Source organism: Papio anubis, chromosome 18, assembly GCF_008728515.1.
Source record: "Papio anubis isolate 15944 chromosome 18, Panubis1.0, whole genome shotgun sequence".
Lineage (NCBI taxonomy): Eukaryota > Metazoa > Chordata > Mammalia > Primates > Cercopithecidae > Papio > Papio anubis.
In genome coordinates, this window is record NC_044993.1 from 15,226,399 (window position 1) to 15,350,127 (window position 123,729).

Below are 123,729 nucleotides of genomic sequence, written 5' to 3' on the forward strand. Positions count from 1 at the left end.
TTAATCAGATCTGAGTGAGTATCTCAAGCTTGTACTGTAAACACCAGTTCACAGGAAGTGTGTAGGGATGCAACCAGAAAGGTCTAGAATATAGAAAACTCTACAGGACAAATGTTCTTCACAATTCAAGAAATAAATTGCAAGGAAACAATAGTTTATTTCCTCATTGAATGAAGAAAACCTGTTTGTTCTTTGACAGATAAAGGGTGAGGTGACTCAGGGCTACTGGCTAAAGGCAGCTGGAACACAGGAACCTGGGTTCAACAAACTGGAGGCAGACCAGCGAAATCCATTCTCAGTGTGTGGTTCTAGAGGTCACATCTTCAAACGAGTTAATTGTAAATTTCTCGACCCAGTGCATCATACATTCCAATGATCTTTCAAATGTCATTCTTACCAATTTTACTTTTCAGATTTCAGTAGATGGAATTCAGCAACTCTCCTCATGCCCCCAACTGGGGTTTCTTCCTGCTGCGTGTTAAGAGTGAGCTGAATTCTGCACTCTCCTTATGTTGAGGACATCCACCCATTAGCCGCCATCCTGCAGTGTTGACAAACTAAACTCAGAACTTCTAACAAAATGTGAAAAGTGCCCCCTTGCTAAGTTTCTCTTCCCTATTGGTATTTTTTTCAGGTAAAGAAATAGCCACTGAAAAATAAAGCAAGTGTCTCTCATTACGAGTTTTCAGTTGAAAGGCCAGGGCTATAATCAGCACTGCTTACTGACTAGGTCAAGAGTAGACAACATGTGAGTTGGCTGCTCCTGGGCATCTGCAGGTGATGGTCTCGTTCACCCTTCAACTGCCTGCCTCTACTCTTCTATTTCTTCATACCTCTATAGGTGAAAGATCATGGGAAAAAATTTACAAAATACTATGATGCAACAAATTGACTGTGACATCTGTGTACCACAAACGCAAAAAAGTATCTTACAGTCATTGTTCACTAAGTGATATAAAAAACTGACATCCACTGTCTTATTAGAACAGGCCTTGGGCTTTCAGGCAAATATATTGTTTAAATTTTCCTATATCACTCCCTTTACTATTAACACATTCCAATCTAAAGACACAGATTAAAGATTACTGTTGCCTCAGCTCATTTAGCCCATGCTTATTGTTGATCTGTCCATATGTTATACGAAAACATGAGTTTCTATTGAATCTGAAATAAAAATCTCTGGAAATACCTAAATGTAAATAAATATATACATATACACATACATATATATATACACAACTTAATTTATAAAGTTTGGAGTCAAAATATGTATATGATCCAATTCTGTACAGTAGTTAATTTTTTTAAAAATTTATATTATTAATTTTATGTTACTATTTTATCTTATTATTTTTGAGACAGGGTCTCGCTCTGTTACCCAGGCTGGAGTGCAGTGGTACAATCTCAGCTCACTGCAGCTTCCACCTCCTGGGCTCAAGTGATCCTCCCACTTCAGCCTCCCAAGTCGCTGGGACTATAGACTCACGCTACCATGCCTGGCTAAAAGCATTCTAGATGCTTGTTTAAAAAGAAAACACCAGATAGAATTTACATGATGACATTCTAGTTTGACACATTGATTATTATGTATGGGGTGACTGTAAAAAGGACTGTTATTTTTCTTCCTGATTGTAATAGCTTTCTTTTTTCTCACAGACTCTGATTTTTTTCTTTTTTTGTTTTAATATTTCATTTGGAAGATTGTGTGATCTTGGGAGTGGAAAAGTACTTTGTAGTTGGAAACATCCCAAAGGAGTAAAACCAGCCATGCCTTGGCAAGCCCACGGAGAAGAGAGGCCATAAGCACCCATTGTCTCTAACCTTTTCAAATGACATTTATGCAGCTCAGTCTTAAAGGGATTTTTGCAAACTCTCTGAAGTTCCCATGCTGGCTCGCGCTGGCCACAAGATGCCAAGTTGGTAAACAAGAGCTGAGCGAAAAAAATCAAGACCAGAATTAAAATTCTATTTTCTATTAATTTGTAAAAGCCTTGTTGTAGGCAGCTTACCATAGAAAATCTTACTCTGGTAGGCTTAACAATCTCCCTGTAAGGCAGATTCCCTATGCGCTAGCGCCATGTTAGCCCACTGCATTTCAGCTGCGATTTCTACTACTTGCGTGAGTCCAGTGAGACAGAACACTCACACAACTTACAAAACAATGTAAGCCAGTCATGGAGAGCCAGTCCCCTGAGGCTCAGGAGAGCTTCCTGGGGTAGATGGAACCCACTTGCACCACAGCTGAGGGACCCTGGAAAGTAGGCTGTCCTGGGTTTTAAACCTTGGGAATCATCAGACTTGTTGGGCTAAGGAGTGAAGGGCATCCTATTCTAGGAGGAACAGAAACAGAGCCTGGGCTGTTGTACTGGTTCCTCTCTGTCTGAGGGTATTGCGTTCTCAGCACATTCTACAATCGTTCTTGAGAACTAGAAGTGAGAAAGAGGGAGGAACTGAATTGGTCCAAGGCCACCTGGACAACAGTCATGCACCCGTCTTCCCCCAAAGATACTCACAGCCTTATCCCAGCAACCTGTGAATTCATGTCACCTTACATGGTAGGAAAGGCTTTGCAGATGCGGTTAAATTAAGGATCTTAAGATGGAGAGGTTATCCTGGATTAAGTGAGTGGGGCCAGTGTAATCATAAGAGTCCTTATAAGAAGGAGGCAGGAGGCCAGGTGCGGTGGCTCATACCTGTAATCGCACCACTTTGGGAGGCCAAGGTAGGCAGATCACCTGTGGTCAGGAGTTCCAGACCAGCCTGGTCAACATTTGAGACCCTGTCTCTACTAAAAAATTACTAGTTTTTCAGACAGGATCTCACTTTGTCGCCAAATTAACCAGGCTTGGTGGCACCTGTAATCCCAGCTACCTGGGAGGCTGAGGCAGGAGAACCACTTGAACCGGGGAGGCGGAGGTTGCAGTGAACCAAGATCATGCCACTGCACTCCAGCCTGGGTGACAGAGCGAGACTCTGTCTCAAAAGGAGGCAGGATGATCAGAGCAGAGAGGAGATATGAAGGTGGAATCGAAGTTGGAGTGATGTGCTTAGAAGGTGGAGGAAGGGGCCATAGGTCAAGAAACATGGGTGGCCTCTAGATGTTGGAACAGGCAAAAAACCAAATTCTCCCCGAGCCTCTGGAAGAAAACCAGCTCTGCTGAGTTTAGCCTCAGAGACCCACTTTGGACTTCTGAGATAAACAAATTTGTGTTGTGTTAAGCCGAAAAAGCAAAAGGCATTGTTGTAGCTCTTTCCTCTGGCCCAGAAAATATAGCGTAAAGTCAATGAGGCAAAGAACAAGACAGCAAGAAAGTGTGGACTCCACAGAGGGTGAATGGCCTGTTTTGCCGGGCGCAGTGGCCCGTGCCTGTAATCCCAGCACTTTGGGAGGCCAAGGCGGGAGGATCAGTCAAGCCCAGGAGTTCAAGACCAGCCCAGGCAACAAAATGAGATAAAAATGAAAAAATCAAATGGGTGTGATGGCACGTGCCTGTAGTCCCAGCTACTCGGAAGGTTGAGGGGGGAGAATCACTTGAGCCTAGGAGTTTGAGGCTGCAGTGAACTGTCACTGTGCCACTGCATTGGCGACAATGCCTGGGCGACAGAGCGAGGCCCTGTCTCTAAAAATAAAAACAAAATTACATTAAGTTAAATTTAATTTCATTTAAAATCCAGTTTCTTAGTCACAGAAGGCACATTTCAAGTTCTTAATCATCAGTGTCAGCTGGGCACAGTGGTACACGCCTGTAATCACAGCACTCAGGGAGACTGAGGCAGGAGGATCACTTGAGCTCAGGAGTTGGAGCAAGATCAGCCTAGGCATCATGGCAAAACCCCATTTCTACAAAAAAATACAAAAAAAATTAGGCAGATATGGTGGCACGCAGCCGTAGTCCCAGCTACTTGGGAGGCTGAGGTGGGAGGATCACTTGAACCCTGGAGGTCGAGGTTGCAGTGAGCCATGATTGCTCCACTGCACTCTAGCCTGGGTGACAAAGTGAGATCCTGTCGCAAAAACTAATAATAATCGTGGCTACCATATCTGGACAGCACACATATAAAATATTTCCAAATATTCTACTGGAAAGTTCTCCTGGACGGTGCTGCTTTGGAAGGCAAAACCAAGAAGTGAAGTGATTCTGACTTAGTAGAGATCATAAGACAAGTCAGTGGAAACGGAGGGAAACATTTTCCCTAAACAACCCCAGAATATTAGATAATGGCTGGGTGGTGGAGGGCCGGGGGCGGGGGGGTGGCAATATCCTTCAACTTCGGCTGGTTTCTTTGGACGTCTGTATTTGGGTATGTGCCTGCCAGTCCAGGTCCTCTCCTGACATCCTGATTCTTGAAGCCTCCTTCTGCACAGCTTCCTTCTACTGCAGAATGCAGAGGCAACCAGCTTTTTTTTTTTTTTTTTTTTTTTGAGACAGTCTTGCCGCTGTCACCCAGGCTGGAATACAGTGGTGTGATCACAGCTCACTGGAGCCTCGAACTCCTGGACTCAAGTGATCCTCCCCACTCAGGCTCCCCAATAGCTGGAACTACAAGCACGTGTTACCACACCCAAATAACTTTTTTTTTTCTTCTTTTTTATGAGACGAAGTTTCACTCTGTCGCCCAGGCTGGAGTGCAGTGGCATGATCCCGGCTCACTGCAAGTTCTGCCTCCCAGGTTCACGCCAAACCTCATCTCCTGCCTCAGCCTCCCAAGTAGCTGGGACTACAGGCACCCGCCACCATGCCCAGCTAATTTTTGTTTGTTTGTTTGTATTTTTAGTAGAGATGGGGTTTCACCGTGTTAGCCAGGATGGTCTTGATCTCCTGACCTTGTGATCCTCCCTCCTTGGCCTCCCAAAGTGCTGGGATTACAGGCGTGAGGCACCGCATCCAGCCCCAAATCACTTTTTAAACATTTTTTGTAGAGATGAGGACTCAGGATATCGCCCAGGCTCCGACTTTGTTTTTGAAGTTGCCCAACCTTCTGAGAATCTGATGCAAGTATCATGACCAGCTGCCGCTGCACCCACTCCACTTCTCTCTGAATTAAACAAGGAACTGGGAAGAAATCTGGAAGAGATGACTGTAGTTATGCCTTCGCTTTTAGACAGAGTCACTTACCCACTTCCAAAAGCAAATCAAGTTCAAATGAATCTGTTTTCTAGGAAAATGTGAGTAGACAGAGCCCCAGAGCCTCAGTTTTGTGTGAGTGAACAAAAGACCTTTCAGCAAGGCCGGGCGCAGTGGCTCACGCGTATAATCCCAGCACTTTGGGAGGCTGAGACAGGCTGATCGCTTGTAGTCAGGAGTTTGAGACCAGCCTCGCCAACACGGTAAAACCTCATCTCTACTAAAAATACAAAAATTAGGGAGGCCAAGGTGGGCAGATCACGAGGTCAGGAGATTGAGACCATCCTGGCTAACACAGTGAAACCCCATCTCTACTAAAAATGCAAAACATTAGCTGGGCGTGGTAGCACGCACCTGTAGTCCCAGCTACTCGGGAGGCTGAGGCAGGAGAATCGCTTGAACCTGGCAGGTGGAGGTTGCAGTGAGCTGAGATCGTGCCACTGCACTCCAGCCTGGGCAACAGAGCGAGACTCTGTATCAAAAAAACAAAAACCAAAAATTATCTGGGCATGGTGGTGGGCGCCTGTAATCCCAGCTACTCAGGAGGCTGAGGTGAGAGAATCACTTGAACCCAGGATGCGGACTGGGACGCAGAGGTTGCAGTGAGCCAAGATCAAGCCACTGCACTCCAGCCTGGACAACAGAGCAAGACTCCGTCTCAAAAAACAAAAACAAAAACAAATCAAAAGACGTTTCAGCAAAATCTCTAGAGTGCCCATGGCCCTCTGAGGTACCCATCATTGCTAACATTGATTGGGGTGATCTGGTGTTTCAGGCGTGATGTTGTCTACTTGCCATACTTCATTTCATAACAGCCTCTGAAGGCATTACTATTAACTTCTCTGTACAAGTGAGGAGGCAACTAGAGGTTAAACGCCTTTTCAAGCTCACACAGCTTACATCTCGTAGAACCAAGATGATCTCCTGCTTGTCTGACTCCGGGGAACTTTGTCTTGATTATGTCCCTAGCACAGCGTTTATTATTGGGTTTTGATTTATTTACTGTCTTTCTCTCCTTCAAGATGGGGCACTTTTCAAGGACAAGGTCAGTGCCATGCAAGGACAAGGTCAGTGCCATGAAAGGTCATGCAAGTGCCATGCAAGGACAAGGTCAGTGCCTCTATCTTCCTGGGCCCAAATGATCCTCCTACCTTAGCCTCCGGAGTAGCTGGAGCTACAGGCGCATACCACCACGCTCAGCTCATTTTCGTATTTTTTGTAGAGATAGGGTCTCGTTCTGTTGCCAAGGTTGGTCTGGTCTTGAACTCCTGGGCTCAGGCGATCTGCTTGCCTCCCAAAGTGCTGGGATTACAGGCGTGAGTCACCGCGCCCGGCCTCCCTTCCTAAAGTTGAGCTCCCCAACCACTGTATGTTTTCCCTCTCACCTTGGAAGTATGAAAGGGTAAGAAATACCCTTTCCCTGTGTCAAGTGACCAGGGCATGGACATTGGACTTGGCTTGGCCAATCACTTTCTCCTTCCTGAGGCACAGAATCTTGAGCAAGTGGCTCAAGACCAACAAAGACCAACAGTTGGGCATCATTCACAGGGATGGTGGTGTCCAGCAGTGGTACCTTGTAGTGGCATTGGTAGTAGCGTCCTGACCAAATGGCTTCTACTGAAAAATAGTGGTTATCTTCCTGTTCCCTAGCCCTCTGCCGTAGTCCTGTTTCCTGATCATTTTCCAAGCCCTTGCCTCCCATCTGCTTCTTCCAGAATATTCCCTTTCTGTGTAGAGTTGTTTTCTGCGGCTTGAAACCAAGAATTATGACTAGCATAGTCATCTTTGCATACCCAAAGGATGGGGTGGCGCATTAGTAAAGGCTTGTTGAAGGAATAAATAAATGAAAACTTTTAAGTGTCAATATACCTTTTATAGAAGGAATTTTGGGAAACAGGATGAGAATGAATATGTTAAAATTGTAGAAAGTGGAGTGGAGAGGAAGTTTCCCATTAAATTTTTCTCCTTTTCACTTGCTAGCTGTGCTTGTAAGAAGCTCTGATAGACAAGGCATGGTGGCTCACAGCTGTAATCTCAGCACTTTGGGAGGCCAAGGCAGATGGATCTCTTGAGCCCAGGAGTTTGAGACCAGCCTGGGCAACATGGCGAAACTCTTTCTCTACAAACAAAACAAAACAAACAAAAAAACGACGTTAATTAGCTGGGCATGGTAGTGTGTTCCTGTGGTCCCAACTACTCAGGGGCCTGAGGTGGGAGGATCGCTTGAGCCCAGGCAGTTAAGGCTACAGTGAGCCAGGATCGCACCACTGCACTCCAGCCTGGGCAACACAGTGAGACCCTGTCTCAAAAAAAAAAAAAAAAAAAAAAAAGCTCTGGCAAATTCAGGGCATGGGAAATGAAATTTCATTTTTAGAAGTGCGATTAAAGGAAGGGATATCCCTCTGTGAAATGTGAGGTGCAAGCCTTCAACTCTCTCTGGAGCTTCCTGTGAATTCCACGGCGAGTCCTTCCACAACTGCTTTTCAAGCATGGTAACCCTGTCCCTGTCCAGATCATTAGTCATTCAGCACTCAGGGTGACATGCCTGCAGGAACCTGCCCCGTGTGCCTGCTTCTGGCAACATGGATGAAGAGCAAGGATTAGTGGGGTTCCGTCTTTCATGAGTCACACCAAGAGATGAAGAAAGGGTAAATCCTGGGTCAGGACATCAGCAAGATGTATTTATGAAGTTAAGCTTCATTAATTCAGCACTGTGATAATCCAGAAGAAATCCAAGTAGACATTTGACTTGACACAAAATGCAAATCAATAAGTGAACAGTGTGAGCAAGAATGCAGGAAAATCATTGAAACTTACACAGAAACAAAAGGTTTACCTCTCTAAAAATGTACCACAGTAGCTCATTATAAATTATTCTTACGCATTCAAAGAAGTTGTTCTTCCTTGAATAATTATTTGGCGGTCTAAACCAAGCTGGACTTTCTTAGTTTGGTTCTACACACTGTTTGTTTATACTTGCATCAGACCCGAGCTCAGTGACTGATGCCTGTAATTCCAACACTTTGAGAGGCCAAGATGGGGGGATTGCTTCAGCCCAGGAGTTCAAGACCAACCTGGGCAACATGGTGAAACCCCATCTCTAATAAAATTAGCCAGGTGTGGTGGCTCACACCTGTAATCCCAGCACTTTGGGAGGCTGAGGCGGGCAGATTGCTTGAGCCCAAGAGGTGGAGACCAGCCTGAGCAACATGACAAAACTCCGTTTCTACAAAAAATTAGCAAGCCGTGGTGGTGTGTGCCTATAGTCCCAGCTAGTCAGAAGGCTGAAGTGGGAGGATCACCTGAGGCCAGGAAGTTGAGGCTGCAGTGAGCTGTGATTGTGCCATTGTACTCCAGCCTGGGCAACAGAGCAAGACCCTGTCTCAAAAAAGAAAATGAAATGATTTAAAAAATAACATTAAGAAATATGCTTGCATCAGTTGGGAGTCCCTAGAAGACAGGAGATACACTCAAGACTCTGCCTGCTGTTCATTCTCTTGATTAGAGAGAGACACAGAGATAGAGACAACAGAATCCACCGCATGTTTGCCCTTTGAACAAATTCCAAACTCCCTGCCTTAGCTAACAAGGCTGGGTCTGACTTATTAGGATGTTGCCCAAATCTCCTACTTATCATCTCACACTGCATGTTCACTTCCCCAAGACCCTTGGTCTGTTTACTCAAACACATCTCCATTACTGCCTTTGTTTGTGTTAAATAGATATTTTCTAATGTGCCATTTCAATTCCTTTGTCACTTCTTCTATATGTTTTGAGTTGGTTGCCATGGTAATTATAATGAACATCTTATAGGAATCTAGTTCTGATTAATACATCTTTATGTCAGTATTACACAAAATCTTTATTCTCCCCTTCCTCCTTTGTGTTATTATCGTCTTACAGATTATATCTTTATAGATTATATGTACATTAACACTGATTTATAATTTTGCTTTATGCAATTGCCTTTTAAATCAGATAGGAGATAAAAGAGTTATAACAAAAATACATTGATACTGTCTTTTATGTTTACCTATGCAGTTATCTTTACAAATGCTCTTTATTTCTTCATATGAATTCAAGTTACTACTGTCTAGAGTATTTTCATTTCAGGCTAAAAGACTCTCTTTTAATATTTGTTATATGGTGGGATTGCTAGTAATGAATCCTTTCAGGTTTTGTTTATCTGAGAACATCTTAATTTCTCCTTCTTTTTCTTTTTTTTTTAGATGGAGTCTCGCTCTGTCGCCCAGGCTACAGTGCAGTGGTGCGATCTCCGCTCACTGCAAGCTCTGCCTCCTGGGTTCACGCCATTCTCCTGCCTCAGCCTCCTGAGTAGCTGGGACTACCAGTGCCTGCCATCTCACCTGGCTAATTTTTTGTATTTTTAGTAGAGATGGGGTTTCACTGTGTTAGCCAGGATGGTCTTGATCTCCTGACCTCGTGATCTGCCCACCTCAGCCTGCCAAAGTGCTGGGATTACAAGTGTGAGCCACTGAGTCCAGCTTCTCTTTCATTTTTAAAAGATAGTTTTGTCAGATGTAGAATTCTTAGTTGACAATGGTTTTTCTTTTGTCTTCTGGCCTCTGTGGTTTCTAATGAGAAATCAGCAATTAATCTTACAAGGCTCTTGTGAATATAAACAGTCAATTTTCTCTTGCTACTTTTGAGATTCTCTCTTTGACTTTCAACAATGTGATTATGATGTGTCTTGGTGTGGTTCTCTTTCTATTTATTCCACTTGGAGTTTGTTGGGCTTGGATATGTAAATTTAAAAAACTAGGGAGTTTTCAGCTATTCTTCAGAAAAGATATTTTTAAGACAAGGTCTTACTGTCACCCAGGCTGGAGTGCAGTGGTGCCATCTTGGCTCACTGCAATCTTCGCTTCCTGAGCTCAAGCAATCCTCCCACCTCAATCTTCCAAGTAGCTGGGACCCCAAGTGTTCACTACCACATCCAGCTAATTTTTGTATTTTGTTTTTAGAGATGAGGTTTTGCCATGTTGCCCAGGCTGCAATATTCTTTTTGTTCCTTTGTATCCTTTTTTTCTGGGTCTTATTACGTGTTTGTTGGGATCGTTCTACAGGTCTCTGAGGCTCTGCTCATTTTTCTTTCCATTCATTTTTCTTGCTTGTCCTCAGGCTGGATAGTCTCAATTGATCTATCTTCAGGTTGTCTGATTCTTTCTTCTGACTACTCAAATCTGCTGTTGAGCTCCTCTAGTAAATTTTTCATTTCAGTTATTGTGCTTTTCCACTTCAGAATTTGTATTTGGTTCTTTTCATAATTCTATCTTTTGATATTATCTATTTGATGAGACATTATTCTCAAACTTTCTTTAGTTCATTGTAAATACCTTCATTTATTTGAACATATTGAAGGTAACTAATTGGAAATCTTTAGTAAATCAGCATCTGGACTTCCTCAGGGACAGTTTCTATTGATTATTTTTTCTTATGTTTGGATTATACTTTTTTGTTTATGTGTCTCATCTTTAAGTGAAAACTGGATATTTTAACTAATATAATATGGCAACTCTGGGAATAAGATCTTTCTTTACCCTCCCACCAGATTTTGTTGTTGCTGCTATTTGTTGTTGTCGTTCATTTGTTTAATGACATTTCTAAAGTAATTTTATAAAGTCTGTATTCCTTGGTTGTGTTAGCCACTGAAGTCTCTGTGTGATTTGTTTAGTGGTTAACTAGTGATTGGACAGAGATTTCCTTAAATAAGTGGAATCAGTAAGTCTTTGTTAAGGGGCTTTGTGTGTATGTTGGAGTGTGCTCTCAATAAGCAATGGAGTGTACAATTGACAACTCTACCTTAGCCTTCACTTCCCATTTGTGCAGAGCCTCAAAGTCAGTCAGAAGTGAGAGCCTAGGGATTCCTCATGTCATTCTTGAGCATGGACACAACTCTACATATGCACGGCCTTCTAGATTCCTGGGAATATATCAGAGCTTATCAAAGCTCTGTGAAAATCTCATTCCCAAGCTTTTCCTCTTAAGCCTTTTTGTTAAGTCTGTTGTTTGCCCTGGCTGTTATCCATGATGTCAGGCAGCCATGAAATCAAACAATTGCTTCTAAATGTTATTGACAAATGCACTTGGGGAAAAGGACCCCCCTACACTCCCCCATGGGGCGAGCTCCAAGTCATGGGAAATAAAGAAAGCTTTGCAAGTGGTTTTCCAGGGAAACACTAGATGGATCAAATAACGAGAATTCCCTGGAAAACAGACTTCGAAGGTGCTCCAACCCCAGCCCCTTCTGGTGGCTTCCAGACCACTGGATTTCCTCATGAGTGCAGTCTGTTGGTTGTCAAAGTTACCATGGAGCTGGAGAGAAGGGGTTAGGACTGGAATAAATAAAAATACCGCAATGCTAGCTGTTCTTACCAAGAGCCATTTTTCTTGAATAAATGCTTCCTGGATTCCTGAAACCATGTGGTTAATGTCTAGAATTCCAAAAAAAGTTGATCCTGATTATTTTTGCCAGTTTTCTCTCTGCCCTGTGGAGGACAGAATTTTCGGAAGTTCTGTAGATTCTTGGGCCCCACCCCAAATATACTGAAACAACATTCCAGAGGGTTAGAGTGAAACTCTGCAGTTTTATAAGCATCCGAGTGATTTGTACCAAACCCTAAAATTTGAGAAACTGCTACTTAGAGTCATTGTTTGGTCACCACATTAAAAAAGTCAACCTTACTGAGCCAGCAAAACAACAGAATTTACATGATACCAGAAATTGTAAGGCTTTTAGAATCTGCAGACAAAGATCACATCACTTTTTTCCTTGCTTTCTCTACCCCTTCCCAAAGCAAACAGAAAACATACTAATCTTAGGAACCCCATGTCCAGATAGTGTAGAAATTGCCACAAGAACTTGGGGTCCTTGCTTTCCTTAGACTACTTCTGAATGACGCTGCTTGTAGCTAGTTCTATAGCCCCCTGCAAGCTACTGGAGAAGGTTGAAGGTAATGCAGTTTGGCACATCTAAGCCAAAAATTCAGAACAATTTAAATCACATTGCAAAACATGGATAGAAGTCAAAGCAGCCATTTCCTCTTCTGATCTCTGCTTGAAAAACAACAGCCTGCATAACTGGAAATCATAAATCAATAGGAAAGTAAATTACAACCTTTTAACTTCTGAACTAAAAGTGGATAGATGGATGCAATCAAGCTCACCCCTGATTTCTTAAAAACATTTAAGCAGTCAATGTTGTGGTGGTGGTGAGAATTCAGTTGGCCAAAAGGCATGCATGTTTAGAGCTAAATCTTTATTAACTCAGCCTGATAGAGTGTACAGATAGGCTTCTATTTCAAAATGCCCTGTAATAGGAACCTGCTTTAGAAGGTGCATGTGGGGCTTTGGGGAGACCATGTGGAGGCTGTTTGTGGGGACAGCTTCTGCCTGAGGCTTCCTGGCTTGGCTACCTCACTCAGTGGCTATGCAGCTTTGGGCTAGTTTCCTAGTATCTATAATACTCAGTGTCTTCATGGGGAAAGTGAGTGTCATAATGGTGTTTATTTACAGGACTACAAAGATTAAACATACCAATCCGGCCGCTGCGGGTCTGCCTCTTGTAATCCTAGCACTTTGGGAGGCTGAGGCGGGTGGATCACGAGGTCAGGAGATCGAGACTATCCTGGCTAACATGGTGGAACTCGGCTCTACTAAAAATACAAAATTAGCTGGCGGCACCTCAAAGTAGTCCAGCCACCTGGGAGGCTGAGCGGAGAAATCATGAACCCGGGGCGGAGCTCTGCGAGCCGAGATCACGCCACCGTACTCCAGTTTGGGAGTACATAGGTGAGATTTATCTTTAAAAAAAACCAATAATCCAAGTGAGCCCTTTAGCGGATCACCTAGGGTAGCAGAAGCATGAGGCAGGCGGAGCAGGCTGATCCTAATCGTTTGTGTCACAGGGATGTGGGTATAAAAGGCTCAGCATAATAACTACTGTATGATTCAGATGCCCTGAATCTGTGCTGCTCAATATGGTAGCCACCTGTGGCTACTGAGCATTAGAGATGTGGCTTATCTGGATTGAGATGTGCTGTAAGCATAAAAGAAAACATACAGTGGGTTCTAAAGACTTACTACATTTAAGGCCGGGCGTGGTGGCTCATGCCTGTAATCCCAGCACTTTGGGAGGCCGAGGTGGGTGGAGTTTGAGACCAGCCTGACCAACATGGCAAAACCCCATTTCTGCTAAAAAATACAAAAATTAGGCCGGGCGCGGTGGCTCAAGCCTGTAATCCCAGCACTTTGGGAGGCCGAGGCGGGTGGATCACGAGGTCAGGAGATCGAGACTATCCTGGCTAACATGGTGAAACCCCGTCTCTACTGAAAATACAAAAAATTAGCCTGGCGTGATGGATTTGGCCTGTGATCCCAGCTACTCAGGAGGCTGAGGTAGGAGAATCGCTTCAACTCGGGAGGCGGAGGTTGCAGTGAGCTGAGATCGTGCCACTGCACTCCCGCCTGGGCAATAGTGAGACTCCATCTTAAGGAAAAAAAAAAAGTCTTCATTAAAAAAAAAAAAAAAAAAAAATCTCACTATGATCTCAGGCAGCCATGAAATCAAACAATTGCTTCTAAATGTTATTGACAAATGCACTTGGGGAAAGGCTCCCCCTACCCTAGCCCATAGCGCGAACTCCAGGTCAGGTGAAATAAAGTTTCTATATTGATTACATATTGCCTTCATCATATTTGGAGTATGTTGGGTTAAATGAAATATAGTATTAAAATTAATTTCACCTGTGTTCTTACCTTTTTAAATGTAGTTACAAGAAAATTTAAATTTCTATGGGAGGCTTGTGTTTTGTGGCTCCCACCTAATTTCTGGTGCAATATACTTTATTAGATTTACATCCAACCAATTTATTGAATGTCTGCTATGAATCAGGCCATGTGGAGGTGGTCTAACAGGGGAATGTGTCACGTGCCACAGGGGTATACAGAAGGAAAGGCTGGTCCCAGGCATCAGGGAGGTCTTCATGGAGGAGGTGATGTCTAAGCTGGGTCCTTCTCTCTCCGGAGATCAGCAGGAAATTCAAAGGTGCTGATTTGCTGTGGGTTTGCTCCCTTCGGAATGTTCAATCACATTTCAGAGGCATGGAAGACACCATGAACTTCCCTACCCTACAAAAACCCAATAGCCAGACAAGCCCAGCAAAGGGCCAGGTCAATGTCAGGGATATTTTGATATTTGAACCTTCATCTTACCATTTGGCCTCATGTACTTGTTTGTCCAGTTAGTGAGGAGTGGATAAACATTGCTGGAAATTTTTTTTTTCCTTGTGAGAACATCCAAGTATAGTAATGATTTTTAAAAATACAGTGCCAAGTGAAGCCAAGTAAAGGTTTGGGAAGTCAGTGCTCAGCTTCTGCTGTGATAATCTTGAGGTCTAGGGCACTTTGAGACCCTATGTCAGGTGCAGTGGCTCACACCTGTAATCCCAACACTTTGGGAAGCCAGTGCAAGTGGATCGCTTGAGCCCAGGAATTTAAGAGCAGCCTGTAATACCTCATTTCTACCAAAAAAAAAAAAAATTAGCCAAGTGTTGTGGTGTGTGCCTGTGGTCCCTGCTACTCAGGAGGCTGAGAGGGGAGGAGCACTTGAGCTGGGGAAGTAGAGGCTACAGTGAGCCATGATCACGCCACTGCACACCAGCCTGTGCAACAGAGCGGTATTCTGTCTTGAAAAAGAAGAAAAGGCCCTGCTAACTGGCCAATTTTCCGTCTTTCAAAAACAGTTGAAAGTTTGGAGTTGTTTCAAAAACAACATCATGAGTGGGATATTCAATGACTGTGTTCAGGGAGTTCTACCATGTTGAAGATGCTGCAAGAGAAGCAATGCTTTGTTCATTTCTACCAGGCGTGGCTGCATGAGCAATAGAGGGTGCAAGAAGATGCTGTGAATGTTTTTCTGCTTTTTAAAAATTCATTATCACTTCTTGGAGCTTTTGGCTACGATGAAGTGTAGTATCTGTTCTTATCACTTTACAAATTTATTTAAAAATTTTTTAAATTTAATTTTTAATTTTAAAGTTATCTGTTTATTTATTTTGACACCAGGCTATGAGACTGGCTAATTTTTATATTTTTGGTAGAAATGGAGTTTTGCCATGTTGCCCAGACTGGTCTCAAACTCCTGGGCTCAAGCAATTGACCCGCCTCAGTCTCCCGAAGTGCTGGGATACAGGTGGGAAGCCACCATGCCTGGGCTGTCATTTGTTTTTCTAATAATAGCTTTATTCTTCACATGTCCTATGACTTACCCATTTAAAGTATACCATTCGATGGCTTGCAATCTGTTCACAAAGTTGTACAGCTATTACCACCATCAATTTTAGAACATTTTCATCACCCCAAAAGAAACCCTGTACTATGTAGCCATCACGCCTGTAGCGGGTTGAATTGTGGCCCCCTAAATCTTTGTCCACATGGAATCTTAGAATGTGACCTTATTTCTAATAAGGGTCTTTGCAGATGTAATTAAAGTAAGGAGCTTGAGATGAGATCATCCTGGATTAGGGTGGACCCTAAATGCAATGATGGGTGTCTTTATAAAAGACAGAAAAGAAAACGCAAAGACATAGACAGAAGGCAACATGAAAACGGAAGCTGAGATGAGACTTATGAAACCCAAGGCATGTGGCACGAAGGGTTGCTAGCATTTTACAGATATATAGCAGTCCCCGCTTATCTGCAGGAGGTACGTTCCAAGAACCCCAGTGGATGCCTGGAACCATGAATAGTACTGGACCCTACATACACTATGTTTTTCTTATCTGTATATATCTATGATAAGGTTTACTTTATAAATTAGGCACACAAAGAGACTGATGACAATAAAAGTAAAATACAACAATTATAACAATACACTGTAATAAACTTAGAGTGAGTATGGTCTCTCGCCTCGCTCTCAAAATATGCTATTGTACCGTACTCACCTATTTTTGGACCATGGTTGACCATGGGTAACTGAAACTGCAGAAAGCGAAACCACAGATAAGGGGGCGCTACTTTGCCATGTTTTGTTTGACCTTTCATTGGTTGATGGACATGTGGGTTGCTTGCACTTTTTGGTTATTATAAATAATGCTGCTATGAACATTTATGGGTAAGTTTTGGTGTGGACATACATTTTCATTTCTTTTGGGGACACCTAGGAGTAGAATTGCTGGATCCTATGGTAATTCTATGCTTAACATTTTAAGGAACTTCTAGACTGTTTTCCAAAAGGGCTGTACCATTTGACATTCCCACCAGCAGCATAAGAGGTGCCTGTTTCCCCACATCCTTACCAACACTTGTTATTATCTGTCTTTTTATTAGAACTATATCCAGGCTGGGTGTTGTGGCTCATGCCTGTAATCTCAACACTCTGGGAGGCTGAGGTGAGAGGATCACCTGAGCCTGGGAGGTTAAGGCTGCAGTGAGCCATGTTTGTGCCACTGCACTCCAGCCTGGGTGACAGAGTGAGACCTTGTTTCCAAAAAAAAAAAACAACAACAACAACAAACCCAAAGACCTATGTCCATACCTCAAGTTCCTCATGATTTTAACTTCCTCACGGCCTTTGGGTCCACACCACCAGTCCCTTGGGTTAACACAGCTTCTTGTGTCCACAGCGCAAACACTCCCAGGTATACAGAATCTTCCACACCAACCCCGCCAGGTACCTTAGCTACACAGGAGCTCTAGCTCCCACTACAAGTTGTGTCCAATACACACAGCCTTCTCGTCTAACACAGATGAGGCCTCAGTTGCATACAGCCTCCCTACCCAATCCACACACACCACAATTCCCCTGGTCATGAAAAGTCCCCTCAGATGAACACAGCCTTTTTTCTTTCTTTTTTTTTTTTTTTTTTTTTTGAGACAGAGTCTTGCTCTGTCACCCAGGCTGGGGTGCAGTGGCCGGATCTCAGCTCACTGCAAGCTCCGCCTCCCGGGTCCAGACCATTCTCCTGCCTCAGCCTCCCGAGTAGCTGGGACTACAGGCGCCCGCCACCTCGCCCGGCTAGTTTTTTGTATTTTTTAGTAGAGACGGGGTTTCACCGTGTTAGCCAGGATGGTCTCGATCTCCTGACCTCGTGATCCGCCCGTCTCGGCCTCCCAAAGTGCTGGGATTACAGGCTTGAGCCACCGCGCCCGGCCTTTTCTTTCTTTTCTTTTTTTTTTTTTTTGGTCTACACCACAAGTTTCCTTAGTGTCACAAAACTGCTGTATCCACACCACAAGCCTCTAAGGCATATACAGCCTTTTATCCACACAAGAAATCTCCTCAGGTACATATAGCCTTTGTGCCACATCACACATGTCCTCATATATAACCTCCTCCTGTGTCTACATTAGAAGTCTTGCTGGGGGCCGGGCGCGGTGGCTCAAGCCTGTAATCCCAGCACTTTGGGAGGCTGAGACGGGCGGATCACGAGGTCAGGAGATCGAGACCATCCTGGCTAACACGGTGAAACCCCGTCTCTATTAAGAAATACAAAAAACTAGCCGGGCGAGGTGGCGGGCGCCTGTAGTCCCAGCTACTCTGGAGGCTGAGGCAGGAGAATGGCGGGAACCCGGGAGGCGGAGCTTGCAGTGAGCTGAGATCCCGCCACTGCACTCCAGCCTGGGCGACAGAGCAAGACTCCGTCTCAAAAAAAAAAAAAAAAAAAAAAAAGAAGTCTTGCTGGGAATAAACAGCTTTCTACTCCATTCCACAAGTTGTCTTAAGTCTACATACCTTGGTGTGCATGTCACGACCCCTCGCAGGTATATACCTCCTTCTTGGTCCACATCCAGTGTCCACACCACGAGCCCTCGCAGGTATATACCGCCTTCTTGGTCCACATCCAGTGTCCACACCACGAGCCCTCGCAGGTATATACCGCCTTCTTGGTCCACATCCAGTGTGCACACCAGAAGTCCCTTCAAGTTCACACAGCCTTGTTTTTTAAACTCCCACGTCCCTGGTACTCTTGAATTACGCAGCCTTCTATGTCCTCTGTCCACATCACAAGTCCCCTCAGGAACACACGATTTTACAGTGTCTGCACCACAAGTCACATCGCATATGGAGAGCTTTGTGTTTTTTTTTTTTGATGGCGTCTGACTCTGTCGCCAGGCCATGTTTGTGTTGGTATGACTTTTCCCCATCACCGCGGACCTGTCAACCCTCTTCGTTAACAGACACTAAGTCCCACACATCCTCATAGAGCAGAGAAAGAGAAGCTGGATTATGATAAACTGGTCTCCTAGACTGAATTTGGATCTGGGACTTTGTCAGTTAACAAAAAGTTACCAATTTTCTCTAGTCAAACAACATTCTTCCAGCTTGGCAGTGAAAGGAGGAGAGGTGGTCATGCTGTGTAGTCTTTGGGCAGAGTGAGGTTCGAGGGAGTCATGACAACGGTTAACAGTGAAGCCAGCAGGGCAGGACACATGAGGCTTCCTCACCCGTAGGCTGGGGTTTGGGCTTGTTCTAACCTCATCATTTGTGTTCAGGGTTGGACTTGAGAGACTACTGGTCTGGAAGCTTCCCCAGGGTTACAGGCTAGCCACAGAACAAACCCTCTCTCTAATCCTCAACCAAACCCAATCCAAACCTTAAAGCCAGCCTTAGAATAGACTGTTTTCTTAGAATACTCTAGAATGGTGATTCTGCCCAATACCCCTTTCCCATCCCCTCTCCTGCTCCTTCTGAGCTTGACTGGCTCCTTGAGCCACATTGCCTGGATGGGTCTCCCTAAAGTGTCTGATATTGGTAGGATGGAGCAAGGGTAAGCAGGTTTCTTCACTGCAGTATTTTTCAGGACCTTTAATAGGCATTTTGACTCTCCAGGAGAAGAATAAAATTGTAGTTGCTCAAATGTACTTGGCCATTAAATTTATTTCTCATCAACATCTCAGAGGACTGGTGTTGGGTGGGACACTGTTATAGGTTGGGTTTTCCAGAAGCAAGACCTGAAATGGTGATTCTTGTGTACATGATTTTTGAGGGAGGGGTCTCTGGAGAAACTTATATAAGGCAGGGAATAAGCCAAGCAATGATGCAAGTTCAGGCTAAGTTTGGCCTTAGCCCAACCCCACAGGGAGCACTGGAGTATAATAAACTCTACTACAGGGGTTGCCCCTGTACCCCTGCCCAGATAAGGAGGCTGGGCTGTTATATATCCACCTCCATTAGTCATTGGCCACAGGCTGCCCCCTGAAGATGGTTCATAATTTTCCAGGCATCTCCAGGCAAGGCAGCTCTGTCCACCAAGAGCAAGAGAAGGAGGTAGGTGTGAGCAGTGGCAACACCCAGGAGCTAGAGGGCAAGGTGTAGCAGCCCAGGAAAGAAGATATGGGCAGGGCACCAGGTCTGCTGCAGTCACACTTTGTGAAAGACGACATGGCACCTCAGTCCTGTCTATGGCTTCTCCCCAAGGCTACATAAGAATCAGACTGCTCTTTGGACAAATATTCATCTGGCTGTTCTCATGTCCCAGTTTCATTATCTCTAAGGTAGAGAGAAATGATCTTGGAGATACCTTATCAAGATGAAGAGGATTCAGAGCAATTAGGTAAGATAATGAAATAAAGGGCATCTAGATTGGAAAGGATGAAGTCAAATTATCCCTGTTTGCAGACAATGTAATCTTATATATAGAAAAACTTAAAGACTCTACCAAAAGACTCTTAGAACTGATAAATAAATTCACTAAAGCTGCAGGATACAAAATCAACACACAAAAACAAGTAGCGTTTCTATACACAAACAACAAACTATCTGAAAAATAAATCAAGAAGACAATCCCATTTACAGTAGCTACAAAAATTAAAATATTTAGGAATAAATTTAACCAAGGGAGTGAAAGACATCTACAAGGGAAACTACAAAACACTGATGAAAGAAATTGAAGAGGATGAAAACAGGCAGAAAGACCTCTCATGTTCATAGAAGAATCAATATTGTTAGAATGACCATACCACTCAAAGCAATCTACAGATTCATACCATTCTTATTAAAATCCAAAGACATTCTTCAATGAAATAGGAAAAAAACCCTAAAATTTGTATGAAATCACAAAAGACCCCAAATAGCCAAAGCAATCCTGAGCAAAAGGAACAAAACTGGAGGTATCACACTACCAGACTTTAAAACATACTACAAAGCTATAGTAACCAAAACAGCACAATAGTGGCTTAAAAATAGATATAAACTAGTGGAACAGGGAATGCAGAAATTAATCCATGTATCTATAGCCAGCTGATTTTTGACAAAGGTGCCAAGATCACTCACTGGGGAAAGGACAATCTCTTCAATAAATAGTGCCGGGAAAACTGGATATCCATATGCAGAAGAACAAAACTAGACACTCATCTCTCATGCTATACAAAAATCAACTCAAAGTGGATCAAAGAACTAAAGGTAAGACCCAAGACTATAAAACTACTGAAGAAAACATAGGGGAAATGCTTTAGGACATTAGTCTGGGGAAATATTTTATGAATAAGACCTTAAAAACACAGGCAACAAAAGCAAAAATAAACAAATGGGATTACATCAAACTAAAAAACTTCTGCATAGCAAAGGAAACAGTAGAGTGAAAAGACAACCTACAGAATGGGAGAAGATATTTGCAAACTATTCATCTGACAGGAGATTCATATTCAGAATATACAAGGAATATACAAGGAATTTAAACATCTCAACAGCAAAAAAAAAAAAAAAAAATCTTATTTTAAAATGGCGATTTGAACAGATATTTCTCAAAAGAAGACATACAAATGGGCCAACAAATAGATGAAAAAACTGCTCCACATAACTAATCACCCAGGAAATGCAAATCGAAACCACAGTGGAGTATCATCTCACCCCAGCTAGAATGACTGTTATGAAAAAGACCAAAAAAAAAAAAAAAAAAAAAAAATGCTGGCAAGGATGTGGGGAAAAGGGAACTCTTATACACAGCTGGTGAAAATGTAAACCAGTAATGCCAGGCACGGTGGCTCATGCCTGTAATCCCAATACTCTGGGAGGCCACTGCGGGCAGATCACCTGAGGTAAGGAGTTTGAGACCAGCCCGGCCAACATGGTGAAATCCCATCTCTACTAAAAATATAGAAAATTAGCCAGGCCTGGTGGCAGGAGCCTGTAACCCTAGCTACTTGGGAGGCTGAGGCAGGAGAATCGCTTGAACCTGGAAGGCGGAGGTTGCAGTGAGCTGAGATCGCGCCACTGCACTGCAGCCTAGGTGACAGAATGAGACTCCATCTCAAAAAAAAAAAAAAAAAAAAAGAATGTAAACCAGTAAAGCCACTATGGAGACCAGTATGGAAGTTCCTCAAAAAACCGTAAGTAGAGCTACCATAAGATCCGGCAATCCCACTACTGGACATTTATCCAGAAGAAAGGAAATCGGTCTATTGTGAAGATCTACATCCCCATGTTTATCGCAAGACTATTCACAATAGCCAAGATATGAAATCAACCTGGGTGTCCATCAACAGATTAATAGATAAAGAAAATGTGGTATATACACAATGAAATGTTATTCAGCCATAAAAAGAATGAAATCTTGTCATTCATGGCAACATGGATGGAACTGGAGGACATTACGTTAAGTGAAACAAGCCAGGGACAGAAAGTTAAACACTGCATTTTCTCACTCATGTGGAAGCTAAAAAAATGTTGATCTCATGGAAGTCGAAAGTAAAACAGAGGATACTAGAGGCTGGGAAGGGTGGGGAAAGGGTGGCAAAAGGAGACCTTTGTTAAAGGATACAAAATTATAGCTAGATAGGAGGGAAAATTCATCAGTTTTCTGAATATACCACTGTAAGATGACTATAGTTAACAAGAATATGTAGTTTCAAATAGCCAGGAGGATATTGAATATTCCCAACACAAATAAATGATAAATGCTTGAGATGATGGATATGTGAAATATGGAATTATCATAATCTGATCACTACGTATTATATGTTTGAAACATCACTATGTACCTCATAAATATGATTATTATGTATTAATTTTTAAAAGATGAAGGGGAAACTTCATCTTGAGGTTGCTAGACTATGAAGTCAGGAGCAATGTGTGTATATAGAGTAGAGGAAGTTTCTTAGGGAAATGGGCTTTTCAACAGGACCATGAACTTTTTTGGTTTAGAAGGAACAGGTGGAGGAATAGAAAAACTCTCACTGCTCCACAGTAGGGGCAGAGCGGGGTCTGTTAGAGATAGGGGCTCTCGCTTGAATTTCTTGGGTGTGCTACTTCTGGAAGCAGGAAAGGCAGTAATGCTTGGAGTTCTTGGGGGTGGGGGACAGGGAGCTAGTGGCTGTGTGGCCCTGGCTATCAGAGAGGACAAGAGGATGTGCATTCAGCTAGGGGCATGGGGCACATTCAGATCAAGATGAAGGGACTCTGGAATCCACATTTCTGCCCTGCCAGCTGGCTCCACCTTGGGTTCTTGGCAGAGTCCAAGCACCACTAAGTGGTGCTAAAGGGAGACTGAAATGCTGGAAGAAGGGAGAAGGGAGCAGCTTAATCTTGTTCTGCTCTCCATTCCTGCCAGCATCACCACAGCACCTGTTCTTTACCCTGAGAGTGACACTTTTTTTTTTTTTTTGAGACAGGGTCTGGCTCTGTTGCCCAGGCTGGAGTGTAGTGGCGCTATGTCGGTTATAGCCACCTCCCGGACTGAAGCGATCCTCCCACCTCAGCCTCCCAAGTAGCTGGGATCACAGGCCCAATCTACCGCGCCTGGCTAATTTTTGTTTTTGCCTTTTCGTAGAGACAGGGTTCTGCCAAGTTGGCCAGGCTGGTCTTGAACTCCTGGACTCAAGCGATCCACCTGCCTCAGCCTCCAACAGTGCTGGGATTAGAGGCATGAGCCATCATACCTGGCCCTCAGAGTGACACTTTGTATGCTCCCCAAGCCAGCTTCATCACCCCCGTCAGAGACAGCAGCAGCAGCCAGGCAGTGCCCACTCCATAGGGATCTGGGTCCTGGCTCTCAGGACCATCCATCCACCTTCCAAGGCACCAGCACCCGCCTGGCAGTGCCCTCTCCTCGGAAGCCTGAGCTGCGGTTTCCCCAGACTCCCCCATCTATTCCTAGGTTCTAATAAGTCCACCTCTCCCTCTTGTTCTCCTGGTCCTTGGGGTGGGAGTTACTTCCTGAAGTTCCAATGTCTGTTTTTTGTCCTTTCCTCCAGTATTTGTTAATTCTATTACATTCTCTCTGTTAAGATAAATATTGTGGTTGCTGTTTTCCTGAATGAACCATGATTGATATGCTTACTAAACATTTCAAAGCTTCCTGGGGCTCAGTGCGGCCATGGATGGCTTCTGGAGGACTTCAGATCAAATGGGAGAGGCGAGGGCAAAGATCATAAGCAAAAAATGGAGAGGGTCAGTCCAGACTTGACTGGCTGGGAGAGAGAAGTCCCATGTGGACTGTGGGAGGCATCTGAAAGGATTACTATCTCTTAAGATTACTATCTCTTAGGATTATTATCTCTTAAGAGTTTTTTTCAACATCAAATCCTCTACAAGACCCGCAAACTCATCTTGTCCCTCCAGCCCCTTCCTAGGCAGCATCCGTTCAACCCCACCCCTTCACCTGTGGCAGGACCCTGTCTCGTTCTCATTTCTGCACACCTGTGTCACTGTTCATCTCCTCCCACCCTCACAGGACTTATGGTCACCATATCAGACTGGGTTAGCTCAGTGCGGGGGCTGCTGGCGCTTTCTTCGTTTGCCGCAACGCTACTCCCTGGCACACCACCCAGTTACTTCTCTTGATTTGTCCCTGGGTTGCCACAAAGAACTTTCCTTCCAGCAGTTTCCTCATGCATTGCCCCAGGGTTTCTGCAGGCACCCTATCCGGGAATCCTGCTTGACCCAGATTTCAAGATCACCTGGAAGGCTCTGGCAGCCTCTTATTGTAACACCCACTTTCATCAGGGTGTCCACCAGACAAGTAAATATTTCCAATTCAGGTGGCAGAAGGGGAAATTGTCATTTAGGGTTCTGTTAATCCAGGATCATGTCCTCTTCTTTCTCACAGACGGCAGGAGCTTCACTCGTAAGCTCCAGAAGTGATTATGAAACACCTTTCAGTTATAGGCAGGGCTGAGTTTGTGGATGTGTGACCTGTGTCAATCACACAGGTCCCTGTTCTTGGTTTAATGCTCTGCTGTCCCCATCTTGAAATTCTTAATCATTTTTGAAGAAAGGGTCCTGCAATTTCATTTTGCATTGGAATTATGTAGCTGCAAATTACGTAGCTGATCCTGGATATAGGGTATGTGAAATCCCAGCAAAAGGCAATAGAGAACATTTGCATATTGAACAATGAACACAACTTGCCCCACATACTCTTTGCTCTAAACCCTGGGCTTCTGCTTGGGACAGGAAAATGCTGGGGGAGTACAGCTCCCTGGAGCTGGGTCACTATTAGACATGAGAGTCTCTGGTCCAGGCTCTAGGTAGGACAGCCAGGGCTGTCCCCATCATCTCCAGATTGAAGCATCATTTCTCCCCTACATCCAACTGCCTCCTCAACAAGTGTGTGGGGGCCAGGCAGTAACAGGCAGAAGGGACAGAGCACAGGAACCAGGGCTCACCATGGACAATCAGCATCTGCCAATGGCTACGACTTCAAAGTCTAATCGATATCTTGAATTCACATCTCAAAAGCTAAATTCGGGCACTCTCTCCATTTCTCACCACTTCCACTGTGGCCACCCTGGTCAAAGCTGCTGTTGTCTCTTGCCTGGATCATTTGCCATGGCATCCTGACTAGTCTCCCTCTTTCCATCTTTGCCCCCTTCAGTCCATTCTCACCACAGCAGCCAGGCCATCCTGTTAAAGCAACCATAATTGACCCCTTCTTTGAGAGCAAAAAGAAATGCTATTGATAATTACAATGGATAACAGGAGTAAGCCAGTACTGGCCCTGGCAAACCAGAACATGTGATCACCTTGATTAAAACTAAATCAGATTTCGTTCCTCCTCTGCTCAAAACCCTCTTTTAGTCTATTTTCTGTTGCTGTAACAGAATAACACAGAGTGGGTAATCTATAAACAAAAGAAGTGTATTTAGCTAACAATTCTGGAAGCTAGGAATTCCAAGGATGTGGTGCCAGCATCTGGTGAGAGCCTTTTACTTTCATCCTAACATGGCAGAGGGCATCGCATGGCAAAAGGGCAAAACAAAGCATGTGCAAGAGAGAGCTCACTTTGGTAACAAAGGCATTCTCATGATTACCCAGTCCCCTGACAGTGACAACATGAATCCATTCATGAGGGCAGAATCTTCATTAATTCATGAACCCATTCATGAGGGCACAGTTTCTAACACATGGACTTTTGGGAGACACATTCAAACACTAGTAACTCTATGCCAGGTCCACATTTCACACAGCATAAAAGCCAAAGTTCTTATAAGAGGATGATTTTCTAGATTGGGTCTCCAGCCACCTCTCTGACCTCATTTACCCTTCACTCCGCCTCAGCTACATGGCTTCCTTCTGGAAGCATGCCAGGCCTATCCACCAGGGCTGCTGCACGAGCTGTTTCCTCTTCTTAAAGTTATTGCATATTTAAATAATAATGGGGCCGGGCGCAGTGGCTCTAGCCTGTAATCCCAGCACCTTGGGAGGCCAAGGCAGGTGGATCACCTGGGGTCAGGAGTTCGAGACTAGCCTGGCCAACGTGGTGAAACCCCGTCTCTACTAAAAATGCAAAAATTAGCCAGGAGTGGTGGTGGGCACCTGTAATCCCAGCTACTCGGGAGGCTGAGGCATGAGAATCACTTGAACGTAGGAGGCAGAGGTTGCAGTGAGCTGAGATAATACCATTGCACTCCAGCCTGGGCAACAGAGTGAAATTTGGTTTCAAATAAAATAATGATGATAAATAAAAATAATAGGGTGGCAAAATTCATGAGGGTGGTGTTGACTGTGCTCAGAAATCAAAAACTGCTGAGACCAGCTCGGTCTGGGAGACCCTAACCCTGCAGCGCTGGAGGAATTAAAGACATACACACAGAAATACAGAGGTGTGAAGTGGGAAATCAGAGGTCTCACAGCCTTCAGAGCTGAGAACCCCAAAGAGAGATTTACCCACGTATTTATTAACAGCAAACCAGTCATTAGCATTGTTTCTATAGATATTAAATTAACTAAAAGTATCCCTTATGGGAAACGAAGGGATAGGCCGAATTAAAGGAATAGATTGGGCTAGTTAACTGTAGCAGGAACATGCCCTTAAGGCACAGATCGCTCATGCTATTGTTTGTGGCTTAAGAATGCCTTTAAGTGGTTTTCCGCCCCGGGCGGGCCAGGTGTTCCTTGCCCTCATTCACGTAAATCCACGAACTTCCAGCGTGGGCATTAGGGCCATTATGAACATGTTACAGTGCTGCAGAGATTTAGTTCATGGCCAGTCTTGGGGCCAGTTTATGGCCAGATTTTGTGGGGGTGCTGCTCCCAACATGTCTCCCTTCTCTGATTTGCAAATCGATAAAAGCAAGGGCAGCTTTGTCATGGTGAGCTACTTCTCACAGGAGTCAGGATCCACATCTGCAGACTATACAAAGACAAACAACATAGATTAAAAGCACAATCATCATTGAAATCACAGAGCTTCCAAGTGTTCTAACCATTTTAATGGGTTACTAGTTGCTCATTTGTCTGCAGCTTCTTTAAGCACTCCAGTTCCTGGCATTAAGGTCAGGTGTGCCTGGGATGCTTTAAATATTTGTTCTTTTAATTTTGCTGTATCCAAAAGCAAGTTTGTAGAGTGTCCTTCTAGATGCTTTTTTATTCTTTTCCAAATTTTGATCTTATTAAGAGCATTTAATAGTTTCCACAAATCCTTATGTTTAGCTCCTAGAGTGGGCCATATCATTTGAGGTTGAGGTGCCACTATACCACCATGTTTCCAGAAAATAGAAACTTTTGCTGTACTTCTTATCATTTCTACCATCTGACCATTTTGTTCAGATCATCTGAACATAGTGTGACCGTGGCACACAGACTCAGAGGTGCAATTCAAGCTAAACATCCCCTTAGGGGACCCATTAATAATGATTCCATAGGAATCGTTGTGCAGCACCTCTGCCTGTTCTGCAAAGCAATCTTCCTAAACAAGTATGTTCATTTTTTCTAACTGGGTCCAATCCTGTTTACAAATAGGTTTTTGAGGGCAGCATGCCTCAATTATAGGAGCAGATTTATTATGGTAAATACTGAGATCAGAAAGCATGTGTAACTGTGTCATAGAGTGATTGCATCCAGGCACTATTACCAGCCCTTATTGAAGGAATACTCACAGCAGTGGTGATAACTGCTATCATAGCTACCATTACATTATTCATTGTGACTGGCTGTCCCGCTTTCCTCAGGTTTTCTTCTGCCATCTGTGACATCTTCTTGATCTGTCCCCAGGTGGGTAACTGTGTTCGACGGGTGTTGCTCGTGACAGTTGGGGTCCTCCTCAGTGTCAGTCTCGACATGGCTGCAACGGGGGGGTCCTTGGGATCTTCCCGGAGTCTCTCCCTTGGCATCTGGCTTGTGATAAGGTTTGAGATGTCTTGATGGTATCCAGATTGGCTGTTGATTTTGGCCTGGAGAAATACAAGCATAACCTCTACCCCAAGTTATTATTTCACCTATCTCCCAATTTTTTGTTGTTGGATCTCTCCACCAAATCAGTTGTTCTGTTTCTGTCTTTGCAGCTGGTTTCTGTAGATGCTGTTCAGCTGCTGATAACATCTGGTCTTTGGGCAGGCTCAAAAAATTTTAAGTTAATAATGCTGGGTTCAGTTGCATCTGTGGGGTTCTATATTCTCTGTCTCCCTTCTGCTTTTGCAACTGCTGTTTTAGGGAGAGATTCATTCTTTCCACTGTGGCTTCTCCTTGAGAACTGTATGGGATACCACTAATGTGTTTAATATTCCACATAGAGAAAAATGTAGCTAGAGTTTGGCTAGTATAGCGTGGGGCATTATCTGTTTTAACAGAAGCTGGAATGCCCATCACCGCAAAACACTGCGAAAGATGACATTTAACATAGGCAGAAGACTTTCCTGATTGGCAGGTAGCCCAGACAAAGTGAGAAAAGGTGTCCACACATACATGTACATAAGCTAGTCTCCCAAACGAGGGAATATGTATGACATCCATTTGCCAGAGAGAGGTTCCAGTCCTCGAGGATTAACTCCTCCTGTAAAAGATGAGGAACGTAACATTTGGCAAGTTGGGCATCGCTGGATAATAGCTTTAGCTTCTTTCCAGGCAATGCTGTATCTGCGTTTGAGAACAGAAGCATTAACATGGGTCAAATTGTGAAAGTGTCTAGCATTAGATATTGCATTAGCAACTAGGTGATTGGCCATTTGATTCCCTTCAGTCAAAGATCCTGGAAGAGGTGTATGAGCGCTAATGTGAGTGATGTAAAAAGGATGCATTTTACTCCTAACTGCTGTTTGCAGTTGGGTAAATAAAGTCATCAGTTGTTCATCTGTATAAAATTGTAACTGAGCATTTTCAATTAACTGTGTGGAATGAACCACATATGAAGAATCAGAAATCACATTAATAGGCATATCAAAAGCAGTCAATACCTCAATTACAGCTTCAAGCTCCGTTTTTTGAGCTGAAGTATAGGACATCCGGAAAGCTTTACCTTTTTGATCCAGAATAAGAAGCTTTACCCTTACTAGAACCAGCTGTAAAACAATGAAAACGCTTAGCAGGCTGCAGGTTGTTCACTGCAGGAATTGTAAATGCAAACTGTTCACAGTCTTGCTCAGCTAAAGGGGTAGTAAAGAAACAGTCTTTTAAATCTATGACTATTAAAGGCCAATTTTTTGGAATTATAGCAGGAGAAGGCAATCCTGGCTGTACTGCTCCCATAGGTTGTATAACTGAACTGATGGCTCTTAAGGCAGTTAACATTCTCCATTTTCCTGATTTTTTCTTAATTATGAAAACTGGAGAATTCCAAGGAGAAAATGTTGGAGCTATGTGCCCATTTTCTAATTGTTCAGTAACTAATTTCTCTAAAGTCTCCAGTTTTTCTTTACTTAGCGGCCATTGTTCTATCCAAATTGGCTTATCTGTTAACCCTTTTAAAGGTATAGGTTCTGGAGGCTTAACAATGGCCGCCATCAAAAATTATTTCTTAATCTTTGGCGGGAACTTTGTTTTTCCACTTGAAGAGGTTCTTTTAAACCTTGCAAACTTTTTTCTAGTCCCATACCAGGGACATATCCCATTTCATGCATCGTATGTTGACTTTGAGGGCTAATTGTTCTGGAATTAGAACTTGTGCTCCCCATTGTTGTAGTAAATCTCTTCCCCATAAATTTATAGGTACAGAAGTTATAATTGGTTGAATAGTCCCAGATTGTCCATCGGGCCCTTTACAATGCAAAATATAACTACTTTGAAATACTTCAGAGGCTTTACCAACTCCAACTATGTTAAATTGAGCAGGTTGAATTGGCCACGTGGACGGCCAGTGCTGTAGAGAAATGATTGAAATGTCCACTCCTGTATCTACCAAACCTTTACATTTCTTTCATTGAATAGTTATTTAACAGATAGGATGGCCGGGCGCGGTGGCTCAAGCCTGTAATCCCAGCACTTTGGGAGGCCGAGACGGGCGGATCACGAGGTCAGCAGATCGAGACCATCCTGGCTAACCCGGTGAAACCCCGTCTCTACTAAAAAATACAAAAACCTAGCCGGGCAAGGTGGCGGGCGCCTGTAGTCCCAGCTACTCGGGAGGCTGAGGCAGGAGAATGGCGTAAACCTGGGAGGCGGAGCTTGCAGTGAGCTGAGATCCGGCCACTGCACTCCAGCCTGGGCGACAGAGCGAGACTCCGTCTCAAAAAAAAAAAAAAAAAACCAAACAAACAAAAAAACAAAACAGATAGGATGTTTATCAGTAATTTGATTTACCCAATAAGCTGCTTTGCCTTGTTTATTTGTGCTTCCAAATCCTCCTGTTCGTTTAATTTCACTTTTTCCCATTCTCACATACGGCACAATCAGGAGCTGTGCTATGCGCTCTCCTGGCTCTGCTTTCCAGGGAACAGAAGTAGATGTAACAATCTGAATTTCCCCATTATAATCTGAATCAATGACTCCTGTATGTATTTGTATGCCTTTTAAACTTACACTAGACCTTCCTAAAAGTAATCCTATTGTCCCTGCTGGGAAGGGTCCACAGACTCCTGTTGGGACCTTTTGCAGGGGTTCCCCAGGCAGAAGGCTCACAGCCTTTGTGCAGCATAAATCTACTGTGGCACTGCCGGCTGTGGCGGGGGACAGACATTGTACAGGGGTGAGGGAATGGCCTGAGCTGGAAATGCCCTGGTTTAGAATTGGGCCCGGGATGGGCCCCTCATGGCATTTCCCGAAATCGGGTTCCCTTCTTTATCAAACTTAGAGTGACACTGACTAGCCCAATGTTTTCCTTTTTTACATTTTGGACATATTTCAGGCTCAACAAGTTTCTCTTTTCCCCTATCTGGTGGTCTGACTCGCTGATTTTTTCTACATTCTTTTTTAGTATGACCATGCTTCCCACAATTAAAACAAGCTCCAGGAAATGGAGTATTTCCGTTATCCACTCTCAGTCCTGCCATTGCCTGTGCCAACAAAATAACTTTATGCAGATTACCTCCAATACCATCACAGGCCTTGACATAATTAACTAAATGTGCTTTCCCTCTGATAGGTCACAGAGCAGCCTGGCAATCTGGATTAGCATTGTCGAAAGCTAATAACTGCAACACTGTATCCTGAGCAGCCAAATCTGCAATCATCTTTTTAAGGGACTTCTGTAACTGAGCTGTAAAATTAACGTATGGTTCTCTTGGTCCCTGTTTTATAGCACTAAAGGAAGGGTATTGTTCTCCACCTGAAGTGATTTTTTCCCAAGCTCTAATGCACACTCCTCTAAGCCGTTGTATGGCATCATCCTGCATGACTACTTGTGCATCTAAACCAGCCCAGCCGCCAACCCCCAAAAGTTGGTCTGCAGTTATATTAATTTGATGTTGGGCCTGGGCATTGGGAGCAGCCCGAATGGAAGCTTCATCTGCCCACCAAGTTTTAAATTGTAAGAACTGAGCAGGAGTTAGATAAGCTTGAGTAAGAGCATCCCAGTCAGTAGGAATCATCCAAGGGGAAACAGTAACATTCTTTAACTGTCCCATTACAAAAGGAGAACCTCGTGCATACTCATTTATAGCTTGTTTTAATTCTTTAATTCTGTAATTTAAAAGGAAAAGGCTCAAAAGTAGCTATAATATTTCCCTGTTGATCTGGGGGGTGTATTCTAGCAGGGAACTGCCAAGCCTCTATATCACCCTCTCGTCTAGCTTGCTGAATTCCTGCCTGAATAGAACTAAGAGCAGTTGCTCGAGGCACTGCTCAAACAGTCACTGGGGCAACTACTTTTTCTCCCATTGTCCTCTGGAAAAGAAAGATCTGGGGGGGTCATTTTCTTCAAAATAATAAGGAGGGGGTGCAGAAGGGTAGGGATGAACCTCTTCTTCCTTTGCCACTTTAGCTTTAGCTAGTAAATAAACATGGTCTGTAACCTCTTCTGTTACTTTGCTATACTCTTGTTCCTCCTCATTATCAGTGTGAAAAAGTTCCAAGGTGAAATGAACCAGACCCCATACCTGTCCCATTGTTACCCTGACACTTCTGAGCTCCCCTTCTTACTCACCACGGGGATTGCTTTAAGAGTACTCGGGTGTCCTCCAGCTAGTTTTCTGTTCCAACCGTTGCTCTGGTGATCCTTTGACCCGGATTCGAGCCCCCACGATGGACGTCACTTGCTGAGACCAGCTCAGTTGGGGAGACCCTAACCCAGTGGCGCTAGAGGAATTAAAGACACACACACAGAAATATAGAGGTGTGAAGTGGGAAGTCAGGGATCTCACAGTCTTCAGAGCTGAAAGCCCAAAACAGAGATTTACCCACATATTAACAGCAAACCAGTCATTAACATTGTTTCTATAGGTATTAAATTAACTAAAAGTATTCCTTATGGGAAACGAAGGGATGGGCCGAATTAAAGGAATAGGTCAGGCCAGTTAACTGCAGCAGGAACATGCCCTTAAGACACAGATCGCTTATGCTATTGTTTGTGGCTTAAGAATGCCTTTAAGCTGTTTTCCGCCCCGGGCGGGCCATGTGTTCCTTGCCCTCATTCCTGTAAACCCACAACCTTCCAGTGCGGGCATTAGGGCCATTATGAACATGTTACAGTGCTGCAGAGATTTTGTTTATGGCCAGTGTTGGGGCCAGTTTATGGCCAGATTTTGGGGGGCTTGCTCCCAACAAAAAGCAATGTCCAGCTGGGCATGGTGGCTCACACCCGCAATCCCAGTACTTTCAGAGGTTAATGTGGGAGAATCGCTTGAGGCTGGGAGTTTGAGACCAGGTTGGGCAACTTAGTGGGACTCCATCTCTATATTTATATAAAACGAAAAAAAGCAAGGCCTCTACATGTGACCTGAGTGAATGGTTCCCACCATGCCTCCTCTTCTCAGGGGAAGAGGGAAATGCTCTTCCCCTGAGATCTACATGGCTCCTCCAAGTCTCAGCTCCTGTCGCTTTCTTGGGGAGGCTTACCTGTCCCCTCCCAATTGTCCCCCAGGCTGAAATGGGGAAATGGGTATGGAACGTGGATATTTAGCTCTGACCTGAGTAAGTAGGAGATGCTAGGTGCCGACTCCCTTCTCTGTCTCAGTGTCTGGAGGCTGAACAATTGAGCCTGGATGATATCTCAGCCCCCTCCCAGTCCCCACTTACCCTAGGATCATGCATGCCCTGTACTGCTCATAGCTCCTGACGGTCAAGGCAGAGAGTGGATACTGAGGAGGCCCTGAGCACTAAAGCTGGGGCAAAACAGGAAATGGACAGGGAAGTCTGTTGTGCTCAGTTTAAATTTCTTTCATCTTGCCTCGATTTTCACTAAGAGTTTTTTTTTTGTTGTCGTTGTTGTTTTTTCTATTTCTTTTTTTTTTTTTTCACCCTGACTGGAAACTGCCAGACACTAAAGGTTTCTTAACTGTAGGCATAGAGTTTATGGGGTCCCTGAACTTGCAAAGGAAAATAATTACATCGTTATTCTCACCCACCTCTAAGTGATACTTGGGATTTTCTTCAATTATAAAGCAGGCAGCAAATAAACCATAGTGGTATTAGCAGTGCCAATAGAAATGGAAGGTATGTTCATGTCATATTACAGTCATTACAGTGATCTGGAAAAGTCACTTGTGCTCAGTTTTTCCAAATTCCTAGATCTTGTTATTTATTCCTATTTAGTTCATGAATTTCAAAAGATTATTCTGAGAGGAGCGCCACAGCCTAACCAGGCTTTGTACAAAGTAAAGTTAAGAATCTCCATTAGGGGTTATTTTCATTTCCTTGTGGCTCAAGCAGCTCTGAGGTTTGGTTTTGAAGGGGGCTGAGACTGACTTTGCCAAGTCCAGCCCCGGGTGTGCAGGGACCCCAGGGTGGGGGGCCACGAGAGGGCAGGCGTGTCCCAGCCTGTTCCAGCTGCTTGGGCTGCAAGGGGCCACGCTGCTCCCGCTCATACTGGGAGCTTGCGTCCACCACCTAGTGGTGAAGCACGGCGCTGCACTCCGCATCCTGGGCCAGGCCCATGCCTGGCCCAGATGTCACCCAGCCCAGGTGTCACCCAGCCCAGGTGTCACAGACAGCGGGCTGCTGTTCCTGTGCCCTCACTCCAACACCTGCTCCCAAGCCCCCCCAAACTGAGGAACATTGATAGAGCCCCAAATTTAAATGTCCTCCTCTGCAAGCCCCTTTGGCTTTGGGCATACATGGCCAAGATTACTTGGGGGGAACTATTCGTCCATGTCATGTATAGGGGTGTTCCTTTTTTTTTTCTTTTAATATAAATATAGAGATGGAGTCCCGCTGTGTTACCCAAGCTGCTCTCAAACTCCCGGCCTCAAGCGATCCTCCCACCTCAGCCTCTCAAAGTGCCGGGATTGCAGACATGAGCCACTGCACCCAGCTGGGCCTTGCCTTTGATTTCTGAGCACAGTTAACACCACCCTCATGAATTTTGCAACCCCGTTAGTATTTAAATATGCAATAACTTTCCTTAAAGGACTTTCTTTTAACCAAAATTAATGCTTATAAAATGAAAAGTTTACATCCCTATCACAAATGAAAAACCCAGTATACTTTGCCACAAATATAAGGTAACTATGAAGACAAATACAACAAAGACAAAACAATTCTGTTACTGCTAATCAATTCCAGCTAGGCTTAAAGACTTAGTAGCATCAAACAAAGGCTTTCTGTTTGACATGATTGGAATGACTTGGGGAAAAAAAGGAAAAGGGGATGGCTTTTTAAAACTTTGGCATTCAAAGTTATTACAGGAAGATCATCCCACCATTTAGAGAATGCTGAGGGAGACGAGGCTGAGTCCTTGGTGGCTTCTCAGTACTCAACAACTGCACATCGGGAGGCTAGCAATGCAGGCCAGGCCCTGGGGTAGGTGTTCTGAATGCTGGAGGGATGGGTTATTCATAGGCTCTACTATCAGTGGGCGTTTTGGAGGACTTCTCCTTTCCTCTAAGTGGATCTGGAGATTCCCCTTCCTCAGCTTCAGTTGGGAGGCCACTTGGTGCACCCCCTGCATACGTGGCAGATTATTTTTGTAGTTGGGCTCCGGGAAGCTACAGAGCTGGGTGTGGCAGCAGATAGAAGGAGCAAGGCCATGATCCTGGCTGGGTACTGGGCATCCTGCCCATAAGTTCATTGTGTGGCCAAGATCTTTCCTCAGCAGGCGCCTGCTTGAGGTCTGGGCCAGGATTTGGCCCTCAGGGTTATATGTTGCTCTGGTTAAGACTTACCCATAGGATTCCCAAAGGACAGAAAGAATTTGAATACAGATATGGTAGCTTAGCGGGCAAGCCAAGATAATAAGTGAGAATGCGAGCATGTGTGTGTGTGTTGAGAACTACAGAACACTTCCCACATAATAACTTTGTACAAACCTCTGCACTAAATAATGCAGAGCATCTAAATGAAATACTAGCATGGCTTCTAACAGCATAATGCTGTGTCCCTAGGATGTTACTAGAGATAAAGAAGGACATTTTGTAATATTAGATGGGTCAGTCCACAATCTACACACATGTCAAAATATATTGTACACTGTGAATCCCAAATATCTGAGACAGGTCTCAGTTACTTTGGGAAGTTTATTTTGCCAAGGTTGAGGACATGCACCCATTACACAGCCTCAGGAGATCCTGACATGTGCCCAAGGCGATCAGGGCACAGCTTGGTTTTATACATTTTAGAGAGACATGAGACATCAATCAGTATATGTAAGATAAACATTAGTTCCTCCCAAAAAGGCGGGACAACTCAAAGCTACCTGTGAGAGACAAATGGTTGCATTCTTTTGAGTTTCTGATTAGCCTCTCCAAAGGAGGCAATCAGATACACATTTATCTCAGTGAGCAGAGGCGTGACTTTGAATAGAGTGGGAGGCAGGTTGGCCCTAAGTAGTTCCCAGCTTGACTTTTCCCTTTAGCTTAGTGATTTTGGGGTCATAAGATTTATTTCCCTTTTACATTTCCCCCCTTTTGTTTTAAAAATCTTTTGGAGAAAGCATTTTTGGAAGAAAATGAGTCTCTGGCCTCAGGTTTCATCTGCTCTCTCACAGCTAAGATAGTTTATTCCTAGACAGATAAGTTCCAAGTTATTAGGAAAGCTCATTTTTAGCAGGTTGTGAAGTCTAATGTCGTATGAAGAGAAAATAGGAGGAAGAAGGAAGAGAAACAACAACAAACAAAAGAACAATCCTGCAAAATTGATATACGCCACCTTACTCTGAAGCATACATCAGTAGGCAGGTATAAAAGTGGCTTATGTATGTCAAAGGATGCTGTTATTTTCTTCCGAAGTTTAAGTTGTCTAGTTTCAGTTTGCAGGCCTTTAAGAAAGCACAGCTTAGTTTTCAGTGATTTCAAATTAGGAAAAATGGGGGGAAAAGGAAAAGAAAGAAAAAAATGAAAACATTATTTTGGAGACTTGTAGCCAGGAAAGATTAGAATTCAGTCCAGATAGTAGAAAATAATAAAAACAGAAAAACATGTTGCCCAGGCTGGTCTCAAACTCCTGGCTTCCAGTGATCCTCCCACCTCAGACTCCCAAAGTGCTAGGATTACAACTATGTCACTGTACCCAGCCGAAATTTACACTTAATGTGGTTATTGATATGGTTAGGTTTAGACTTACCATTTTGCTCCTTGTTTTCTATTTGTCCTATTTGCTTGTTGTTCTTGTTTTGTTATTTTACTGACTTTTTTTGGATTGAGTGTTTTGTTTTTTGTTTTTTATTTTTGAGACAGTCTCACTCTTACCCAGGCTGGAGTACAGTGGTACAATCTTGACTCACTGCAACCTCTGCCTCCCAGGTTCAAGTGATCCTCCCACCTCAGCCTCCCAAATAGCTGGGATTAGAGGCATGCACTACCATGCCTGGCTAATTTTTGTATTTTTAGTAGAGACGAGGTTCCACCATGTTGGCCAGGCTGGTCTTAAACATCTGACCTCAAATAATCCATCCGCCTTGGCCTCCCAAAGTGCTGAAATTACAAGCATGAGTCATCACACCCAGATAATTGTTTTTTATGGTTCCACCTATCCCATTTTTAAGCTTATTAGCTATAACTCTTCATTTTGTTATTTTAGTGGTTGCTTTACAATTTGCGGAATACATATTTAACTGTCTACTTTCAAGTGATATTATGAACCTTCACATATACTATGAGAACCGTACAACAGTATCTTTCTATTTCTCCTCTTCCTGCCTTTGTAACATTCATTCTATCATATATTTTACTTATATATATGTTATAATCCCCAACATACATTGCTATTTTTCTTGTATGACAATATTTTAAAAATACATTTAAATAATAATAACTTTTTAAAATTTTCCAACATAGTTATCATGTCTGGTGTTCATTTCTTTAAATAGATCAGTATACCATATGGTATCATTTGTCTTCTGTCTGAAAGACTTTATTTCTTATAGTATATGTCTTCTATAAGTGTATTCCTTCAGTTTTTGTATGTCTGAAAAGGTCTTTGTTTTACTCGCTTTTGTTCTCTAAATATATCTTCACTGAGTATGAATTCTAGGTTGATAAGCTTTATCCTTTCAGTACTTTAAATATGTTGCTCCATTGTCTTCTGGCTTCCATTGTTTTCAGTGAGCAATCTGTTGTCATCCTTATCTTTGTTTTTTAGAGAAGGGTCCCCAACCCCTGGGCTGCAGACCGGTACTGGTCTGTGGCCTGTTAGGAGCCAGGCCACACAGCAGGAGATGAGTGGGTGAGCGAGCATTACTTCCTGAGCTCCTCCTCCCGTCAGATCAGTGGCGGCATTAGATTCTCATGGGAGCTTGAACCCTATTGTGAAATGTGCATGTGAGGGATCTAAGTGGCACACTCCTTGTGAGAATCTAGCTGACGCCTGTTGATCTGAGGTGGAACAGTTTCATTCCAAAACCATCCTTCTAACTCCTGTCCATGGAAAAATTGTCTTCCACAAAACCAGTCCCTGGTGCCAAAAAGGTTGGGGACTGCTGCTTTAGTATGTAATGGGTTCCCCTGCCCATTCCCCTCCCCAGCTACTTTTAGGATATTTCTCATTATTCCCAGTTTTAAGCAATGTGCCTATAATGTTCTTTAATATAATTTTCTTCATGCCCCTTGTGCTTGGGGTTTGTTGAAATTCTTGGGTCTGGGAATATATAGTTTTCATCATATTTGGAAAACTATCAGACTTTATATCCTCAAATATTTTTGTTTCCCTCCCTCCCTCTGGGATTTCAATTACACATATATTAGCCTGCTAGAATTTATCTCACAGCTCACTGACACTCTGTTGATTTTGTTTCTGTCTTCTTTCTCTTTGTATTTCATTTTAGATAATTTCTATTGCTATAGCTTCATAGTGAAGCATATATCTTCAGTGAACACTGCTTTTTTCTTCTGCAATTTCTAAACAGTCCTTCGTCCTCTCCAGTGTATTTGTCATCTCAGATGTTGTAGATTTCCTCTCAGAAGTTTGATTTGGATTTTTTTTTCTGTATTCAGTACATCTACTTAAGACATTGTCTTTCTTCTAGTTTCTTGAGCATATGAGAACACTTACAATAACTGTTTTAACACTCTTTTCTACTGATTCTATCAGCTTTGTCATTTGTCATTTGTGGGACAGTTTGTAATTTTTCTGATAATTATTTACCAATATCCTGTTAAAATACTTCCAAAGAGGAAGTATTTTTCTGCTTCTTTTTCCTTTGGGGGTCTTGCCTTTAAAGTTTTTTAGTAGAGACAAGATAAGCTAATTATTCTCCACAACTAAGGTAAAAGCACTCTGAGTATTCAACCCAATGTCCTGAGAATTAAAAGATTTTCCAGTCTGATCAGTGGAAGGCTGGGTGGTGTGAGCTTCAAGGATTGTTCCCTCTAACACTTTCAGTTGGTTTTTACTGACTCTCAGTAGTTTCTTCACACACATGTGTTCATCAATATCAGCTAAATACTTGAGAGAAATACTCTGTAGATCTCTGGAGTTCTCTGTGCATCTCTCTCCTCTCTGGTATTTTCCCCTGATAACTCCAGTCACCTGGGTGTCCCCCAACTCCCAGCTCCATCTCTTCAACTGAGGATGACCACTCAGCTCTGCCTATATTCTCCATCCCAAACCTCACTTCCCCACCCATGCACTATGACCTGGAAGCTCTTTCCAGGCAGTAAACTGGGTCACTCAAGAAGTTCACCTCATTTAATACCCCACTTCTCAGGGATCACTGCTTTTGGCTGCCTGATGTCCAAAGTCTTGAAGCCGTTGTTTCATGCATTTTGTCCAGTATTTTGGCTGTTTCATGCAGAAAGATAACTTTGTTCTCTTCCATCTTGAATGGAAAAGAAAGTCTCCATCTTACCCTGCTTAAATTCTCTGATTGGTGACTTTCACTCTCTGAGTTCCTGTTTATTTACTAATTTATTTATCAGTTGCCTCCCCAAGAATTTAAGCTCCTTAGAAGAGAATTTATCTGTTTTCCTCACCACATCCCCTAGAACATGCCAAATTGCTCCAGAAACATTTATACACCTGGGGTTGAGAGATGAGCCAAACTGACGAGCATGTATGTTAAAAGAAAAGTCCTCTTCAAGTGATTTAATATGTCCCCTTTCCCCTAGAGAAAGTCACTGGTATAGCATCTAAAGTCTGATAGGGAGTTGGGAGTACAGCTTATACACAGATAAAACAAATATCAATGGGAAAATCAGGGTGGATGTTTGAGCTGGACCCTGAAACGCAGAGAAAAATAGAGAAAATATCAACCCATGAAAATAGAATATTTGCCATCCCACAAAGATGGCATTACCACAAAGGGGCAAAACCTCAGAGGCAAGAAAAGGTAGAGTGTATTTAGGGGTAATGAATTCAATCGGTCTGCTCTTCTGAAATGTGGACAAGAGTTGGAGATAGAGTCGAGATACGGATTGTGACAGATGGCAGAGGAAATTGATCCTAGAAGGAGGGATACAGAAAGCTTTAGGAAAATGCTAAAAGATGTTTAACTTGGCAACAGTCAGGATGAAGGATGTATTTAAGTAGGAAGAGACTCACAGCAGAAAGGCTTTTAAAAGATTAAAACCTGATTCATAATAAAAGAAGTGCAAATTAAGACAACACGATTTCTTCCCTATCAGATGGACAAGCATTCTAAAGCTTAACCACATACTCTGTAGACTCTCATATGTTACCAGCAGGAATACAAAAGGGTACTACCTCTATGGAAGGGTATGTGGCCCTGTCTAACAAAACTATACATGCATTTACCCCTTAATCCAGCAATTTCATTTTTAGGAATTTTCCCTGAAGATACTCATCAAAGTCATATGAAAATCATGTGCATATGACATTTTTTTCTGGAATAATTTATAATTACAAAATACCAGTACTAATCTAAATGTACATGCACAGGGAGGAGATTGGTTTAATAAACTATGGTGTATTTCACACAATGAAATACCATGAAGCTATGAGAGAAAATGAATTAACATGGAATAACTTACAATCTAACTCATTCAGAGGAAAAAGCATATATATATATATATATATATATATATACACACACATACATATAATAATAAGCATATACATATGCTTATTATTAGCATACAATTGCATAACAAATACATAACAAGATGAAACACAGGGAATATAAACCAGAAACTAAGGAATTCAGTTTAACTACGATGGGAAATGGAACAAGGTGGAAGGTATAGGGAAGTGAAGTGAATGGGCTTTGCTGAGGGGATTTTTAAGTATAGTCTTGAACCAGATTAATTCTTTACATACTTAAAAATAATATTGCACTTTGGGAAGCCAAGGCGGGCAGATCACTTCAGGTCAGGAGTTCGTGACCAGCCTGGCCAACATGGTGAAATCCTGTCTCTACTAAAAACACAAAAATTAGTCAGGCATGATGCTGCACACCTGTAATCCCGGCTACTCAGGAGGCTGAGGCAAGAGAATCGCTTAAACCCAGGAGGCAGAGGTTGCAGTGAGCTGAGATCACGCCATTGCACTCCAGCCTGGGCAACACAGAGAGACTCTATCTCCAAAAAAAAAAAGAGAAAAAAAAAATGATACTAATAATATTGAATTCACAAGAATAGGAAGGAAATCCCTAAAACTGAATACAACAGAAGCGATGGAAACTAAGCATAATCTTGTACTGCATATGGAAGTTGACGTATTTTGGTCAACCACAGGCTGCATGTATGACAGTGGTCCCATAAGATTATACCACATTTTTACTGTATCTTTTCTATGTTTAGATATACAAATAATTACCACTGTATTCCACTTGCATATAGCATTCAGTACAGTAACATGCTGTACAGGTTCACAGCCTCCCACCACATAGCCTAGGTGTGTAGTGGGCTACACCATCGAGGTTTGTGTAAGTACATACTATGATGTTCACACAGTGATGAAATTACCTAACAATGCATTTCTCAGAATGTATTTGGATTGTTAAGCAACACAGGACTGTATGTATATGAAACTGATGACAACCACGCTGAAGAAAGAGTGAATCAGCATTTGCTTTGAGCACTGTACTTTATCAGGTACTGTCAGTGAGATGTAGGACTAACTTCATCAGGCAGGTCCCATGATAACTTTTTTTTGGCAGGGGAATTGGGTGTCTTGCCATTTGCCCAAGCTGGACTCAAACTCCTGGCCTCAAGAATTCCTGTCACCTGTGCCTCCCCAGTAGCTGGGACTACTGGCATGCACCACCGAGTTCAATTCACAATACCTTTTTTTTTGAGACAGAGTCTCGCTCTGTCACTCAGGCTGGAGTGCAGAGGCACGATCTCGGCTCACTGCAATCTCTGTCTCCTGGGTTCACACCATTCTCCTGCCTCAGCCTCCCAAGTAGCTGGGACTACAGGTGTCTGCCACCATGCCTGGCTAATTTTTTTGTATTTTTTTTTTAGTAGAGATGGGGTTTCACCGTGTTAGCAAGGATGGTCTCCATCTCCTGACCTCGTGATCCGCCCGCCTCGGCCTCCCCAAGTATTGGTATTACAGGCATGAGCCACCGCACCAGGCCCCAATTCACAATACTTTTAAGAGCCACAAACAGGTATTAATTTTACTTTCTTTCTGTTGCTTTTTTTTGACAGAGTTTTACTCTCATGGCCCAGGCTGGACTGCAGTGGAGTGATCTCGGCTCTCAGCATCCTCTGCCTCCTGGATTCAAGTGATTCTCCCGCCTCAGCCTGCCAAGTAGCTGGGATTACAGGCATCTACCACCATGCCCAGCTAATTTTTGTATTTGTAGTAGAGACAGGGTTTCACCCTGTCGGTGAGGCTGGTCTTGAACTCCTGACCTCAGGTGATCCACCCGCCTTGGCCTTCCAAAGTGCTGGGATTACAGGCATGAACCACTGTACCCAGCCAATTTTACTTTCTTTAACATCAGAAGAGACACTAGGATGGTTATGATTTTTAAAACAGAAATAACAGTTATTGGTGAAGATGTGCAGAAATTGGAACCCTCGTGCACTGCTGGTGGGAATGTAAAATGGTGCAGCCACTGTAGAAAACAGGCACTTTCTCAGAAGGTTAAACATAGGACTACTGACCCAGCAATTTCACTCTCAGACACACATCCAAAAGAATCAAAAGCAAGGACTTCAACAAACTCTTGTACACCAATGTTCATAGCAGCATTAGTCACAATAGCCAAAAAGTGGAAACAATGCAAGTGTCCATTAACAGATGAATGGATCAACAAAATGTGGCATAGTCATACGGGATATTATTTAGCCATGAAAAGGAATAAAGTTTTGATGTGTGCTACAGCATGAATGGACCTCGAAATCATTATGCTTAGTGAAATAAGCCAGACACAGAAGGACAAATACCGTATGACTCCACTTATATTATGTACCTAGAATATGCAAATTCATGGAAGCAGAAAGGAGAATAGGGGTTGCAAGGGGCTTGAAAGAGGGAGAAGGGGGAGTTGTTACTTAATGGGTGCAGAGTTTTTGTTGAAAACGAAAAGGTATTAGGTATAGTGGTTGTATTAGTCAGTTCTCACATTGCTGTAAAGAACTACCTGAGACTGGGTAATTTATAAAGAAAAGAGGTTTAACTGGCTCATGGTTCCACAGGCTGTACAGGAAGCAGGGCTGGGGAGGCCTCAGGAAACTTACAATCATAGCGGAAGGCAAAAGGAGAAGCAGGCAGTCGTCACATGGCAGACAAGAGAGAGATAGTGAAGGGGGAGGTGCCATACGCTTTCAAACAACCAGATCTCGTGAGAACTCACCACACATGCTCATTACGGGGGAAAAAAAGCAGGAAATACAGGTATGGAAAAGGAAGGTGAATTCCAATAACATCTTGGTGCAAATTCTTCCAGCTTTCTCAAATAGATACTCGGATGAACCAGGCAGCCCTGACATGTTTCTCTAGTATGTTTGCTTCCTACTTCTCCAACTGAAGACAGGTTAAAAAGGGAGAAGAATGTCCAGGACAACTAGAACGTTCTCTGTTCTCAGAGAATAGTGTGGGACATTTTTGTTGTTGGTGGTGGTGGTGTTTAGATGGAGTCTCGCTCTGTTGCCCAGACTGTAGTGCAGTGGCACCATCTTGGCTCACTGCAAACTCTACCTCCTGGCTTCAAGTGATTCTCTGGTCTCAGCCTCCTGAGTAGCTGGGATTACAGGTGTGCACCACCAGGCCTGGCTAATTTTTGTATTTTAGTAGAGATGGGGTTTCACCATGTTGGGCAGGCTGGTCACGAACTCCTGACCTCAAGTGATCCGCCCACCTCAACATCCCAAAGTGCTGGGATTATAGGCGTGAACCACTATGCCCAGCCAAAAGAAAAATTTTTTTTGAGACAGAGTCTCACTGTCGCCCAGGCTGGAGCGCAATGGCATGATCATAGCTCACTGTAACCTCAACCTCCCAGGCTCAAGTAGTCCTCCCAATATGGGAATTCATGGTGAGTCAGAGTCAGACTGACTGTATTACATACTCTAATTTGTCCCGGTAATCAATGAGGTAACTAAACACTCTTTGCTGAATGAAATCACATGAGGTCTATGGTCCTCACAGATCTATGGTAACGTTAAGGATCTATACCTGATGGTTGGGGTGAACACGAGCGTCATCTCAGAGGTAGAACTGACACACATGGGTGGTGGATTGGTTTGGGGAAGGTGGGAGAGGAGAAATAAAAGAGGATTCTGAGGTTCCTTGCTGAGTATCTAAAGTTCTACAATGCAGAAACAGAAAAGCTCGTTTTTAGGAAGAAGATAATGGGTTTGGATGCGCCAAGTTGAGCTTGGGATATGGTTGTCATACGGTGATCAGAAATACCTTTCTGGAGCTTGAAAGAGGGTCAGAGAGATAGCTACGGACGTATACTTCAAAAACTAGAGATGCTTGTTGAGGTAGAGGAAGTGTATACTGTCACCAAGGGGAAGAGTACAGGCAGAAGAGTGGAGTGTCGCGGGCGACCTTGGGAAATATCTCCTCTTTAGAGGAAGGAAAAAGAAAATATGCTAGTGATGAAAAGAAGAAGGTGCCATCAAAGCCTGGCAACAATTTAGGGCAGTGAGATTCAGGATCCACAAGGAAGTTGTATGTTGTGTTCAACAACCTAAGAGCAATGACAGCCCAGATAATTAAGATGCCGTTGAATATACTCCCATTAACACATTGGGACCAGAGTTGGTCAAAGCAAGAAGTGAAAATATAGCAGCCCCCAACTCTCTGCAAGGACCCGAGACTCCGTAGCTCTGGCCTCGCTTGCTGTCTTCCATGTGGTCTGGGGGTGGGAGTGGGAACAGGGGGAAGAAGGCGCTAGGGTTGTACAGTAGTGTTTGGCTGTGCAGATGGGACTGTCATTTGGCAGACAGGGAGCAACACTCCAACCCCACACACCATAGTATGTCCCAGTGAGTAGATGTCACAAAAGATGGGATGTGGGCCCTGACTCCCCAAGCAGAGACTCTGGGATTGCTGGAGTAATATATACCCATCTCCAGTCCTCCCTTTTCCTTTCCTTTTTTTTTTTTTTTTTTAATTTGATATGGAGTCTCATTCTGTTGCCCAGGCTGGAGTGCAGTGGCATGACCTTGGCTCATTGCAACCTTGGCCTCCCAGGTTGAAGCGATTCTACTGCCTCAGCCTCCCAGGTAGCTAGGATTACAGGTGTGCACCACCACACCTGGCTAATTTTTGAATTTTTAGTAAAGATGGGGGTTTTGCCGTGTTGGCCAGGCTGGTCTCGAACTCCTGACCTCAAGTAATCCACCTGCCTTGGCCTCCCAAAGTGATAGAATTACAGGCTTGAGCCACCACACCTGGCCCAGCCTTCCCTTTTTTAACAGTCACCAGAGCAGTCACTTCCCAGGAGCCTTTTCTATTAATTTCACTAAACCTCTCTTTTTAAATATGTGTATATTCCCTCTGCCTCTCTGCACCATGGCAGTTTAGATAATTTTTTGGAGTGAGTTGCTTTACAAATGCCCTCCAGCTTCACATTTTCTTTTCCTCAATCTGGGGCATATAAATGATGTCTTCCCTTTCCTTTATGTTCCCAGCTTAAGACAGAGAGAGCAGACATTTGAAAAAGAGGGAGGGAGTAAATAAGTGAAACTACTCTGCACTGTGGTTATAGCTAGCCTAGAGCACTAGGGAGTTTCTCAATAACTCCAATCACTGCCTATCTTACCTGTCTAAATGCACCTCACCCAGCAGATTTGTTCAAAAGTTATTCCATCCAATGCAGGTCCACAGGCAACAAGACCAAATAATGATGCAGAACTCCAAGGCAAGTTATTGTTAACCGGCCCTTTGCCATGATTGCTATATCTGAATGGCCAAGCACTGATATCTAGATATACTTGTGGTCTGGTTTGGCTGTGTCCCCATCCAAATCTCACCCTGAATGGTATCTCATAATTCCCATGGGTTGTGGGAGGGACCTGGTGGGAGATAATTGAACCATGGGGCGGTTTTCCCCATACTATTCTCGTGGTAGTGAATCAGTCTCGCAAGATCTGATGGCTTTACAAGGGGAAACCCCTTTTGCTTGGCTCTCGTTTCTCTCTTGCTGCCGTCATGTAAAAAGTACCTTTCACCTTCCACCATGATTCTGAGGCCTCGCCAGTCACATGGAACTGTGAGTCCATTAAATCTCTTTTTCTTTGTAAATTACCCTGTCTTGGGTATGTCTTTTTTTTCTTTCTTTCTTTCTTTTTTCTTTTTTTTTTTTTTTTGAGACAGAGTCTCACTCTGTTGCCCAGGCTGGAGTACAGTGGCATGATCTTGGCTCACTGCAACCTCTGCCTATGAGGTTCAAGGGATTCTCCTGCCTCAACCTCCCAAGTAGCTGGGATTACAGGCACCTGCCACCACATCTGGCTAATTTTTGTATTTTTAGTAGAGATTGGGTTTCACTATATTGGCCAGGCTGGTCTCGAACTCCTGACCTCAAGTGATCCACCTGCCTAGGCCTCCCAATGTGCGGGGATTACAGGCATGAGCCACCGCACCCAGCCGTATGTCTTTATCACCAGTGTGAAAATGGACTAATATAACTTATGAGCAGCTGGCCTCTGCCAGACGGACCAACACTGGGCACTGGGTGACAAGCTGGCATTGAGGGAGAGCTCAGGCCTTGGACCCTTCCTCTCCCTCCCTGATGCCAGGATAGCTGAACCTATCCATAACCATAATCATGACCTTAACCATGACAACACCACCAACTTCCAGTCTACACTTGCACGAGGCCAGGCAGCTCACAGAAATCTTTCTTCTGTGCTATCTCATTTGAGTTTCCTGACAGCCTTTGCCTCAGCCAGGACAAAAGTTTTTGATCCTTATTTTATACAGAAAGATACTGAATATTCATGGCAGCACTGTTCATAATAGCCAAAGGTAAAAACAACCCAAAAGTCAATCACCCGATGAATGGTTAAACAAAATGGGTCATATCCATAGAATGGAACACTATTCGGCCATGAAAAGGAATGAAGTACTGACACCTGCTGCCACATGGATGAACTTCTAAAACACTGTGCTAAGTAAAAGAAGTCAGCACAAAAGTCACATGTTGTATGATTCCTTTTATATGAAATATCCAGAATAGGCCAATCCATGAAGACAGAGAACAGATGAGTAGTTGCCAGGAGCTGAGAGAAGAACAGGATGGAGAAGGACTGCCAGTGGATTTGGGTTTCCTTTTGGGGTGGTGAAAATATTTGGAGATGATAATTGCACAGCACTGTAAATGTACTAATGCCCTTGAATTGTATGTATCAAAATAGTTAAAATCAGGAATTTTATGTTATATGAACTTTAATGCAAGTTTTTTGTTGTTGTTTTTGAGGCAAGGTCTGGCTCTGTTGTTCAGGCTGGAGTGCAGTGGTATGATCTTGGCTCACTGCAACCTCCACCTTACAGACTCCAGCAATCCTCCTACCTCAGCCTCCTGAGTAGCTGGAACTACAAGCGTATACCACCAGGCTCAGCTAACTTTTGTAGAGACAAGCCTTCGCTATGTTGCCCAGGCGGGTCTCGAATTACTGGACTCAAGCAATCTACCCGCCTCGGCCTCCCAAAGTGCTGGGATTACAGGCGTGAGCCACCACACCGAGCTCAGGTACACACATTCTATGATGTTCATATAATGATGAAATAGCCTAATGATGCATTGCTTAGACTGTATGTATACCTGTCATTAAGTGACACATGACTGTATACATTTGATTTATGTGAAAGTGATACCTCAGAGCCATGTAGAAAAGAGTGGTCTTTTCAACAAGTGTTGCTGAATAGACTGGATATATACATGGAAAAAAATACTAGTCTTGATCCATATCTTAGACCATACTAAAAAAATCAATCCCAAGTTGATTTTAGATCTAAATATGAAAAGTGAAACAATAAAGCTTCCAGAAGAAAATAATATATAGAAGAATATATTTATAATTTGGGGGTAGTCAAATATTTCTTAAACAAGACACGAAAAGCCATAATCAGAAAATAAGAGACTGATAAACTACTTTAAATTTTAAAGGCCAGGCGCAGTGGCTTACGCCTGTAATCCTAGCACTTTGGGAGGCTGAGGTGGGCGGATCACCTGAGATCAGGAATTCAAGACCCACCTGACCAACATGGTGAAACCCCGTCTCTATTAAAAATACAAAAAATTAACCGGGCGTGGTGACACATGCGTATAATCCCAGCTACTTGGGAGGCTGAAGCAGGAGAATCGCTTGAACCCGGGAGGCGGAGGTTGTGGTGAGCCGAGATCGCGCCATTGCACTCCAGCCTGGGCAACAAGAGCAAAAACTGTCTCAAAAAAAACAAGTGTTCTTCAGCTGGGCACGGTGGCTCATGCCTGTAATCCCAGCACTTTGGGAGGTCAAGGTGGGCGGATCACCTGAGGTCAGGAGTTCAAGACCAGCTTGGCCAAACATGGCAAAACCCTGTCTCTGCAAAAATACAAAAATTAGCTGGGTGTGGTGACTGGTGCCTGTAATCCCAGCTACTTGGGAGGCTGAAGCAGGAAAATCACTTGAACCCAGGAGGCGGAGGTTGCAGTGAGTCCAGATCATGCCATTGCACTCCAACCTGGATGACAGAGCAAGACTCCATCTCAAAAAAAAAAAAAAAAAAAAAAAAAAGTGGGGAGGCCGGGCGCGGTGGCTCACGCCTGTAATCCCAGCACTTTGGAAGTCCGAGGCGGGTGGGTTATGAGGTCAGGAGTTCGAGACCAGCCTGGCCAACAAGGTGAAACCCCGTCTCTACTAAAAACACAAAAAATTAGCTGGTCATGGTGGCATGCACCTGTAATCCCAGATACTCAGAAGGCTGAGGCAGGAGAATCGCTTGAACCTGGGAGGCGGAGGTTGCAGTGAGCTGAGATTGCACCATTGTACTCCAGCCTGGGTGACAGAGCAAGACTCCATCTCAAAAAAAAATTTTTTTTTTAATTGAAAAATGGACAATGGGGATAACCAATTAAATACAAGTATTCAGTCCCAGTCACTGAGGATACGCACATTTAAATTACAATGAGATACCAATATTTACCCACGAGGATGGCTAAAAAATTGTTTTAAGGCTAACAAAACTGAGTGTGGCAAGGACGTGGGAAAATTGGAACTCTCATATACTGCTGATGGGAATATAATTTGGTATATTACCTACTCAAGTTGAACACAGACAAGTCCTCTCCTGGGTATCTACCTAACAGAAATGCATTCAAATTTAAAAAAAAATGTACAAGCATATTTATAGCATCACTTAATAGCCCCAAGCTGTAAAGAACCCAAAAGTCCATTAATAATAGAATAGATAAATTAAGTGTGGCATGTTCATATACTAGAATACTATACAGATATAAGAATGTGCAAATTACTACTATACCAAACAACATAAACGGATCTCACAAACCTAAGAATAAGTGAAAGAAGGTAGTTAAACAGAATATACACTGTATGGTCTTATTTATATAAAATTCTAAAGCAGACAAAATTCATGTATGAGGTTGGAAATCAACATGGTGGTTTTCTCTGGGAAAGAGGCAGTAACTGTGGAAAGGCTTGAGGGAGACTTCTGTGGGGCTGTTAGTGTTCTATTTCCTGAGAAGTGTATGCTCACTTTGTGAAAATCCATTGAGCTGTACACTTATGATTTGTGTACTTTTCTCTATGGATGTCATACATCAACAAAAAGCTTATTTAAAAAGAAATTATTGGCCAGGCACGATGGCTCATGCCTGTAATCCCAACACTTTGGGAGGCCGAGGCAGGTGGATCACGAAGTCAGGAGTTCAAGACCAGCCTGGCCAACGTGGTGAAACCCCGTCTCTACTAAAAATACAAAAATGAGCTGGGTGTGGTGGCGCGTGCCTGTAATCCCAGCTATTCGCAGGCTAAGGCAGAGAATTGCTTAAGCCCAGGAGGCGGATGTTGCAATGAGTCGTGATTGCACCACTGCACTCCAGCCTGGGTGACAGAGCGAGACTCCACCTCAAAAAAAAAAAAAGAAATTATTTATAATAGAAAAACAATATAGGGTACTTAGGAATTCATTTAACACATGTGTGAAAGTTCTATATGCAGAAACCTTAACCTTTATGGAATTAAATTACATATGGCCTGGATGAATAAGTGGAGATATAGCTCAGGTACGTAAATAGGAAGTCTCTGTATTACAAACTTTTATTTTGAGACAGAATCTTACTCTGTCACCCAGGCTGGAGTGCAGTGGCATAATCATAGCTCACTGCAGCCTCGACTTCTCAGGCTCAAGCGATCTTCCTGCCTCAGCCTCCTGAGTAGCTGGGACCACAGGTGCATCACCCTCACACCCAACTAATTTTTTCTTTTTTGTAGAGATGGGGTCTTGCATGTTGCCCAGGCTGGTCTTGAACTCCTGGACTCAAGCGATCCTCCTGCCTTGGCCTCCCAAAGTGCTGATATTACAGGTGTGAGTCACCGAGCCTGGCCTCAAATATATTAATCCTCTCCAAATTAATCTATGGATTCAATGCAATTGTTTTCACAATCCCAATAGGCTTATTCATGGACATGGACAAAATGATTCTAAAGTTTATATGAAAAAAAAGAAAAATCTGAGCCTAAACAAAGACAGTCTTAAAGAACAGGGTGTGTGTATCAGCCTTATCAGATACCAAGACTTATTACTAAAGCTACAATAATGAAGACAATGTTGTATTAGCAAAGGGAGAGACAAATCTGACCTTTAGAAGGATATAGAAGAAAAAGGATATAGAAGATGCCCCACCTGTACACTAAAAAGGCCAAATTTTATCATATGTAAGTTATCTCAATTAAAGAACAAAATGACCTCATATGTTTGGGTCTCTTTCTGTTCCTTTTTGTTCCATTGATCTATTTGTTGCTTCTTATGCAAGTACTACACTGTCTTGAATATGTAGCTTTATACCAAGGCTTGAAGTCAGGAAGTGTAAGTCCCACAAGTTTGTTCTTCTTTCTCAAGATTGCTTTCAATATTCTGGGTCCTTTATATTTCCATATAAATTTTAAAAGCAAGTTAAAGTTCTAAACAACAACAACAACTAGTGGGCTAGCACGATGGCTCATGCCTGTAAATCCCAGCACTTTGGGAGGCCAAGGCGAGCAGATTACCTGAGGTCAGGAGTTCAAGATCAGCCTGGCCAACATAGTGAAACCCCGCCTCTACTAAACGTACGAAAATTAGCCGGGTGTGGTGGTGCGTGCCTGTCATCCCAGCTAGTTGGGAGGCTGAGGCAGGAGAATCACTTGAACCACGGGAGACAGAGGTTGCAATGAGCTCAGATTGCACCACTGCACTCCAGCCTGGGTGACAGAGTAAGACTCTGTCTCAAAAAACAAACAAACAAACAAAAAACCCCACAAAACTAGTGGCTAGTGGGATTATGATTGGAATTGCGTTGAATCATTAGATCAGTTGGAAGATAATTGAGATCTTAATATTGAGTTATGCAATATATGAACTTGGAATTTGGTATATCCATGAATTCCATTTGTTAAGATATTCGTTCATTTCTCTCAGCAGCATTTTTGTAGTTTTCACTTAGAGGTTTTAGATAATTTTTGTCAAATTTATCCTTGCATACTTTATGGATTTTGACACTATGATAAATGAAATTCTAAAATATTATTTTCCAATTGTTTGTTGCTAGTAATTAAAATATGACTGATTTTTGTATTTTGACCTTGGATCCTATGGACTTGCTAAATTTACTCATTAGTTCTAGTTGTTTTGCAAATTGGTTGAGATTTTCTATGTAAACAATCATGGCCTCTGCAAGTAGAAAGTTTTCCTCCTTCATTTCCTCTTTTTATGGCTTTCATTTTTTTTGTTTGCCTTACATCACTGTCTAGCATTGCTAATGTTGAATATAAGTGATAAGACTGGCCATCCTTGCCTTGTTCCTAATATTAGGGCTAGAGATTTTCATGCGTCTTTAATGGAGATGTAAAATAGTATATCCACCTAGAAGTTAATTTACGTTCTCTTGCAAATTTGAACTCTTGCGTACTCTAGGATGTACTCCTAGGTACATGGGCTATAGAAAGTCTCGCCCATAGGTACAAGAAATTTCACAATAGAAAAAAAAAGAAACAATTAAAATTCCTTTGAAGAGGAAAAGGGAAATGAATAAATTAATATAGTGGAATATGACACAGCAGTGAAAACTGGTGTGGTGGCACATGCCTGTCATCCCAGCTACTCAGGAGGCTGAGGCAGAAGAATTGGTTGAATCCAGGAGACAGAGGTTGAAACGAGCTCAGATTGCACCTCTGCACTCCAGCCTGGGTGACACAGTAAGACTCTGTCTCAAAAAAAAAAAAAAAAAAAAAAGTGACCCTCAACACTGGATGGAGTTTTGGATGAATCTTAATATAAAATTGAATAAAGCATGCAAGGCCACATGAAGCTAAACAGAGTATCACATGATTTTCATAAAACTCAAAAACAAGCTGATCTAAATAATACATTCCATAGGCACACACATAGGAGTGCTAAAAATATTAAAAATATAAAGCAGACTGGGCACAGTGGCTCACGCCTGTAATCCCAGCACTTTGGGAGGCCGAGGTGAACAGATCACCTGAGGTCAGGAGTTCGAGACCAGCCTGGCCTACATGGTGAAACCCCATCTCTACAAAAATAAAAAAATTAGCTGGGCGTGATGGCAGACGCCAGTAATCCCAGTTACTTGGGAGGCTGAGGTATGAGAATCACTTGAACCTGGAAGGCAGAGGTTGCAGTGAGCCAAGATCATAGCACAGCACTGCACTGCAGCCTGGGGACAGAACTCGACTCTGTGTCAAAGGAAAGATGAGCATTAATATCAGGGCAGAGGTTACCTCTTTGTATGTAACCAATAGGCAAAGAGGTGAAAGGTTTAGGGTACAGTAGTAGGTACAAGTTTTTGGTAATGTCCTAGCTCTTGAGTTAGGAGGGAGATTCAATGAGTTAATGAAACTTTTTGCTTTAAAAATTACATATATGTTTTTGTTTGCATAAAAATATCTTAAAGATTAATTAAAAATAGCCAACTAGTTTTTAGCATGCCATACACACCATTCCTGTTGTTTTCCCCTGCAATACTCTGGAGATTATTCTAAATTAGTACACATAGATCTACCTCATTTTTTCTAATGGCTACATAGTATTTCACTGTCTGAATATACCATAATTTATTTAATCAGTCCTCCCTAATGATGAACATTTGATCATTTCTGTCTATAAATGAGGTTGTGATTAATGTTATTGTTCTTGCATCTTGGTATAGTATATCTATAAGATCAAATCTCTAGAAGTGGAATAACTAGGGCAAGAAGTGTGAGTGTTACAATTCTGAACAGATGGCCAAATCGTTTGTTCAACTTTAAACACTGGGAGTTTACGGCCATGGTGAGAAATCCAAACGGGAGTACCCTCAGATATTGTCAGCAAGAAGTACCTGAGTACACCTGTGACTGTGTGCTTGGCTGCTTTGGCACGTGCAGGGGATTTGGAGCAGAGTAGGTGTGGGAGTTGGGTAAGGGTGACTACTTATACTTTCAACGCTTGAGAAAAGCAACAACTCTGGTGATGTAAGGCCTCTAGGCCTGATGGGCAGGTGCTCCATAGACCCACAGATAGCAGAACTCTTGCCTACTCCCTGAGGGTCAGTCCAAAGAGAAGGGAGAGGGGAGAGGGGCGGCTCTTCTGACCTGGGGGCCCCTGAGGCATCAAGGCCAGGCTTCCCATACTCAAACTGACCCAGCACAGATGCCTGGCCCCATAAGGGGTGATCCTTAAAATATCTTTCCTGAAAGAGACAAAAGCCAGCTAGATGAGTTAGCCTCTGTACCAGGAGCATTTGATTACAAATCATGAGTTCAAGTGGGATCCCCTGTGGCTGGGCAAGTAAAACTGTGCAGCTTTTCCCTTTTTGTTTTCTGTTTAAGAGATGGAGCTCACTCTGTTGCCCAGGCTGGAGTGCAGTGGTGCAGTCATAGGATACTGCAGCCTCAAACTCCTGGACTCAAGAGTTCCTCTGGCCTCAGCTTCCCCAGTAGTTGGGACGATAGTCCCGCGTCACTACAAGTGGCTAATTTTAAAAAGTATTTATTTATCTAATTATTTTTGAGATGGAGCCTCGCTCTGTCACTCAGGCTGGAGTGCAGTGGTGCAAACTCCGCTCACTGCAACATCTGCCACCTGGGTTCAAGCGATTCTGTAGCCTCAGTCTCCCAAGTAGCTGGGACTACAGGGTCATGCCACTGTGCCTGACTAATTTTCTTGTATTTTTAGTAGAGATGGTGTTCCACCATGTTGGCCAGGCTGGTCTCAAACTCCTGACCTCAGGGGATCTGCCTGCCTTGGCCTCCCAAACTGCTAGGATTACAGGTATGAGCCACTGCGCCTGGCCTCAATTTTTTCTTTTCTTTTTTTTTTTTTGAGACGGATTTTCGCTCTTGTTGCCCAGGCTGGAGTGCAATGGCATAATCTCGGCTCACTGCAACCTCCACCTTCCGGGTTCAAATGATTCTCTTGCCTCAGCCTTCCTGAGTAGCTGAGATTACAGGCATGTGCCACCATGCCCAGCTAATTTTGTATTTTTAGTAGAGAAGGGGTTTCTCCATGTTGGTCAGGCTAGTCTCAAACTCCCAACCTCAGGTGATCCACCCACCTCAGCCTCCCAAAGTGCTGGGACTATAGGCATGAGCCACCATGCTTGGCCTGGCCTCAATTTATATATATATATATTTTGTAGAGACAAGGTATTGCTTTGTTGCCCAGGCTGGTCTTGAACTCCTGGGCTCAAGCGATCCTCCTGCCTTGGCCTCCCAAAGTGTTGGGATTACAGACATGAGCCACCATGTCCAGCCAAGGTTTCCTGTTCTAAACAAAACTGTGATGAACAAACTCAGTCCTCCTTTCCACACAGCATCACCCCCAGCCTTTACTCCTGTGGGCCCCTACTTCCCCTTCTGTAATGGAGACAGTGTTCTCTGTTCTCCCCTTGGGTCCTTCCCCAGGGCCCAGGATTAGAGTGAGGGAGTGAGGCACTAGCCCTGAGTGCAAAATTTACAGGCATGCCAAAAAACAAACAAACAAAAAAACAATAACCAAGATAAATAATATTTTAATGCAGTATTTTAAAACTTCAAAATTAATGCAAAAAAATCCACGATGGACAAAATATCAAAATTTTAAATAAAAACAGGAGCTAACCCTGCACTTTCACATCCACGTCTCATGAATCCCTGGCCCTGGTTCCAAAAAAACTTTATTTACAAAAACAGGTGGCCAATGCCACGCCCCCCAACCCCACCCCTCACCCTGTCATCTTCCAATATGATTTTTTAAAACATTCTTAAATATTTTGTGTTGGGGTAAAATATACATAATATAAATTTACCATTTCAACCATTTTCAGTGTACAGTTCAGAGACATTAACAACATTCACATTGTGAAACAAAATTTTTTTTTTCTTTTTTTTTTGAGACAGAGTTTCACTTTGTTGCCAGGCTGGAGTGTAGTAGGGCCATCTCAGTTCACTGCAACCTCCAACTCCTGGGTTCAAGCGATTCCCCTGCCTCAGTCTCCCAAGTAACTATGACTACAGATGCATGCCTCCATGCTCAGCTGATTTTTGTAGTTTTAGTAGATACAGGATTTCACCAAGTTGACCAGGATGGGCTCGATCTCTTGTCCTCATGATTCACCCACCTCGGCCTCCCAAAGTGCTGGGATTACAGGTGTGAGCCACCACGTCCGGCTAACAATATAATTTTTAAATATTACATTCAGGTTTTAGATATAGTAATGACTGAGTTCTGGGGTGCCCCATTAAATTTTGCCCTTGAATATTATTAAAAAGTCAAGAAACAGTAGATGTTTGCGTGGATGCAATGGAAGGGGGATGCGTATACATTGCTGGAGGGAATGTAAATTAGTACAACCTGTTTGGAAAACAGTATAGAGATTCCTTAACAAACTAAAAGTACACTTTGGGCCTGGGCGCCGTGGCTCACGCCTGTAATCCCAGCATTCTGGGAGGCTGAGACGGGCGGATCACTTGAGGTCAGGATTTCGAGAGCAGCCTGGCCAACATGGTGAAACCCCGTCTCTACAAAAACTACAAAAAATGTAGCCGGGCGTGGTGGCACGCGCCTATAGTCCCAGCTACTATGGAGGCTGAGGCAGGACAATCGTTTGAACCCGGCAGGCGGAGGTAGCAGTGAGCTGAGATCGCGCCACTGCACTCCAGCCTGGACAACAGAGTGAGACTCTGTTTCAAAAACAAACAAACAAACAAACAGTGCACTATGGGAGGCCATGGCAGGCAAATCGCTTGAGTCCAGGAGTTTGAGACCATCCTGGGCAATATGGTGAAACCTTGTCTCTATAAAAAAATACAAAAATTAGCCAGGTGTAGTGGTGCATGCCCGTAGTCCCAGCTACTTGGGAGGCTGGGGTAAGACGATTGCTTGAGCCCGGGAGGTCGAGGCTGCAGTGAACCAAGATTGTGCCACTACTCTCCAGCCTGGGTGATAGAGTGAGACCTTGTCACAAAAGGAGGGAGGGAGGGAGGGAGGGAGGGAGGGAAGAAAGGAAGGAAAGTAGATTTACCATACGGTCCAGCAATCCCACCACTGAGTATCTACCCAAAGGAAAAGAGAGTCGTTATATGAAAAAGACACTTGCACACGAATGTTTGTTTTTTGCAGCCAATTCACAATTGAAAAGATATGGAACCAACTTAAATAACCATGAACCAATGAGTGGATAAAGAAAATGTAGTTGATATACACCATAGACTACTACTTAGCCATTAAAAGGAACGAAATGATGTCTTTTGCAGCAACTTGCATGGAGCTGGAGGCCATTATTCTAAGTGAAGTGACTCAGGAATGGAAAACCAAACACTGTATGTTCTCACTCATAAGTAGGAACTAAGCTATGAGGACGCAAAGGCATACAGAGTGATATAATGGACCCTAGGGAGAATGGGAGGGGGTGTGAGACAAAAACAACAACAACAACTACACATTGGGTATAATGTACACTACTCGGGGGACAGGTGGACTAAAATCTCAGGATTCACAACTATACAATTCCTCCACGTAACCAAGAACCACTGGTAACCCAAAAGCTACTGACATTTTAAAAATGTTAAAAACAAAACAAACATTTGCACCCGAGGCGAGCACCTCATTCCTCTCGCTCTCTCGGGCACCTCCTGGAGCCAGAGGGTCTCACGCGGCCAGCTCCTCCCTGGAAGCAGTTGAAGTTATTCCAGCGGCGATCAGGCCACCGAAGACGTCCGCCCAGACAACCACCCGCGACGGGGAGACTCGCTCCGCCTGTGTCCGCCCGCCTTCCTCCCGCGCGGGACACACCTGGCGGGCGCGCCTTTCCCTGCCGGGGGCCACCTGGCGCGCAGCTCCCGGCGCCGGGCCCGCCCCTCGCGGCTCTGCCGGGGCTCCCTGCCGGCCAATGGGAGCACGGCATGCAAATGAGCAGGTGCGGTGGCGGCCCGCCCGGAACGGCCCCGGGGCTCCCGGGATGTTAGAGGCGCTCAGGGCGGCTGCAGAGCAGACGCCGGGCTGCGCGCTGGGAGCTGCGGTCTCCAGCCATGGCCCCCGCTCCGCCCCCCGCCGCCTCCTTCTCGCCTTCCGAGGTCCAGCGGCGCCTGGCGGCCGGCGCATGCTGGGTCCGCCGCGGGGCCCGCCTCTACGACCTCTCCAGCTTCGTGCGGCACCACCCGGGGGGCGAGCAGCTGCTGCGGGCCAGGGCGGGCCAGGACATCAGCGCCGACCTGGACGGGCCGCCGCACAGGCACTCGGCCAACGCGCGCCGCTGGTTGGAGCAGTACTACGTGGGAGAGCTGCGCGGGGAGCAGCAGGTACAGCCGGGCCGGGGCCCCCCACCCCAACCCAGGCCTCCCGCAGCCTTCCACTCCCGGGCGAGCCCCGTTCACCTGCCCTCTAGGAGGACCCAAGGTGACAGCCTCTGCCTCCCTTCCCTCGCTTCCCCTCTCTTCTTTCCAGGCAACAGGTCATTGTCGTCTCCCCCAACCCCTCCTTCCTCTCTCCAGGAACTTGCTGTTCCCTTCCACCCTTACCGCCTGGCCCGCCTCCGTGCCAGCTCTCCCATTTCCCCAACACCCCTCCTTCCAGAGTGTTCCTTCTGCAGCCCCTGCCCTCCGATAACCTGGATTCCCGTTTCTGGCCCCAGCCCTCCCACACACCCCGGCTTTCCTTCCTCTTCACTTACTGGCCTCTCCCTCTTTGCAACCACTCTCCGTTTCTGTTTGGATAATGGGCTCACCTGTTCCCACCTCCCCATCCCACCTCACTTCTGCTTCAAAGAGGCACAGATCAGTAGCTCTTCTCACTAGTTTGGGTTTCCTGGTGCCGCCCTAGCCTTGCACCAGGGCTCCCCTGGGTGGGTGGAGAAGCCTGGGCCATGTCTGGGGTGTACTGTGTCCTCCAACCTCTCAGACCTTCCCTTATATCATTGTCCTAAACACTGGCTTGGGAGTCCAAAAGAGTGAAATGAAAGGCATGAGCCAGTTTTGCCAAGGAGAAGGGACTAGCACTTTGAACCAGACTGTGTGCTGAGCTGCACGCTGCTGTGCAGTACCAGCTCCCGGTGATACTTAAGTCCGTAACTGAACCTGGGGCAGGTTTTGTTATTCCCATTTCAGGATATGGAATCTGAGGCTCAGGGAGGCTCTGATTAATGCGCCTAAGGTCAAATAGCTAAATAGTGGGAAAGCCACATGTATCTGACTCCAAAATCAATGCTGGCTCCATCCCAAAAATCTTCAGGTGGGGGAGACAGACCTAGTACACAGGATTCCAGGTAGGCTCAGGCCAGAAGCAAAGTGACTCTCCGGGTGTTCCCAGGCCTGGCTCTGGGACTGGTGACTATGGGGCCATCATGCCTAGATATACAGTAGTTTCCCCTTGTCCAAGGGGATACATTTCAAGACCCTCCGTGGATCCCTAAAACCACGGATAGTATCGAATCCTATATATGCTATGTTTTTCCCATATATACATACCTATGATAAAGTTAAATTTATAAATTAAGAATAGGAGAAATTAACACCAATAATAAAATGACAGTCATAACAATATGCTGTAATAAGAGCTATTTGAATGTGGTCCCTTTCTCTCAAAACATCTTATTGTACTGTACTGTGATGATGTAAGATGTAACATGAGGCAGGGCATGGTGACTGACATCTGTAATTCTAACACTTTGGGAGGCCGAGGTAAGAGGATCAGTTGAGCCCAGGAGTTCAAGACCAGCCTGGGCAACATAGGGAGACCCTGTTCTACAAAAAATACCAAAATTAGCCGAGTGTGGTGGCATGCGCCTATAATTCTAGCTACTTGGGAGGCTAAGGTGGTAGGATCACCTGAGAGGTGGAGGCTGCAGTGAGCCATGATCGTGCCACTGCACTCCAGCCTGAGCAACAGAATAAGACCCCACCTCAAAAAAAAAAAAAGATGATAAGATGCCTACATGATGGGTTGGAGTGAGGTAAATGACAGGTATGGTGATGTGGCATTGGCTACTATTGAAAACTAATTTAAAACTTATAAATTATTTCTGGAATTTTCCATTTAGTTCTGTTTTTGTGCCCAGGTTGACCGTGGGTTACTGAAACCATGGAAAGTGAAACCATGGATAAGGGGGACTCCTGAAAACCAACAGTTGTCCCCTGCTTCTAGCTCTTGCTTTCAAGATGAGCCCAGCAACTATTCTTAGATCTTTGGTTGAAAGGACTTAACACCCACTGTTTCAGGTGGCTTTTCATTGGGCCATCCTGCCTAATTTCGCCATCATTTATTCAGTCATGTAACTGGTTCCCTAGTGGGTTGACAGCACTGTGCTCGGTGTGGGGAGATATCAATGAACAAAATCAATTCGGTTCCTGTCTTCGTGCAGCTAATGGGAGGGAGAGGGAACACACAGATCACATGATAGTTGCTTAGTTAATGGTCTATCAGAGTATGGATCTAGAGGGGAGGAACATAGAGAGAGCCTTCTTGAGAAAGTCACATTGACACTGAGAGCTGACTGATAGGCTGGGCTTAACCAGGTGATGTGTAGCAGGAAGAATATTTTAGACAAAGGGGACAGCATGTGTGAAGGCTCTGGCGGGAAGAGCTTGACATAGTAAAAGATTGGAAATAAAACCAATGTGGCCAGAGGCTGATGGGCAAGGACAGAGATGTGGAGGGGAGGCCAAAAGTCAACCAGGCCACATCACACAGGGCTTCGTAGGCTGTGGTCAGGATTTGGGACTTGACTCTAACAAAAATGGGAAGCCAGGTGAGCCTGGGAGGTGGAGGTTGCAGTGAGCCAAGATCGCGCCACTGCACTTCAGCCTGGGCGACAGAGCAAGACTCCATCTCAGGAAAAAAAAAAAAAAAAAAAAAGGAAGCCAGGGAAGAGGTTCAGGCAGGGTTCGTGGTCAGATTTGCATCTTTGGAAGAGGACCCTGGTTGCAGTGTCAAGGGGGAACGGAGAGAGCCTAAGTGGGTGTGAGGAGATCGGGCAGGACGCTCCGGCATGGCTGCCACTGCAGTGGCTGTGACCACGGCGAGAAGGGGGATGAAGATGGGAGAGTCTCTAGACAATATGCTGGGACAGCATTCTGTGGTGAGAGCCCAGTTTAATCTTAGAAGTTGGTGTTTGGTGTCAGGTTGTGCTGAAGGGTTTAGAAGAAGATATAAGAAAAACTGAATGCAGGAGGCCGAGCGTGGTGGCTCCCACCTGTAATCCCAGGAATTTGGGAGGGTGAGGTGGGCAGATCACTTGAGGTCAGGGGTTTGAGACCAGCCTGGCCAACATGGTGAAACCCTCTCTCTACTAAAAATACTAAAAATTAGCTGGGTGTGGTAGTGCGCTGGGCGTGGTGGTGCACTCTCAGCTACTTGGGAGGCTGAGGCAGGTGGATCACTTGAAGTCGGGAGTTCAAGATCTGCTTGGACAACATGGTAAAATCTTCCCTCTGCTAAAAATACAAAAAACTAGCTGGGTGTGGTGGTGCACGCCTGTAATCCCAGCTGCTCGGGAGGCTGAGGTAGGAGAACTGTTTGAACCCGGGAGGTAGAGGTTGCAGTGAGCCGAGATCGCACTACTGTATTCCAGCCTGGGCGACAGAGTGAGACTTTGTCACAAAAAAAGAAAAAGAAGAAAAGAGAAAGAAAAAGGAAAGGAAAGGAAAAAGAAAAGAAAAACTGAGTGCAGGAAATAAGAGAGGTTGAGACTGACAGGTTTGCGGTGGCTCATGGGGCCCGCCCTGTGTTGTCACTGTATCCTCTGGACAGGAGGCTTAGGGTGTGGCTCGTCCTCCCAACACCATCCTGAGTATTCTTACAGCCACCCCTGGCCAGCTGCCCTGGATGGCCCCACCTCCCGGCTCTGCTAACCGCCTAGCACCATGGTTTGCCTTGTCTGCCCCTCAGAGAGGGGCCCAGGGACCCAGTCTCACACTGCTTCTGACCTGCATGCTCATCTGTTAGCTAAGATTCCCAGTGCGGGCCATGCTGCAGACATCCTTATTTCTGGGCCCCAACCTGAGCATGTGGAACAAAACTCAAAACAACGCACCTGCAGACACATGGCCCAAACTTAACAATGGTCACACTAGCCCAGCACTCCACTGGGCTGCCAGCTTCTGCCTTCAGAGTTCTAAGAACTAGTACAGGGTTTCTCAATTTCTTTAAATTGAGAAAGAGGAAGACTTGGCACAGTGGCTCATGCCCATAATCCTAGCACTTTGGGAGGCCGAGGTGGGTGGATCACTTGAGCCCAGGAGTTCGAGACCAGCCTGGGCAACATGGTGAAACCCGGTCTCTATAAAAAATTAGCTGGGTGTGGTGGCTTGTGCCTGCAGTCCCAGCTACTCAGGAGACTGAGGTGGGAGGATCACTGGAGCCCAGGAGGCGGAAGTTGCAGTGAGTCAGATCACACCACTGTACTCCAGCCTAGGTGACAGAGCAAGACCCTGTCTCAAAAAAAAAAAAAAAGAAAAAAAACTTGTGGGAGAGGTTGTCAAAGGAGAAATCTGGGGGTGGGATATCCTTTCAAAGAGATGCCTGGATGGAGACACTTTCTGTTCTCCCTAGCTAAGCCCTTCTAGCAAGCCCCAAGCTGCCTTTTGCACTTCCCATCTCTCCTGCTGGACCAGGGATGCTGACACCCTTGTGGGTAGAGCCCTCTGTCTCTGGAGGAGCAGGAGGATTTTGCTGGGGAAGGGGAGTGCCATGAACCAACTCTGTTGTTTGGGGCTCGTTTCTGAATGGTGCCCCTCCGAGGGGCCTGTCCTGCTGGTTTAGCCCTTGGATGGGAGCATCCTGGCCCTTCTTCCAGGGAGAAGACCTGGTCCCGTTTGTTCCCCCTGCACCTAACTTTGCTGCACCCTCTCTGTGTACACACATTCATGCTCACGTGAAGGCACATTCACAAAACAAGTCCAACTTGTTTGAGCCACCATGCTGTCTGCCACAGCCTTGGACATGGGGAAGCCAAGGTGCCCACCTTGAGCAAGTGACAGAGCCATGGCTGAGCAGGGAAGGTCCTCGGGGCAGTGGGGTCAAGAGCCTCACCCCAAGCTCAGGCAACAGCAGTGCTCTTCCAGCTGCAGCCACATGTTAGCAGAGTATGAAGTCCACTTATTGAGCGTGGCTGGGATTTTTCGCAAAATAGACAAGAAAAGGACTTTAGATCTAAATCTCCTTCCCAGGCTATATTACCGTGTTTCCCAGACTCTGGGCATCCATGACTCACCACCCCAGGTATTTTTCCCTCCAATTTGGTGTATTATACTCTGGTTACTCTTCAGATTGTATGTCTTTCGCCTTTTACCAACTTGGTGTACCACTTGAACTATCATATTTAATATTTATCTTTAAATTGACCCACTTTATTTTCCCACGTACTCATGCTTGGCGATAATAACAGTAAGATCAAAGGTTTTACATGCACTTTAAAGGGAATGGGGGCCAGGCATGGTGGCTCATGCCTGTAATCCCAGCACTTTGGGAGGCTGAGGTGGGCGGGTCGCCAGAGCCCAGGAGTTCGAGACCAGCCTGGGCAACATGGTGAAAAACTATCTCTACAAGAAAAAATTACAAAAATTAGCCGGGCATGGTGGCATGCACCTGTGGTCCCAGCCACTTGGGAGGCTGAGGTGAGAGGATCACCTGAGCCTGGGAAGTTAAGCCTGCAATAAGCTGTGATCACGCCACTGCACTCCAGCCTCAGTGACAGGAGACCCCTTCTCAATAAATAAATAAAGTGAATATGGAACTGGGGTTTTTCCTGAGCCCCAAGCCTGCCACCCAGAGGGATGATAACTGCCAGAAGGTGGCTCATACTCCCCCATGCCCCGCCAATCCTGGAGAGGTCCTCCCGTGGGCAGATATCTGACTATGCCAGCTGACCATGCCCTGTGCTTGCGAAGCCACCGGAGGAAAGCAAACCTGACTCCTCAGCCACTAGTGTTGGGGTAACCTTGATATCTGAAGGCCTCGATGCCATGTTTGAATCCCACAGGGTTTGTCTCTGTCTCAACGTGGCTGAGAAGTCCACAGATTCAACCACACATGGGTCTGTAAGACTTTGGGCTCTGGCCATTCAGAGCTTCAGGGCTCGAATAATTAAATAGGGAGGGACAATAAGGAGGAGATCTAAGTGCAGGAAGACTTGGGTTTCCCACCCTACCCAGGTCCGGGAACATCTTGAGCTCAGCCCATCTTGGAAAGCCGGTCTGATAAAAACTGATGCTTGGGGAATTTGCTGAACTGCCGCCACCTTCTGAGAAGAGTACAGCTGAGAAGTCAACTTACTGAAGGGGTTGAGATCGCTTGGCCTCTAAGGGGGCATCCCAGGGGAGCCTGCCTGACCAATTAACGGTCACTGCCCTCCACCACCTGCCGGGACTTCTACACTCTGGCCTGCTGTGGTGCCAGGCGAGTCTCACCTGGAGGACGAAACTAGGGCCAGCAGGTGGGGCATCCAGGGCCCAGGTCACTACACTTCCATGGCCACCCCAGGGTCAGCACAGGCTCCAGGAGTGCTCTCTGGTGTCACCCCACAATTCAGTGAAGAAAGAGGCTTCCAGACCCAGAATTGGGAAGAAGGTCAAAAATTAGGATTCTCTGGAGGAAATAAAAAGAAACAAACAGGAATCCTAGAAATACATGAGAATAATTGTCTTTGGAAGTATTCCCAGGAAGTAACCCGAACTGATGCTTTGGCAACAGCATTCATCATCTTCACTTATTTTTTTTTCTTATGACACACACTCCTCATTGGTCCCTATGTAGTCTTCATTTATTTAGACAGGTGATAAGCACCCCATGCGCTCTGAAACCCACCACACCACGGAAACAGCCCTTGGCGTTACCAGGACCTTCGCCTTCCTCCACCCGGTGGTCAGTGCTCACCTTATCTTACATGGCCTGGCAGCAACTGGTGACACCACTGATCACCCCTCCTCCACCCCAGTACACTTTCTTCACCTGGCTGCTGGATGCTATACCCTTTTGGTTTTCCACCTGAATTCATTTTTTATTGCTTCTCTGACAAATTACCACAAACTCGGTGACTTAAAGCAACACACATTTACTCTCTTACAGTTCCAAAGTAAAAAATGAGTCTGCAGGGAAGTATTCCTTCTGGAGGCTCTAGGGGAAATTCTTTTTTCCTGCCTTTTCCAGTTACTGGAGTCTGCCTGCATTCCTTGGCTCATGGCCCAGCCAGCAATCTCATCATGCTGGCCTCTGCCTCTGTCACTGCGTCTCCTCCTACGACTGACGCTCTTGAATCCATCTTCCACTTAGAAGTACACTCGGGATCACACTGAACCCACCTAGATGATCCAGGATAATCTCCTCATCTCTAGATCCTTCACTTAATGACATCTGCAAAGTCCCTTTTGAAAAGTCAGGTAGCATATTCACAGACTGTGCCTCCCACCCCACCCAGACCCCAGTTGTGACTTCTCATTCTCTATTGTTAGTTTCTCTCACTTCCCATTTCCCAGAAAAGTGCACAAAGCTTGAACATACAGCTCAGGGATTTTTTTTTTTTTTTTTTTTTTTTTTGAGTCTCCCTCTGTCACCAGGCTGGAGTGCAACGGCACAATCTCAGCTCACTGCAACCTTCGCCTCCCAGGTTCAAGGGATTCTCCTGCCTCAGCCTCCCAAGCAGCTGGGATCACAGGCATGCGCCACCACGCCCAGCTAATTTTTGTATTTTTAGTAGAGATGGGGTTTCACCATGTTGGCCAGGATGGTCTCGATCTCCTGACCTCATGATTTGACTGCCTCGGACTCCCAAAGTGCTGAGATTACAGGTGTGAGCCACCGTGCCCGGCCAATTTTTTTTTTTTTAACCTATGTAAACATCTCTGTTGCCACCATCCAGATAAAGACCTAGAACTCTTCCAGCACCTAGCACAGGCTCCTGCGTCCTTCCAGGCAACAGCGCCTCCCAGAGGCAGCCACTGTTCTAATCTCTATCACCCTGGGACAGTTTTGTGAATCCCTCATCTTTATATGGGAATTGTGCACTCTGTTGATGGCCGCTTTCACTCGGTATTGTGTCTGGGGTATTATTGATGTTTTTCTTACTCTTAACAGTAACCGTTTCCATTGCCTACTCTGTCCTAGAGAATCCATAGGCAGAGGGAGAAAATGGGGAGTAACTGGAGCAAGAAGAGCCAATGACTTAGACCACCTGTTAATCTTCAGGAGCCCCCGCTTAGTCTTCCTTCTGGAACATTTCCCCCACTACTGCCCTACTTTGGCTACAGCCTCTTTACACTCACTATTGCGTTACACTTACTGTCAGTCTCTTGGGCAGGTCTTCCTCTGTTCCCCATTGTCTCTGAACCTTTCTAAAGAGAGCTTGATCATGTTACGGCAGTGCTCCTACGTATTCAATGGCTCCCTATTGCCATATCCTTTAAGTCCAGCTTGAATGCTCTTTCTTCCACAGAGATTCTCCTTACCTCCTCACCTATATCTGTTTTTTTCCCCTTCAAATAGCTCTTTACCTGAACCTATCTTACAGCATTCATAATTTTTTTTTTTTTTTTTTTTTTTGAGACAAAGTCTTGCTGTGTTCCCTAGGCCCCAGGCTGGAGTGCAGTGGCATGATCTCAGCTCACGGCAATCCTGCCTCCCAGGTTCAAGTGATTCTCCTGCCTCAGCATCCTGAGTAGCTGGGATTACAGGTGCCCACCACCATGCCCGGCTAATTTTTGTATTTTTAGTAGACACAGGGTTTCACCATGTTGGCCAGGCTGGTCTTGAACTCCTGACCTCACGTGCCTTGGCCTCCCAAAGTATTGGGTGTGCGCCACCGCACCCGGCAGATAACATTCTTTCTTATTTAACGTATTTTCACTATGGCTCTTGTCTTCCCTATTATTTTGTCTACTAATCTGTAAACTCCCCAAGGACTGGACTTGTCTAATTCATCTGGATTTCTCTAACACACACAGGCACACTGGTACATACCAACAGGTAGTAATAAATATTTGAATGGTCTGGGTATGGGCTCATACCTGTAATCCCAGCACTTTGGGAGGCCAAGGCAGAAGGAAAGCTTGAGACCAGGAGTTCAAGGCCAGCCTGGGCAATATAGTGAGACTCTATGTCTACAAAAAAACTTTATAACATAACCAGGCATGGTCGTGTACCTATAGTCCCAGCTACTTGGGAGGCTACAATGGGGGGATTGCTTGAGCCCAGGAGGTCAAGGCTTCAGTGAGCCATGATCACACCATTGTACTCCAGTCTGGGCAGCAGAGTGAGACTCTGTCTCAAAAAATGACTGAATGAATAAATAAATGTTTGAATAAGTGAATGAATGAGTTGCTTGGAAAACTGAGGTATATGCATAATTGAAAAGGAAATATTAGCATATGCAAGACACTTTAAGAATGAAACACAGCTAGGCGCGGTGGCTTATGCCTGTAATCCCAGCACTTTGGGAGGCCAAGGCGGGCGGATCAACTGAGGTCAGGAGTTCGAGACCAGCCTAGTCAACATGGTGAAACCCTGTGTCTACTAAAAACACAAAAATTAGCCAGATGTCGTGGTGCGTGACTATAATCCCAGCTACTCGGGAGGCTGAGGCAGGAGAATCGCTTGAACCTGGGAGGTAGAGGTTGCTGTGAGCCAAGATCATGTCATTGCACTCCAGCCTGGGGGACTTGATCCCCAAAAAAAAAAAAAAAAAATTGAATGAAAGATTAAGAAAAATCTCTCTTCTGTGTCTTGTTAGCTAAAGGGTTGGGAGTTGATGGGAAGGACAGAGAACCATCAAGCAAGTCACTCATTTGTCCTCGGTTCTTTGCAGCCAGAGACAGTTAGCAAAACCTGTCTGTTAGCAGGCTCTTGCAGTCCACGCGTCCCCTGAGTCTCCTTCAAGGGTTAGAAGTGAAGTTAACTATAGAAAATCTCCATCGAGACCCACATTGCTTTCAGGGTTGTGACCCCCCAGTCTCCATGTAGCTATAAGTACCTGGGTGACACTCATAGGCATGTCCCAGGTTGCCTGGGTTTCTAGTCCTGTTTACTCTTTCCGGTGTGTTTTCATGCAACATTCTCTAAAGCACATAGACTCAGAACAGTGGTTCTCCATCTTCTCTAACTGCTCCTATTCTTCTTTTTTTTTTTTTTTTAACTTCTAAGTTCAGCGATACATGTGCAGGTTTGTTAAATAGGTAAACTCATGTCATGGGGGTTTGTAGTACAGATTATTTTGTCACCCGGGTGTTAGGCCTAGTACCCATTACTTATTTTTCCTGCTCCTCTCCCTCCTCCCACCCTCCATCCTCAGGTGGAGGCCTCAGGTATCTGTTGTTTCCTTCTTTGTGTCCATAAGTTCTCATCATTTAGCTCCCACTTATAAATGAGAACATGTGGTATTTGGTTTTCTGTTCCTGCCTTAGTTTGTTAAGGATAATGGCTTCCAGCTCCATCCATATTCCCTCAAGGGGCATGATCCCATTCTTTTTTATGGCTGCATAGTATTCCATGGTATATATGCACCACATTTTCTTTATCCAGTCTACCATTGATGGACATTTGGATTGATTCCATGTCTTTGCTATTGTGAACAGTGCTGCAATGAACATACACGTACATGTGTCTTTATGATGGATCGACTTATATTCCTTTGGGTATATACCCAGTAACTGGATTGCTGGGTCACATGGTATTTGTAAGAGGGGCAGAAGACTCTAATGACCTGCTCTTTCTCTCTGACGGAAAAAGAGCTCAGCCATAACAAAAATCGAGAACAACAAACTTGATGCTAGCAACACTCATAAAGCTTATAACTGGGAAATATGAACCTCAAACTCAGTACTTTATATTGTGAAGCACTGTCCCCAAAACACTATTATCCAAATAACTTCAGTTTCTTACCTTGATGGTACATTGCAAAGTATTTAAATAGCAATACCAGATAAGCAAATTTGAGGGTGGCGGGATTTGCTTTAACGTATTTGAAATCTGTTGCATACAAAGCATTTTTAAAGTCCTGTTAGAGTAAAGCTAGTAGCCACCAATTTCATTCATACAAGTATGTCATTACATACTTAGAGTGAACCATGCAACCTACAATAAACTTGGTTGAAAATTACCTAAGTAAATTAGTTATAATTTCTCCTTTAAGAGGGAGAGTAGAATTCTAGTTCTCTACATTCTTTTATGCCCAGTAGAACCTTTCCAATGTTGCTTAGCATTGAACGATGTTCAGATTACCTAATGAGAAATGGAATCAGAGTTTTTAGGGATCTCTAGAAATGGCTAGTTTTCGTTTATAAATTTCAGGCTGGGCACGGTGGCTCACACCTGTAATCGCAGCACTTTGGGAGGCCGAGGCAGGCAGATGGCTTGAGGCCAGGAGTTCAAGAACCGCCTGGCCAACACAGTGAGACCTCGTCTCTACTAAAAATACAAAAACTAGCCGGGTGTGGTGGTGCATGCCTATAATCCCAGCTACTCAGGAGGCTGAGATACGAGAATTACTTGAACCTGGGAGGCAGAGGTTGCAGTGAGCGGCGTTCACGCCACTGCACTCCAGCCTGGGGGACAGAATGAGACTCTGTCTCAAAAAAAAAAAAAAAAAAAAATCCAAATGTTAGTAACTCATAATAACCCACTTAGGTGCTCATAAGTAGCCCCTAGTCTTCTGTAATAATGAAAATCTATGAAATGGCATCATTTACTCACAAAGATCAAAGAAAGACCTCAAATTTTAAAGTCAGTTTGACGAAGGCCTGCACTTTGAGACTCTGCTGTGGGGCAATAAGGAGCACCTCACTGGACTGAATAAATTCAACTTCTATGATCCTGTGTTGCCCCCAAACAGGGAAAAGGACAGATGAGCTTGGTTTCATGGTTGCTTTCTCCTGTGCCAGGCAAAATCTTCTGGAACCAACCGTAATGGCTTATGCTGGTTGGAGACAAAGTGCTATAAAAAATTCAGTTGTTCCTTAGACCCAAGTAGAAGAGTCCTTGAATCCTAATAAAAAGTCACTTTTTTTTTTTTTTTTTGGAGAAGGAGTCTTGCTCTGTCACCCAGGCTGGAGTGCAGTGGCCGGATCTCAGCTCACTGCAAGCTCCTCCTCTCGGGTTCACGCCATTCTCCTGCCTCAGCCTCCCGAGTAGCTGGGACTACAGGCACCCGCCACTTCGCCCGGCTAGTTTTTTTTTTGTATTTTTTAGTAGAGACGGGGTTTCACCGTGTTAGCCAGGATGGTCTCGATCTCCTGACCTCGTGATCCGCCCGTCTCGGCCTCCCAAAGTGCTGGGATTACAGGCTTGAGCCACCGCGCCCGGCCCCCAAAAAGTCACTTTTTAAAGTTACTGTATTCTAGGCTGGGCGCAGTGACTCATGCCTGTAATCCCAGCACTTTCGGAGGCCGAGGTGGGCAGATCATGAGGTCAGGAGTTCAAGACCAGCCTGACCAACATGGTGAAACCCCATCTCTACTAAAAATACAAAAATTAGCTGAGCATAATGGTGTGCACCTGTAGTCCCAGCTACTCGGGAGGCTAAGGCAGGAAAATTGATTGAACCAGGGAGGCGGATGTTGCAGTGAGCCAAGATCATGCCACTACACTCCAGCCTGGGCAACAGAGCAAGACTGCATCTCAAAAAAAAAAAAAAAGAAGAAAAAGAAAAAAAGTTACTCTATTCTAAATGAAAACCAAAATTTCATAGACATAGGACAAGGGGTTGGGAGAGGGAAATTTATTATCTTTAAAAAAGAAACTGAAAAGGACTTAAAGATCACAGTGTTGCCCCGATTCTTAAGTTGAGCAAATAATGAGTCAAATCATGTTGGTTTTGTGCATCTGTGTGGTTTTTCCAACAAAATTGTATGGGCTGGGCATGGTGGCTCATGCCTGTAATCCCAGCACTTTGGAAGGCCAAGGTGGGCAGATCACTTGAGGTCAGGAATTCGAGACCAGCCTGGACAACATGGTGAAACCCCATCTCTACAAAAATACAAAAATTAGCCAGGTGTGGTGGCGCATGCCTATAGTCCCAGCTACTCGGGAGGCTGAGGCAGGAGAATTGCTTGAACCTGGGAGGTGGAGGTTGCAGTGAGCCAAGATCACGCCACTGCACTCCAACTTGGGTGACAGAGTGAGACCCTGTCTCAAAAAAAAAAAAAAAAATTGTGTGGAAGCACAATGTAACATGCCATAAACTCCAGTTTGAACATTCACAGCATACTCCTAAATGGGGCATCTTATTAACAAGGGTATTTAAGGGCTAAGGGTCTCTCTTCATCCTTTGACAAACAGGTCTATCTCTTTTGAAAGGCTTCTTCCTCCGTTCATTGCCTCTCTTTCGACACTGGCCTCCTTATTTGGCAATGGAGTTGGAGTCAAACAGTTCTCCATTGCTTTCAGTGACTTCATGAAGTTTTCTATTTTTTTTTTCTGCATGGATGTTTATCTTACTTTGCATTTTGTTACATTGCATATTGTTGGATGATAGCACCCTCTAACCATCAAAGAGAGAACACTTTGCCTAGATGGGCAGGGTAAAGTTGGGGGAGGAGGTGGTCAGTATTTGAGCAAGGGCCAAATTTATTGAACTCATAAATATTTATTGAACTCATAAATTTATTGACTAATAAAAATTTATTGAACTCATAAATTTATTGACTCATAAATATCTACATGATTTTTGCTGTCTTTTGCAACTTGAATCTTCAGGAACTCAGATAAAGAACACTTGGATAACGATGATCCCTGTAGAGCTAATGGTAACACACCTTAAGTGTATATAGTGATCTACATTGATCTACATTTTTCTTTTTTTTTTTGAGACGGAGTCTTGCTCTGTCGCCCAGGCTAGAGTGCAGCGCCATGATCTCGGGTCGCTGCAACCTCCGCCTCCCTGGTTCAAGTGATTCTCCTGTCTCAGCCTCCTGAGTAGCTGGGATTTCAGGTGTGTGCCACCATGCCTAATTTTTGTATTTTAAGTAGAGATGGGGTTTCGCCATGTTGACCAGGCTGGTCTCGAACTCCTGACCTCAGGTGATCCGCCCACCTTAGCCTCCCAAAGTGCTGGGATTACAGGCGTGAGCCACTGCACCTGGCCCTATCTACATTTTTCAAAATATTTTTCAATAGACTTTTTTCCCTTCCAACTTTTATTTTAACTTTAGGGGTACCTGTGCAGGATGTGCAGGTTTGTTACATAGGTAAACGTGTGCCACAGTGGTTTGCTGCCCAGATCATCCCATCACCTAGATGTTAAGCCCAGCATCCATTCTCTGTCTTTCCTGACGCTCTCCCTCCTCCCACCCCATCCCATAGATTTCTACTTGAACTCTTAAAGTGGGTGGAGTAGATGTAGGAAGCTGTAGTTCAGAGAGATCCTGCAATATGGGTCTCCAAGTGCCCAGTATTTTCAGTGCATACTCATTAGGGACAAATCTTAGTCATGAGATTAAGCTGAGGGGTACCAAATGCATTTCTTTCAGATCTAGGAGGGATGAGGTACCATCCAAGGTCCCCTCTGATCCTTCTGACTGGGCTGAAGTCAGGCCTCTGAAGACAGAAGGAGAAGGATCCTAAAGCTGAAGTTGTTTGCTTTCTAGACCTCATAGGTCTTCTAGGATGATGTGAGGCAATGCAAATACTCATGTGATAGGGATTTCCTGGGGGGAGCAGGCGTATCTTCCTCTGACGTGTCATTGACTCCCTGCCTGCTCAGTTACTGATTAATCTGCGGATCACTCCGGCTTCCTGCCAGCTGCCCTTTGATGGGGTGAGGGAGTGCAGGTCAAAGTGGGAGCTGGGATGGTGTGTTGGCTTCAAAAACTTTACCTGGCGTCACGGGCACTGAGGAAATGCTTGGTTGCTGCAGTTGTATCCCGAAGCCTTTAATTTAGACAATTTTAGCTTAGCCAGGCTAGAGAAATACTTCCTTTATGAGCAATAGGGCCTGTGAAAGACCCCAAATACATGGGAGACCTGAAATAATAATGATTTGTGGCTCCCAGCACGCTCCCTCGGGGGCCTGGTGTCCTGGAGGCTGGTCTGACTTGCCTGGAGGTCACTGGTGTGTGGCTTAGCTGTAGCGGCGGCGTAGGGGGTGTCCAGGGGAGTGGACAAGCAATTCTCCTGTCTTTTGCAATTTGAATCTTCAGGAACTCACATAAAGAACACTTGAATGACGACGATCCCTGTAGAGGGATTTCATCTGTTCCATCACACATGGAAGAGGAGTTGCTAGGTCAGGAAAGGAAGCTGCTAAGCTAAGGTTCTTGTCACTTTGTCCTTGCATGCCGGAGGAGGGGCTGTCCAGGATGAGGTAACTTTGTAGATCCTCACCTCCTTCCTAAAAACCTTGCCATGGGGTTGCAATGTGCCATGTTCATCAGTGCTCCAGCAGACACCAGGAGAGGAAGAGGGACCCCTAGGAGGTGGCTGCTGCTGCTTCTTTCCAAGATGCAAGTCCTGTCCGGGTGAAATAGGGCAGTTCCCAGTCGAGGCCCTGGCTGCACTGCCAGACCATAGCCCATAGGCAGGCAGAGCCTCAGGCCAGCACCGCGCCTTCCAGCCAGCATGGCTGTGACTGCCTAAGCAGCCCAGGACTGCGGTTACCTCTGGAGTGTCTTGCTGGCAGAGGTGGCCTTCCCGGGGAAAGTGAGGGAATTTTAAATGTTCCTTCTATCTAGGTTTCTCTTGTTTAGAAAACATGGAAGTACATGTGGGTGACACAGGTGAGCTCATCAAACACGTTTAAGAAGAGTCTTTAGTAGGAAGAATGGAAAAAGGAGTGGGAAACTCTTACTTCCTCCACCACTCTTGATCTCGCCCACAAAGGTGAGTTCGCCTTGCACCCTCTGTGGGTTGGAGCTGATCCCAGCCAATTAGCCGATGACATGTTGCTCCCTCATTGCCAGAAAAAGCCCATCTCAGCAGTAAGACCTGGGGCCCTCCACATCAGACCTTCTCTACAGCAGTGGCTGGTCTGACTTGGGAAAAGGGAGGAAGATAGATGTGTCATGAATGAAACGTGTGTAGTATGTTGGTGCGCATTTAAAGACATTAAAGACTGACATTGAAGTTCCCTTTTAGAAATAAATGAATCCTGGAGTTCTAATTGCTGGTCCCACCTAAGTATCTTCTCTGTCAGGATAAAAGTATGAAGAATGTCCCAGACTAGATGTCATGAGTCTAGACCCGTGTTAAGGGAGAACCTGCCAGGTACAACAGAGTGGGACGTGACCTGATAAGGCAGGGGACCAAGGTGACTCATGAACTTTAGTGCAGAGCCAGGCAGCCATGATGAGAGCAGAGTTTGTAGGCAGCTACCTGGCTTTGAGCCTTGCATGCAGCCAAGATCTTAAGGCCTTCAGGAGGGCTCCCCTGGAATGTTCTAGATACAGGAAGCGGTACCTGCTGAAAGGGCTGGGAAGGAGCTTTTTCCTGGACTGTTTCAAATCCACTGTGTCCTAGACACTTGCATTTTTTAAAATTATTTTTTAATATTTTGTAGAGATGGGGATCTTGCTCTGTGGCCCAGGCTAGTCTCGAGCTGCTGGCCTCAAGTGATCCACACACCTCAGCCTCCCAAAGTGCTGGGATTACAGGCATGAGCCATCGTGCCTGGCCTGGAAACTCTCATTCTAATCAACATTAATTAATACTCACTAATGGCATTTCATTAGGATAGACGTCAAAGATTTATCACATTCTGCAGTGTTCTGTTTGTTCAGGGGATGGATAGCATATTTGATTAAAATTAGACTGTAGATTTTTTCTATTGTAATAATTACGTATTAATATAGTTCATAAAAATTTAAATAGTTAAGAGGAATATGCGAAAAAGAATTGTTTCTGGCCGGGCTCGGTGGCTCACGCCTGTAATCCCAGCACTTTGGGAGGCCAAGGCAGGCGGATCACGAGGTCAGGAGTTCGAGACCAGTCTGGCCAACATAGTGAAACCCTGTCTTTACTAAAAATACAAAAAATTAGCCGGGTGTGGTTTGTGTGCTTATAATCCCAGCTACTCAGGAGGCTGAGGCAGGAGAATTGGTTGAACCCAGAAGGCTGAGGTTGCAGTGAGCCAAGATCGCACCATTGCACTTCAGCCCAGGTGATGGTTCAAGACTTCGTCTCAAAAAAATAAAAGAATTGTTTCCCTCTTGCTCTAGTCCCTCTATAAATACCCTCATTTTTTGTGTACTCTCACAGAGACTCTACAGATATATATATACACACACACATATATTCTACCCATATACATATATATATGTATACACACACACACACACACATATTTATTTATTCATTTATTTTTTTAAAAACAGGCTCTCACTCTATCACCCAGACTGGAGTACAGTGGTGCTATCTCGGCTCACTGCAGCCTTGAACTCCCGGGCTCAGGTGATCCTCCCACCTTAGCCTCCCAAATAGCTAGGACTGTAGCATGTGCCTGTAGGCACATGCCACCACTCCCAGCTAATCTTTGTATTTTTTTTTTTGTAAAGACAGAGTTTTGCCATGTTGCCCAGGCTGGTCTCAAACTCCTGGGCTGAAATGATCCACCCACTTCAGCCTCCCAAAGTGACAGGATTACAGGTGTATGCCACCATGCCCAGCCATGCATATATTATTCTTTTTATTTCTCACATAAAGGAATCGTGTGACACAGACTGCTTGACAACTTGCTGTCTTTTTCACCCAATGACATATTTTGTACCTCTTTCCATATCAGCAATATAGGTTTACTCCATTTTTTTTAACAGCTGTTCCTATTGATGCTTTTTCCTGTTACAGCAGTGCCACAAGAAGCATCCTTACATAATCACTTTGCATATATATGCAAATCAACCATAATACAGAGTCCTGGATTTGGATTTTCTGGATCCAAATAATACACATCTTATATTTTAATAGATAGTGCCAAATTGCCCCCAAAACAGTTGTACCAATTTTAACTCCCTCCAAAAACGTGTGAGAATGCCTCTCCACACTTTTACAAATTCTGTGTGTTAGTATTTTTAATCATCTTCAATGGATGAAATAATTGCTCCCTGTTCAAATTCTTATTTATATGAAGGATAAGGGAGGTTCTGAGTCTTTCCACATGTTTGTAAACTTTTTCCTCGTTTTTAGCAAACTGCCTTTTCATGTCCTTTATCCATCTTTCTATTGATAGTTGTCTTGCTTCCCTGGAATTTTTTGGGGGGATGGGGTATAAGGAAAAAGATAGGTATTATTTTAGGTTTATATTTTTCCAAATTACCAGTTGTCCCAGTAGATTTATTGAATAATCTATCTTTTTCCACTGATTTTTTTTTTAAAAACCTACCTTTTCACATATCAGTCATTTACATATATATTTATTTAGGTCTGTTTTTGGACTATATTCTGTACCAATGAAATCACTACTGTTGTATTAGGTTTTAGCCATTTGTGTTTTCCCTCCTTGCATTCCCTTGCAGCCAAGACTCTGCTCCACTAGAGAAAGAAAAAGAACAGGAGGTGGGAGTGATTCTGGAGCCTGTCACCAGCCTTGGCGAACACAGTCAAGTTTGACTTTCAAAGACTAGGGCTGCCGGGTTTGCCCTGGGCCCTGAGGTCATGTGGCTGGAGCAGATAAGAAGTCACTTTGGAGAAATGCTTGCAGGCAGCAGCCCTCGGCAGCATGTGTGTGGCCCGTAGTGGTTGTCCAAGCAGTGATGGAATAGCAGTGATTTCAGCCAGGGGACGTGGACATGGGGAGGGGTGTGGAAGGAGCAGGTAGCCGCAGCTTGTCCTGGAACTCAGCATTCAGGTGGGTCCTGCTTATTCTTCCTGCTTTGTGTTCAAAGCCTGTGGTTACAGGGGAGGCCTGCAGGCCGGATTCCACGTGTGCGTGGATGACCAAGGCTAGGACGGCAGGGGGGCAGCCATGTTTGCTAGAGGGAACATGCACCTCTCCTGGAAAGCCGTGTGAATCTCAAACTTTACTCTCCCTCTGGCCAAGGGAACTGGATACATATTCCCCGTTTCTTCCTCGTTCCTTTCATCAGAATTGCATGAGGAGCATATTAAAATAGATTCCTGGGACTTTCTGGAGAGATGGAACTGGTCTGTGTCTTGATTTGGGCATTGGCTGTAAGGAGGCATGTCGTTGTCAAACTACACCCTTACAGTTGATTTTTTTTTTAACTATATGAAAATTATGCTTAGTAGGGGGAAAGGAGAGCCAAATAAACTTAACACCAGCTTCATAGTCACTCCTAATCAGGTGACCTCACATTTGCAAGAGTTAGTGCTGGTATACACAAGCCTGACAAAGACTGCTTTGGAAAGAAAGAGTAGAATGTGAATGGTGAAATCCAGGTTAGAGGGGATGCAGGTGCTTTTGGTGAGATTCTCCCAGTTTACTGTATATTTGAAATTTTCCTAACAAAATGTTGGACAAAATACTAAGTAGTTACCCTGTGGAGATCACTCACAGGGGTGTTCTTAAAGAATGAGTAGAAATATAAAATAACAGCACACGAATGGTTACATGCAGCAAAGGATCAAATTTCCAGTGATATCATGTTGGCCATCGCAAAGCACTATACACAGGATGGCTTAAAACAATGCACTTTGGGAGGCCAAGGTGGGTGGATCACCTGAGGTCGGGAGTTTGAGACCAACCTGGCCAGCATGACGAAACCCCGTCTCCACTGAGAATACAAAAATTAGCCGGGTGTAGTGGCGCACGCATGTAGTCCCAGCTACTCTGGAGGCTGAAGTGGGAGAATCACTTAAATCTGTGAGGCGGAGGTTGCAGTAATCTGAGATGGCGCCACTGCGTTCCAGCCTGGGCGACAGAGCACGACTCCATTCCCCACCCCATGCCAAAAAAAAAAAAAAAGCAAAAACCAGAAATGTATTATCTCATGCTTCTAGAGGCTGGACAGCAGACATCAAGATTTCAGCCGGGTTACTTCCCTCTAGAGGCTGCGAGGAAGAACCACTTCAAGCCCCTCTCTGGGCTTCTAGTGAGGCTGCTGTCCTTTGGTGTTTCTTGGCTTGTAGTTGCATCACTCCCATCCCTGCCTCCATCTTTATGGGTGTTCTTCCCATACAGGTGGCTCTATGTCAATGTCTCCTAAGTCCCGTCTTAGGAGGATGCTAGTCATACTGAAGTATGACTAGCATGGATTGGGTGGGCTTACACCACCAATCTTACATTGATTATATCAAAGATCCTATTTCTGACCAGGTGTGGTGGCTCAGGCGTGTCGTCCCAGCAATTTGGGAGGCCGAGGCAGGAGGGTCACTTGAAGAGCCCAGAAGTTTCAGATCAACCTGGGCAACATAGGGAGACCCTGTCTGGAAAAAACACAAAAATTACCCGGATGTGGTGGCGTGCACCTGTAGTCTCAGCTACTCAGGAGGCTGAGGTGAGAGGATCACTTGAGCCCAGGAGTCAGAGGTCTCAGTGAGCTGAGATCACGTCAGTGCATTCCAGCCTGGGTGACAGAGCCAGACCCTGTCTCAAAATAAATAAAGAAATAAAAATCCTGTTTCCAAACAAAGTCACATTCACAAGCTCTGGACGGACATGAGTTGGCAGGGGGAATTGGGGAAGGGACACTATTCCTCCCAGTACATTTTTTTTGTTGTTTTTTGTTTTTTGTTCTTGAGATGGAGTCTCCTCGCTCTGTCATCCAGGCTGGAGTGCAGTGGCACAATCTTGGCTCACTACAACCTCCACCTCCCAGGCTCATGCAATTCTCCTGCCTCAGCCTCCCGCATAGCTGGGACTACAGGCATGTGCCACCACACCTGGCTAATTTTTGTATTTTCAGTAGAGACAGGGTTTCGCCATATTGGCCAGGCTGGTCTTGAACTCCCGACCTCAAGTGATCCACCTGCCTTGGCCTCCCAAAGTGCTGGGATTACACACCTGAGCCACTGTACCTCCCCCCGGTACAGTTACTATTAAACAACTTCTGCCGCTCAAACAACCTAGATGAAAGTGATTATGAATGCTCATTGGAGAACTACGGTCTATTGCAGAAAAATGACTCCAATAGAGACAGAGATTTCAATGTCAAAGACTTATGTGAAAAGTTTGATGCTTCACTTGAGCGAAAAAAATCTATGTGTAACTAAAGAATTAGTGTGCACAGATTATATTTTTAAAAGATTCTAAGGTCACCCTCCAAACCTACAAAATGTAAATCTCTGGAGTCAAGACCTCAGAAATCTGTATTTTTCATAAGTACCCTGTGTGACTCTTGAGCACCGTAAAGTTTGTTGTAACTCATTGTCCTAGAAGGGTAAGGGCAGAAGGAAAATGGAGATGGAGAAAATGGAGGTGCTGGGCATGGCTTGGCAGGCAGTGCTCATGGGGTTATTTATTTATTTATTTTTATTTTTATTTTTATTTTTATTTTTTTGAGCTGGAGTCTCGCTCTGTCACCCAGGCTGGAGCGCAGAGGCGCAATCTCAGCTCACTGCAACCTCCACCTCCCAGGTTCAAGCGATTCTCCTGCCTCAGCCTCCCGAGTAGCTGGAATTATTACAGGTGCACACCAACACACCCAGCTATTTTTAGTAGAGATGGGGTTTCACTATGTTGGCCAGGCTGGTCTCAAACTCCTGACCTCATGATCCGCCCGCTTCAGACTCCCAAAGTGCTGGGAGGCGTAAGCCACCTCGCCCTGCTGTTCGTGGGGTTATTAAAGAAGCCACACCCTCAGGCTCCTGTTGTGGTGCATGGCGTTTGGTGCAGAACAGTTGCGCTGTGGACACTTACTGGGCATCCCATGCTGTTGCCCTCTGAGACAGAGGAGGGAGTCCAGGATCTGGAGCCTAAGATGGTGCTCTAGTTCTGGCTCTGTATCTAACTGGCGGTGTGACTTTGGGCAAGTTAATCAACCTCTCTGAGCAGTGATTTCCTTATGCCCTGCCTCCCCTACAGGATTCTCTGTGGCTACAGTGAGATAATATGAGAGCTGTGAAACAGGATGCAGGGATCACACCCACGCAGGAGGGTGAGGAGTCCCTTCAGCTCCAGCTTCTGCTAAGCAGGGGTGGGTTTCTGCTAGGTAGTGAGGGACAGGTGTTTTCAGAACCTGAGCTGCTGCGTGCTTGGACCCTCCTGGGCAGGACTGTGCACCCCTGGAGGAGCTGGAGAATGTGACATTCTGGTCTCTCTCAGTCGTCCCTCCAGGCCTGGCCAGGGAGATCTGCGATGGCCTCCCACCGTCACTCCATCTTCACCTGGACAGGTGCAGCACTATACCCAGGACACTTACCCTGGTCAGGGAAGGACAGTCCCCAAAGGTGAGGCTGGCCAGGGCCCCAGTTTGTCTCGGGGGCTCACAGGGCTGCCTCCCGCTCCCCACCATCCCTTCCTCCATTCAGCCACAAATATGTTAATGTTTCCTCTGTGCCAGGCATCCTGCTTGTTACTGGAGACAAAAAGACACCTGACTGAGACACTCATGGGGCTTACCTCAGAGGAGTGAGACAGACATGATAATTACAGGTGGCAGCAAGTGCTTCTGTAGAATAGAAACATTCTGTATGGACCAATATCCTGGGTGGGAAACATTCCAGGCAGAGGGGACAGCACGTGCAAAGGCCCTGAGGCACACAGGACTGAGAGGAGACTCTGGCATTACTGGAGCGTGGGGAGGGGTGGCGTGTGGTGGGGGCTGAAGTGGAAGGAGGTGGACAAGAGCCCTGACTTGGTGGGGTTCATGGGTCATGGCCAGGGATTTAGATTTTATGCTGAGAACCAGGGGCAGCCACTGGAGGATTTTAAGCCGAAGACTGACAACGTTGCTCTGCATTTGATCAGATCGCTCTGGCTGCCATGTGGAGGGCAGATTGGGCTTGGGGTCGGGGGGTGGTCAAGAGTGGAAGCAGCAGGGGAGTTAAGAGGCCATTGCTGTTGTCCAAGTGGCAGATGGGGGTGGCCTGGATTGGTGACCGTGAGGATGAAGGGAATTTGAAATTTTCATGGACATGGAACCATAAGAACTTGCTGCTGCATTGGATGCCAGCAGTGAGGGGAAGGAAGAAGTTGAGGACGACGCCAAGGTTTTGGCCTGAGCAACTGGGTGATTTGATTTATGGAAATGACTAATACTGGGGTGGGGGCCAATGTTTGGGATAGGACCATCAAAGTTCACTGGGGTCAGGTTTGAGGTGCCAAGGAAATATCAGTAGAGATTTCGAATAGTGATTGAATATATGAGTCCAGAGCTGAGCTGTCCAAGGTGGGAACCACCAGCCATATTAGACAGCACACATATAGAACATTTCCATCACCGGACAAAATCCTGCCAGATGGTGCTGGTCTAGAGCTGTGACCCAGCACCATAGGCATTTCTCTCTGGGATAATGGCACCCAATCTGATGGTGCTATCTAGGAAGCTGCTGTCCGTATGTCATTCACAAATGGCTCTTTCTTGCCCTCTCTGCTTGACCACACCAGAACGTGTATTCAGTGAGGTCCCTTACCTGTGGCCATGTCAGGCAGGCACTGACCTCCTAGAAAGACAATTTACCCTGTGGTTATTTAAGGAAGTCACTTCCTGGGGCTGAAGCAGCATTATGGTGACGAGTATAACACATAGAATGGAGGCTGTACCCACCAGGCGTCAGCAGTTGTCATGAGTTCTAGGATTCACTGTGTAGACTTTGCTAATTTAAGAAATGTGTGATGGGGCCGGGTGCGGTGGCTCAGACCTGTAATCCCAGCACTTTGGGAGGCCAAGGCAGGTGGGTCACCTGAGGTCAGGAGTTCAAGACCAGCCTGGGCAACATGGTAAAACTCTGTCTCTGCTAAAAATACAAAAAATCAGGCATGGTGGTGCGTGCCTATAATCCCAGCTGCTCGGGAGACTGAGGCAGGAGAATCGCTTGAACCTGGGAGTTGCAGTGAGCCGAGATTGTGCCACTGCACTCCGGCCTGGGTGACAGAGCGAGACTCTGTCTCAAAAAACAAACAGAAAGAAATGTACAGTGGGAGCACGCAGAGTAGCTCATGCCTGTAATCCCAGAAGTTTGGGAAGCTGAGGTAGAAGGATCCCCTGAGGCCAGGAGTTTGAGACCAGCCTGGGCAACATAGCATGACCTCATCTCTAAAAAAAAAAGTAGCAGATTAGCCGGCCATTGTGGCATGTGCCGATAGTCCTAACTACTCAGGAGGCTGAGATGGAAGGATTGCTCGAGCCAGGAACTGGAGGCTGAGGTTGCAGTGAGCCGTGATTGCACCACTGCACTCCAGCCTGCTGACAGAGCGAGACCCTGTCTCTTACACACACACACACACACACACACACACGCACACAGACACAAAGAGTGAAAAAAAAGAGAACATAGGCCTGAATCCAATGGACTTGTCTTCTAGAACACACCATGCCACCTGAGACAAGTCAGCCAATCTTTCCAAGCATAAACATCCTTAACTGCACAGGGAGGAGACTGCATGGCCAGGCATGGGGAGAGGGAATCGCTTGAATCAGCAAAAAGAAGTAGGAGGTATGAGGGAGGGTCTTGTTGTTGTTGATGCTGCTGCTGCTGCTGTCGTGTGGGTTTTTTAATAAAACGGTTCAGTGACTTTTATTGTTTTTTGTAGCATAATCATTTGCCATTTTGTAAACAGTGCCAAGAACAATATTTTTCTTTCTTAAATTATTAGATTATAAAAGACACATTTAGAAATATTGTTTCTGGAATAATGGCACATGAGGTTGTTTGTAAATCAGTAGTCTTGATTCTCCTTTTAAAAATAGCAAAATACAGGATAATTCTTAGATTGGAGTGTTATGCAATAGATCTGAAATTTGCTATATTATACCAGTTGGGTCAGTGAGGAGTTAATATATTTTAGGTGCCTTGTGGATAGCACATGCTGTAAACCTGCTTGAGGTGGCTTGAGGTCTCAGTCTTGAGAGAGTACGGTCCAGACATGGTCTCGGCAAGTCTGCAAAAGGACACATTTTAAGGAACTCATGTCCTGCGAGCTGTTGATGCTGCTCATTGGAGTTGAAACTCAGATTCTCCCATTTTACCACTGCACCCGAGAGGCAGGATTTTGTAAGGAAGGACCCAGCAGGGAAGCCTCCAAAAGCCCCTCTTGTTTACCCTGACAAGCCCTGGCCACGCCCCCTCCAGCTGTGCTCCCAGCACAGAGACTTTCCCTGGGGGCCTCTCCAGATCCCCAGGTCCCCGCATTCACTGGAAAAACCCACGTGTCTCCCTGACTCAGTGCATTCCTGGAAACTTTGCCCTAATCGGAGGTTAGAGACTGGAGGGCTGAGGATCCCGGTGGCTGCCAACAGTCAGTGGCAACATTTGGTAAAAAATGGAGCTAGTGGCTTGAAAACCCACGGGGGGTATCCTAATGCGTTCCCAGTGGTAATTTCATTTTTTCAAGCCTCTGGCCCCTTTTCCCACGTCCTGGGTTGCCTGCCCACCTGTGCTGGCTTCTGCTTCTGGTGTCGAGGTTGCTGGCAGTGGCATTAGAGGGGGCTCACTTCACAAGTAGAATCGATGCTGGGTCCGTGGTGAACAGTCAACGCCCCAGGACCCAGGACTGTCTTTTTGTCCTTCTCCACACACCTGAGCTGGAGAGTTGGTCACAACTCAGGCACACGTTTCCCGCTGGTTTTCCTTCCTCCTTTCCTCTGGCTCCCATGAATACCGGGACAGTGGCCGGCAGGGCCCATCGCCTTGCAATGACTGTGGGGAGGGCGAGGGGTGGGTGGGCTTCAGGGGTTCTGAGCCTTGTCACTTGCCAGATACGGTTTCTTAGGCCACCACAGGCATCTAGAGCTCAGCTCCTGGTCGGTCCTGACTCCTGGTTTGGATCTAGAAAGACAGAGGGCAGCTTATTAAAGATGGAAGCAAGCGGATCCGCTGCCTTCATTTCAGCCAAAAGCTTTTACCAAAAACCACCAGCTCCAAGGAGACTGCTCCCTGGGGCCGCAGAGGTGGGCTTGTGAACGCCAGAGCCTCCTCCCCAGGAAAGACTCTCGCTGCAGGTACAGATACGGCTCGGGACAGCCTTGGCACCATCATCTCCCTCTGGGGCCTGCCCCTTCCTAGCTGCCAGGGACCATGTACCACCCAGGGGTGCTGCGACACCTGGACCCCCCACCTTCCCCCTGGGCCTCCATGGGGTGGGGGCAGCTGGACCCAAGGCCCGAGGCAACCATTCTCTTTCAGAAAAGGGGTTTTCAGGCAAAACCCAGGCTGTGGGATAAAAGGCCATCTGTCCGTCCCGCGGTGCCCAGCCCCGGCTTTCCCGAACAACATGCCTTTATGCCGGCGCCCCCGCCCGCAGCCCCCGCCCGCCGCACACTGCCTCCTTTCAGGCTGCCTCTATGGTGGACTTGTTTGTTTGTGGTGCAGAGCGCAGACGTTCTGTTGTTCTTCTCTGTTCTCTCCCCTGTGCGCCGTCCAAGCAAACCCTCTCTAGGGAGGACAGGGTCTGGGACCCTGGAGGAAGCTGGGGGCTTGGGGACCTCCCAGGGAGTCCTCCAGGAGGGGAGAAAGGAGGGTACCTGGGGAGCCTTCCCGGGAACAGTCCTGGGAGTGGGCTGCTCTCTGCCCCCCCCCCCCCCGCCCCTCCAGCAGTCACTTGAGAGATCTTGAATAAATCACTCGAGCCGCCTGTGCCTCAGTTTCCCCCGTGTGCGGAATGCCTCCTGCCAGTCTCTCAGGGAGAGTTGTGTCCGTCCCGGTGAGATGCCGCCGCATGTGCGCCGTGGTGAAGGTGCTTGTGGTGGAGGTGGCAGGGCTGTCCCAGCTGCCACCTGGGGGATGGGGGAAGTGCAGAATAGAACAAGATTTGCACTAAAGAGGGCAGCAGTTTGCTCCACTGCTCCACGCGCAGCATTTCCATGTGGGAAAAACTAGGAAGTGACCTCTCAGGCCCTAAAGAAGGGGAACAAGGCCGCCCCTGGCTGCAGGTGGGCAGCAGTGGGCTAGGAATGGACCTACTTGAATGCCTGTGCCCCCGGGGCCATCTGTGTGGCCTGCCCCTGTGGGCCGGGTGGCAAGGCTGTGCTGACTGAAGGATCCTGGTTTCTGCCGCATCCTCAGCTTAGGGTGAGGGGCAGACTCCTGGCTCCTCAGCACTTCGGATGCCTCCCTCGGTTGTCCCCTCTCCTTCTTGAATTCCCTTTCCTTTGGTGACCCGTCTTGATCCCAGGTGAAACTGATTCAGGCCTTGTTACAGGTTTTCTAGGCTCCTGTAACAAACTATCACAAACTGGGTGGTTGAACAACAGAAATGTATTGTCTCACAGCTCTGGAGGCCGGAAGTCTGAGAGCAAGGTGTTGGCTGGGTGGGTTCCTTCTGAGGACATTGAGGGACAGTCTGTTCCAGCCCTCCCCTGAGCTGCTGGGGACTGCCAGCTGCTCTTGACAATACTTGGCTTGGAGAGGCATTGCTCCCATCTCTCCCTCCATCTTCACACGCGTGTGTCTGTGCCCAAATCACCCCTTTTATAAGGCCCACTGGAATGACCTCATCTTAACTAATTACATCTGCAATGACCCTGTTTCCCAAGAAAGTCACATTCTGAGGCTCTGGGGGTTCGAACTTCAGCATAGAGATCTTTGTGAGGACTGGCATAGCTCAACCCACAACCTCCACACTGGGAAGCGAGATCCTGGAACTAACACCCTTGGTGCATGGCCTGAGTCTCTACTGTGATTCCTTACCCCTCACAGATTTTGTCACCTTTCTTTCTTATTTATTTATTTATTTTGAGATGGAGTCTTGCTCTGTCACCCAGGCTGGAGTGCAGTGGCGAGATCTCAGCTCACTGCAGCCTCCACTTTCTGAGTTCAAGCAATTCTTCTGCCTCAGCCTCCCAAGTAGCTGAGATTACAGGTGCCTGCCACCATGCCTGGCTAGTTTTTGTATTTTTAATAGAGATGAGGTTTTGTCATGTTGCCCAGGCTGGTCTCAAACTCCTGACCTTAGGTGATCCACCTGCCTCGGCCTCCCAAAGTACTGGGATAACAGGCATGAGCCACCATGCCCGGCCAATTTTATCACCTTTCTAGATGTAAGGTGAAGAGAACCAGGAAAAACCAGGTCCAACACCCACTTCTGCTCCCTGACCTACTGCTTTCTCTAGAAGCCAGTCCCTGCCTGAGGTTGCCCTTCATCAGACCTTGCTGGGACTCTGGTCCCTTTGGCGCCTGCCTGCCCCGACTCCACCTGGGCCTTCGTGCAACTGGCCCTGAACGCCTGCCCCATGAGGGTGTACCCCAGGCTCCCCATTGGAATTCCCCGTTCCAGGAATTGACAGGGCGGAGAAAACCCCTGCTCTCGTCTGTCCCTGCTCATCATTTTCAGTGGACAGGGCATCCCAGGGAGCAGGAGGCCTGCAACTTGCCTGGGAGTTTCAAACTGGCACACCAAGGGCCACATTTGTATCCATACGTGTTGGTTTGGCTCACATCATTTGTTTTTTTTGTTTGTTTGTTTTTTTTTTTTTTTTTTTTTGAGACGGAGTCTCGCTCTGTCGCCCAGGCTGGAGTGCAGTGGCCGGATCTCAGCTCACTGCAAGCTCCGCCTCCCGGGTTCACGCCATTCTCCTGCCTCAGCCTCCCGAGTAGCTGGGACTACAGGCGCCCGCCACCTCGCCCGGCTAGTTTTTTGTATTTTTTTAGTAGAGACGGGGTTGCACCGTGTCAGCCAGGATGGTCTCGATCTCCTGACCTCGTGATCCGCCCGTCTCGGCCTCCCAAAGTGCTGGGATTACAGGCTTGAGCCACCGCGCCCGGCCTACACATCATTTGTTTTAAATGCAAGTCACATTTTAAAATCTGGAGATTTTACATAAAAATGTATTTTTCCAGCTTTTCATAGAAATCGGGGCCAGGCGCAGTGGCTTATGCCTGTAATCCCAGCACCTTAGGAAGCCAAGGTAGGAGGATCACCTGAGGCCAGGAGTTTGAGGCTAGGAGGTTGAGACTAACCTGGGCCACATAGCGAGACCCCCTTTGATACCAAAAAATTAAAAACATAAAAATTGAGCCCCGGAGTTCAAGGCTGCAGCAAGCCACGATCACATCGCTCCACTCCAGCCTGGGAAACAGAGTGAGACTCTGTGTCAAAAGAAAAGAAAAAGAGAGAAGAAAAGAAATCAGAAGGTCTGAGAACCCTTGGTCCCCATCTTCCTATGACTTGGACCTAAGTCAGAGCTGTCCTCTTATAACAGGGCGTGGCCCCTCTATTTCACTGTAGTCTGCCTCATTCCCTGCAGCCTCCCTGATACGAAGATGCAGTGACAGGCCAGGCACCACCATGGCTCATGCCTGTAATCCCAAGAAGGCCGAGGCAGGCAGATTGCCTGAGCTCACGAGTTCAAGACCAGCCTGGGCAACATGGTGAAACTCTGTCTCTGCTAAAAATACAAAAAAGTAGCCAAGCATGGTGGTGCATGCCTGTAGTCCCAGCTACATAGGAGGCTGAGACAGGAAAATCGCTTGAACTGAGGAGGCGGAGGCTGCAGCGAGACAAGATGGTGCCACTGCATTCTAGCCAGGGTTACAGAGCAAGACTCTGTCTCAAAAAAAAAAAAAAAAAATCCATTGACAGTGACTCGATACTGTCCTTGTGGCTTGGGCTGACCGGAGAGGAAATAATGCCTGGTGATGAGCCAGGAATTGGTGTTGTGCTGGGAGCATTGAGGGTTGGTACTTCTCAAAGGCTTCTCTCTCGTGTGGCCTCGGACTATGGCTGGAAGGATCTAAGGAGGTTGAAGTGCCCTCCCTACCCTCCATTGCCCAGCACTTCCAGTGGCTCTCGGCTGGGAATGAGCAGTGCCTGCCGACCCCGTCTCCTTGGCAGAGCACCTCGGCCATTGCTTGTGCCCATCCTTCTCTCTCCAAGTAGACATGCGCTGTGGAAGGCTCTCTTCCTGCCTGCCCTCCCCACACATTGGTGGCCTTTCCAGGCCTGGGCTCTCAGAGTCGACCCAGCCACCCACCTGCTTGCTAATGGATCACTCAGCAGGTATTGGCGGGCCAAGGCTGTGCTGGGGACTAGGGAGTGAGCAGTGAGCAAGATTGAGTGGGGTCTCTAGCGCACAGTGCTTACGGGCTAGCTTGGGATACAATCAACAGGTAAATGCGGTATCAGGAGAGCCAGGTGCCCCCTCGCCACTCAACAGCCCTGGGCCTGAACACAAGAGTGTCCAGCTGTCTCTCCTGCCTGCCTTCCCAAGGCAGAGAGGCCAGGAGGGACCGGGATGAAGACTTCTGTTCTCAGCACCAGACTGTTGCCCTGGGATAGTCTCATCCACCTCAGGGTACAGGAAAGCTGTCACCTGACACAGATGGGTTGGACACCCCCTGTCAAGCCACACTCATCAACACTTGTGCTGATCATTCCTGTGAAAGCCAGTGTGAGTCTAACTACAAAATTCTTCACTTTCCTTACCAAATACTGAAACCTACCCAATTCAAAGGCATCACCAGCCAGGCGCGGTGGTTCACACCTGTAATCCCAGAACTCTGGGAGACTAAGGTGAGCAGATCGCTTGAGCTTAGGAGTTTGAGACCAACCTGGGCAACATAGCAAGACCTTGTCTCTATAAAAAATAAAAAATTCACTGGACGTGGTGGTGCACACCTATGGTCCCAGCTATTTGGGAGGCTGAGGTGGGAGGATTGCTTGAACGTGGGAGTTCAAGAGCAGCCTGAGCAACAGAGCAAGTCCCCATCTCTACAAAAAGTTTAAAAATTAGCTGGGCATGATGGTGAATACCCATCATCCCAGCTACTTGGGAGGCTGAGATGTGAGGATTGCTTGAGCCGGGGAGGTTGAGGCTGCACTGAGCCAAGATCATGCCACTGCACTCCAGCCTGGGTGACAGAGTGAGACCTTGATTAAAAAAAAAAAAAAAAAAAGGCATAATCTGGAATAATTTCCAAACATTGGAAAAAAGGCATCATCTGGAATAATTTCCAAATACTGGGGGGAAAAAAAGCACACATATCTTCATTTAAGCACTTTTTAGATTTTAAAGTGTTTAAAAGCCACCCTTTGGCTTGCTTCCAGGACCAGGAGAGCCTTTTAAATAATGAATGTGAAAGTTTCCAAGAAACTTTTTCTAAAAGCCTTTTAAAGCTGGAGTTGTACCCTAGTTCCCAGGAATGACCTCTACACACTCGTGATTCATGGATGGTGTTCACCTGTGGAATTCAAGGGTGAGCTGGCTCAACTCTAAAATAAACACTGGGGCGGGAGTCTGGAAAACGTGGCCCAGATCAACGTGTGTGGCGTGCGTGCAGCGCAGCCGCTCCTGGCAGGACTCGGTTCCTGGAGTCCTGGTGTCCCCCAGGTGGGACTGGGAGACCTTGTTCAGGAGGGTCTTTGTCTTAGCTGTGTGTAGGGAGAGTTTTTAGACCTGGAATCTCACAACTAGACTTGAGAAAATCAATCAATGAACAATGCACCGGAGGACGTGTCCCTGTACCTAGGAGTATTCCTGCTACTGACACCGTGTGACACGGGCTCTGGTTTTCCTTGGAGTCTCCTCCCATGTTGGAGGTGTGTCCCACCTTGTGATAAGAACCTGGGCTTCTGCCAAGGAGGGGTGTGGTCCCGATGAAGCCACCCAGAAAGTACCTTGCTTATTTAGTCAGTCTGGGGCTTATTTGCCAGAAGCATATCAGTCCTGACATTGCTCCCTGGGGTGGCGCCAGGATCCTAGAGCAGAAGCAGGAAGGAGAAGGATAGGAAGAGGCCATGCCCACCCCCTTCCCCTTTGTCCCTCTTTTCCTCAGCCTCCATAGAGAGGGTGCCTCCTCTTCTAGCCCTTGACTGGCTCTGGTCCATGATTCAGAGGGATTCTGGAGAGAGAATCCTGGCCGCTCTGTGCTGGGGATGGAGCCGCTCGGGGTATGACCCACTGCCCTTCCCCCGGCTCTCAGGAGCAGGACAGAAATCTACAGAGCAGGGACTCCTCTGCTTTCCTCATGTCACCCAGGATACTTCCAGTTGAATGAGGAAGCTTTCAACGGCTGTTTCTATTTAGCATCTCTCTAAGAAACTGGATTTTTGTAATTTTTGAAGTAGAACCTTAGAACCAGGACATGGTGAACATTTGGTTTACTTCCTGTTACAGATAGATCATCAAGCCCCACATCAACCATCTTGAGCCCAAAGAACAATTATGTGCAATTAATGCTGATAAAAACAGAATGTTGTTATAATTGTTCTGGATTAATAAATATTTTAAAATAGAGGCCGGGTATGGTAGCTCACAGCAATAATCATAGCACTTTGGGAGGCAGAGGCAGGAGGATCACTGGAGTACAGGAGTTCAAGATCAGACTGGGCAACATAGTGAGACCCTATCTCTATAAAAAGAAAATAATTTTAAAAATAATAACATAGAACCTTTTTTGGTAAATGTCAGTATAAAGTTGCCAACTGCCTTCCTTGGAAAGAACTGCCTTTTATCCTGACAACATGTACTTCCTATATATTTGGTATTGAAATTTCCTCTTGTTTATGAAATGTTGCTGATAGTAAATTTTAAAAAAATTTTTTTTTGAGACAAAGTCTCACTCTGTTGCCCAGGCTGGAGTGCAGTGGCACAATCATAGCTTACTCATAGCCTCAACCTCCTGGACTCAAATGATCCTCCTCCCTCAGCCTCCTGAGTAGCTAGGACCACAGGTGCACACTACAACCACGCCTGGCTTTTTTTTTTCTGTGATAGAGACAGTGTCTCACTTTGTTGCCCAGGCTTGTCTCAAACTCCTGGCCTCAAGCAATCCTCCCATCTCAGCCTCCCAAAGTGCTGGGATTGCAGGCATTGGCTACCATGCCTGCCCTTGAAATATTTTTATTTGGCAAAATAAAATACTGGCAATCTCATACCAGTCTTATATATTTTTCATTCTGCTCATGCCTTTCCTATGTACTCGGCCAAAGGGCACTGAGAATCTATGATCTAGATTGTTGGAATTTTGATCCTTTTATCTGGGCACTGCCCTATCCAGCCCAGACTGCAAGATGCATGTTTTGTGTCCTGGCCCACCCCCTCAGGCAGACACCCCACCACGTGGCAGGGTGGGCAGATACACCCACTCCATTTGTTTCACATCCCCAAGGAGTGTGAGCCCTGCAGAGTTTCAGGGCTTCGCCCCCACAGCCAGGCCCACCACATGGCAGGAGTCTTGGGAAACGGTGGCTGCTTGCAGAGACCCAGCATTGAAACACAGCCCACTGGGGAAATGTGGGTGGAGCATCTGGTATTTGCAAGACCCAGGCTAGGCACGGGTCTAAAAACAGGAAACAGAAATCCACAAGGTCCCTGCCTATTGGAACCTATCACACCACTGGACAAAAAAAGATAATTACCCCCAACATTCACAAACAACAGGAGGCAAGAAATTATAAATACCAACTGGGTAAAAATCACAGATGGAAAGTATGACTTTTTAAAAGTTGGAAAATGGGCCGGGTGCAGTGGCTCATGCGTGTAATCCCAGCATTTTGGGAGGCCGAGGCAGGCAAATCACTAGAGAACGGGAGTGTAAGACCAGCCTGAGCAACATAGCAAAACCCTCTCTCTACAAAAAATACAAAAATGAGCCTGCTGTGGTGGCGTGTGCCTGTGGCCCCAGCTACTCAGGAGGCTGTGGTGGGAGGATCACTTGGGCTGAGGAGGTGGAAGTTGCAGTGAGCCGAGATCACTCCGCTGAACTCCAGCCCTGGGTGACTAGAGCAAGAGACCCTGTCTCAAAAATAAAGTTGGAAAATGAATAGATCAGTTGCTAGAATGATTGGAGAAGAAGATCGTGGTGGTAAAGAGAATATTCTGAGGTCCCACTGCTGGCTCGACCCCTCACTAGCTGTGAGACTGCCCCGTGGGCAGGTCCCTTCATGTGCCGAATGGGAATAAGCACTGTGCCTACTTCATGCAGTTATTAGGAAGATTAGACGGCTGAGCATATAGTAAACACTCATGAAATACCAGCTCCCTAAATGCCTTGTCTTCTGCTTGCAGTGGTGGTTCAGGTGGATATACCCAAAAGAGATCTGTGTCTACCACTCCGAGCAGTCTGAAAAGTGTAGTATAGACGAAAACATTAATAGTACTATGTATGGTAAGCCCTTCCCTGCTAAGGTGAGCCTTGTGGCTGGGTGCGATGGTTCACGCCTGTAATCCCAGCACTTTGGGAGGCCGAGGCGGGCGGATCACTTGGTCAGGAGATCAAGACCATCCTGGCTAACATGGTGAAACCCTGTCTCTACTAAAAAAATACAAAAAAGAAATTAGCCAGGCGTGGTGGTAGGTGCCTATAGTCCCAGCTACTCGGGAGGTTGAGGCAGGAGAATGGCATGAACCTGGGAGGCGGAGCTTGCAGTGAGCTGAGATGGTGCCACTGCATTCCAGCCTGGGCGACAGCGCGAGACTCCGTCTCAAAAAAAAAAAAAAAAAAAAAAAAAAAGATGAGCCTTGTGTTTTCTAGGAGAGGCAAATGGGGTTGCAGTGAGTGGTACTGGGGGTACAGAGAGGGAGTCAACCATCCTACTCAAGGAAGGACTTGAGTGACGTGGAGAAAACTACCCAGGAAGAAGGAAGTCACTAGCTCACTGGAGCAGGGTGGTGGGGAGGGATTGGAGAGGGCGTGCCCTGGAGTATTTTGAGGTTAGATAGAACTGGAAGGAACAGGATTATTGAGCTGCTGTCTTGGGAAGAGGGAGGACTTTTTTATTGGATATTTGAGGTATTTCCATGTATGATGTGCTATAAAATCCACTATTCTTTGTACTCAAGAGAGCATGAGATAGATAGATACACACACACACACACACACACAGGTATTTTTTTAAATCAGGTGTTGGCCTAGCACGGTGGCTTACACCTGTAATCCTAGCACTTTGGGAGGCTGAGGTGGGCGGATCACGTGAGGTCAGGAGTTCAAGACCAGTCTGGGCAATATGGCCAAACCCCATCTCTATTAAAAATACAAAAATTAGCCGGGTGTGGTCACGTGCACCTGCAGTTCCAGCTACTTGGGAGGCTGAAGTGGGAGGATGGCCTAGGCCCAGGAGACAGAGGTAGCAGTGGGCCATTGCACTCCAACTTGAGTGACAGAACAAGAGCCTGTCTCAAAGAAATAAAAAAATTCAGGTATTAGCTTGGTGATACAGACTAAATACGCTGAGACACACAGACTAAGACAGGACCACAAAAGCCGACTTGTAGGTTACACGTGGATTTTCCCATAAAATGCCAAATACTGTCAGCATCAGGTTCTCTTGGGTCTGTTTGGAAACAAAAATGTACAAGTCGTGACAGTAGCCTCTTGGCCGCCGGCCAGCGCCCAGCTTCCAGCTCCCTGCCATGGCCACCAGCACCATGGCTTCCTTCAGTCACAAGGACACAGAGAAGGCGAGCACTCTCTCTCCGCCCCTCCTACGGGGAAGCATGGGTTTCACTTTACATGCCAGCCTGCTCGCTCTGGCCTCACCCTGCTCGCTCTGGGCTCACCCTGTTCGCTCTGGGCTCACCCTGCGTGACATCAGAGCTGACTGGGGCTGTGTGCTTTTCCGAGCACATCCCATTTCCCTCTGACTTTACCTTTTTGTGAGTTCGATTTAACCTTGAGTCCACTTGGGCACTGCTCTGCCAATCCCACCCCACGTGTGGCTGCTGACTGACTGGCACTTGGGTGTTGCTGCAGGGACAGCCTCCCTCGCTCCCTGCTGCCTTTCTTTCTTGTGGGCGTGTGGCCCTAGAAGCCACAGCCTGTGACTCATCAGCGTGGCCCCGTGAGCCCCACCAGGTGCCCTGGGTGCTACCCTGGTACTCTCTTTGCCTGGGACCTGCCAGGGATCTGAGGGAGGACTAGCAGGGACCCCTTTCCCAGAGGGCTCCCACTAAGCAAGCTCCTTTCCCTGCAGTCTCTCCGCCGGCTCACTTCCTCTCCCAGATTTTTCTGCCTGTTTTGTTTATGCAGAAATTTTATTATTATTATTATTATTATTATTATTCTTTTGAGACGGAGTCTCGCTCTGTCACCCAGGCTGGAGTGAAGTGGCACGATCTCGGCTCACTGCAACCTCTGTCTTCCAGATTCAAGCGATTCTCCTGCCTCAGCCTCCTGAGTAGCTGGGATTATAGGCGCACACCACCACGCCTGGTGAACTTTTTTGTATTTTTAGTAGAGATGAGTTTTCACCATGTTGGCCAGGCTGGTCTCAAACTCCTGACCTCAGGTGATCCACCCACCTTGGTCTCCCAAAGTGCTGAGATTACAGGTGTGAGCCACTGTGCCTGGCTGGAAATTTTTGTTTTTTTTTTTAAGGGAAATATAAAATACAGAGAATAACAATGCTCACATCAGGGTCTCTCTGTTTTCAGAAGGACCCAACGTCCTTGATCTCCACCACCCTGCCCCACCCATGGGGCTCTCACCACTCCTGGCTGCCTCTTCTCAGGGCAGCTTGGGGCTCTGCCCTCTTCCCTCACCCACTGTATATAATCCTCTCGTATGTTCTCCTTCCAGGGCTCCATGGAGAACGAGGCTGTAGCCCTTGAGGAGACTCAGAAGACAGATCCTGCTATGGAACCACGGTTCAAAGTGGTGGATTGGGACAAGGTACCTGGCATAGGACGGAGTGGGGTGATGACTGGGGGCTGGCGGGGATGAGGAGAGGGAGAGGGTGTGTGGAGCCAAAGGTGAGAGTGGGCATGACGTGTGCCCAGGGGAGAAGGGAAGGGGAAACAGGTGTCCACAGCCCACAGGCCTGACCTGGGGCAGCAAACTCAGGCACGGGTGTGCCTCATTGGTGGAAAGTTCAGAAAAATAGCAGACAAGGTCTCAGCATGGAGCCAGATCCCAGACACCCCTGGAAAAGAATTCTCCCACCAGGACCCCTGAAGCTGACAAGGGGCTGTGACAGGGTTGGCAGGCCCAGACATGCTCACTTTGACCAGGGTGCAAGGTAGAGCTGCCCCCGGCACCTGCAATCATCTGGAAGCGACATTGGCCAGTGCAGGGCACAGGAGCCTGCTGAGTCCAGCAGGAGATAGCACTGAAGCCATCCTCCGTGTTTGGGAGTCAGTGGTGCCTGCAGTCTTAGGATAAGCCTCTTTTGGCATTGAGAGGCCAGTGCCTTGCTGTGGCTGAGCAGACCCCGTAGACCGGTGAGGTGAGCCCTGGAGGAGCTGAGCAGTCACGGTGGAAAGGGAGTCACTCAGTGGCGGGGGAGAAGCAGCGTTGCCTGGTGGGGGGTCACTGGAGGGAGCTGGGTTTGGTGCCGTTTCTTTCCAGCTTAGGAACAGACACAAATGTGCATGTCCATAAACCCCTACCCTGCGTGCCCTCTGCCTCGGCTGGGCCTCAAAGACACAGAAACAAACAAGACAGGCCCATCCCCGCGGGAGCTCACCGCCTGATGGAGGGGACAGTAACCCCTCCCCCCCACAGCCATAAACAGTTATTACCCCAGGAGGCGGCGTGGGATGCATGCCCAAGGAACACAGGCGAGCAGAGTGGGGCGGGGACCCCACAAAGCTGACTCTGCTGGGCCCCCTTGGCCCTGACGCTGGGAACATGGAGATCCCAACTGTCACATGAGATCACAACTGCCTCTGGGAGAACCCATCCGCCCACAGCACAGGCGCCTGGGGGATCCAACCAGAGAGGCCGAAAGAAATTGTTCTGTGCCACATCCCCTCCTGAGAGGTGCAGAACCCAGGGGAAGATGGGGGCCAGCCGGAGGAAAGGCCGCCCGGCCACGCAGCTGGCAAGCTGGGACCTGGTTTCTGAGCCTCAACCCCCAGCTTGGGCCCCGGGCGCTGTCAGGGTCAGGACCTCAGTCTGGAACAGGGGGCGATCAGAGGGGAATGGGGAGAGTTTGCAGAATGATGAGGGACCAGAGGGTGAGCTACAGCGTGTCCTGGCTCAGGGTCTTGTCCTGAGTGACCAGTGGATGGTACCGGAAGGAGCTGTAGAGAGAGGCATCTTTGAGCTTGGCTTAGGGTTTGAATTCTGAAAAGAGCTGACCGGGACTGAACAAATGTGGCAGCCCTCAGGGTGGAGTGACATGAACAAAACTGTCCTGGAGGGAGGAGCTGGGGTCTGAGGCTGGCTGGGGACGGGAGATCCAGCCCACGTTGCCAGCTCTGCGGCCAGCTCCTCCCAGTCTCCCCGAGCTGTGGTTCAGGGCGGACCCCGGCCCCATCACTGTAGGAGGCAAGGGGAGGATTAACCTGGGCTGTGCCACCATCACCTGTTCTGTCACCACGACCACACCCAAGAGGACAAGGGGCCCCTCCTCCCCCATGGCCTGCTCCCTGCTTGGCTCTGGGCCAGCCGTCCAGGCAGCCTGACTCACCTTCCCCACCTCTCTCTCATTCTCTCTCTCCACACACTCACTCTTCCTCCCCTTCCTCCTGTGTCCCTGGGCTGAGACAGCAGGGTGAGGGCTGGGCCCAGGGGGATGTGGAGGCCTACTCTGGATGGAGCCCCCACCCACCCGGGTGTGCATGGGAACCCCCCTTAGCACCCCAGAAAATCAGCACAAGGAGCGGGGCTTCCCAGGAGTGTGGAGGGTGCTTTTCGGCTTTTTTCTTTTCTTTTAACTTTTGACTTTCCAAAAAAGGGGGCTGCTGCTCTCTCGTTCACCTCACAGGCAATCCCAGCTCCGTTAGTGGGAACAGAGAGGCTGGGGGAGCCACCAGCGCTCCAACCTGAGCCCCCCATCTGTTGCTGACCCCGGCAGGGGGTGCTGGGGTGGGTCTTTGGGTCGGGACATGGAGGAGCTGGGAGAGAGGCCGTGTAGGCGGCAGCTTTGTCTCAGCCGAGTCCCCAGGTCTGGGGTGGATTTGAACACCTGCTCCTGGGGCAGAGGGGCTTGCCGGTGTTAACCCTTCTGGCTTCGCCTCCAAGCTCAGTACTGTACTTGCTGCCGAAGACTGGAGTCCTGGCCTCCCAGGATCCAGTTTCCCTGGCCCTAGAAGGTGGGGATAGAGTGGGCCATGCTGGGAAGAGTGAGGGGACCCTAGGCCATGGAGCCAGGGCAGAGTTAGAAGGATCTGAAAAGACAGCGAGAAGAGCCAGGAAGCAAACCCTGGAGCCCCTCCCTGCTCAGAGGTGAGGGATCGTCTGACTTTCGGGCTCTGTGTGGAATTTTACCAGAACAGTTTCTAAATCATCCCTTCAGTCACCCAGCCAGGCAGGACCCAGGCTTCCTTATGAGACAAGAAGCCAGGCTGTGGATTCTCACCCTCCACGTCCCTCCCCGTTTCTAGAACACAGCCAGGTGAGGTGGCCAGAGCTGCCCACCACTCTCAGCTCCTGGGCATTCCTGTCCCCCTGGTCCAGCAGCCTCCTTTGCCACTTCGCCATGTCTTTTTCGGAGCCCTCCCTTGGGAGCCCTCTCCACCCTTTCTGCCCTGGGGACCAGCCTCCCTTTGGAGAAGCGTAGAGAACAGGTGTGATTTGAGGGGGTTGCAGAAGTTCCCTGCCCAGACACTCAGCAGCGGAGTTAGCCCTGAATCCACACCCCTTGTACTGAGCCCTCACTGTGTGCCAGCCGCTTTAAATGTGTTATCGGTTATCTGCTTTAATCCTGCTGATAGCACGAGGGATAAGGATTATAATTATCCTGATTTAACTGATGAGGAAGAGCTTCCATCTCCCGCCCAAAGTCACCTCTGGGCACACTAGCAGCCCAGATAGCAGCCCCTCCCCTCCACAAGGTACTGGAACCTTCCCATCCTGACAGCTGACCATGAATAAGACCCCAAGACCCGTGAGTAGGAGAGGGGGTGGCGGGGCGGGGGGGGGGAAGCTGAGCAGATACCAGTGGTGTCTCCCAAGCCAGCCACATCCTCTTCCCCATCCTTCCTCAGGCTAAGCCAGATGCTGGCATAACCAGCTTCCTTCCAGCCTCTGGGGCTGGCCAATGGGTCTGATCACCCTCTTCCCTCAAGGGACAGATAGACCCATCCAGCAGGCGTGTCAGTCGTCAGCTCCCCAAACTCCCTGTCCCTGCCCCTTGCCCAGCATAACACACACCACCCTGACACCAGGGTCCCCAGGGCCTGGCAAGGCTATTGATATTGGCCATAGTGTTTTACCTGTTTAGGACCCCCAGATCAGTCACAGGGGGACCAGGCTCGGCACTGTGGGCACTGGCCTGGCTCTCTTCCAGGCACCCTGCCTGCCTAGTCGCCTTGGGCCCCCTTGGGCCTCCTTTCTCTCTATAATCCCTCCCTGCCAGAGTAGGGGTCTGGAGGGCCCCACATCCAAAGGGCCATCCCAAGACTGTCATTACAGGGCTTAGGGTCCCTGAGTCTCCTCTCTGCCTGCCTCCTTGCCCAGAGCTCCTGGCCCCTCTTCAGAGGAGCTCAGTGGTGCTCAAAAAATACCCCAAGGCAGAAAGCAGGCAGGTGGGCTGGGCACTGCCTTCTGCTTCTGTGGTCTTAGAGGACACCCTAGGAGGGCATAGACAGGGCAGGCTGGGCGGCAAGAGATGCCACGTGGTGTTCCAGTATGATGGAGAAAGCTCTTCCCTCTATCTTTTTAATTTTTTTAGAGACAAGGTCTTACTCTGTCACCCAGGCTGGAGTACAGTGGCAAGATTGTAGCTCACTGCAGCCTCAACCTCCCAGGCTCAAGCCATCCTCCCAGGCTCAAGCCATCCTCCCACCTCAACTTCCTAAGTAGCTGGGGCTACAGGTGCATACCACCATGCCTGGCTAATTTTCTTAAATTTTTTTGTAGAGATAGGGTCTCGCTATGTTGCCCAGGCTGGTCTCAAACTCGCAGACTCAGTGATCCTCCCACCTTGGCCTCCCAAGGTGCTGGGATTGCAACCCTGCATCTTATTATTGAGTGGCATTATCTGGAGGATCTGGTGGAAGGTACTAAGAGAGATCAGAAAGTGTGCTGCAAGGGAAGACCACCCTACCTGGTTTTGGGGCGGGGCCCCGGGCAGGCCCCCTTCACTCATCTTCAGCCCTAAGGGCAGGGTCGTGCCTGCTTTCTGCCAGCGCTCAAGCTGTCTTTCCTTTCTGCCTGTGGCTCTGGCATTTTTGCTCCCTATCCACTCTCCACTGCCTGATTCCTCGTGGGATGAGCCTGAGGCCACCTCCCTGTCCTCACATCCCCTGGGTGACGGGAGGGTCATAGGGCTCAGGGGGAGGAGGCAGGTGATCCGGAACCTCAAGTCCACCTCTGTGGACTCGAGCTTGTCCCAGTTAGACCACACAGGACGGGCCTGCAGTCACTCCGGCAACGCCACCAAGAGCCCCACCTTGCTGCCCCCACTGAGCGCCGCTGGGCTTCCTCACAGCCTCTGTGCCGAGGAAGTCACAGCCGTGGGTCCCGATCTGGCTGCCAGGAGGCCTCCTGGCCGAGCCTGGGCTGTGAGTGGGGCACTCGCGTCCAGGCCCTGCCACAGCACGTGCAGCCGAACATCTGACCCTGTCTTCTCATCTGTCAAGGGAGGTCATCATCGGCCCCAACTCCCAGAATTAAGGCTCATGAAGGATAGGGATGTGAGGCCTGAGCCCCGGCTGACCGGCAACCGAGCTGCAGAAAACTGGCCCCCCCTCCCCTCCCGCGGCCCCGGCTGTCTGGAAGCACGTCCTCCACCTCTCTGCTCAGAAAGCTGCCCTCCGCGATGTGCCCTGAGTTTGGGTGGACATTTCTTCAAACAATTGCCTTAGCTTATCGCTGTGGGAGTGGGCCGTGTTGCTGACCCTGAGCAGCTACCCCACCCGCTGCCTACTCCCACTCACCACCTTTGCCACCTTGGGGAGAAGCAGATTCTGGGCACACCGTTCCCCAAGAAAGCGTCCTATGCCACCTGGCCCCGTGCTGCCCGGAGGAGGGGTCCTGGGGAGGGAGAGGAGGAAAACGGGGAAGGCCCCCTCCTACCCGGGCACATCGCCCTTCCGCCCACCCTCTGGGCAGCAGGCTGCCCTTTCCCCCTGCCCATGCTGCTGCGGGCCGCATTCCTGGCATAGCCTGGGAGATGCCGTCCCCTTCTCTCTAAGGCGGGAACAGAGCAGGCTGGGGGGTGGGGCATGGACCGCACGCAGTTGGCACAAGGTGCTTTGGCCAAATCCACTCCCCACTGCATCGCTTCCTGGGCCCCAGCCCATTGGTCGGGTCTTTGAATCACCAAAAAATCCCTCCACCCCAATGAGCTGCTCATTCCAGAGCAGTTTCGGGCATAACTGTGCTGTTGCCCATGCAGGCCAGTTTCCTCTGGGCGGCCCCGAGTGCTGGACATGCCTCTCTGGCGTCCAGTTCCACTGCTGTAAAAGGGGACTTGTTACTGTAGGGGGAGCCATGGGAGCCCCCAGATGCCTGGGAAGTGGAGGCGTCATCAGTGGCGTGATCTCCCCTTCTCCCCACCCCAGCTACGAACACAGCCTGTAAACCTGTGCCCATGCCTTCCCTCTGTCCCCCAAGCCTTGGGAAGAAAGGAGTAAATGGAGCGAGGACTGGGAACGAGCTGGAAGGAAGAGACCCACTGATGTGGCAGGAGTAGGAGGGGTCTTCGGTCAGGTAGAAAGGGTGGGCAGAAGGGCGTGGTGCCCAGGCAGGAGGGGGCTTCCCTGCTTTCCTCCGGGATCCCCCTCCCCAGAACCCCTCCTCCCAGGCAGCACAGGGCCAGGTGGCACAGGATGCTTTCCTGGGGAATGGTGTGCCCAGAATCTGCTTCTCCCCAAGGTGGCGAATGCGGTGAGTGGGGGCAGGTGGGAGGCGGGATAGTTGCTCAGTGTCAGCGGCACTGCCCACCCCCATGACGATGAGCTAAGGCAATGGTTTGGTCAGGCAGAGCAGGAAGTGAAATGTGTCTTGCATCGCTTCCCATCTCATTGGATCGCAAGCTGTCATCTTCTGTTGTCCTCCCTTCTCAAAACCAGGTCCCGCCAGCTGCCGTGTTGAAAACAACCAGCACGTGAGAGGCCTCCAACCTCTCAGCACCCAGCTGAGCCTTTCTCCTTCAGTGCTCAGGACTGGAAGACGATTAAGAAAGGACACCCTATCAGTGCATGTACCACCTAAATCAAGGTCAAGTGCACAGGGTGCCAGTCCCAGCTCTTGGGAAACTGTATGGAGGTTGCTACAAGCTGGGGGAAGGAGGAGGGAGGCCTCCACTTCAGGCCCAACCAATCCTATCTCAAGAGTCACTTGACCTCTCAGGCCTCAATATCTGTAAATTGGGTCAGGGGTTGGCGGGCCTGAATTTCTGAGCTTCTCTGGAAGGTTCATGGGGCTTCGCCTGGAATAGCGGGACTGAGGCCCCAGTCATAGAACTACAGGTGTTGGCCTTTGATGACTGAGAGGAGTGTTCACAGAAGGGAGAGTGAGGCCTTCCTGGGATTCCTCCAGGGTGGTCCTTCGGCCCCAGAGTGAAGTGGGCACCTTCCCTGGGCACCCAGGAGGGCTTCCTTGTGGAGACACAGCATAGACTAGATACAGAGCTCGGGTGTGAGGCCCTCCACGGCCCCAGACAGGCAAGAGGCAGCTTGGGGCTGACTCTCAAGCACAAGTCCACCATGTGTGCAGGTGGCGGTGCTTGTGTCTACCCAGGGAGTAACTGAAATCAAGTCAATCAAATGACAGACCCCTGTGCTGGGGCTGTTCCCACACCTGTAAACGCATCTTCCACGGTCTAGCTCCGGTTTCCACACCAGCTCTGTGCTTTTGTTCTGTTTCCTGTACATCCAGGTGTGAGATCTAGGCTGAAGTCCCTGCTTATAGCTTACCTAGACATTTCTTTTTGTGGTTCAACTGAATTCAACGTATGAATCCTATGCCATTTTCGGCTGGGCACAGTGGCTCACACCTGTAATCCCAGCACTTTGGGAGGCCGAGGCAAGATCACCTGAAGCCAGGAGTTCAAGACCAAACTAGCCAACATGGTGAAACCCCATCTCTACTAAAAATACAAAAAAAAATTAGCCAGGTGTGGTGGTACACACCTGTAGTCCCAGCTACTCAGGAGACTGAGGCAGGAGAATCACTTCAACCGGGGAAGCAGAGGTTGCAGTGAGCCGAGATCATGCCACTCCACTCCAGCCTGGGTGACAGGGTGAGACTCGATCTCAAAAAAAAAAAAGAAAAGAAAAAAGAAAGGAAAAGAATCCTATGCCATTTTCTACTTGCTTCACAAAATAAAGACAAAATGGATCAATAGATTAAAATTTGCCCAAACCACTGCTAGACTGAGAGAGGGACCCCCTGGCCACATCCCTGTACTATAGCTGGAAAAGATCATAGTTCAAGATGGCTCCGTCTGTGTAAAGTGCACACTGAATCACAGGATAGCAGGCTCTGTCATGTGTAGCATGCAAAAGTGGGACATAGAAAAACCAGGGGCGCTGGCCAGGCACAGTGGCTCATGCTTATAAGCCCAGCATTTTGGGAGGCTGAGGCAGGAGGATCAATTGAGTCCTTGAGCCCAGGAATTCGAGACCAGCCTACGCAACATAGTGATACTTCGTCTCTAAAAAAAAAAAAAAATTAGCTGGGCATGGTGGTGTGAGCGTGTAGTCCCAGCTACTCGGGAAGCTGAGGTGGGAGGATCGCTTGAGCTTAGGAAGTTGATGCTGCAGTGAGCGATAGCCATGCCACCACACTCTCACTTGGGTAACAGAGCAAGCTCCTGTCTCAGAAAAGGAGCGGACCAGGGGATTCATTTGAGAGGGATGACCGTAAGTTACAGATGTATATTATTCTCTTTAGAGCAACAACTGCAAGGAAAATACCGAAAGCATAACTGAAAGGTCAATAGAGGAGATAGTATGGCATATTGTAAAATATTTCATTCAAACAAGACAAAGGAAGAACAGAGGAGACAAATAGAAAATAGCAGCCAGGTATGGGGGTGCCCACCTGTAATCCTAGCTACTCGGAAGGCTGAGGTGGGAGGCATATTTGATCTCCAGAGGTCAAGGCTGTAGTGAGCCAAGATCGTGCCACTGCACTCCAGCCTGGGTGACAGAGCAAGCCCTGTCTCAAAAAAAAAAAAAAAAAAAAAAGAAGGAAAGAATGAGAAAAGAAAACCAGAGTAGAGCTACGCCAACATTAAATGTAAATAGATTTAGTGCTTCAATTAAAAGGCAGAGATGGCCAGGTGTGGTGGCTCATGCCTGTAATACCAGCGCTTTGGGAGGCTGAGGCAGGTAGGATCACCTGAGGTCAGGGGTTCAAGGCTATCCTGGCCAACACGGTGAAATCCCATCTCTACTAAAAATACAAAAAAAAGAAAAGAAAAAAGAAATAGCCAGACATGGTGGCAGGTGCCTGTAATCCCAGCTACTCAGAGGCTGAGGCAGGGAGAATTGCTTAAACCCAGGAGGGAGAGGTTGCAGTGAGCCGAGATGGCACCATTGCCATCTTGGCCTAAGCAAAAATAGTGAAACTCCTTCTCAAAAAAAAAAAAAAAAAAAAAAAAATGGCAGAGATTGTCTGACTAGATTAAAGAAGAAGATCCAACTATATTCTGTCTGCAAGAGATGCACCTTAAATGTAAAGGCATACACAAGTTGAAAGGAAAAGTATGGGAAAACATGGATCCTGTGCACACCAAGCTTCAGGAAACGAACGTGATTCTATTACTAACCAAGCAGACTTCAGGACAAGGAGCATTTCCAGGGACCAAGATGGCTCTCTCCCAGTGGTAAAGGGGCCAACTCATCAAGGAGACATAAGTGGGCAACCTTGGGCAGATTACTCAGCCTCAGTTTCCCCATCTGCAAAATGACAATAGTTAGAATACCCACCTAGTTAGGGGTATGGCGAGGATCAAGTGACTGAACCTGTGTCAGGTGTTTAGAACCATGCTTGACACATAAGCAGGGCTCCATGGGGATTAGCTCTGAGTGCTACTGCAGCTGGGACAAAGCCTCGCATTCTCGCCGTGACCCTGGCCCAACTTCTTCTAAGGTGGGGCTCTGCAGACTGCCGCAAGATAAGGTGTACACACAGGCCACCAGCTGGTTCCTCCAGTTCTTTTTCCTGGTAGTGGTGGTAGTGGTTGTGGTGGTGTGGGGGGTGTGTGTGTGTGTTTAGAGACCTAGGGCAGAGGACTGGAGGAATGAGACAGCACACTTCCAGTGATCCCACTTGCTGCTAGACTCAAGGGCTGAGGTCAAGGAGACTGGGGTCAGGAAGGGAGCAGCGACTAGGTGCAGTTTAGATGATTGCTTGATTTAGTTAGTGCCAGGGCGGGATGGCTCCAGGCTGACTTGGATTGTCTTCCAGCCTGAGAAGCAGGAAGTGAACCTCCCAACCCCCACCCCTGCCACAGGAAGGCAGCCAGTACCTGGGACCTGCCAAGTTCACATGGCAGAAGCCACAGCTTTCTTTGGGCCTTTCATCCTGGTCACAGGCACAGAGAGAAACCCAGTGGCCTTGCCTGCTTGCTCCCGGGCCCCCCACACCCCTGCTGTGATGGCAAGACTAGCTCCACCTCCAGGGGAGCTGGGGGCCCGTGAGGGCCGGTTCCTGGAAGACCCCCTAGGGCTGCAGGCTTTGGTGGAGAGGCCTGTACAAGGATGAGATTGCAGCCAGGGTGAGGGGAAGGCGGGTTTCTGGAATCACTGATGGCTGTTTCATCCAGGCTTGCAAGCTCTTCCACGTGCAGCCCTTGCTCCTCTCCCTTCCTCTCCCTGCCTATGGTTCCCCCACTTCCTACCTGCAGTCACTGCCTGACTCTCCGAGCCGAAGATTGGCTGGGCATCCACCGCGGCACCCTCATCCTCAGTCCGATTGTGGGTGGCGGATTGGGGCCCACCAGCATCACAGATGAGGGCACTGAGGGGCCCCGAGAGGAAAAGATGCATGTCCAGGATCTCACAACTGGCCAAAGGCACAGCCAGGCTTTAATGGAGTTCCCCTCACTCCAGGTCCACTGTTCTTTACTGGATTCAGTCCAGATTAACCTAGCACTGGCTTGTCAGAAATCCCCAACGGCTTCCCGTTGCCTGGAGCTGAAACCTGCAAAGTTTTCTGAGCTTGCGTCCCTATGAGTAACACTTTCTGCACACACTCTCCATTATGTGTCCATTTAAATTATTTCTAAAGTATTTGTATGTGTTAACGTACTCTCATATTCTGTGTGTTAGAAAACATTCAAATGCCGTGTAAAGGTGAGATAAAGCCTGTGTAGTGACACACACTCTAAGCTACCCAAGAGGCTGAGGCAGGAGGATCGCTTGAGCCCAGGAGTTCAAGTCCAGCCTGAGCAACATAGCAAGACTCACCTCTTAATAAAACAAAAAAGAGGCCAGGCATGGTGGCTCACATCTGTAATCCCAGCACTTTGGGAGGCCAAGGCGGTCGGATCACGAGGGTCAGGAGATCGAGACTATCTTGGCCAACATGGTGAAACCCCGTCTCTACTAAAATACAAAAAATTAGCTGGGTAAGGTGGCATGTGCCTGTAATGCTAGCTACTGGGGAGGCTGAGGCAGGGGAATCACTTGAACCCGGGAGGCAGAGGTTGCAGTGAGCTGAGATCACGCCACTGCACTCCAGTCTGGCGACAGAGTAAGACTCCGTCTCAAAAAAAAAAAAAAGATCAAGACTATCCTGGCCAACATGATGAAACCCCCGTCTCTACTAAAAATACAAAAATCAGTTAGGCGTGCTGGCACATGCCTGTAGTCCCAGCTGCTCGGGAGGCTGAGGCAGGAGAATCACTTGAACGCGGGAGGCGGAGGTTGAAGTGAGCTGAGATTATGCCACTGCACTCCAGCCTGGCGACAGAGCCAGACTCTGTCTTAAAAAAAAAGAAAAGAAAAGAAAAGAAAGAAAGAAAAAGAAAAAAGAGATAAATATATTACAAACACAAATAAATAGAAATAATAGAAATAGAAATAGGGTGGTTAATATTTTCTTCCTGCCTCTGGGGATTAACCTGTGAGTACCAATGGGGTAGGTGTACATCCTTGCCTTGGAGACAACAGGCCTGGAGAATAAGCAACTCCTGGGTGTGGTACAGGGTGTTCCATCCTCTGAGCCTTCAGCAGCTTTCCTCCTGCTGCCCACAGAGCACTGTTAAGGTGCCAGAAAGGCCACAACCATATTCAACTTTACATCTGTGCCCACACTCCCCGCCATCCCTTCTTCTCTCCCCCTTGTCAAATCCTCCATGTTGGTGAACTCCACCCCAAACCCCAGGTCCTCTGCAAAGCCGTCCTCGCCTACCCTGACCCGGGCATTTGTGCCAGCCATTCTGCCTCTGGATCTCAGCCTGCTTTGTGTCTCCACTAAACTATCCTTACTTGGCATGCCACATCTCACTGAGCACTTAATGCAGGTACCGTATTTTTTTATTTTTGTAGAGATGGAGTCTCAAAATATTGCCCAGGCTGGTCTCGAACTACTGGCCTCAAGCAGTTATCCTGGCTCAGCCTCCCAAAATGCAGAGTTTACAGGCATGAGCTACTGCCACCAACAATTACTTCCATTTTATAGCTGGGGAAACTGAGGCTCAAGGAGGTTAAGTGATTTTCCTAAAGTCACACAGTAAATGGCAAATGGATGTGTACTCAGGCCTGACTTCAGAGTCTAAGCACTAAGCTGCATGAAACAAGGTTGGCCTCTTTCATTCCTGTTGATTCTTCCCAGCACCTAGCATTTAAATATATATAAAATATTAAATAAATTGCTGAATAAATGATTGAATGAATTAATTACCCAGGCCAATACCAAGAAGAAAGCCTGGGAAAAGAGCTCACTTCATTCCTGATACAAAATGTGTTGCCTCGGCCGGGCGCGGTGGCTCAAGCCTGTAATCCCAGCACTTTGGGAGGCCGAGACGGGCGGATCACGAGGTCAGGAGATCGAGACCATCCTGGCTAACAAGGTGAAACCCCGTCTCTACTAAAAAATACAAAAAACTAGCCGGGCGAAGTGGCGGGCGCCTGTGGTCCCAGCTACTCGGGAGGCTGAGGCAGGAGAATGGCGTGAACCCGGGAGGCGGAGCTTGCAGTGAGCTGAGATCCGGCCACCGCACTCCAGCCTGGGCGACAGAGCCAGACTCAGTCTCAAAAAAAAAACAAAAAAAAACAAAAAAAAACAAAATGTGTTGCCTCCTGTACCTCAAGAGTCCTGAGCAAGACTTTAAACTTCAGATGTGGCTGAATCTGGATGCTCAGATATCATCACTGGGATTCTGTCTCTCTAGCTCTTGGTTTGGCCATCTTCTGTTCTGGTGGTGTCTTCAGGCAGGCTCTGCTAGTAAATCCAGGCTCATGCCCTGCCGATTTAGCACATCCAACAGAAAGAGGGAGTGTCTGATGCCTCATCACACCAGCTTAGGTCGCAAACCTTTACTGGATCCTATTGCTGTGGCTGGGGACTGGGATGAGCAACTTGGTCAGTTCTTGATCACTGAAGCAGGAGGGTGGGTGGTCCCACACAGATCACATGAGCTGAGGTAGGAGCAGGGGATTGGGATGCTGTAACAAGGAAATTAGAGAATGAATATGGGAAGATGTGAATATCAAATGTCCACTTGGCTTCATCTCTTGCAGGACCTGGTGGACTGGCAAAAGCCTCTCCTGTGGCAGGTGGGCCACTTGGGAGAGAAGTACGATGAGTGGGTTCACCAGCCGGTGACCAGGCCCATCCGCCTCTTCCACTCAGACCTCATTGAGGGCCTCTCTAAGACTGTCTGGTGAGCTCTTCCCTGAGCCTGTGGCAGGCTTCCCCTCTCTTCTGACGGTGCCAATCAGATATGGAAAGGGAAGGGGCAATTGGGTCCCTCCCCAGAGCCCAGGTCTATGCTGTAAAGCTCTCAGGGAGGGAGGAACACACGATGGGAATAATTCATCCCTATGCATCGTTTTGCCCACTGGGTGGGTCACAACCCAACATGTAGCCAGAAACTACGTTGAATGCCACCCCTGGTCTATTCCAGGCTCTTATGAGGAGTTTCTTGCCCCCAGTGCACAGGGAAACAATTTTGCCTGCAATTAGCTCCTCTGCCACAAGAAGTCAGCATCTGTCTATTTGCATAGAGTCAGTAGCGCTGGGGACACAGTTCTCTTCTGCCAATAATTCATCTCAGAGACAGGAGGCAGATGGACTCACAGCCTCTCTCCTCTTTTCTCTTCCCCACTCCCTGTACCAGTGTCCCTTTGACCCCAGGTCTCCATAGGCATTCTGCATATGCTTTGGTGTCATCTTGTCCCCCCTCCAGTTGAGTTATGTTTCTCTAAGAAAGCTGGACCCTGCCAGGCATAATGTCTCACGCCTGTTATCCCATCACTTTGGGAGGCCAAGGCAGGTGGATCACCTGAGGTCTGGAGTTCGAGACCAGCCTGACAACATGGTGAAACCCCATCTCTACTAAAAATACAAAATTAGCTGGGTGTGGTGGCGCATTCCTGTAATCCCAGCTACTTGGGAAGCTGAGGCAGGAGAATCACTTGAACCCAGGAGGCAGAGGTTGCAGTGAGCCAAGATCACGCCATTGCACTCCAGCCTGGGCAACAAGAGCGAAACTCCATCTCAAAAAAAAAAAAAAAAAAAAGAAAAGAAAAGAAAGCTGGACCCTGTCAAGCTCCTGTATGTGTATCTCTCTCACCCTGACGGCCTTCCTACAGGTACAGTGTCCCCATCATCTGGGTGCCCCTGGTGCTGTACCTCAGCTGGTCCTACTACCGAACCTTTGCCCAGGGGAACGTCCGACTCTTCACGTCATTTACAACAGGTAATGCCAGGTTCTTTCCTGACTTGCCCTGAGGATCCTAGAGGAAGGAGACCTCAGTGCTTTCCCTGGCCCAGAGTTTCTGAGAGCATAGAACCCCAAACCACATCACAGACATTTTTTGGTGAAGCCTCTCTGTAGAAATAGTCTTCCAAAGAAGAATTTTGTCAGACTCCCATCTACCCCCACAAATGGATACAAAACCCAACAACACATCAGCAAAAAGTAAATGGAATCATCAGGTGGCATAGAAATAAAGAGGGAGACAGAGAGTGCTTCTCATTGAGTGTCACACCAAAAAATGCATGATCTGGGATTCTTTGCTAAGAAACTAAATGAAATCACTTCGTCAGGTGACACAGCTGAGAGCTAGACTCAGACTGGCCTGTGAACCGAGCACAGATTAGCAGAGAACCTGGGAGAGAAAGATCTGAGAGTGTCCTAGAGTGTGTCCAAGGCAAAGGTTCAGGCAGCGGACCCCCAGACTGGGAGTAACAGCGCACTAACCTCTATGGGACACTTGCCATGTGCAGGGCCATGTGCTCTCCCAGGACTGCCTCATTTACCCCTCCCAGCAGCCCCATAAGAAGGGTCCTGTCATTATCCCTTTTTAGAGCTGAGGAAATGGAGCCTCAGATATATCAAGGGAGTAGTTGAAGGTCATGTGGCTAGGATGTGGATACCAGGTGCGCCCCAGCTTCTAGCTGGGTCTTTCAGGATGACTGTGGGTTTAGGTATGGCCGCTGGGACAGCCAGCCCGGCAAGCACCTTGCCTACCTTGGGCCTCCAAGGACATGCCACCTGCCCTGTGGTCTGTCTGTCCTGGCTATGAGCTTCCTGAGCTGCCCTCACTCTGCCAGGGGCACCTCTTTTCCCCGCAGTCCGCAAGTCAAGTGCCTGAATGGTTGAGATGAGAGGGGCCGCGGTCACGGCACCAGGAGCTTCTTTTATCCACCTGAGTCAAGGCTGAGCAAGTTGCAGAAAGTTCCCCCAGATCCAGCCCAGAGCTGCCCCTGGTCACCGAGGGTTACTGCAGGCATCTCTCGAGCCATGGTTGTCCTGTTCTGCCCACGCTGAATAGCTCAGGCACAGCACAGGGCTTGTTGCTCAGAAGTCCTGCTCGCTGAATCACCCACTGTCTGCCCGACACTCCCCTAACAATCACAAACAGTGGCAGGGCCGCCAGGGCTGGCAGCCGGAGGGGGAAGGGGACACTGAAGCTTTGGCCCAGGTCCCTCTGCCGGATTCCTCCAGAGATGCCACTCAGTACCAGCTCCGGCCGGATGGGCAGACAGGGGTGATGCTGGGGTGAGGGGGCGGGCAGAGGCTTGACCTATAGGAGAGGACTTTCCTGTGTGGCAAGGAGGATGATTTGAGGGCTCTGTCAGCCACACGGCCTCGGCAGAGAGCTAAAATGTGCCTGTCTTATAAAGGTCCAGTGTAGAGGGTTAGTAAGCCTGTGACCACGATGCCAGGGATGGGGGCATGAGAGATATGTCTCCACGTGCCTCCTTCAGCCCCCAGCTTGTCATGCAAGGCACAAGCCGCAGGCAGAGAAAATAAGAGCTCACAAAGCAAGGCAAGGAGAGGCTCGGCGGGGTCCCAGTGCAGCTGCTGGACAAAGGACACACTGGAATCAATACAGAAGAGTCAGGGTGCCAAGAAGCAGTGGAAGCTGAACGAAGACACCAGTTCAAGGCTGACATTCCTAGATGCGCACATGAAAATGCTTTCAAAAGCCGAGGGGACAGGGGAGAGGGGGCAGCGCCGCATACTCAGGATGGCTCCTGAGCAGCTTCTGAGAGCATGTTAGAGCGAGCAGCATCCCAGAGAGGAGGGGCAGGCAGGCCTCTGGTGGGGTGGTGTGCAGGGCCCGACAGAGGCCAGGACCTGAGTCTGTGCCAGAGAGTGCTCCCGTGTGTCCAGTCCTTTCCTTACCAATAAGAGAGCTAAGGCCGGGCACAGTAGCTCACGCCTATAATCCCAGCACTTTGGGAGACCTAGGCGGGTGGATCACCTGAGGTCAGGAGTTTGAAACAAGCCTGGCCAACATGGTGAAACCCAGTCTCTACTAAAAATACAAAAATTAGCTGGGCATGGTGGCGCATGCCTGTAGTCCCAGCTACTCAGGAGGCTGAGGCAGGAGAATCGTTTGAACCCGGGAGGCAGAGGTTGCAGTGAACCAAGATCATGCCCCTGCATCCCAGCCTGGCTGACAGAGTGAGATTCTGTCTCAAAAAAAAAAAAAAAAAGGAAAAGAAAATATAATGTTAATGTTATTATATAATACAACATATATACTCATCATATAATCAGATATTCTGTTACCTCCATCCTAACTACAACATGGGTAGGGTGTTTCCCTGAGAAAACTGTAACACCTGGGTGGTGCCGAGCCAGGATTTGAAGCCAGGTCTGCAAATTGAATGCCTGTGCTCTCTGCACTTCACCGAAGTGACCTGAAGGACCCCAGAGGTATCAGAGCTTCCCTGGAAGCAGGGTGTCTCACCAAGCAGCCCAGCCCAGCTAAGACTCAGTGGGAGAGGGCTCACTTGAACCTGACTCCTTTGGTAATGTGTGGATGTCAGTAACCCCAGCCCCCCAGAAGGGAAACCCAAGAGGAGGTGGGCGGGAAGAAGGAGGAAGATGGTTGGCCTCATTTGGGAGGTGTTCAAGGTGGGGGTATGGACAACCACATGGGGCTGTCCAGTAGGGAGTGGCCACCCAGGGTGGAGTTGGTGTAGAGCTCGGTGGAGTTGGTATAGAGATTTGGTCGTCAGCACGTGGGAGAGGAAGGGATTGAGCTGAGAGGCAGAGGGTCCAGGCTTGGACCCTGGGGACAGAGGCAGAGTTTCCAAGATGGAGCCTGAGCAGGAGGATCCAGAGAAGAGGAGAAAAGCCAAGTGTGGCAGCAGGCAGAAGGTGGAGCTATGGATTCCGACCTTACTGCTCCCAGATCTTTTGAGAATTTGAGAAACTGTGGACACACTACAGAGGAAACATGCCCATAGATGTACAGTTTGATATATCAGCAAGTTCACAGACACCCTGTAATCCAACTTAGGACCCTTAGATATTCATAAGCCTTAGGTTAAATGCCTAGGCAGTTGCAGATTGAAGAAGAGAGTAGTGTTAATGTCTTATGCCACAGCTGGGTTAGAGGCGGACTGAAAAAATTGCTTAGATTTGGCAAGAAAGACATCATGAATAGCCTTTGAAGTTCTGGTGGTTTGGGGCAGAAGACAGATTTTTTTTTTTTTTTGAGATGGAGTTTCACTCTTATTGCCCATGCTGGAGTGCAATGGCACAATCTTGGCTCACCACAACCTCTGCCTCCTGGGAAGCTGAGATTACAGGCATGCGCCACCATGCCCAGCTAATTTTTGTATTTTTAGGGATGGGGTTTCACCGTGTTTGTCAGGCTGGTCTCGAACTCCCAGCCTCAGCTGATCCGCCCACCTCGGCCTCCCAAAGTGCTGCAATTACAGGCATGAGCCACTGCATCTGGCCCAGAAGACAGATTTTTAAGGACTTGACAAGTCGATGGGAAGTGGCAAAGTGGAGCCATGAGTCCAAACTACCCTTTTTTTCTTTTTTCTTTTTGAGACATGGTCTTGCTCTGTCATCCAGGCTGGAGTGCAGTGGTGCAATCACAGCTCACTGCAGGCTTGAACTACTGGGCTCAAGTGATCCCCCTGCCTCAGCCTTCTCAGTAGCTGGGACTACAGGCATGAGCCACCACTCGCAGCTAATTTTTTTACTTTTTGTTGAGGCAGGGTCTCACTGTGTTGCCCAGGTCGTCCTCAAACTCCTGGGCTCAAACGGTCCTCCCACCTCAGCCACTTTGAGATTACAGACATGAGCCTCCATGTTCAGCCTAGCCTGGCTTTTTCAGAGCCTTGATGAAGAAGGGGCTGAGTCCATGATGGGAAAGTCTTGCCTCGCTCAGAAAGATGAGCAGAAGAGCCAGGAGAAAAGGAGAGACTGAAGGAGCCCAGAGGAGTCCCTTGGGAGGGAGGATGGGAGGAGGCGGCTGAGGGCTTTGCACTGCCGAACAAGGGGAGTCCGGTAAGTCATGGACTTTGGGCCTCCACGTCCTCACTCATGCAGGGAATGCAGGACTTCCCTTGTAAGGCTGTGGTGAGATGAAATAGAAAGTAATCCATGGAACACTCTTGAAGGGTGCCTGGCACACAGGAATCAGTGAGGACACATCTGCTGTTATTGTTGCTCTGAGCATCCAGCGCCCGCGTGCCGGTGCATGCCTCTGCCCTGAGAAACAAGGAGGATGCACCAGGGTACCGGCAGAATGTGGTGTGCTTGGAAGTTGGGGGGAGTATGTGGAGGGGATAGTTCATCCCCAACCCCAGGGCCTCTCTTCTCTGTGAAGTAGGAGGCTGGATGGAAGGAGAGGCGGTAAAGGGGAGTAGAGAATGTCCAAGGGCAGTGGGGAGGGAGCTGGACTTGAAGATGCACAGGGATCATCCATCAGGCTGGGTCTAGGGTCTTACAGAGGTCAAAGGTGCCAGACCCACAGCCGTGTGACTCTCCATGCCCAGCAGCTAGGGTATGGGTACAGAGAAAGGTTCCCACGCTGACCCAGGGGTGAGGGTTCATGGGTGCAGGTGACGGAGATGGAGTAGGGGTTAAAAGAGAATGACTAGGCCGAGTGTCGTGGCTCACGCCTGTAATCCCAGCATTCTGGGAGGCCGAGGTGGGTGGATCACTTGAGGTCAGGAGTTCGAGACCAGCCTGACCAACATGGTGAAACCCCCGTCTCTACTAAAAATACAAAAATTAGCTGGACATGGTGGTGGGTGCCTATAATCCCAGCTACCCGGGAGGCTGAGGCAGGAGAATCACTTGAACCTGGGAGGCAGAAGTTGCAGTGAGCCGAGATCGTGCCATTGCACTCCAGCCTCGGTGACAAGAGCAAAACCCTGCCTCACAAAGAAAGAAAGAGAATGGCTAGCTTTGGAAAACAGTCTGGCTGTTCCTCAAAAGGTTAAACATAGAGTTATGATACAACTCAACAGTACCACTCCTGGGCTCGTACCCAAGAGAAAGGACAACATCTGTTCACACCGAAACCTCTACACGAACGTGCATAGCAGCACTATTCACCATTGCCAAGAGCTACCAACAGCCCAGGTGTCCCTCAACTAATGGATGGACGAATACATTTTGAATATCATTCAGCCTTAAAAAGGAATGGAGTTCTAGTACATGCTACAACATGGGTGAACCTTGAATATATTTGGTAGGAGAAGCCAGTCATAAAAGAGCATACATCATATGATTCAATTGATGTGAAATGTTTAGAATAGGCAAATTCAACAAAGAGAAAGTAGACCTGTGGCTTCCTAGGGTTGGGAGGGTCTGAGAGAAAAGGAGAGTGGTTGCTAATGGGTACAGGGGTTTGGGGGGAAGTGATAAAAATGTTGTAAAATTGACTGGGGTGATGGTTTAACAACTCTGTGAATGTACTCAAAAGCACTGAATTATATATTTTATTTGGATGAATTATATGGATGTGAATTAGATTTTGATAAAGCTGTTATTTAAGAAGAGAGAAGATATGGCCAAAGCTATGGTTTGTGGAGAAAAGAAAGCTAAGAGGATGAGGATGGGCCAGGCACGGTGGCTCACGTCTGTAATCCCAGCAATTTGGGAGGCTGAAGTGGGCAGATCCCTTGAGGTCAGGAGTTCAAGACCAGCCTGGACAACATGGTGAAACCCCATCTCTACTAAAAGTATAAAAATTAGCCAGGTATGGTGGCGCACACCTGTAATCCCAGCTACTCGGGCAGCTGAGGCAGGAGAATGGCTTGAACCCGGGAGGTGGAAGTTGCAGTGAGCTCAGATCACACCACGGCACTCCAGCCTAGGCAACAGAGCAAGACTCTATCTCAAAAAAAAAAAAAGGATGAGGATGAATATGGGGAAAACAGGAACGAGAGCTGAAATCTCCATGAGGTCAAAGAATGAATGAGGTGGAGGAAAGAGCTGAAAGCGGCTAGGACTGCAGACTGTCTCCAGAGGGTGGTGGGAAACTTGTGCTTGAAGATGGTGCCCCTGTCTCCAGTCTTCTCCTCTCCACCCAGGCTGATCATCTTCAGTGTTCTCACATCTTCCTCCTGTGCTATGATTTCAGGTCTTGTCTGTTGAGATCTCAGTGCTTGTTTTTTCTTGTCCTTCCTACCCCACAGTCCCTGGTGGTTCACACTTTCCATCATTAACACCCTGAAGGCCGGGCACAGTGGCTATCTCAGCACTTTGGGAGGCCAGGGCGAGAGAATTGTTTGAGTCCAGGAGTTTGAGACCAGCCTGGGCAACATAGCAAGATCTTGTCTCTACAAAAAATATAAAAAATAAAAATAAATTAAATTAAAAATTAGCTGGGTGCGGTGGCATGCGCCCATGATCCCAGCTACTTGAGAGGCTGAGGTGGAAGGATCGCTTGAGCCTAGGAAGGGGAGGCTGCAGTAAGCTGCAGTCACTCCACTGCACTCCAGCACTCCAGTCTTCCAACCTGGGAGACAGAGAGACCTTGTCTCAAAATAATAATAACAGCGCCCTGGCTCAGGAGCGTCGTCTCCAATGTCCTTGGGGCAAGGTCACCCTTCCAGGTAAAGGCCCAGCCCCAGCCCCAGCCACTCCTCCCACAGCCTCTGTAAAGAGGACATCAGGCCTCCAACCAGTGGCCCATCACTCCTGTAAAGGACCCCCAGACCCAGACCAGAGCCCTGCAGCCTCCTTCCCATTTTGACCCAAGGGCCCCAGCAGTATGGCCTGGCCCAGTAGCTGTCCAACAGAGAGCAGCAGCTCCCAAGCTGATGGGGATGGTGAGGTGGGGATACGTGGAGCTACCAGGCTGCTGTGCACCGGTCCTCACCTCGCTCTCCCTGCCACCCTGCAGAGTACGCGCTGGCAGTGCCCAAGTCCATGTTCCCTGGGCTCTTCATGCTGGGGATATTCCTCTGGAGCCTCATCGAGTACCTCATCCACCGCTTCCTGTTCCACATGAAGCCCCCCAGCGACAGCTATTACCTCATCATGCTGCACTTCGTCATGCATGGCCAGCACCACAAGGTGAGTGGGGTGGGGTCCCAGCCCGGAACTAGCATGTGCAGCGCGAGGGGGTCCGGCAGCCGGTGGCAGCTTCAGGTGCTGCGGAGCCTCCTGGGAGTCTGGCTGTGGGTTGGGAGCAACAGGATGTTTGATGTGATTCACGGGGGCAACTGGGTTGGGCATCCGAACCTGAGCCAGGCAGGGACAGTGTGGACCCCAGGCCCTCTGCACCTTGTTTACGCATCGCCTTTAATCCTCGAAACAACTCATTCATTCGTTCATTCATTCAGCAAGTGCCCAGTGAGTGCCTCCTGTGTGCAAGACACTGTTCTAGACATCATTGAACAAAACAACAAAAAGCCTTGTTCTCCTGGAGCCTGTCCTGAAAGCAGTCCCATCGTTCTCCCTGTTCCACAGAGCAGCAGACTGAGGCCTAGGGGAACTAAGGAACTTGCCCCAGGTCACATTTGGCACAGCCAGGATGTCGTACCCCATTCTGGGGATTCCAGAGTCTGCGCTTTCAATCACCCTTCCCCTGAGGCCCTTCAAGGACTCCACGACAGTCCCAGAAGCTGGCCCTAGAAGACAGGTCTGCCCAAAGGAAGCTGCCTCCCCCGTACCCCCCACTGCCTCTCTGTCCGTGCACTGTGCTCTCCTTGGCCTGTCCCAGGCTGTTCCCCGGCTGGTCTCCACACTCTGTTCTCTGCTGGGCGTAAATCACAGAAAATGTGGCAGATATGATACTTTCAGGACACCAGTTTAGACCCTGATGTTGCTGAAACTGAACGTGGGTTTCATCTTGGTTTCCCAGCAGCAACTTAATCCGGTTCATCTCGATGAGCCAATTCAGGGTTTAATCGGCCACCTGGGAGTTCTCAGGGTGGTCGGCTGTGGTCCCCCCGGCTCTCCCCAGAGTTGATCTGCATCCTAGGGGGCTTTCCTAGGGGCCAGAATCGGGGTGGGTGCCCCTCAGGTATACTGTCAGAGGTAGCGCACCCGGGCCTGGCCTGTGTCCTCCAGCCTCCCCTGGCCTCTGCTCTCCAGAGCTCACTGCACCTCTGCTGCGTCCCTTGCCCTGTTTGTGAAGCCTTTTCAGATCCACTGCCCTGTCAGCTGTCTTTCCCACCCACAGGGGCACAAGAACCTTCTGGAGACCTGCTCAGGCTATTCTGGGGCCCCAGGGGCTGTCTCAGGCTTGCTCTCCTGAGACATTTCCACCCCAGTCTGTCCAGTCCCCTGCTGCCACACCACAAGGACCCCAGGAGATTGTGTGGCCTGTAGCCACGTGGGCTCCAATCAGGAACGTGTTCTCAGATCCCCAAACCTATCCATCTAAGGATCCTGATCCAGCTGTGACCTGGAGCTGGCCCATGCCAGCTCACAAGAGCACCTGTGCACATCCTTTCCTGTTTCCGTTCCAGTGATGCCACCTGGGCGCTCGAAAGCACCAGGGCAGGAGTTTTTACACCGCAGGAATTAGCAAACGCTACCAATCAGGGCTCTCCCCGGCTCCTTTTATTTCCCCCTCCCTCGTTCCCCAGCTCTCTCCCTTCCTCCTTTTCCTGAGAGCTGGTTTTTCAGCACACCACTGGTCCTGTTGTTCTGGGTCTGAAGGGAGGGAGGCCCACACCAGCATCTCACTGTCGCTGTCACCTGCTTTCTCTCTCTCTCCTCCAGCCCAGAGAGGCTGCAGGATTCTCTTCTCAGAATCCTGACCAAGCCATAGCTAAGATCTCACCTCTACGCCAGGCCCTTGGCTTCTGAAGCTCAAGGGCCATGGTAAAGCAGTGTTCGCTGGTTCACTGTGGCGACACCCCCTTGGAACAAAAAAGGCCTCCTGTTTGGACATGGGGGTGGGGAGGACACCTCTAGTGACACTTCAGGGTCATCCCACCACAGGGGCTGCATTAACCTCAGCCGCCCTCAGTGCCTTGCTCACCCAGACAACATCAGGCCTCAGTCTAGGTGCCTTCTCCAGAATGCCCCTCTAGCCAGGGGCATGGCATTTAGGGATGGGATATCTGTCTAGCACCTGACAAATTCCAGAGTCACAGTGGCCTCTAGAGCATGAGATGGGTGCTGAGCTGCCAGCACACCCTGCCCATCCTGCCCATCCCATGTTCCTCTGCAATCTGCCAGGTACCTTCCTGGCTCGCAAATGGGGAGTAAGACGATCTCTCTAGGTCTTCCAGACATGGCCCGCCCTCCCCAAAGCCACCAAAAGTGCCAAGCCTATGCAGTGGAATGTCTGGGCCGCTCTGTCCCTGTCCTCTGCAGGGAGCGGCCCGAGCTTGGCCAGCTGCCAAGGCCCCTGGCTGCCTCCTGACGCCCAAGCCTCTCCATCTGCAGGCACCTTTCGACGGCTCCCGCCTGGTCTTCCCCCCTGTGCCAGCCTCCCTGGTGATCGGCGTCTTCTACTTGTGCCTGCAGCTCATCCTGCCCGAGGCGGTGGGGGGCACTGTGTTTGCGGGGGGCCTTCTGGGCTATGTCCTCTACGACATGACCCATTACTACCTGCACTTTGGCTCGCCGCACAGGGGCTCCTACCTGTACAACCTGAAGGCCCACCACGTCAAGCACCATTTTGCACATCAGAAGTCAGGTGAGGACGGGCCTGGGTTTCCCAGTTCCCTATGTGTGTTCATTGATTTATTTGCCAACTACCACTGAGCTCCTGGGGACGGCGAGGCACCGTTCCATGTACTGGGCATATACAGAGGGTTCCCTCTACCCTCTTCCCTGGTGCAGACAGCTGTGCAGAGACAGGCAAGGATATCAATAAATGGCAAAGATTTCGAACTGAGATAAATGCCATAAAGAAAATAAAGGGGCCGGGCGCGGTGTTTCACACCTGTAATCCCAGCCAAGGGGATTGGGAGGCTGAGGCAGGTGGATCACTTGAGGTCAGGAGTTTGGGACCAGCCTGGCCAACATGGTGAAACCTGTCTCCACTAAAAATACGAAAATTAGTAGGGTGTGGTGGTGCCCACCTGTAATCTCAGCTACTTGGGAGGCTGAGGCGTGAGAATAGCTTGAATCCAGGAGGCAGAGGCTACAGTGAGCTAAGATTGCACCACTGCACTCCAGGCTGGGTGACAGAGCAAGGCTCTGTCTTAAAAAAAAAAAAAGAAGAAGAAGAAGAAAATAAATCAAGGTGATGGAATATCACATAGGTAGTGGGAGGGGTCCAGCGATTTCCATTGAAATATTATGTGGGCCACATAAGTGATTTTAAATTTTCTACTGGCCACACTAAGACGTGAAAATAAACAGATGAAAAGAATTTTAATAACATTTACTTAACCCAATATAAGCAAATTATTATTTCAACATGTAATCAACATTAAAAAATCATCAATGGCTGGGCGCAGTGGCTCAGGCCTATAATCCCAGCACTATGGGAGGCTGAGGCAGGGGATTGCTTGAAGCCAGGAGTTCCAGACCAGTCTGGGAAACACAGCAAGACCTTGTCTCTACATAAACAATTTTTAATTATCCGGGTGTGGTGATGTGCACCTGTAATCTCAGCTACCTAGAAGGCTGAGGCAAGAGGATCATTTGAGCCCAGGAGTTTGAGGCAGTAATGAGCTATGATGATGCCACCGCACCCCAGCCTGGGTGACAGAGCGAGACCCTTTTTGTAAAGTCTCTTTCTTAAAAAAAAGTCATTAGCAACTCTTATACTATGTCTTTGAAATCTAAGGTGTATTTTGCACTTACAGCACATCTCAATTCAGATGCTAAAGTTTCACTGGAAATACTAGATCCGTATCAATTCAGATACTAAAGTTTCACTGGAAATACTAGATCCGTATCTAGATTTTATAAATTTGCAAACAGTAGTTCACATAGGTAAGTTGCTCCAAACATGCTTAAAAATTGTCCAGTAACACACTTTAGGAGGCCGAGGTGGGCGGATCACCTGAGGTCAGGAGTTCAGGACCAGCCTGGCCAACATGGTGAAACCCCCTCTCTACTAAAAATACAAAAAATTAGCTGCATGTGGTGGTGCGCACCTGTAATCCCAGCTACTCAGGAGGCTGAGGCAGGAGAATCTCTTGGATCCAGGAGGCGGAGGTTGCAGTGAGCCGAGATCATGCCACTGCACTCCAGCCTGGGCAACAGGAGCGAAACTCCGTCTCAAAAATAAATAAATAAAAATAAATAAAAATTTAAAAATTCCAGTAACTGAATCAAGCATCAGTTTTTACATTGACATGTTAATTCATCAGAATTAAATGAAGTTAGAAATTCAGTTTCTCTGGAGCTCTAGCCACATTTCTAGTGCTCAGTAGCCACGTGTGGCTAGGGGCTAGTTGGACAGCAGAGAGATTAAATGGTCCAGGTGTCATTGCAGAGGTGCCATTAGAGCTGAGACCCTAATGAAGAGAAACCAGCATCTGGCATCCCAGGAGTGACTGGTGCAAAGCCCTGAGGCAGGAATGAACTTGGTCCAAAAGGAAGGGGAAGAAGATGGAGGTGGGGGGTGGGTGGGGGCCAGGTAACCTAGAAACGCAGGCCAGATAAGGAATTGGGGTTTATTCCAGCTTCATGCTGGAGACAATAAAAAACACAGGTTCCCCGCCCTTGACTTCTGCCAGGATGACCTTGGGGGTTGGGAAGGCCAAGGGGACAGATATTGACATTGTCTCCACCTATTATCCCTACCCTGGCACCCTTCCCAAGCCAGTGCACGCCTGCTCCTTCAATGCCTCATCGTCTCCCCTGTTGTCTCCCTCTCTAGGATTTGGCATCAGCACTAAATTGTGGGATTACTGTTTCCACACCCTCATTCCAGAGAAACCCCACCTGAAGACGAAGTGACAACTCCCACCCGCTCTGTCCTGCCCTCAGCCCGGCCCTGGCCCCTTCCCAACCCCCACCCGCCATCCAGACCCCACTAAGAAGGTTGACTTGGCCAGGCAGGATGGGCTCTGTCCGGCCCTGCAGCCTAGTGGAAGGTGCCGAGGGGGCCCTGAGGCAGGACCACCCTCCTGACCCCTAGCAGGAGGGTCACATCCACTTGGTGGCCAGGTGGCCCTTGGTGACCCTCTTCTTCCTGGAGCGTCCCTGCCTAGAGCTCAGCCCACAGGACTGCTTCAGGACCTGGCCAGAGGTAGCAGCCTCAAGGGGAAATGAAGAAAACTGACTCCTCGTGGCCACCTGTGTCACCCTTGTGCCTTAGCGTCATGGACTGCCTAGGAGCTGCCTGCATGGCACAGCTCTGTGTTCATAGTCAGGAGTGGGTCTGTGGGACCTGTGGGCCCTGTCCTCCCTGCTGTCCTTTCTGGGGAGGCTTTGGTGGCTCTGAGGTGGACAAAGAGCTCTCACAAGACGAGACAGCATGATGCCTCCCACAGTCCACCCCAGACCCTGGGGCAGCCCCTCTGGCCCTGCCAGCTACCTGTGCCGTTGGGCCCAGGGTGGCTGGCAGGAGTCCCAGCCGCTTTCTTTAGGACCTGGCAGCTTCTCTAGCCGTCCCTCCCCTGCCTCCAGAATCACAGCCCTTCTCCCCAAGGGAGGCTGAGGAGCCTTCTCCACTGGTGGCAGCCCCACCCCGACCCCAGCCATTCTTGGCCTCCACCCTGCACAGGTGGGCTCGGCCCCCCACTCGGGCCTCCCCAGAAGTAGCCTCCCCTCAGTGCCTCACCTCCCCCTGCCTCCCAGCCTCCGCAGATGAGGTTCCCGCCCCTTCCTCCTCATAACCAAAACCCTCGCTGCTCCCAGGACGGTCTTATTTATAAACCAGACACGTGTTCTTAGTCTGGTCCCAGACCAAGGAGCTGGTCAGACGGCCCTTTCTAATCCTACGTGTTGAGTTTATGTAAAAAACATGGTTTCCTCCTGTTTTTGGTTCCTTTCTCACCCACAAACCATTACTACTTGAAACCTAAAAAAAAAAAACTCGCCGAGTGTAAAGGCTAAAAAGAAGCAGTTTGACAAACCTTGTGATTTGTACTGTTTACTGCAGAGCTATTTAAAGATTTTGGAATAAATATACAAAACTACAGTTGTGAAATAAAAAATTGTATATTTTGAAAAATAAAACACTGAAAAGAAACCAACAAAAATGAGTTGTTCATCAGACTCCCTCGTGGTTGGGAAGGGGCAGTGGTGTGGGGAGGGGTGGAGGGGCGGGGGTCGGTCCCCAGGGAGGGAGATTTTAGCCCTGACCAGGGTGGGTAGAATTGCTGGGGCATGGTGATAATTGAAAGCTGACCAACTCTCAGCTGGGCGCGATGGCACCTGACTGTAATCCCAACACTTTGGGAGGCCAAGTAGGGAGGATCGTTTGAGGCCAGGTGTTCAAGACAGACCTGCCCAACATAGCAAAACTCCATATCTAACAAGAAAAGAAAACAAGACAAAATAAAAACAAAAGAAAGAAGCTGACTACTCTTATTCTCTCACTCAGCTTTATTCTGTTTCTAAATTCTCTGCAGACAGCATCTCCTCTTATTGCTTGCACCTGGGATGCATTGTGCCACAAACCACTTTGATCCACTGCTGGGGAGGGATCTCTTCTGAAGTTTAACCCCAACTGAGCTTCTAGTTGACTTTCCTAAAACAGGGAGAAAGGCTCCAGCAACAAATCCCCATAGTGGGAACTAGAACCTCAGGCAGCTCAGTCTCCGTGAAACTGTTGCTTGTCTTTTTCTGCTGCCCTATCAGAACCACCTAGGAAGCTGTCAAAGTGCAGCTCCAAGGCCTTGCACTCAGGGTCTAGTTCAGTAGGTCCAAGGGGGTTGGCCCTGAACTCGCCTGTCTGAGGACACAGAAGCAGAACAAGCTGATGTTGGGAAGCTCAGGAAGGTCGCCCCAAACTGTGCTGTATCTCCCTGCTCTGGGACTCATAGGGGCAGCTTTATGCCTGCAGCTCCCAGCCTGAAGATAAGTAGGACCTGTCTGGAGCCACCCACACTCGAGTCCCTGAAGCCTGTCCCTGGAACCCAGATGGTCCAAGCAGCAGAACTCAGAACCTTCATTTACTGATGGAGCTGAGCACATTTACTGATGGAGCTGAGCACATTTACTGATGGAGCTGAGCAGCTCACCCTGGACCATCACACCCAGGGGGAGGAAAGCAGACGAGGAACACAGGCGGAGTCCACGAGTGTAAACACACATGGCCACAGCGGGAGAAAAAGCCTAAGGTGAGCAAGATTTAGAAAAAAAAAAAAAAAATTGAAAATTTTATTTAAGAAGAGTGAAACAGGCCGGGCGCAGTGGCTCACACCTGTAATTCTAGCATTTTGGGAGGCTGAGGCGAGTGGATCACTTGAGGTCAGCAGTTCGAGACCAGCCTGGCCAACATGGTGAAACCCCGTCTCTACTAAAAATACAAAAATTAGCCGGGCGTGGTGGCGGGCACCTGTAATCCCAGCTACTCAGGAGACAGAGGCAGGAGAATCGCTTGAACCTGGGAGGCAGAGGTTGCAGTGAGCTGAGATTGTGCCACTGCACTCCAGCCTGGGTGGCAGAGCAAGACTCCATCTCAAAAACAACAACGACAACAACAACAACACCAAAAATAAAAAAATAGTGAAACAGACCAGGCATGGAGGCTTATGCCTATAATCCCAACACTTTAGGAGGCCAAGGCAGGCAGATTGCTTTAGCTCAGGAATTTGAGACCACTTGGGCAATATAGTGAGACTCCATCTCTACAAAAAATAAGGAAAATTACCTGAGTGTGGTAGTGCACACCTGTAGTCCCAGCTACTTGGAAGGCTGAGGTGGGAGGATCACCTCCTGTGCCCAGGAGTTTGAGGCTGCAGTGAGCTGTGATCACACCACTGCATTCCAGCCCGGGCAACAGAATGAGACCCTGTCTCAAAAGAAAAAAAGGGAGTAAAACAAAACTAAAAAGAAAGGCCAAAAAATAAGTGAGTTTATAGCATGGTAATGAGAATAGTTAGAAAAAAAGTGACAACACGAAACCAAGCCCACGTATTAATGGAAAATCCAATTGGTGAAAATCTCATAGATTCTCCCAGAGCCCCCCATTGCGCTGCTGTAACTGTCCAGTGGGGTTGGGAGTATCCACAAGGCCTTTTGGAGAGAGAGCAAGTCCCACCTCACAGGCACTTGAGAGTGTGGAGGGGTCATTGCCTGCATTTTCTTTCTTTTTCTTTTTTTTTTGAGACGGAGTCTCACTCTGTTGCCCAGGCTGGAGTGCAGTGGCGCGATCTCGGCTCACTCCAAGCTCCGCCTCTCGGGTTCACGCCATTCTCCTGCCTCAGCCTCCCGAGTAACTGGAACTACAGGTGCGCACCACCATGCCTGATAATTTTTGTACTTTTAGTAGAGATGGGGTTTCACCATGTTGTACAGGCTGGTCTCAAACTCCTGAAATCAGGCAATCCTCCCACCTCAGCCTCCCAAAGTGCTTGGATTACAGGCATGAGCCCCTGCACCCGGCCATATTGCCTGCGTTTTCACAGCAGGGCAAAATACAGGAAGGCCATGAGGCCCGCAATCCCCAAGCAGTTAGTGCTCACGGAGCAGCCCCCACCTCAGTGAGCATCTGGGGGGGCTGGAGGATTTTGCCATCAAGTGTAAGA

General features: G+C 47.5%; 1 protein-coding gene across 2 annotated transcripts; it reads left to right on the forward strand.

The window, feature by feature from the left end:
- Nucleotides 1-57,386: 57,386 nt before the first annotated feature.
- On the forward strand, nucleotides 57,387-121,236 carry FA2H (fatty acid 2-hydroxylase). Of its 2 annotated transcripts, none has more exons than XM_003917174.3 (7): nucleotides 57,387-57,728; nucleotides 93,910-94,002; nucleotides 106,917-107,059; nucleotides 107,991-108,097; nucleotides 115,014-115,186; nucleotides 117,515-117,767; nucleotides 119,910-121,236. In XM_003917174.3, the coding sequence occupies exons 1-7, from the start codon at nucleotides 57,459-57,461 to the stop codon at nucleotides 119,987-119,989; spliced, it is 1,119 nt and encodes a 372-aa protein (XP_003917223.2). In that variant the 5' UTR covers nucleotides 57,387-57,458; the 3' UTR covers nucleotides 119,990-121,236. The 2 variants fall into 2 exon arrangements, with proteins under 2 accessions (XP_003917223.2, XP_009195116.2); XM_009196852.3 differs by having other exon boundaries at nucleotides 117,596-117,767.
- The last annotated feature ends 2,493 nt before the right edge of the window (nucleotides 121,237-123,729 follow it).

Coding starts and splice junctions, on each gene's coding strand:
- FA2H (XM_003917174.3), top strand. CDS start 57,459: ATGGCCCCCGCTCCGCCCCCCGCCGCCTCCTTCTCGCCTTCCGAGGTC. Junction 57,729..93,909: donor AGCTGCGCGGGGAGCAGCAG/GTACAGCCGGGC, acceptor TTCTCCTTCCAG/GGCTCCATGGAGAACGAGGC. Junction 94,003..106,916: donor AAGTGGTGGATTGGGACAAG/GTACCTGGCATA, acceptor CATCTCTTGCAG/GACCTGGTGGACTGGCAAAA.